The sequence below is a fragment of the Antennarius striatus genome, chromosome 23, assembly GCF_040054535.1.
Source record: "Antennarius striatus isolate MH-2024 chromosome 23, ASM4005453v1, whole genome shotgun sequence".
Lineage (NCBI taxonomy): Eukaryota > Metazoa > Chordata > Actinopteri > Lophiiformes > Antennariidae > Antennarius > Antennarius striatus.
In genome coordinates this window covers 5,059,657-5,200,397 of record NC_090798.1, presented here as the reverse complement: position 1 = coordinate 5,200,397, position 140,741 = coordinate 5,059,657, and the positions used below count along the sequence as shown (strand labels likewise).

Below are 140,741 nucleotides of genomic sequence, written 5' to 3'. Positions count from 1 at the left end.
GAACAGGCTGGTTAAAAGAGAAAGACTCACCAGCTCTGACTCCCCGGGTATTGACAGTTTGATTTCCAGTCTGACTCCCAAGTGTCCAGACTTACCAGTTCTTTACTCTCCTAGTGTTTAGTGTTACCAGTCTGATTCTCCTTAAGTTACCGGTCTCAGACTCTCCTGTTGTTACCACACTGACTCTCCTGATTTCACCAGTCTGGGAGTCTCCTGGAGTTACTACTGCTGTCTGACTCTCCCAATGATACCAGTCTCTGACTCTCCTGAAGTTACCAATCTCTGACTCTCCTGATGACACCAGTCTATGACGTCTGGTGCCGCCTCCCATTCCCTCAGTCTCCATTAACATCTGCTGTTGAGTCACAGATCTATTTTAGGCCTGTCTCCCGCCTCCTCTTCATCTCACTGTTCACATCTCGCCACAGAGCGAGACGTTGCCTCTTCAGATAAAACATGTGATTCCTTTTTTTTAAAATTTGCCCTCTTTTGCTCTTGTTAAACACATAATCTACTCATTAAAGTCCAGGAAGTTGACTTGCCTGTTAAGGTCCACACCTCTCCACAACAAAGGGTCACCAACAAAAAAACCCAGGATGAACACCGAATCAATTAGTTCTTTAAAACACTTTTATTGCATCGATAGGAAATTCTTTCTTTCCATTTGACCCATACAGGAGTATCAGTCAGTCCCAGGAGCAAATTGAGTTTCAGTATCTTGCTCAAGGATACTTCAACATTTGACTGGATGGGGATCAAACCACTGACCTAGCAAATTGCCTCTGCTGAAGTTAGCCTAGTTGATTTTTTGTCAACTGGAGATCTGGCAGACAAGTTAAGACCTGTGCTGCAATAGAATATTCAAACCCCTACAGTCTAAAATGAAGAATGTTGCGTTTGTGTCACTCACCAGCGCCGAATGTTTACTTCTGTTCACTTAGTTTTCAATTGTTTTATGAATGACACCAATATGGCTTGTGAAGCTGTGACTCTGGTGAGTCAAAGTGAAAGAGTGTGTATTAAAAGATGCAGACACTATCTGTATGTCAGAACCATCGGGACATTTTCAGTCTCTGCCGCTGCTGAATATTTCATTTTTATGTCCTGCTCTGCTGCAGTGACCCAGATTGCCCCTCAGGGATCAATCGGTAACATCTGGCATTGTTATTGGTGGACAAATGTGCAGGCATTTATTCTGTTGACAGAAGTAAAGGAGCTGGATTCTTCTGGTTCTGTTGTTTCCAGTTTATGATTTGACACAGACTCTGAGGCTCACGTTACTGTAACGGAGAGTAAAATAAATAACACTGACATTGATTCAAACAGAGAGGAAGGACAAAAAACAATCACATATGCCATAGCAGCCCTATCCCATCTGATATGTTTAGCTACTGTCACAATGATCGAATACAGTGATAGTTAATGAAAATAGTACAAAAATCATGTACTACCAGTCTCATCCTCAGGTTTCAGAAATACTAAAACTCTTATAAACTATTTTAGTGACTAACTGGCATGTTTCTATGAAATTTAGGAGTGACTGTATTGAAAGAAAAAAAAATGCTAACACAAACTGCCCAACTATCTTTTTAAGTTGATGATGTTGTGAGTTTAAAGATTTCTAAATCAAGTGCACGCTGCAGAAATGTTAGTGGTACCTGTAATGTACATACTAATGCTAGCTGGAGCTAGAACATCAATCAGACAACATCCACGTTTCATCCTATTTACATATTTAGTCTTTGACCAAGTATTTCCTCAGGTGAGACGTCAGACATTTCATCCTGGACAGATTTGACTTTAGCGCAAATATTAAAGCCAGTGTCATTGAGGCTAACAGACTTCCTTTGAGATTTTTCTTTACAATCAATGCGATGTGAGTTTATTTAAAGCAGCCAGCATAAAAATGCCAATCAACTAATTATCATAAAGATAAAAGATCAGAATCAAGAAAAAAGTGGATGGAAAGCAGCAGTCAACTTGAAACAGAACAGTCAGAAATAGGAGGCTTCATGCTGGATGATACATGATGGGAAGATTGGAGGAGGAGTGGAGGAGTGATGAAGAGATGGAACGGAGTTTAACATAGTAACAAAAGGAAATAGATGCTTAAAGATAGGATGTGAAAACTTGCAAAGACGTTAAATGGAAGAAATGGGGCATAGATGAGGCGGACAGATGAAAGGTAAGGAAAGATAAAATAAAAGGACAAGAGATTATAAATCTGAAATACAGGAAAAATTAAAGATGGGTTGATGGAGAAATAATAGAGATGATGAGATTATCATAGAGAATGAGGATGATGGATGGATGAGGCTTTGAGAGACAGAATGACTACAAAAAAAAAAGAAATATAGTAAAAAGATGGACAGGTTTTTCCTCCGTTTAGACCAATATAGAATTAGAGAAAGGGACAGATAATGGAAGGATGACTACAGGTGGAAAAGAAGAAGATGAACTGGCTATAGGTGTAATTGATATATGAATAAAAAAAAGGTGGGTTACTGACACCAGAAGGGATGAGGGAGGAATGTAAGTTTCAGAGACGACAAAGGAAAAGGATGGCAGGAGTGGAGAAAGGGCGAGGGCCAGATCGGAGTTCACATTTGGTCGGAGATGAAGATGGACATATATCAGGCAGGATGGAGGGAATTCCCTGTCGCGTGCAGCAGCAGCCTCACTTTCAATTCATATTCTCTTACGTAATAGCCCCCACGCGCGTGCGTGAGAGGGGTATACCCACATAAAATAAATAAATAAATAAATAAATAAATAAATAAACAGCGCGAGGAAACGGCCTGTGCTGTCCATACATCACCTTTACATTAAAATCACATTTTCAAACATCTACGTGCCTTGAATAGTTTTAACGATTAGGGTTTTATTAAAGGATAAATGCTGCATTTAATGCATTTTGAATATATATATATATATATTACGAATTCAAATGACGCGTTTTCATCGTTAAAACATCGGAGATTTAACTGATTTTTAATGGTTTTAAATCGTGGGAAAGGAGGTGATGGAAACAGGCGGGAGGGCTCTGCTTACCTGCGTGGCTTTATGGAACTGCTTCTTCAACCCCGCGACGGACATCACTGCGGAGAAAAACACGAAATACGCAAAAGATGAATTTTAAAAAAAATTATGTGTATTGAAATAAAGACGCGGCTGGAAAAAAAGATGGTAAATCCTCTGGTTTATGTGGTTAATGTGCGTTTATTGGTACCGATGATTATTAGGAGCAAACCCAGCTGGAGAGAGAGAGAGAGGACGGAGAGGGGGAGAAAAACCAACGGGAGAGATCGTCTAATGATAAGATGGCTCACCCACGTGGTAAACAAATGCACTGTCCAGAATTCACGATGCCTTTAAGTGGCAACGGAATGATGGAGAAAACTATTTCCCGATTTAGGAGAATATATTTCAACGCCGCCTCAAATCAGATCTCCAACTTCGTTTTTTAATGAGTTGTGCGTTCCTTTCTATAATCCGTTTTACTTTTTAATGGGCCTCTTAATGTGAAAACACCATGATAAGAACATATCTATATTTTATTACATATTACACATGTTAAAGCAGTTTTACATCTGAAGCCCTGAATGACAGTAATTTTGTGCAAGATTCGTATTCGCACCCGTACGTTCCTGATAACCACCGCGAAACTAGGTTCACCCGACTGGATATTGCTTATAGATTTAAGTGTTCCTTCACTTCTTAAAACAATCCTGCTCTATCAACATGTTTATGTAGAAAACTATCATTCAATAATGATGTACTACCTATATTCTCGTAATATGTAAATCAGAGTTGGCAACATACTAAAACAATAATTTAAGTGTTCGTATTGCTCCTACGTTTGGTAATATCAAGATATAAATGCCAACATAGACCAAAATAATGTTGACCTAGCATTTATTTTTTCCTTCAGGATCAGTACGAAAAAAACCCCACACAAAATGTTTTTTTAAATCAGATTTACATATATAATGGTAATCTTAGGTTTAGTCCAATGTTGCAAAGTTTTAGGTGTTTGTAGTACCAAGAAATTTCAGAGTGGTACCTCACTTTTCTGCTCCTCGTTGGACGTCGACTTTAATTGGTTAGAAATAGGTGATATATTTAAGTGTTTCATATGTTTACGTTATCTAGAAAAGGTTGTTTTAAAGTTAATCGATAATTACATACATCTGCCCTCTTCTGGTTCAGATGTGTTCCGGTGATCAAGCCGCCTCCTATAGTAGAGAATGGAAATGCAATGGCGACTCAGCTTGTGTGCTAAAACGATCTTTGGCTGGGAGGGAGTCACGTTCTATGACGCTCGGCGTCAACTTCATGAACTATGGACCTGTGCGCGTTCATTGGAGGTCTCCACCCGCGTCTAGAGAATAAGTAAAACCACATCGACGGGGTCAAGGTAATAAACGTGCCGAAAGACCTCAACACGCAATAGCGGAGTAGATGGAAAGCCTCTGGTCAGGAGTTTTCAGCACCACGGACAGCAAAGAGGGGAGAATGGTGTCATCATACATGCTGGGAAATCAATTTAACACACCAACAATACTGGATAAAATTAGTTTTATTCATTTAAAATCAATATTATTTGTGGAAAAAAAGTCCCACAATACAACTTGAAGCAGAAAGTGTTGGACAGTGACGTCTTGTTACCTTGTTGCCCTTTCTTAATTTAACTTGATGCATGCTAATCAAGCATCACAGTTATTTTGACGTAAAAGTATTTCTTAAATAGAACCATAAATATAAATAATGAGGGCTAGCTGTCCTGCTATGGTAGTGGAAAATGAAGAATAAATTCAGGTCTTATGCCCTCATTGTGGGCTCAAACCTCAGCCAACCACATAACTTCTTAGACCTGTGGCTAAAACACATTTTGTCATATAAACAATATGGTTTGATACCAGATATATACTCATACCAGATATATACTCATATCTATAGGTGTTGGTAGTTTATGCTGAGCTTTTATTTTGGTAAAATCAGCTCCTTTTTGTCGGGTTAGTATTACAAAAACTCAGTTGGTTTATCCGCATAAGTTGTCACAGTAACAGAGTTTAAACTATATGGTATACATCTATGTAGTCTACCAGAAAACAGTCCAATATATGAAAATGAGCCAAAAAAAGTCTGTTTTAGTTCAGATAAATTAAGTCCTCCTGTGGGGAGAGGAGCGTAAACAAATTTTGTGTCCATGAAGCATCATGTTGACGTCCAGATTGTACCCCTGTCTGCCATCAAGTTCAGCAATATCTTAGCAGAGAATAGAAATGTGTCCTGCAGATGCTTCTGATGGTCTCCTTGATGACCCGGTTTTTCTGCAGAAGCCTAAATCCACCTGTTTAAGTCACTGGTTCTGAAAATATTCCGATTCCTGCACACAGAGATCACACTGGGATACTCTTCATCGGTTGCGTTTTTATATCGGTTCACTTTCTGTCGCATCCCGTAAAATATCTTCAGCTGGTGTGTCCGTGGCAGCTTGGGGTCAAAGTTCGATTCACATTTCATGATGATCTGGATCACCACGACAGTCTCAAGCCTATATCCTGTTGATACACTGGAGCGCTGGACGCGATGATGGTAAGCCTCGCCAAACTGATGAGATAGATCCAAGAGATGGAAGATGGAGCAATGCCCTCCATTAACATAAACAAGCTGTGTACCGTTGAGCAACGCTTGGAGCAGAGTGTTAGGCAGGACATTCTTATGAAGCTGAAGGGATGATCATCAAAGCTTCAATGGTCAATCTGACTCGCATTTCTTTTTTAATGGTTTTTGAAATAAAAATCCACCACAGAGGATTACAAAGATAAAGACTGGGAGCAGTAATACCAGATGGGACCGATAACCTGATGGAGTAAAATCAAACAAAAACTCCAGTCAGTGAAATACAATAATAGCTTGAGATATGAGTTTAATTGTATATAAATTATATATTTTTTTATTATTATTTCATCAGTGCTGTATGTCGTGCATATATGGTACACTTGACAATAAAGCTAACTTTGACTTTATTTTCGTGACTGAGTTTGTAAGTCAGACAAATTTTTCCCATTTAAAATAACTGAAATAATTCAAATCCATTCCAGCCTTGTAAAAAAGCCCCAAAGCTCCTAAATTATTCCTAATTTACAATAATGATTTACCTGTGCATAATTAATAAGATATAAGTTACATAAACAATGACAAAGTATGAAAAGAAATGCAAAAGTCATGAGAACACAAGAGCTCTGCGGACAACAAGTGGGAAAGAACGAGTTTCGGGCTCAGCTGATGTGTCCATCCGCCAACTAGCGGTGGTGTCCCGAAGCAAACTTGTAACTCCGATTTCCGCTCATATCTCAATCAAAAATATGGATCGAGCAACAGCTTGTGTCTCAAAAACTCATGTGTCAAGTCGTTCATATGTCAAGGTACTACCAAAATCTAAATCCTATATTATCTCCATGTTGAAACATTTTCTCACCTTTAATGGTCTGGTCATTGTTTGATTCTGGGGTTTGGAGTTTTGTAGGAAGTGGTGGAGTCTCTGTCATCGTAATGTTTGGTTCTTGAAAAAAAAAAAAAAAAGACTTTATAATTAAAGAAATAAGCAGGAGAATTAAAGCAACCTGGAACACAATTATACAAATACTCACCAACATCAAGCTGAACAATTGAAAACACTTTGTTCTTCAACTTTGGGATGAAACATTTATATCTGCCCGCATCAGACAACGTTACATTTATGATCTTGAGGGAAATGTTTCCGTGTTTTAGTTCGCTTGTGAACAGCTTTGTCCTGCTGAAATACGACTGGATCTTCATGTCTGTGACTTCGCGTCGGCCCCTGTACAGATGCACATACTCAACGCTGCTCAGCGGATCGAAGGGGTCGGGCTTCAGATCGGGCTTTGACCACTCTACTGTCATTGTTTCCACATTTATGGAAGGCTCCAAGTAGCAAGGGAGGATGACGTCGTCGCCAACGGCAGCAATGATTGGCAGAGATGGCCCAATCAAATGAACCTGCCCTAGAACATAAGGACATCAAGGAGAAATTATATCATACTGTCTTTTAAAGGTAAATTATTCTGAAAAAGCATTCAAATTCAAATTTTTAAAATGTTTTATTTGTCCCCAATAGGAATATCCATACTACATATGGAATTATGAACTAATCTTTGAACAAAGATGAACTTGTTCAGTTGATTGACAGACTGATCAGAACAAAGCACAAATGAACATTTTTGTGAAAAGCTGTATATATTCTATATTCATGTAACTAATATATATTCATTAAAGCATATATTAATAAAAAGCATTCTGAAAATGTACCTTTTAAAATCTTTTTAAATAAAATAAGGAATATTTATGTATGTTTATCAAATACGATTGGTATAATGATTTTGACTGTTCAGACATAAAGGTGTAAAAACTACACACGTCAATATTTATATTGTTTATCATAATAATGAAACCTAGAATTTATCTGCAAGAAATAATTCAGAAATAATTGGTCGTTCATTAATGCTTTAATTTTCATTGGACATCACTACAGCAGCCGAGTTATCACTTAAGAAGGTTATCGGCGTAAAGATTAAAATATTAAATCATTAAAAATAGAAAAACTCAAGATTATTCCAGTATGCCAGTAGGATCACTAGATGTCGCTCTAACCATTCCTTCAGTCGTCTGGTTTAACAGGATGACGAGATCAAATCCCACCCCCAGCTGCTTCTGATTGGTTTAATCATCAAGTTCAGCCGGAAATCAATCAGAACCAACGAAGCTGCACTAGCCAATCAGAGTGAGCAAAAGAATACAAACTTGGCGCTGAACTGCTACCACAGTGACAGCTGAATGCTGGTGGATACTTTCATTTACTTATTTTTATTTTGTATATATATATATACACACACACACACACACACACACACATTTGAATTTTAAATATCTTATCTTGCGTTTCACAAACCTGACCCTCATTTTTAAATGCTAGAAAATACAGCGAAGTGAACGTGAAGGATCTATATCAATTAAAACAAGTTTATCGATAAGTCCTGTCGGAGTTAGTTAACTCTGGTTAACATTTGAATTGTAGAAACTTACCTTGACCGGACACAGAGGCTTCTGCCCGGATACCAGGAGCCAGAATCCAAAGTGCGTAAAACGCTAACCCCCCACACGGACCAGTAATCATCACACGGTAACGCTAACGACGTCGTGACGCTACTGACCCACGTCGAGGACGTCTTTTAGGTGATTCGTCAAACCTGCTCCTCCCACTCATGAATATGCAACAGCTTTCGTATTTTCCATGACAGATGGAAAGTTTAGATGTTTTATGTTTTTGTTCAACAGAGTAATATTAATCAGTGTTTTTTTTCCTGTGACGAGACAAGTTCAGTTATAACAACAAGCCCTGTTTAGGTAAATTGTCAATTTTAGGTGAGAGACTTAAAACAATTACCCTATATATAAAATTTAAGATATAAAATCGAAATGTACTTAAAGACAAACTTCAAAAGCATCAGGTGATCACAAAATCTTTTAAATCTTCTAAGTCAATCAAGCTTCTAAAATCAAAGCCCTGGTCTTCCAACCATTCAGGTTAGTAACTTTATATTATATAATTACAGTATATTATTTTATTATATTATATTACTCAGCAGTTTCATTTGGAAGGATCTGGATTGCTAAGATTTCTTTTGGCCTGAGAGCCATCATGCTAAATTTAACTGACATGTTAAGTAATGCATAATAAGAATAACAAATACAATGCTGAAAATCACAGAACACCAAATATAATACACTGTAGTTAATATTAATGACAAATGATAAAATGTGAAAAAGTGTTTCCTTTCATCAGTGTGTCTGCCCAAGATTCAGGTTTGAAATATTTCAAACTCAACATATAAAGGTGCCAAACTTACAATTTAAACAGGAAGGTGTGGCCTCCACAAAAACACAGAAAGAAAGTCCTTCAACTAGTCAATCCTTCAGCTGAGCAGCATGGAGATAACAACACTCTGCACAGTGCTTGGTGAGTCAGCTATGAAAATGTTCACTTATACTTTGACCTTCATAAATTAGTGATATGATGTATTTCCATGCATTTCACACAATGAAAGAGGAAATGTTCTATTTATGTGGTAAGTTTAAAACCAGTTGCTAATTATCATTGACCAACATGTTTAATACCGTCTGAAATTCACATTTTTAACCCAATATCCAAGTGATACATATCAGGATCTACAAAAAATCTTAGCTTTTTGAAGATGTCACTTTAAGATGTAGGATAAATAAAGAGGTAATAAAGAGACATCATTTTCACTTTTGGAAATTCTTTAAATCTCTTGCAAAGACACACTTTTATCCACATGGGTTTAAGTCTTAGCTTGATATGTGTAGTGGAATATTTTAATAAAACAAAAGTAAAAATGTTAAAAATTACATTTTATAATGTTGATTTTGAAGCAGTGCATCCCTAAACATGATATTAAGCGTATGAATCTACATGGGATGATTGCAAATGACTTTTGTTTTACAAAAAATCCACCAGTCCACACCTGAAGTGAAAAATGACAAGTATGTAAAACTGTGTTCTTTAAATTAAACCCAAGCTGCTGTGTGTCCACAGATCTCAGCAACGATTTGACCACATTTCTGCAGCAACTTTCAGATATGTGAACAGAAAAATTACAAGAAACTGCTGTGCATTTTCAAAGGCTTACAGCACTGCATTGTGGATAAATCATCTTGACATTAAAGACATTTCTTGCAGTTTAATAGTTCAGAATGATATCATCTGTAAGAGAATAAAGCACTAAAATAAGAGGATGAAGATGTTTCAGACAAAAGATTTTCAAGCAGGATTGCACCACAAAGATCTCTCCATGATGTTTGGTGGAAAGATGCAGCATGAACTGACAAATAAATACATTCAGATCTGGATAGAGACGGGGGTTGTGAATCCTTCTTTAACCTTGTGTTTTTGGGGGGTGTTTTTGTAATATTGTTTGACCTCAAAGGTAAAGCTTGTACTGATTCTAATCTAGTCATTCTTTTTCATTTCTGCAAAGTGTTCAGGTTTCGCCAACATCTGTCCGTTTCTTGCAGGGCTTCTCAGAGTCCTCCCTGACAGCTCCCAGTTCTTCCGGCATGACTCTGCTAGTCTGAGCTGTCGGCAGGAGGGAAACGTGTCTGAATGGAGCATCAAGAGGAACACATCCATCCACAAAAACCAAAAGAATTTCTGTGTGGATCCAATGGCCACATCTCACTGCTACATCGATGCCCTTTACCCATCAGACAGCGGAGTGTACTGGTGCGAGTCTGCAGCAGGGGAGTGTTGCGACGCCGTCAGGATCACAGTGACTGGTGAGTTGAAAACTTCTCCACATCCATACTTCTCTATGGTTTTAAATTATGATGACCTGTCTTTCAGATCACTCTGTCATCCTGGAGGGTCCTTACCATCCGGTAACGGAGGGGGACAATGTGACACTGACCTGCAGAATGAAAGAGCCCTCGTCCAATCGCACAGATTTCTATAAAGATGGATTACTAATCAGAAGCAGCTCTACAGGAGTCATGACCATCCTCAGTGTTTCTAAATCTGACGAAGGCCTCTATATATGTAACATCTCTGGAAGTGGTAAATCTTCACCCAGGTACCTGGCCGTCACAGGTAAGAGCAGCCTTAAAGAAGAAACTTATATAAGCAATCTTATGAATTATGAGTTTCTCTCAAACTTTCTGGTCAAAGTTCAGACAGTTTTGATTTTTTCATTAAAGAGATTTTAGTGACAAGACTAGTGCAGTTTAGTGCAGTTTATTCAATCAATTCACTTCTCATGTTTTTGATAACTAATCTGTTGATAAGGTGTTCGTGTTTGCAAAAACTGAAACGCATCTGCTGATGTGTGAGTTTCCCATCCTGAGTGTCTACTTGAATGCTTTAGGGTGAAAAAGTAAATTGGGATTCAGAGCAGATTAACAAGGTCCAATGACATAAGAGAAATTTGATGTAAATATTGATATAAATTGAATAGTTGTTTTGAGATTTGTATGAGAACAAATAGCCATGAGTTCACTATTGTTGCATTGAGGTTAGAATGTGCTATTTCTGTATGTAAGCAGGACTTCTTGCACCGCCAAACTCTCGCCTCGCACATGTTCCCCTTCCTGTGGTGGCCGTGTGCCTCCTGCTGATCTTGCTTTTCTTGCTAGCCACCGTGATGTTACTCTGCCTCCGAAGACGCCTCAAAGGTCAGTCTGTTTTCATATCAACAACATGACATCGAACAAACTGTTGGCTCAGCACTACCCTCCCAAATGAGTTACCTGCTTAACACAGTCACTTCACAAGTTCTAGAAAAACATCCACAGGTAAGGACTAGAAGGGTTATTGTTCAGACTTTCAGAGGAACCTGGGGGCGTTTGTCTCAAGTATCAATACTATACATTTTAAAAACATCCACAATATTCATATTTTATAGTTATAAAATATGAATACAGAATACTAATCCTATAAAATCAGATTCTCCACTCAGGGCTGATAATATTTCACAGATCCACTTATCTGCATATTTTTTTAGGATATGTACTATAGAAATGTAACATATATGGAAAAGCATACATTTTCAAATTACCATGAATTTTTTTAAATTAAAAGTTTAGTGAAGCTATATTGAAGAATTTGTGAAATATGCTCTGCACAAAAATATTTTTGCTGTATTCGAAAGACAAGCAATGTGAAACATTTAAGTAGCATGTTTCATTTCTCATCCCAAAGACAAACAGATCTGACACAAAAAGGAATTTTATTAGAATTGGCATCAAATCTGGATTTTGTCAAATGTGTTGCAGGTAAAGGAGACCCTGTTGTTCTGTACACTGATGTCACCACCATTCAGGAAGTGCCTTCAAAAAGAGTGGCAGGTAAACACTAAAATGATTGGTGCATAACAGATACAGGTGTACAGGTGTACTACCATAGGACTTTCGATTGTGAAACAATGAAAACTGTGTCATTCTTTATCAGCTTTCTGTGACTCACACTTCTGCTTTGTGATTGGTCCAGCTACATCACCATGGTTGCGATAAACAAAGCAGGCAGAACTAGTTAACATGCTTGATACTTGATACTTGAATCTCCAGCACTGATTCATTGTAATGATTTAGTTACTGTGAGACTCAGTACACATATACTGTAAATACACACAAACACAGGAAAGTAAAAGCAAATGACACATTCATGTATTTTTGTAATAAAAGAAACTAAGAAGACGTACAAAAGCAACCAATCATTACTCTTACTCCTACTCTTCATACATTATATAATAATAAAGGTAAATATCAAACTGTAAAAAAGTACATGACTGGTCAGGAATGGTCTGGAGTATGATTTGTGACCTAGTTTTTGTCTGAATTAACACAAAACAAACAAACAAAAAAAGTTAAGTTAATGTTAGCAAAGCTCAAAGCCGGCCTTTTTTGGGGGGTGGAGGGGGTGATTTCATAAAGCCTTAATAAAGAAAACATGATTACACTTTTAAGATGGTGTGTAGGCTCAATCCAGATTGTGAAGACCTTCAAAAGATACCTGATCAGAAAAGACCAAAGCCACCAGGGCACAACTGATAAAACTGAGTTTCTGGAAGGGCCTAGAATATTCACAGTTTGTGTCCTTCCTCCACAGATATGGAAGCTGTACAGACCACCTACTCCACAGTGAAACCTGGAAACGTCTAATAACAAACAGTTCACCAGTGTGGAAATGTATATCTTGTAATGTGAAATTTAACTGAAATGTTCCGTGAACCTTTTTAATGACAACAAATAAAGTTACCCAAACTCATTTTTCCTTTTTAAATAAAAAGTCACTCATCGGTAGCATCTGAATGACATGCTAGTGTTGGTGTTAGAATGAGGTCAGCAGCAGTGTGGGGGAGCTGGTATCCTAAAGCAGCAGAAAGTGACTAAATCAGGGGTGTACAAACATTTTGACTGGTGGGCCACACAGAGTGCATCAGTTATGATGTAGCCCAGTGTTTCTGTTGGATGTATGTCCACCAAAACTGAACAATCTCACATGTCTCCTTGGGCTAATCCTGTTAACAAACCATCAAAACAAATAAAAGAAGATCAGTGATGTCATAACTCACCAGAAACCAGCCCAAACGGACTACAGTCAGAGATTCCATGATGCTGACTTGACATAATGGAAATCAGGACAGTTTCCACATGTAGTGTATTCTATTTATAGCTGAAGGAACAAGTATATCCTCATTCCACTTCTATTCTGAGCCATAGTACATTTCCACTCTACCAATAGACAGATAATCATGAATGTGAGTACTCAGTAATTAGTTGCCATAGCTGAAGCGGGAGGTCAGATTGTTTGGTCGTTCGTAAGAAAAGTACAACTTATTGCCTGATTGTTACTGCTTTTATTGTGAAAGTATAAAGTAGTAATTGAGGTATCATTTTCATTTTAGCATCAGTTCTTTTTAGTTTGTACACACACACACACACACACACACACATGCACACACCATTGTTCTATCTGCCTGCCAACACTGATGTAATTTGATACAACAGAAACGTGGCAAACGCTCTTTTTCACGGTAACATTCTGATGTATCAAGAGTGTAATGATTGTGGAAATGTGCCTCATGCCAACTTCCTTGCTGGCATACATACACATGTTTCTACAGCAGATGATCCTTTGGCGACACTTAGAGGTGATAGTGGTATAATGGTATAATTAATAAACATGAATGTCCTCCATTCCTGTATTTGGTCAGTCATTGTTCTGCCGAGGAGATGGTGGTGTGGTGTGGCTTGGACGGGACTGGGTGTATCTTGCCATACAGTCCAGAGAAGGTGTTCCACAGTGTGATGACGTGTGTGTAGTGTCCTGCATAATGTGGCTTACCTACACACCACCGACACCGACACACACCCAAAATTTCCCAGTTTGGGATATATAAAGTATATCTATCTATCTATCTATCTATCTATCTAGAGCAGAATATCCCACCCCACCAGACGAACCAGATACTGGACCCATAAATGTATATCCCACCAACCCCCCCAAAAATGGAGGAGGACATTCGGGCTGAGCAACATGACCTGATTTCAACCACATAAAAGAGGTAAGGATGCAAAATTCACTTATTCACCAATGCAGTTATTGATTCACTGAGGGGACGGGCAGTTCTCACAGGTAGTCCTCAACTTACAAACAGTTGACTTACGAATGGCCAGCGATACAAATTGAAGAAATTAAACTACTTTTTGAGTGTATGGTTTCTTATCTTGATCCAGCAGCTGGTCACAATGCAGTCACGTTCCATTTGCACTTCAGTGAATTCCAGCTCTCGTGCTTTAGCCGCAGCTTGACAACGGAGAGCAGCTTCACCTAACCACAACAGTTTCCACTCACACAAAATATAGGACAGCTAGTACAACATCTTCATTTTAAATTAACATGTTTACTGTATTGTGGGTTTTGAAGTAGCACAATGTCTTGCCCTGTTTCATTTCTAAGAGTTTCACCACTGATAACCTCAATATTTCCAACCAAAACTGGAACAGCTGCTCTATTACAAGATTTGAGCTTTTTCTGCTTCTGTCTGATGAGTACATCATATAGCTTACCGATTCCTCTATACACGTGATAATGTGTTACTATTTTGCCAACACATATAGTTGCATATATAAATTTACAGCTATCACAGAAAATGTTGATTTACAGATTTACAGATATTACAGAAAAATTTCTTCGAATGCTAACCATGAACTGGTTTTAACAATGTCACCTAGAATTTTTGAATCAAACTCTTTTGTGTCAGTGGTGGCTTAGGGGATTTATCCCTGTCTAAGTCAATGAATCGGCCTTTTAGGCCCCTTTGAGTTACACACATTGTAATATGATTTCCTGTGGGCTTGGCTAAACTGTACCCCCAATCATCTCACTCCTCTGTTCTAACAGGGTCATTTGCGTTATCTATTTTTGTCAGATGAAACCTGTTGTAATAGCATTCTTAACGTGCTACATGGTTTAAAACATTTTCATTAAGAAAGGAAATTTCCTGTAAATGGTGTCATGTTTGTGTTTAGAATCAAAAAGGTACACAAAAGCAGGAGCTCAAAGACTGAGTTTAGGTGAATTTTTAATTCTGAACATAACAGAATAGAATGTGATTTATATTTAACCAAGATCAGCAGAAAATATATAAAACTATGGCTACATAGTCATGCAGGTTTGAAAACAGCACTGAGGATCATACCACTGGAATATCTCCAGGACTTCTAGTGATACATAGTATTTTGTCCCCTCGCAGCAGTTAGCTTGACTATATGACTTTTTCCATGACAACGCCATTGATGTGTCTCCTGTCCACCGCATTCTGAGCTGCTGTGAGCACAAAGAGATCAGAGGCTCAGTATTTAGGGCATATAGACCATCGGATTTGCAAACGTTCACTCGTAGAAGCAGTTGCCTTTACCCACCGCGCTTCCTGTCTCTGTAAATGAGTCCAAGCAAGATGGTGGACAGCAGGTAAGGAGCTCCAACAACCAAGTGATAGAGCAGTCTGGGGAAAGAACACCATCTGGAAACTGTAGGTGAAGCTGTGGAGACAGATAAACTCCAGTGTTAAAAAACATCATGAACCAAAGACAGGAAGTCTTCTTGACACTTTTAATTCTAAATTACTTCAATATTATCTTGACCCTAATCCATTTTTGATATTTTTAAATTCAAACTACTCATTTGAAGACCAGAACAACAGTTCATAACTACATTTCTTAGTTTGAATTATCACCTTAAATAATAACTGACAGACACATTCACCATGAAATGGTTCAATTTATTCTATTAATACACAAATATTTTCCCTCTAAATGCCTATTATTGTTATTACAATGATTACTGGAGATATTGTGTTAAAGACCACACCATGTACAACTTATGATGACTATTATTATAATTATTATAATTTTCTTCCTCATCACTCAGAGCAATACTCTGACGATGATGCTGATGATGATTTTAATTCTTCTTATTTATGTAATTTCTTTATTATTGGCTCCTTTTTCTGAACTTTTGCAGTTTTTTGTTGCAACAAACTTGGCAGACAAATACTGCAGGAGTTATGAACATAACACACCTTTATCAGGGGCAGTGACAAATAAAATTAATCAAACGTAAACACAATCTCCGCAGACATTCTGGCTTACCTTCAACAAACAGCCAGCTGCTGGCTGATTGTCCTCCTCCAGAGATGCTACACATGTAGAGCCCTTCATCAGACTTGGAAACACTGTGAATGGTCATCTTTCCTGTGGAGCTGCTGCTGATGGAACGACCATCTTTATAGAAATTAAACTTCTGGTCGGAGGACTGGGTTTCATTTTTGCAGCGTAGAACTACAGCAGAGCCTGTCGGTACGGGGAGAACAGGACTCTGCAGGATCACATCCCCATCTTCAAAAGAGAAACAGACTCACATGGCACATTTTTTGCCAACTAATCAATTAACTTACAATCTTAGGAGAACAATGAGATTTAAGTTAAGTGTAAGTGTGCCAAAGATATTGTTTGTTCACCTTCTTTTTTGTCAAATTAAAAAGACCACAATCAGAGCAAGATGTTAAAATAAATAAAGATGAAAAACAGGTCGTACCCAGTCTCCTAATAATATGGATTCAACCAATCAGAGCTCATCTCCCTTAAAAAGCCAAATCTGTCTACACACACACACACACACACACACACACACACACACACACACACACACACACACACACACACACACACACACACACACACACACACACACACACACACACACACACACACACACACACACACACACAGTCCAGGTTCATACAGTGAAACAGTTTGGAGTAAATCACCCCTCCTCTCAATTACTCTGAGAGTGGAATCTCTAAATCAGACAGTCATTGGGTCAACTGTGTAGACGCAGGACACTGAGGGTCGTAAACTGTTCTATGTTGGCACTGACAACCTGCTGGTCACCATTTAAACCAGTTCTCCTATGGATGCATTTCAAGTAAACTTTCAACTTTAGCAATGTTAGCACTGAGCATAAAAACGACCACATCAACAGTTGGATACTAGAGGACTTATGTGCTGCACAGAGGGAAGAGCCACAAACATCTGTACTCGTACCAGTGATGGTGATGTTGACGACGTTGCTGGTCTTCCCATCTCCAGATTGACACCAGTACATTCCAGTGTCAGTTGGGTAGGTTTTTCCAATTTGGCAGGTAGAATCGGAGGCAAAACCCCAGCCAAAAGAGCAGGATCGGACTCCACCCTCCGTGGTGTTCCTCTTAATCTTCCAATGAGTGGTGTTCAGTTCACTGTCACAGCGAAGAGAGATGGAGTCATACCTGAAGAACTGAGACTGGTCAGGAGTGACCCGAAGACAGGCTGCGCCATGGGAGGAGAGTAACACAGAACAGACAGAAGTGGGAATCAGAAGGGAGGCACAGATTCAAGACAGAGCAGTCAACCATAAGAGGAAAGTGAAACAAACACAAAAATGATTGAAATTAAGAGGTAAAAGGATATTAACGAAAACAGTGGAATTGAAAAGATTAAAAAATTATAAAAGGGATGAAAAAAGATGACATGTTTATTAGAAGGAAGTATAAATATATAAATAAAATACACAAGAAAGAAAATGTTGGCAGATATGAAAAAAGAATGAAAATGAGTGGGAGGGCAGGAAAAAGATAAATAAAATAAAAACCAAATTTTAAAGTGACAGTAAAAAGAAAATAGAATAAAAATTAAGGTATTAAGCAATGATTTGAATACATTAACAAAGACAGGAATAAAGCATTGAAGACGTGTAACAAACAAAAGACAAAATAGACATTCGAAAATGAAATATTATTCAGCAGCTACACTTTGAGACAATTTTCTTATAAGCAGTCATATACAAATGTGTGTGTATATATATATATATATACACACACACACACACACACACACATATATACATATATTTACATATATATATATTTACATTTATTACTATATAGTACTCACGCAGCATCAGGCAAAAAGGTGTAAACTGCATCCTACCCAACCAACAACCGACAGACTGATTTGTAACTTCCTACATTACAAAACTCAGCAGCCTCTGTTCGGTGTTGGGGGAGCTACCTCAGCACATCATTTTTCTGGACTTTTTCTTGATTTCAAAGAAGTTGATGAGAGCCTGAAACAAAAGAGTGATAAAATATCACTCTTTGAATTGGTAGTGACATTGGTTAATAACAGCCTCCAGGGTTTTGAGCAGACATGTGTTCTACAGATTTAAAACCAGTTGTTTTAATAACAAACAGTGCATAAAGTCTTTGTATCTTCAGAAACAGCCTTACAAAAAAATTGTGATATTGTAGTTGTTGAGGTAACGTGTATTTGTGAATTAAGTGATTACACTGAGTGCAGGAAGTACTTTATTCCACAGTGTTGTATAAAAAGCTGTTGACATTATTTACACAAGAAAGAGGAATTACAAGTACTTCAAGTCAGTTCAGGGAACAGACCCTTTATTTACAACCCAAACATCATTTACCTTGCATGTGGCCTACAGTACATAAATACTGATGTGTTACACATACATTATACATAATATATATAAACACATATGATTTATGTGTAAAATGACATATATACAAAATACGTATAAAATCATATGAACAGTGCAAATAAATAATACCTTCACTTAATACCTTCATTTAAGTCTTTTATATCAAACATTGCAATACTTTTTTGTCAATAGTGTCACGTCAGAGTCATTTGCCTCAACTATACATATGCATTCTCTTAATGGGCTTGGAGTTCTACACAAACACATTTTAGCAAGTGTGTGTGTGTGTGTGTGTGGGGAGTTAGGAACGTATGTAGCAGGTATGTATGTTGCAGCACCATTCAAGACATAAAAGGTAGGGTTGAAAATACTTATCTTCAATCTTGCAACAAGAATTTCTATGCTATTAAATCTATTTTTTCTTATTGGAGTTTTAAAACTTAATTGCATTGGTCACATTACCATGTCGCGTTTCCAGTATTTCCTTAGATGAATCTGCATTTATCTGTTTGTTGTTCAAACCTATCCATCTGAAGATAGGACAAGGCCCAGATGAACAAATTGTAAGGGGACGGTGTCTTGCTCAAGGGCACCTCAGCAGCACTCAGGAAGTGAACTGGGACCTCTCCACTGCCAGTTCACATTCAGATTTTTGTGGGGCGCACAGGTCTTGGATCGGCCACCGTCCAGGCCCCAGCCCAAGACCTAGTGGACTGAGCTACTGCTGCCATTTTAATCTGCTAAATTATTTCTGATATTATTTTGCACTTTCTGCTTATTTTTCCACTATCTGTCTGACTTCTGACAAAATTGATCACTGATAAAATGATGGATGAGATTGGAGTTTGAACGGCTGGACTGTGTTTGGAGACAAGGATTTTAAACTCTCAGATATGTTGTCGGGTTGTTGGAGGACTGGTCCAGTCAAGACTTGTTGAGAACGGTTGGCTGATCATCCTGTCATACCACAGTCTGTAGCAGAACCTTAGTCTGGAGTTATTAGATGGTCTTCATTATCTCACGGCGCTCTGAATTGAGGTCAGCAACCTCTATTGTCACCCTCTCAATGTTGTTTTCCAAGCTGTCAGGCATATTAGTCATAAGTCTTAGGGATGAACCACTTTCACACATACTGCCAGCTCTATAGCTGAGTGGGTTTGTCTCCCCTACGTGAGAAAACAAACAAAGCACTATTAGTTTAACATCAATCATTTTTTTATTGAAGGACAATTCATTGTGGTGGATAATATACATTAATATAAATGGAAATGAAGCAGATAATGATGAATGACCTGGATGACCTTAAAAACAACACAGAAATCAACAGATTTCTTTCATTTTGGTTTGATTCTTCGATTACTTTGTAGACTGGTAAATTACTAGGACTAGTGTACTTTTTCTGCACTGCTTAAATGGTTTACTGAACAAAGTAGATTTCACTTTGCACTAGTATATACCCCCTCAATGCACCCAAAAAGTGGGTATGCACTTTGACCTAGATCAGGCATGGCAAAACTACGGCCTGCAGGCCACGTGTGGCACGTTTGACTTAGTAATCTGGCCCACCAAACATCTTTCACCCATATCATGATTTTATGACATACAGGTAGTCCCTAAGATACGGACCTAAGACTTATGAACATTCGTAGATACAAAAAAATGTACACCGCCATATTTGACCACTGTTACCCTTTCTGCCATAGCCCCCACCAAGCAGCATCAGCGGCACATTTAATGTCCTGAAACTGCTTCTGGTAAGTCTTAGGGAATAGTACTTTCACATTTAGAGTATTAATGGGATTCAGTTCAGCTTAAGAACAACTTCTATGAACCAATTGTGTTCGTTGATTGTAACTGTAGTTGTAAACAAATTTTTACAATAAGCCTTGCATATGTTTGCTTTGCTGTTGAAGATCAAAACCTTCTATTTAATGGTTTTTACATGTCAAGAATTAGGGCCTGACCCTGTCATCAAAACATAATTCTGAAGACACAAAATAAAGATAACCAGTGCAGATTTGAGGGCTGTATCTGCAATAATTCACCAGCTACAGCAGTAGTCCCCAATCCCCGGGCCGCGGACCACTACCGGTCCAATGGGTCATTTAGTATCGGGCCGCCCAGAATTAAAAAATGATTTACATTACTTCCGTTTTATTTATTTCGGAGTCGGAAAAGTGACGTCTGTCACGCTTGACCGGCCTCAGTCACGTGACAGGTTACCCCTAAATTAAGCGCCCACCACCGGTCCAGTGTACTGGATTAAATTCTAGGCAGATTATCTGGAGATCACCCAAAAAGTATCGCAAACCCTGTTTCCATTTCCAAACTCCTGTCCTTGCAAAGCGGCATTTGTTTCTTTGTTTATTGTCTGTTGATGTCTGCATTTCACATAAAACCACTGCGGATGATTTATTATTAGACTACAGCTGTCCTGGCGTCATTAACGATTATAGAGCAAATGAAGGCCGGTCAGTGAAATATTGTCTTAGATTAAACCGGTCGGTGGCGCAAAAAAGGTTGGGGACCACTGAGCTACAGTACCAAAAAATGATGGAGGACAGACAGAAATGTAGGTGTCTTTAGCTTATATTAAAATCTCATGCTTTATGCTTTATCTGCTAAATTGAGTTTCTCTGCCAGATAGTGCCCAGCTCAGTGTTGATGGCTTACCTGGTTTATTACATCTCTTCCATAACAGGATAATGAATGTACAGGCCAATACCAGTAAAGTGAGCCCCTCTGTGATGGCAAAGATCAGACTTTGGGACCTCATGGAACTGACTGAAACAACAAGTATATTATGGGATATATCACAAATAATCAATAATCAGACATCTACTGAATTTAATGTGACTACATCAGCTAAATGAAATGTCGTTGTGCCTATGTCTAAAATGTTTCAGCATTCAAATATGAAAACTTTATTTACACATCTTGAACGTTGCATACTACCTTAATACTGTGATAAGGTCTTCAGTGCATGCACTCTTAGATGTAGGAGGATGTTAAATGATTCAGAAATGAACGTTTCTAAATCTTTTGGGGTGGTTGGGTGGGGTCGGGTTACTGGAATGAAGTGATCAATGCCCAACATACAAAATAAAAAAAACACCCTTCCACAGTGACAGGTAGAAATTAGTTCATTTTAGAAATGTGAAGGAAAATTTCAGCCACTTCCTGTATTCAGATTTGCACCAAAGTTGAGTAACAGCCAGTCCCGCAAATACCAAACACATGAGGGAAAACAAAGCCTTTAAAGTGGAGTAGGTTCTGTGGGTTCACCATGAAGGTGTGTCAGTGCTTACAGGGATTACAAAGGACAATATACTGAACAGGCAATCTCTCCCAATACTGGACCAAATCTAAAAATAAATTCTTGTCGCTAGTACTAATTTTGACACAAAAACATGAAAATTAGGCTAAAACTTAAAAAAAAAATTTGACGGAAATATGAAAAAATATGGTAATCAAGATGTCTCTGTAAGGAATTTCATGTGTGACTGAAGGTTTAGGTAAATCTGCTAATGCAGGCGAGTACCTTGCAATAAAATATGTGCCAATCTGGTCTGGTTTGTCTTTCGCTGGTGAATGCTGCAGGTCACCCTGTAGTAAGAAGCCAATAAGGCAAAATGTGAAGTTTTAAACTTAAACATCTAATATAAAACTAAAATGAATCAGATTGGATTCGCATAATCTTAATTTCAAATAGCAGGCCTCATTTAAGGTCGACCAAATAACAAGTGAAACTTTTAACCTGCTGGAAGCATCCTGGAGAATTGCTGTTCGTGTCACGCTGTAACATCCACTGGCTTCTTGAAGTTTTTTTGGCTCATTTGCAGAAATTTGGTTTCCTTTCTCATCCAGAAATGTGATTTCAGGCTCCGGCAGCCAGCAAACAGCCTCACACACTATAATCAGGCCTTCACTCTCTTTTGAAACCACTGTTAGCTTTGGTTCCGTCACTGCAATGACAAAAACTTCATTCACTGACACTAGAGAGGAACATAAATGTTGTTCTATAAACTCAGCTAGAGCTGTTCTTTAATTTTGGAAAAGGAAAACATCCTTAAAACATGACTCGGCACATACTACAGTATAATGTAATGAAATGACTGTTTTCAATGTGTTTTTAGGTGATTGTGCTGCACCACCTCCCCTATGAGGAAATAAAATATTACCAACCCACAATAAGCTCCACAATCGAGATGCTCCGGGGGGCGTTGGGTGGGAGCTTCAGGCACTGGTATATTCCAGCGTCAGACACCTGCACATTGCTGATCCTCAATGAGATGTTTCCGTTTTTCAGTTGGTTGTGGATGAAACTTGTCCTATACTGGTATGATGGATGCTTCATCTCATGTGTCTCACAACCATCACGGTACAAAAAGACAACATTTGGTTGCAGCCCTTCTTTGGACCACTCTACTGTAGGAACGTCTTCATCAGCATTGATGTTGAAGCTACATGGAAGAACGACATTCTCGCCAGCAAAGGCTATTACTGTCTGAGATGAATCGTGCTTTGAGGATTCCCCTACAATGAAACATATATATGTATTTGATATGTATTATAATATGTATAATAATAATAAACAGTTATTGGGATCAGACAGAGTGTAAGTCTCCAAGCAATTGTTTAGAAATGCCATACCTGAAAAAATGTAAATATCCATAACAAAAAGCTAAAGCTTCATAATTATAAATGCATGGAGATAAATGGAGATGTGTACATAGTTTTTGGTGAAAAATATTGATCAGATTTTTGAGTTAGGGCCAAGGAACCCTCATCTGAGAGAAATCCCATTTAGAGAATGAATCAACTAGTAACCATGGTAACAGAAAAAATGAAACCATATGGCAAAAGGCAACACTTCAGTAGCTGATAGTTGTTTATTGAAAGCTGTGCAAAAAAATGCTAACTAGCATTTGAGCTCTGCATTTCATGAGAAACGTGTCTGCCTGTAATGAAATCATTTTAACATCAGCCTCTGAGATACACTCCAATCTGAATTTCTGAGCAGCATTTTCATGTTTACTAATTATAACTAAATCTCTGACTTGTCAGGAATCATTAGGCCAAATGTTTTTCGTTATATTAATTAATTTTTACACACATCCCATTTAATCAAAAATAATGAACAAAATTGATTATACAGCTAAATAAATGTAAAATCACACTGAGTTTCACTCGTCTGTTGTGATTTGGATGTTTATTTCCTTGTGCCTCTTAGCCTTCATACACATAGAGGAGGCAGATTCAAAGGCAGGAAAATTACAACTTCTTGCCTGACAAACAGTTCCTTGTACTTTACATGTAGGTAAAATTTTCCACTGTTTACATTCTTACTATCTCACTTTTCCGCAAATCCTGTGATCAACGAAAGATGCATCAAGATTGTCAACTGTAAGTCTATCCTCCGAGGGATTTTGTTGATAGGGGAAGAATTTAAGTATCTGATCCCTTTGATACTAATCGTGAAGTGCTAAAATATGATTTCTTCCTTTTAACAAATGCCTTCTCTGTTCTTGATGGTTGATCCTGAAAAGCCATCTTCAATTTAAAGATGCATTTTTTTCAATTAAAAGAGGCGACCCATCACCATTAAACCAAAAACCTTTGTGCTATAAGACGACAGCCCTACCCACTGTGTCACCATGCTGCCAGTAAGCTGTCTGATTTATTATTATTTTTAGTTTCTTTTCTGATGTTAGAAACAAACTTCGCAAAAAAGTATTTTATATCTAACAATTCCCTTTTTTTAAAAAAAAAAAAAAAAAAAAAGGATTTAACAGATGTAATCTCTGTTTACATGAGAATCTCTCATGTTGTGAGTTGGAAATGTACTTCCTTTTGCCTCCGCCTTTAGACACCCAGAGGTGGCGGCTTCACAGACTGGCTGGAAAAGTACAAGCTATTGTATGACAAACATTTCCTTGTACTTGCAGAAAAAAAAATTCCACTCTTGCCTTACTAGTCCTGCGTAGAAACAAACATAAAACTCAAAGCTTGAAACATAACCTGTTTAATTGATGTAAAAATGGCTGTCAACTGCAAGTACCACTTACATTTTTGTAAACAAAGAATGTGGAACTTAATTTATCCCTGATTTTGATAAGAATCACAACAGAGAACTGACTTTTAATAGCTGTAAAACGAGCTGTACTTTGGGAAACACTGATTCATTTGAAAGTTTATGGTCTTGAGCGACAATATTGTGCTCAAATAGTCCCCTGCTGACTGTCAGTCATCTCACAAAAATACATTGAAGAACAGGAGCAGTCACGTTATATTAACGCCACAGTATATTTTACGTAATGCGTTTAAAATCTTTCACATACCTGTATATGTAGAAGGAAGCGACAGACATGCTGAGACCAGAAAGAAGCGATAATTCATGGCCAAATAAATGTTTCCTCTCGTAAAGCAAATTTTTGGTCAAACTGACCCGCTGGCCAACATCTGACAGCCAAACTCTTCTGATCAAATGAATGACCTGCTGAGACGTTCACGGGCCCCTGGGAAATTTTAATAATCCGATTTCGTGGGCGGTGATATACAGTATGCAGGGCGCTTCAGCGCCACCAGCTGGGACTCGTTGGTATCGAAGTTATGTTGGGTACATGAGGCTTCATGAAGCGCTTCAACACCTTGCCAAACCGTATTGAGGCTGTGACTGCATACGGACATCTGCAGGACCCTAAAATCCCCACAGGCAACCTAGTTGACGGACTGAACTGACACTGATTTGATGACCTACTCAAGACTATAATTTAAGTCACCGTATAATAAAATCGCACAATATTTATTTTCAGTTTTTGGAACTTAGTGCACACAGGGTTAAAATGCACACTGTCGATTTTTTTATTTTTTATTTTTTTAGCAAAATTAAAGGCTTTTATGTGCGCCTTACAGTACGGAAAATAAAAGTAATACTAATAAACAGTGATTTCAAAAACTTGGATGGGAGCGCTGTTGAACATGAAGGATGGGTGGAGGTCAATGCTGAAAATATGAATCATTTCTGACAGATATGTTTTAGTTTTACAATTTTTATATATTTATAATCTCATTGCGCATACCTGTTTACATTGTACATTTCTGTTTATTGTGTATTTTACTGCATTCAACTGGCCCTTGGGGACAAATAAAGTTTTTTACATCAGGCGAAGTAAAAAACTAGTTTTTGTGTGTTCGTCCGTCCGTCCACCAAATATCTTCACAACCGTTGCAGATAGAAAGATGAAAAAAAAGCACATTACTCAGTCGACAAAGGGCATGAAAATGAGATGATGACCTTGACCAGGAGAAAACTGAATTTAATTTGTATGACGTTGCGTAGCTGGGAGGCGGCAGATCAGATGATGTTACTGATGTGAGATGGGAAGGACTGAGTGTGTTCAAGGACAACAACAAGAACCAATGAGAAGAACATCAGTTTTATCACTATTAAGAGAGATAGGAAATATACAATGAACAGGAGGGGCCTGAGGACGGCGCCCTGGGGAACCCTGGAGGAGAGGGGAGTCTGATATGTTTTTAATACAATTTGCCGCCAAATAATTTTAGCCTACCTCACAGTCAAGGCAACAACAAACATTTTGAACACACAAAAGTGTGTGTGTGTATCCCCGTCTGACTCAAGAATTGCTACACACAGGCCTTTCACTTGCTTTAAAAATGACATGTTTACTAAATACGATGACAACACATGACTGATATGACATTTGCTTTATTGGCAAATTGCAGTTGAAGCAGTTTTACTTTGATTTGATGTCACACATATGAGGACATTGCAGGCATATGTTAACATCATATGTTAGCTCTTGAAGAGACTAATGCACACAGAATTTATTACCGTCACCATGTTTTGAATCAGTTGTTCTTCCAAAACCATATTTGATAATTTGGTATAGCAGTAAATTAAGAAGCGTTTCATTAAAGCAGTTTTAATGAGGAACAGCGATACTTCAGCTGATGATGATCACGCCTTCTTTGTGCACAGAGCAAAATTCTTCTTTGAGCAGTCCACGACACTCCATGATGCCAAGTCTGAAAAAAATGAAAACATGATAATCAGTAACATCACAAGCCGCAGTGGAAGCAGCCCACCAGTGGTTTATCAAAGACGATGTCCTTTCCTCTCTAATATGACTGCTTAGTCTATGTGTGTAAAAACGGCCAGTCAGCCAGACACTTGACTCAAGTGGCAGTTAGCTCAAGGTTATCTATTGCTAGCATTTCTCAGACTCAGACATTTCCCCACGTTTTGCAGTCTGTTTTTGGTAAATCAAGTAATACTTGCTGACGTGTCAGAAATGTATCTGACTCTTTAACACCAATCATAGCGACAGGACAAAAGTCCTCCACCCATTTTCACATTTTTGTACTTTTACGTTAACTTACGATAAAAGTTTATTTCAGCGCAGCCTGTGCCTTTTGGTTCACCCTTATACCAGTATGTATAGCTAAATGGAGTTCCATCAGTCCACTTGAACTCTCCCTGAAAAACAGAAAGGTGATGATCATTGATGAAGTGACTTGCATTCCTCCTTGCAGCATGCTTCTACTGTGGGCAATGTGTGCATTCATGAGGAAAGTGTTTTATTGTGTCCACATTAGTGAAGTAAAAGTCAGCCCTGGCATCATTCAAATCCACTGCTGTAATTGTTTCTAACTATAGTACTTCGAATTGAAATAACACACACATGGACATTTCAATAAACCTCTACAGGCTCCTGTTTGCTACATCAGTAGGTTTCCAGGGTCAAGTAATCAGGTCGATTGTTATAAGCTCTCTATTCATTCATTTGAGTAAATGTTTTGACTGGTTAAGATGTTTCAGTTGCATTCAGTCAAAACCAACTTTACAACCACAAGGAGAAACTGCTCCGCCAGTAAGTATACGATCCCAACCCTCCGCCTGTTCCCTTTCAAGACATTCACAGCTTACCTCTGAATTTTCGGCTCCAATCCAAATTTGATGTGAAATATCAAAAACATCAAATGACAGACAAGAAGCTTCAAAATCCTCCTTCTCACTGCTTATTGACAACAATTCACCACCTTGTTCCTTGCAGTATTTCTGAACATCAAGAGAAAGACCAACGGTTTGTTGTCAGTAACACGTGACACAGCTGTGTGATCACAATTCGTATCAATGATTTTTTTCCTGGTGTCTGTTTGCCTCACCTCTGCTTCACTGAAGGTTAGTGGATTCATGACGTATAGACCACAGCGTTCCTTACCATCAAAGTAGTACCAGTCGTCTCCACATGACTCTTTTGGATCACATAAACCAGTTTCAAGATCAGCTGTGAAAACAAAAAATGAGCTCTTGACCAGTTCTTTTTAAGGTTTTCTTTCTGTAATTTTTTGATAATTTTTCATGTCTGCATCAAGGTCTACCTCTCACAGTGTCCAGACAGCACACCAAAAGCAGCACAGCAACTCCCACAGCAGGATACATGACTCAGGGATCAAGAGGTCTGACGGCACCAGACAAGGAAAATGACCTGGAAAATTAACATGTAAAAGAGGGAAAAGCTGTTTTAGGACAGTCCATAGTCAGGCCTCGTATTGTCAAAATAATATTTCTGCAGTGAAAAGTTTTTCTGAATTTGTAGAGAATTAATGATCAAATGCTGCATCTTAATTTACCAACGTAAAAATGTATTATCATGGATATCATATAAAAGACAGAGAGGAAAAAAAAACTTACTGCTGATAAGTTCTGTTTTCTGAATGCTCCTCTGACTGACGGGGTGATGGCTTTTTATCTCATATTAACACCTAACAGTCATGCCCTGAAGACGTCCCAATATACTGTCAATATCATGAGATGACTTCTACCGGTGACAAAGACAAACAACTAGTATTACGTATTTTATGTGATCGTGTGTGAGAAGAATTTCTCTTTCTTCCTGTTGTTCTGTCTCTCATTCACTTAATTCATTTTTTCTTGTTTTCTTTTATTATTAATCTTTTTCATCATCTTAAGTAACTTGTCTATTTTTATAGTTGTTTTTCTAGTGTCTAAATGTTTTCTAAGAAGTTTAAAAAATCCTTTCCAAATCCATTCCATTTACAACCTGGTTCACTGTACTGAAGTCTCAAATTGTTAGTTTTTGCAACTATATCTGGCCAGAAACAACAAAAGAAACAACAAAAGTCTTCAAACCTTCTTTCACTTTTTTTAAAACACAGTGAGAAAGTCAGGAACTTTGGAAATATTTTTGATATCAACCACACATTTTAAAACAAAGATAGCATTTTATCCAAAACTTTAAATACTGATTTCTTAACTTGATGCTGTGAAACGTGGTTCATGCATTATTCTCTATTAGACTACTATTTCATTTGCAGGATTACACAAACAATCAGTGGAATGGCTCCAGTTTATCCAAAATGTTTTACACAAACATGAAAATGTGAGCACATTAGTTTAGTGATGAAAGCACTTCACTAGCTCAAACAGAATCACCTTAAAAACACAGTTGATGGTTCATAAAGCACATGGAAATGTGTTTGTGTCACTTGTAGTTAAATTTAAGGCAGAGAGGCTGCCTTTTGTGACTCTAATCCTTCTGACAGGGACAGATTGCTCTCAGATCTGAGGTCAAGTGCCACTCTTTCCACCTTCAAGAGCAGAAATCTTGTTGCTATCTCAACTTTTTAAATAATTTCATAATTATTTTATTATTATTATTATTATTATTATTATTAATTATTATTAATTATTATTATTATTATTATTATTATTGTTATTATTATTATTATTATTATTATTATTATTATTATTATTATTATTATTATTATTATTATTATTATTATTATTATTATTATTATTATTATTATTATTATTATTATTATTATCACTACTACTACTACTATCTGCCTTCACCGGCTCATTTAAGGTGAGCAAAGGTGAAGCGAGCAACTGTTTCATTGTCTGATGAGTAGAAATTTAAATTTTTTTTTTTCTTTTGGAATACACGATGGCACATTCTCTGTCCATATTCTGTCTCACTTTCCCATCGTTGATTAACATGGATAATAGATATAAAAACACCCCTGCGCTTGAGGCAACACCTCAGTCCCAATATTTATGAGTAGTTACATAATTTCACAGCATAGCAAACATTTAAAAGAGGGAAGACAAACAGAGGGAAGACAAACAGCAGAAAGCAAATGTTTAATCTTTTGCTGTGAGAAAAAAAATACAGTTAGAACTCACTTCTGTATGCTTGAAACTGCTCTTTAGTTGGAGATATGAATGTTCCAAGTTTTGATATACTTCAAAGACATAGAACATGTTATGGGAATTGTGATGTACACAGGGTGCGTTTTATCAAATAACACGGTGGGGGGTGTCTTTTTAATAATGAAAAAATCATTTAATGATCAACAATCAACAGGTGTAATTCTTTGTTAGGTTAACGGTAGGCCATTTGAGCCTAAATTCTGAAAATTTGAACAATCGTATTTAACATAATCTTAAAAAAGACATGTGAAGACATGTTTGTAAAACGTAACATTATCACCCCATTGAATAAGATTTTGCGTCATGTCAAAATAATTCATAAAATATCAGACTAAGACTGAACAGTTTGTTCTGATGTCAGACTTCATGCATCCTTTTCCTCTTTCCTGCTGGTGCCTCATCTGCAGCGTTTCGTTGTTTTATTCTCATCTTTGTGAACTACTGCGCAGGAAACAAACACACAATGTCTTTATGAGCATGGGGACGTTCACAAACGTCGAGCATGCAGATAATGGGGGTCAGGCTGAAAGCTAGTGCCAGTATTGTACACTATTTGCTACCTGTAAGAAAACTGTCACACCTGTGTGTTATTTCATACTTTTAAAAAAAATTATTGGCGAGGTTGTTGGAGCCAAATGATGTATTGGGTGCCATGGGGATAAGTAGGAACTAATGTTGGTTGAGGTAAGTTTCATTGACATTTTTTTGACCGATTAATGTTGAACTATGTGTGTTTTTTCTATTTGATGTTAACTATTGGTTGAGTCAAATGAGAATGGAACTAAAACAGAGTGAACAAACATGAAGTGGTGAGTCAAAATTTTGAATACTGGAAAGTGCATCAGCACGTCATTCACATAAGTGTGGTGGGATACGTCAGTGGCTTAAAGCTTGCCTTAGTCTCTTCCCTCTATTCTAAAATCCATCCAGCCTTCCATCTTCAACTACTTATCCAGGGCCGGGTCTCAGGAGGTTTAGCCCGGCCGGACCTCGTGGGCAGAAGCCTGGCCACCAGGCGTTCGCATACAAACCTCAACCCCAGGCCTTGCCATAGGGGTTTTGTTCCTGCTCTTGGTCTGTTTGCCAAGGGAGACCCTAGCAGGAGCGTACTGTAGAGCCCCTGACAACATAGCTCCTGGGATCATTTTGGCACTCAAACTCCCCCACCACGATAAGGTGGCAGCTTTCGGGGGAGTACTCTAAAATCATAAAATTCTATTTAAATAAGTTAGAATAAGTTCAATTCAGGAATTGTACCCATGAATGATCAGTTGGAACCAGGGTGAGGAACAGACTGATTAGATCAAAACATTTGCTCTGCAGATGTTTTGATCTAGAATAAAGAAAGAGAAGTATTTGGTTCTGTCCAAAAACAGTCAGTTCCATTTCTCCTAATATTACTGTCTATGCAGCTGTTATTTTTATGTTTACTTTAGAATAAATTGTTTCTTGCTGTTAAATGTTCTTTCTCTGAGCCTTCTTTTTCCATCAACTCTGTCTCAATCGGTCTGTTTCACGAAGTCTGTGACTGGGGACCAGAAGTTACCAGTTCAAGGCCCAGCATAGACCAAAAACATTCAGAGTGTGAGCTGGCAAGTGGAGGTGTCAGTTCACTTCCCGAGCACTGACGAGGTTACCAAATATGAGGCAAGGCACTGCCCCTCCTACAAGCTACTCATATTTGGGGGCGCACTCTGCTTCCCACTGTATATATAAAAAATTACATGCCTTCAGGCCCCATAATCTGGTGTGTTGTTCATAATTTATTATTGATTCCTTTTAATTATTGATCATTATTTCTTTATTATGAGCAAAATAATTTATTGACATTGTGAATTCATGATGTGATGAAATATTTATTTGACTTGAACATTGTTAGTCATCTCAGTGAAGATGAGACTCTTATAATTATTAATTGTGATGATCACATCTTCTTTGCACACACAAAATAATTGTTCTTTGAGCATTTTGTGTCGTTCCATTTTCCCCATCCTGGAAAATTGTAAAAAATAGTTTTATTAGTATCACAAGTAGTATTAGAGATTACTGGTAGTTTAGAAATTTGTTTGTAGTTTATGAAATATAATGTGTGCATTCAAACACTTTATCGTAGTTTGTGGATTGTCCTCCTTGAATTGTTTTCAACTTGACACAGGAGGGATTACATGACAAACAACTATTTTTTGTTGTCAGCCATTCTTAAAAAAATCACTTCTTTCAGGTTTTCCTTCTGACTTACTTCCAAAGTTCATTTCGATGCATTCTTCCATTCCATTAACGTTGTTTGGTTCACCTTCATGCCAGAAGGTATAAGAAAATTCAGAGCCATCAATCCACGTGAATAAACCCTGAAAAACACAAGGGTGATGATGACATTTGACATACACACTCCTCCATCTAACCTGCTTTAGGCCTTTTTAGTATTTGCTACAGAAAAATGCCTGCAGTCATGAATGAAGAGACCCCACTCTACGTTAGTGAGTGGGGTCTCGCATCAACCAAATCTGCTTCTCTCCAGCTACTAGACAACAGACATGGACAATTCATAAAACTATCTTCCTTTCAATCAAACGGGTTTTAATAACAAATACTCTTACAGAAGCGTATTGTCCCATTATGTTCTCTAGTTCTGTTTGAAGTGGCCAAAATGTGTACTACGCATGAAGTCCGAAGTCAAAACTTTACCTACCTGCTTTCTTGAGAATTTGGCACCAATCCAAATAGTATCAGGTGGAGTAAATGGAATAAAGGTCAAACAAAGCACGTTAAACATCTCCTTTGCTGTGTGTATTGACACCAGTTCACTTCCTAAGGAGTGACAGTGGTCCTGAAATTAAATTGTGAAAGCCAGAATTAGTCTTCATCAACTAATTTTATATAATTTTTTTGGCTGACATCCATTAGTGTTTGTCTCACCTCTGCGCCACTGAAGGTTTGCAGATCTTTGATATATTTAGCACAGCGATCCGTATCAATGCGACTCCATCCATTTTCACATGGCTGAGGTCGGTCACATATTCCACTTTCGTACCCAGCTGTCAAAACAACAATCTCATGAATATCTATTTTCTATAATTTGTTGATGATTTCTCACGTCTGCGTCCAGGCCTACCTCTCACGGTGTCCAGACAGCACACCAAAAGCAACACAGCAACTCCCACAGCAGGATGCATGGCTCAGGGATCAAGCGCTCTGACGGCACCACACAAGGAAAATGATCTGGAAAACTAACATTTAAAAGAGGGAATGGCAAAAAAATTTGTACTGTTTTGAAAAAACATAACATGATCAATTCAAGCTTTTATAAATGACCTTAATATATAGTTTGACCTTTACATAAAAGCAATCTGCACAAGAAGTAGTTTTTTATGTTTAGAACTGAAACAAGATGTTTAGGTGACAAATTACTTCATAACAACTAAAGAAAGAAAATTTTTACATTTCAACAGTTTTGGATATTCTTTTTCTTCGGCAAATGTCAAAAGAGATTTGGGATCCATTGCTGGGAACAATGCCCAGATGCAGCATCTTAATATATTATTATGTACAATGTATTATATAAAAGACACAGAAAGAAAAATAAACTTACTGCTGGTATGTTGTCTGAACACTCCTCTGGCTGATGGGGTGAAAGCTCTTTATCTCACATGAACACCAAACATTCATACCGTGAAGAAATACCAAGGTAGTGCCAATATCATCAGGTGACTCATACTGGTGACAAAGACAAACAATTAGTATTACGTATTTTTTTTCAGTTTATTTTCTTCTTTCCAGACATGTTAGTACAACAGATTTCACTTTCATCAGTGTTGGACCATCAGCACCAACATCTGAAAAGAAAAAAAAGGGTTGACGGGTAGAAGCCATTGGATTGTAAGGTTCCCGTCCCCTAAATCAGGGATTCCGTAAGTGTGGTGCGCGAGCTGCCGCTAGGGGGTGCGCGATTGTAATGGCAGCTGAGCACCTTGAAATACATAAATAATTAAATAAATAATTTAAACACTTTTTAATGGAGGATTAACAGTTTAAATATTTAAATTCATTCACGCAAATCATTGGTAATTTTCAATAAAAAAACGTTTTGGGAAAATTTTAAATAAAAAAAAAAATACCCAAAATGCACTTGGCTTTCTCCTAGGTACGTGCTAGCTTGTTGCGATAGCAACAACAATAATATCCCGAAATGCATAACTGGTTAAAAACGGGCGGTCTGTCCGGTATTAAATCTGGGAGAAATGAAAGAGGACAGGATACTTTGGCCACAACTGAGAGCTGTGCAGTCTACCAGGCTGAAGAAATCCAGCAGGAAAAAGAGAGTGACGATGACGAGACAGGGGAAACTGAAAATGAGGTGCACAGAACACAGAGAACTCACCCGGACACTTCATCGGGACAAGGGGGTAAAGAACACAATGAGACTCGTACTCGAAAGAGAAAACATGATGTTGAACTTGTTATTTTGATTCTTTGTGGCGGAGTAGCATGTTTGTTACCATTTAATAACTAATAAATGGGCTCGAAATTGCCTTGCTTTTGGGCAGGTGCTCCTGAAGTCTTTGCTGGTGCTACTAACTTCTACATTTGGGAGCACCGGTGCTACCAAGAAAAAAAAGTTACTTTCGAGCCCTGCATAGTAATAACTGCTGTTCATCACTCATCTGTAGTCAGCTCGGCCACCATTTTGACTTAAAATATTATTATTGTCATTTTTATATTGTTACTATTATTCTCCCCACCGTTTCTAAAGTGAGAGATCATTAGGCCCATTATTGCACAATCTATTCTGTGTTAACAGGAGCCTATATTATTAAACTTGATACCTATATGGCTATAAAGTTTGGGAACCGCTGCCCTAAATCATCAACATCTCTCTCATTACAGCACATTGTCAACCAATTCATACATTGCATGTCACAAATCAACTTCAGTTATTTCATTCTGGTACATTGTTGTTTTAATCCGTCTTTTTAGTCCAATAGGCATGCATCTTTGCACACCTCTTTATCAATTCTTGAGAAGAGTCCAAATTTTGTTCATTTTGTAATTCCTTTCAAGGGTTGTTTCTGGTCAGTAGTGTCCTTGTTTATTCAGCATTCCTTTCCTTTCCACTTTTGTAGCAGTCATAACATCTTGCATGTACTCAGGTACTGCACAAAGGTTACAGTGACATTTGTTTCACAGGATTGACAACATAAAGTTTAATTCGTCATAACAGTGCAGTCCATTAACCATCATTCACGTCAGAATTATAACCTTGCAAAATCATGTTTTTAAATGCTTTTTTAAAGGCAGTTAGAGTTCCCATACTCCTAATTTCATTATCCAGTTTATTCCAGTGTTTGACACCAGTGAACGATAATGAAAATGTTTTTAATGTTGTTCTTGCTTTTTCTGTACAAATGCTGTGTTTTCTCTTAGTTGGTAACTGGATTCATTAATCTGTATTTGTGATTGTATGTTTTGAGGTAAATTGTTATTATTTTATTAACTAAATCAAACAACAAGAATTATATATTTTATTTAATTTTGTATGGCAAGCAGTTCATATTCTTGTTCTTGTTCTGTCTCTCTTTTTCTTAATTTATTTTTGCTTGTTGGCTTTGATTGTTTCTCTTTTCTATTACCTTAGCTACCTCATCTATTTTTATTGTTGTTATTCTCGTGTCTAATGTCTTTTTTAGTAATGTAGCAAATTCTTTTCTAATCCATGATGTACTAAGTCTCATCATGGATCTCAGATGGATAAGTTCAATTCAGGAACTGTTCCCATGAATGATGAGTTGGAACTAGAGTGAGGAATTGACTAATCAGACAAAAACATTTGTTCTGCAGAAGATGCAGAAATCAGAATGATGAAAAATAAGTATTTAGTTTTGTCTGAAACAACAAATGTCATGTGTCCTAATATTATTTTTGTCCTTGCAGCTGTGATTTTGATGTTTACATTTGTATAAAGTGTTTCAACTTTTATATATTTTTTTCCCTGTATCTCATCTATTCACAGTTTATTATTGATTCTTTTTAATTATCGATCAAATGTCTGCAGAGCAAAATCATTGAAGTTATGAATTCATGAGTTAATTAAATATTTATTGAACTGTTTTGTGAATACTACCCTACTGATGGGGTGATGGCTCTTTATCTCACATTAACATCTAATGGTCATACCCTGAAGGCGTATTAATGTACTGCCAATGTCATCAGATGAGTTTTAACTATTGACTAAGACAAAAAACTGGAATTAGATGTTTTATTTGATCTAATGTGGGAAGAAGTTTGCTTTTTTGCTCTTGTTCTGTCTCTTTTTCTTGCGTGTTTTCTTTTATTATTACTATTTTCCATGACTTCATCTTTTTTTTTACATTTTTGTTGTTTTTATCTCTAGTTGTTGCGAAAATCATTTTCATATCCATGATGATTTAAGTCCAACTTACAGAGTAGTAAACTGTATTGAAGACATAATAACTACAGAAAAGATAAAATGTATCAATGGGTAGATAAGATGAATGGACGGACAGACAGACAGACAGACATATACTGTAGCTAGATAGATAGACCAAAGTGCTGATCAGGAGCCTGAAGATCAGATCAGCTGCTGAGGTGGCAGACACCCTGAATGTATCTAAAACATTAAGTGGAGAGGATAAGAAAAAGATTTGAAGTTATTGGTGAAGATCCAGACAAGTCAAGGTCAGGCAGAGCCCGAAAGTCAGCTGTTCAATACAAAGGTTTTTTGAGTCAATAGGCCATCCCTTTTTCAACTACAGAAACCCCTCTATGTACAAGAATAGTTTGTTGAATTCTCTCACACACCAAAAATCAAGTTGTATTTTTCAAGCCCACAGCTTGAAGATAGGATGGACGGTGAAAAAGTGGCAAATATTGATATTTCCGATAAATCATTCATTGAACTGCTCGTGGGAGTCTTAAACAGTATTAATTACTTTGTCCAAGACACCATGACTCTATGTTCTGATATTATTGTAACATGTTTGTGTACTTAAAATAAAGTATAACCTACCTTACATTATTTTTGTAAGACTTTAAGACTTTCCCTTGCCAAGCAAAATCTGATTTTTTTGTCCTGAGTAATTAATAAAGTCAATGAACGATACAAAAGACTTTTGTTATAAAAGAGTGTTTATATATATATATATATATATATATATATATATATATATATATATATATATATGTATATGTATATGTAATTTACATAATCAAGAGGCCTTTGCACTTCATATAAGCCATTTCCAATCCCAGTCGATAAACTACAAGTCAAATTATTTGTTGTTCCAACATCTTGGATGTGGTGTCAGGAAAATTCTTGCTGGTACTGTGAGAATTAAAAATAATCTGAAGAATTATGGACGGTGTAATGATCACATGTCTTTACTACATACCGGCATGGAGACACAGCGCTTTGAAAGTGTGACTGACAACAGTAAGGTGACTACAGCTTTTATAGCTTAAGCCCATCCCAAAAACATATTTATCATTTACAATACTTACATGTTCCACCACCTGGCTTCCTGGAGGGGAAGTCAGGCGGTGGAACATATAAAATCCGCACACAGTCCCACTCTGTGTGGAGTTTGCATCCCCTCTCCCCTCATGTTTGCGTGGGTTCTCTCTGGGTTCTCCAGCTTCCTCCCACCTCCAAAAATATGCGCTTCAGGTGGATTGAGCTTTCCAAATTGTCAGTAGGTGTGAGGTTGTGTGTGTGTGTTTGTCTGTGTGTATACATGTGGCTCTGCAGTGCACTGGTGTCGGGCCTGGAGTGTACCCTGCCTCACGCCCCAGTTAGCTAGGATAGTCTCCAGTACCCTGCGACCCACGAGGGCGAAGCTGAATGAATGAATGACATTCCTATAGATAATAAAATTCTAGTACAAAAACTTTTATCAGAGCAACAGCACTTTTGTGTAGCAGTTGAAATGCTACCATACATGCAATTCCATGGAGAGGAATATGTGTAGAGCAATGATTTTCAACCCTTTTTAAGCCACGGCACTTTTTTCATTGAAAGAAAATCAAGAGATACACCTCCAAACAGTAATCTTACAAAATGACACTTTATAGCCAAATAAAAATGATATGAAATGACAGTATAGTCTCTTAATGAATTTATACTCACTTAATATGAAAATTGGGCCTGTTTGGAAGCTATAATATAGCAATCAGACCGAACAAGGCTGTGGCTATATCAGCAGAGACACTCGTGCAGTTTTTCCCATGTAAGTCAAAAGTCAAGTCAAAGTCAAAGTCAGCTTTATTGTCAAGTGTACCATATATGCACGACATACAGCACAGATGAAATTGGGGTCCTCTCTGACCCACGGTAAACAGTACAACAGGCAGGACAACACAGACAGTACAACACAGGCAGTACAACACAGGTAGAGAGTACAGTACAACACAGGCAGGACAACACAGGCAGGACAACACAGACATTACATCAAACAGTACAGCACGAAGTATAAGACGAAACACAAGGGATGGTTAACATCTCTATACACTCTAATCTCATAGGGGAAGTGACGTGTGTGCAGTCCCTGAGTTGACGGGGGGAGGGAGAGATAGGTAGTCAGGTGCTGGGAAGGGGGAAGAGCAGGGAGGGAGTTGAGCCTCCTGATCACCTAGTGAAAGTAAGTCTTCTCAGTTCAAGATCTTCCAATGTCACCTGAGAAACCTTCTCTCTTTTTCTTTTCTTTTTTTTTTTCTTTTGACAATGCCTTGCAAAATTGGAAGTTTTCTCTGAAGGTGTCTCAATCCACAAAATGCACATTGGCCAAGAGTTGAGCAGGTCCACTAATATCTGTGAAATTATATGAAGTTGTAATGCAAATTTCTTACTTGTCCAAACCAACACTTTCAACGTCTGCATGCATGTCATCAATACAACTGGCAGTTGTGTTATTTCAGAGTGAGACTTTGCTATTTCCTTGACCGCTTCTGGGCCAGATGTTCATATTATCTTTGAATGTGTGCTGAGGAGAAATTCACTCGGAATGTTCATGCATCCATCCATTCATCTACTTCCATGTACAGTACTGTTTCACAAAAAAGCAGAAACACCTCAGTCTCGGCCATTTATTAAAACAACAACAACAACAACAACAACAACAACAACAACAAAGAATTTTTAAAATAGAAACCAATGAAAAATATTGAAGTTGAATTCTTCTTGTTTAATTACAAGTAACAAAAGTTGCTATCCCTAATACAGTTTCTGTGCTACTACTGTATCACTTGTTTTGTAAGTGAAAAGTGGATTGCAGCACTGCATCTTATTGACCTAAAGGTGGCGCCATAAAGCAAATGATTCTTAATGAGGCGTCAGTACATGTGCCGGCAGAAAGTATCTGTGGTTCAACTTGTCATGCATTCTTGGATGCTTTGCAGCACAGACATCTAAAATGTTTTGCAATTCATATTCTTCTATGATCATTTGTTGCAGTATATTTCGTGAAATAAATGTAGCGTTGATGGATTTGTACCACAGGGAGGGCAGAACACAGGTCAGCAGCACCATAGTTTGAATATCAAGTCAATTTACTTTGCATCCATTTGTCATTTGTGTACATCACCTGAACAGTGGTTCCACAAAAAATTCAAAAGCACACAAAGAAAAAAAAATTGAGATATGTTCCTTCATTTAAAGTTTTATGTTGTTGTTTTTTCAAAAATAAAATCAGTGCGGTATACAGTACTACATTACATTAGAAGACTGAAAATAAACTGCAAATGTACAGATCATTGATCACAGAATTGTTAAATAAAAGTTACAGAAGATGGTCAAGTTTAACAATGTAACCATGTAGGGAAGTGACTATTTTTGGTAATTTGATTTTCTATGTGATGTTGCTTTTTTAAAAGTATCATAACAGAAATAAAGCATCGTTATATTCTCCAACAAGACGTTATTTTTAATATCAAAGCATTTCAACGTGAAGCCCATTCAGGGTTAATATCTGTTAATATGTGCTTATGGGGATTCTACATCCTGACTTATGACTGATTGCAGACAGCATTCAAAATCAGATCCTAATGATTCATAATTTCTAAGTCACTCTATTTTATTAGTTTATATTTGAGAGTTTACCAAATAAATCTCTCTCATGCAGTATAACCTAATCCTCACCATGATTCAGGGTTTCGTTTACAGCATTTTAATTTTCCTTCTCGGTGTAAAAAAAGCAGAGGCAGCACTAAGTTACTGGGCAGAACAAACCACATTGTGGACAAAGTCACAGCACAGATGTCACTAAGTACATACAAAATTCCAAGTATTGTGTAAACCATATTTCCGATTATCCTAAAAACTAGTATTACCGTTATAGCAATGATGGTCTGAAATGCCCTTTCTTTTGATTGGTCCACACGCTCCCTATTCCCTCCCACCTCTCCTGGCCCTGGACGCTTAAGAGCACAAAGAACTGAAATGCTGAAAAATGACGTGACAGCTATAAAACAAGTCATGAAGGAGAAATAAAAAATTAAATTGACCAGTGGACTGCATATGAAATATACAACCAGCCATCCAAAGCTCAAGACCCAAACACATCCAATGCTGATGTTTCTAAGCATAAGCCCTCGAGTCTGTCTGAGGCTCAGGTAGGTGACGGGGTGAACAACAGCCATGTAGCGCTCCATGCAGGTCATGAGGTGAAACAGACTCAGTCCTAATGAGGTGACGGTCCAGATGCAGAGGCCCACAATTAACATCGCTGAAAGATTCATATAGCTACCGCCAAAAAACAGGATGAACCCCAAGATTTCAGTCATATGCATGATGATGGAGTGATGGATGAAGAGCTCAGAGTGCCTTGTTGTCGATGTGGATGTGGAACGCTGTTTCCTCCACTTTTGGAAACCCAGGTAGAGGACAAGGATGGGAATAGGTAGGAGGAGGATGTAAGTGATGAAAATAGTTGAGAAGACAGAGATGCCAATTTTAGATGTGTAACATGAGTTCAGAAGAAGCTGGAAGGAGGAATTAAAGGAGAAGGTGGTCGCAGGAACATTGAAAATATCAGAGAATGAGTAGTTAACTGACATGTTTATAATATATACATGTAGAGGGCTGAAGAGGAGAAGAGTCAGAGAGGGAGAATGACAAAAATCAAAAGGAAGATTGGAGGGAAAAAAAGTTAAGAAATCATTCAGTGCAGATTCATTTTGAGTCAAAATTACCCAACATTTCCATAAAATGTCAAGCAAAATTCTAACCCTAACCCTAACCCATTTCAGGCAGAAGAAGAAATGATGAATTAGTCATGGTGGATGTTGTTCTACATGACTCAAGTTTAAAATCACAGTGGAACAAAATAAATAATGCAGGAGAAAAAAAAAAAAGCAACTGACTATTCAAAAATGTCTCATTCCATTTCAAACTAGCGGGTTTAACAACACTAACCTCAGTGTTTATTTCTCTTCATCCTCCTCCAGTATCTCAAACCCACCTGCTGCTCACTGGTGTCTGATACAATTATATCCTCATATGAAACTGTAGATTGAGTGTCTGTGCGAAGGCCGGGTTTTGCTCAGGCTGTGGCAGGAACCGTTTTGCAATTCAGATTTCTATGAAATGTTTTTGCAGTAAATTACAGCATTGACACTATGGTGTGACAAGAGAGGGCAGCACTCTTTGAATATCATTTTTGGATCAATTGTTCACCTGTGCTGATGATTTTACCAGAGATTGTACAAACAAATCACGAATACCAGTAAACGGTCCATTTAATGTATTCGTCAGGCTTAGTCAACACAAGCAGACGTAGTGAGGGAGAATGTTTGCATGCAGATTGACATAATTGCACTCAATGAACGTACATCGGTCAGTGCTCAATAGATCTTTTTCATTAGAGTATTCTTTATAGGAAGTTGTCTGATATCTAACATCTAATAAATACATTTAACATCTAATTAAGACTTGTAACCGTTTCTGGATCCTCTTCAAGGTTTGTCCATTCATATGTATGCAAAGAGAGCCAGTTTTGGACTCAGTCAAACTGGAAATAGAAAAGTAAATCTGTACTTGGTCATTGCGCCTGTCCATGTCAGAGTTAGGGAACATAATATAATGTAATTACAATGAAAAATACAGTATGTGAAGAATATGCTAATGAAAAGGTTCTATTGAGTACGTTCACTCTTTACGGTATGTCAGTCTACATGCAGACATTCCTTCCTCACTACGTCTGCTTGTGTCGGCTAAGCCTGACGAATACATTAAATGGACCGTTTACTGGCATTCATTATTTGTTTGTACAATCTCTGGTAAAATCATCAGCACAGGTGAACAATAGATGCAAAGACGATATTCAAAGCACTGCTGTTGACCTACCATTTGATCTCCCTTGTCACACCATAGTGTCAATGATACAGCACCTGCTGTAATTTACTGCAAAAACATTTAATAGAAATCTGAATTGCAAAAAGCAGCCTGCCACAGCCTGGTTTGCTCAGGCTGTGGCAGGCTGCTTTTTGCATCCAGACACTTAATCCACAATTTTATATGAGGATATAACTGGATCAGACACCAGTGAGAAGCAGATAGGTTTGAGATACTGGAGGAAGATGAAGAGAACTAAACTCTGAGGTTAGTGTTGTTTAAACCCGTTATTTTAAAATGGAATTAGACACTGTTGAATAGTCAGTTCCTTATTTGTTTAACTTTGTTTTGGTTTTTTAATTTTTTTTTCTCTTGCGTTATTTTGTCCCACTGATTTTAAACTTGAGTCATTAAGAACAACGTCCACCATGAATTATTCATCTTTTTTTTTGTGACTGAAATTAATACAATTTTGCTTTACCTTTTTTTTTAAATGTTGGGTAATTTTTTACTCGAAATTAATCTGCACTGAATGATTTCTTAACTTATTGTTTTATTTTCTCCAATCTTTCTTTTGCTTTTTGTCATTCTACCACTTCTGTTCTCTCTGACTATTCTCCTCTTCAGACCTCTACATGTATATATTATAAACATGTCAGTTAACTACTCATTCCCTATTATTTTCAATGTTCCTGTGACCACCTTCTCCTTTAATTCCTCCTTCCAGCTTCTTCTAAACTCATGTTACACATCTGAAATTGGCATCTCTGCCTTCTCGACTATTTTCATCACTTACATCCTCCTCCTACCTATTCCCATCCTTGTCCTCTACCTGGGTTTCCAAAAGTGGAGGAAACAGCGTTCCACATCCACATCGACAACAAGGCGCTCTGAGTTCTTCATCCATCACTCCATCATCATGCATATGATCGAAATCTTGGGGTTCACCCTATATTTTTCTGGCGGCTACAACAGTCTTACAGTAACTTGGTTTTTGGGCCTCTGCATCTGGACCGTCACCTCATTAGGACTCAGTCTGTTTCACCTCATGACCTGCATGGAGCGCTACATGGCTGTTGTTCACCCCGTCACCTACCTGAGCCTCAGACAGACTCGAGGGCCTATGCTTAGAAACATCAGCATTGGATGTGTTTGGGTCTTGAGCGTTGGATGGCTGGTTGTATATTTCATGTGCAGTGAACTGGTGAATTTAATTCTATATTTATTCATCGTGGCTTGTTTTATAGCTGTCACGTCATTTTTCAGCATTTCAGTTCTTTGTGCTCTTAAGCGTCCAGGGCCAGGAGAGGTGGGAGGGAATAGGGAGCGTGTGGACCAATCAAAAGAAAGGGCTTTTCAGACCATCATTGCTATAATGGTAATACTAATGTTTAGGATAATGGGAAATCTGCTTTACACAATACTTGAATTTTTCCATGTACTTCGGGACATCTGTGCTGTGACTTTGGCCACAATGTGGTTTGTTCTGCCCAGTAACTTAGTGCTGCCTCTGCTTTTTTTACACCGAGAAGGAAAATTAAAATGCTGTAAATGAAACCCTGAATCATGGTGAGGATTAGATTATAACACATGTGACAGATTTATTTGGTAAACTCTCAAATATAAACTAGTAAATTAGAGTGACTTAGAAATTCTAAATTATTGGGATCGGATTTTGAATGCTGTCTGCAATCAGTCATGAGTCAGGATGTAGGATCCTCATAAGCATGTTTTAACACAGATAATGACATTGACTCAGAAGTAATAACAACTAAAAGACGCAGAGGGGATGAGGGAGATGATCAACAAAGTAGGTTATCATTGGGCGGCAGTGGCTCAGTGGTCGAGTGAGCGGTAGAGCAGGTCGTCCGATGTTCCAAGCTCGGCGGTTAATTTCCCACTCCTGCCCAAAAACACCCGGAGTGTGAGCTGACAGTGGAATGCGTCAGCTCACCTCCAGAGCACTGCCGCGGTGCCCTTGAGCAGAGCTCCGTCCCCCTCACAAGCTGCTCATTTGGGTGCTCCACAAAGGGGCTGCATTTCTTATCAGGCTGAATCCATTCATCATTGTGTGATGGATGCTTGGAGTCTTGTTTCTTGGGAGGATCACTGATGTCAAAGGATGCAAAACTGAACATCACATGTTTAACAGTGGTTTGTATATATATTTATTGATTCATAATTTGTATATCCATTCATGTATGGATGGATATTTTGTTATGTGTATCATTCTTTCACAAATAATAAAAGAGGGTCAGTATGGAAACAGATATTAACACTTCCCACTAAAACACTTTGATCTTAAAAATGGCATCTTGTCGGAGTATATAACTATTTCAATTGTGACATTTTTTAAAAACTTACATCACATAGAAAATCGAATTACCAAAAATGGTCACTTCTATAATATATGGTTCCTGGACTTTTTTAATATTTTAATACTTTTTTTTAATATTTGTGAAAAATCTGTGAGCACTGATCTGTACATTTGCAGTATATTTTCATATTTCTAAAGTAGTATACTGCACTGATTTTTTTTTTTTTAAATTATACTTACAGTATAACTACATGTCTAAATGAAGGAAAAATGCTCAATTATTTTTCTGTGTGTGCTTTTGAATTGTTTGTGAAACCACTGTTCAGGTGATGTATACAAATGACAAATGGATGCAAAGTAAATTGACTTGATATTCAAACTGTGGTGCTGCTGATCTGTGTTTTGCCCTCCCTGTGGCACAATCCTATGAATGCTACATTTGCCTCATGAAATGACCATAAAAGAATATGAATTGCAAAATATTTTGGATCTCTGTGCTGCGAAGCCTCCAGGAAGGCACGACAAGTTGAACCACACGCATATTTTATTATTCATCTTTGAGAAAACCCTGACAGCCTACTGCCACAACCACCTAATGTGTGATAAGTGGATGGATAGATGGATGGATGCATGGATGGATGGAGAAGAATAGACCTTATAGACTAATACACATCATTTAGAAACTGAAAAACAAAAAAAGTAGAAAAGATAACCAGAATAATACAAACATTAAAAGTACAAGAAATGCGAGAACCCACGCAAGCTCCACATGGAGCGGGACACGTACCGGCAACCACCTTTCTGTTCGGTGACAGCGTTACCCACTGCACCACCGTGCTGCACAGCTGATAAGGGATGAAATCTGAAGGATGCTTGTTGCGTTGCAGTGATTTCTGCTACTGTTGCATTGTGGGTAATGTAGTTTTAGTGCGTACGAAACACCAGCAGGCCGATGTAGCCTGCAGGCCGGTTCTAATAGTAATTAAAAATTTTCCAGAAGGCCATAAATAATACGCAACGGGCCACATCGGGCGAGCTTTGATTTTGACAACTGTGATGTATAGTGTCAGGGTGCTGGAATGTAGGTGATACCCTCCGTGCATGGTGAGGAGCTTTCTTGCCTTGATATTTGTGGCTTCTAAGCACTTTGTTGGAAACCCGCTGGGGCCACCTGATGTTTTCGATGGTTCTGAGAGCCCTGCTATCAAAACCATCTATACTGGCAGCCAGGGTGTTATTTAAGGGCCAAGTTTCATTGTTCGTCACTGTGCACCCCAAGTTAGGCCAAAGAAAGTTTCACCACAGCTGCAGTTAAAAAAACGGGTGGCCATTAACTGTCGACGCAACAGTCTTGAACATTTTGGGGTTTGCCCGACCTGGACTTGTCTGGATCTTCACCAATTTCTTCAAATCTTTTTCTTATCCTCTCCACTTGATGTTTTAGATACAATGAGGATCTATTGATCTATCTGTCTCTGTCTGTGTGTCTATCTATCTATTTATCATCCATCCATCCATCCATCCATCCATCTACGTGTATGTCTGTCTATCTGTCTGTCTCTGTCCATCCATCTATCTTATCTACCTATTGAAAGCTGCATCCATCCACCGATAGATTTACTTATCTTTTCTGTAGTTATTATGTCTTCAATACAGTTTACTAGGCTGTAAATTGGACTTAAATCATCATGGATATGAAAATTATTTTCTCAAAAACCAGATACAAAAACAACAAAAATTCAAAATTGACAAAGTAGTTAAGATCATGAAATACAGTAATAATAAAACAAAACACACAAAAATGGATTAGGAAAAAGAGAGACAGAAAAAGAGCAAGAATTGAACTTTCTCACACTAGATCAAATAAAACATGTAATTCCAGTTGTCTGTCTTGGTAAAAAAATTAAAAGTCATCTGATATTATTGGCAGTCAATTAGTATGTCTTAGTTGTTGATATGAGAACCATCCCCCCATCAGTCAGAGGAGCGTTCAGAAAACAGTTTAATAAATATTTCAAAAGATTAAATATTTGCTTCTTGCTGTTTGTTTTACTGTGTAATTATGCACCTATTCGTAAATATTGGGAATGATGTGTTGCTTCAAGCACAGGAGTGTTATTATATCTATTATCCACATTTATTTATGATGGGAAAGTGAGACAGAAAATGAACAGAGAAGGTGCCCTCTGTGGTTACCAAAAAAAAAAAAAGTAATTAAATTTAGACTCATCAAACAATGAGGCAGCTGCTTGCTTCACCTCAGTTCATCTTAAATGAGCCGGTGAAGGCAGATGACCACATAGTACATGTTTAATTGTTTCAGGATTGCTGTCCTGAAATCTTCATTCTTTTATTCATTTTCCCACCCCCTTCATCCGCTTGCGCGGGTCATGGGAAGCTGGCATAGGGCGTGAGGAGGGGCAAACTCCGGGTGCGACGCCAGTGCGCCGCGGAGCTACACAGAGACACAGACAACCACACACGCACCCACTCATACCTCCAGTCAATTTGGGGCCGGCCAATAAAACTGAGTGTTATTATAATTATTATTATTAGTAGTAGTAGTAGAAGTAGTAGTAGTATATTAGTATTAGTATTAGTATTAGTATTAGTATTAGTATTAGTATTAGTATTAGTATTAGTATTAGTATTAGTATTAGTATTAGTATCTCCCCACCAATGTATTTGAATAAGCGCACTTGAAAGTCTCAAGCTGTCACACTCTCACCAACTTCACCCACCACCTGTCAATCAAGTGCCCAGCCAATCATGGTGCCCAACCAATCACAGAGCATCTACCAGAAGGAATCACTTGAAAAAGATGGTGTAAGGCATCGGCTTTTTTAGGAGAAGAAATAACTATACATGGACTTCCCAGTTAACATAATTTTAGAGTGTCATAACTGGTCCAACAATTTTTGTGTTTTTGAGCAGAGTCCAAACAGAAAGAACGACACAAAAAACCTCAACGAATTCTGAGTGAAACTCCTACTGAAAGGGAGGCGAGGATTGCATCACAAAAAGAGAAGCACTGCTTAGCCAGAGCCAATGAATGTGGGGTATACAAAAAGTATGTCCGTTTACACAATGACTGCTTCGGCTAAAAAGGAAACTCTTAAATTTAGGATGTTTGTCCGTTTGCGAACCACAAGGGGTGAAAACTTTTCTAAATACTGTCGTACTGTCGTCAAAAAAATGGGCAAAACTCAACTGAAAAGAATAAAATCAAAGCTTCACTTTGCACGTTTATTAAGTTTCTTTCCGGCCTCGCTCATGTACACAATCAACAACCAATATATGGCCAAAACAATAAGGAAATATCATCAGACCGTCCAGTTGCGTTTCTGCTGCAGACTCTGTTGAGTTTATTAATGCTCCTCCGATGAAGACGAGCTGAATCCCTACTGTGATCTCATTCTATACGGATAATTTTTGGAAAGTCTCTCCACGAGATTACAGACTCAACAGAGGTCAGGATGGCATCGGCAATGTAATGGACGTCCTGCTAGTTTTGTATCCTGGTGTCCAACGCTTGCAACAGGATGTTTGCAACTCTGGAAAGTTACATCATCAAAAACTTTTATCGTTGTAATAAAATGTAGAAATCACTGTTCAGGTAGTAAAGTAATCTACCTGAATGCCAAATACATAGTAGAAACAACCAGAAAGAAAACATGAAAATTAAAAGACGAATACTTTACAACATAAAAAAGATACTTAGGAGAACAGGAAGGTTTCAGCACTTGAAGGTGGAAGGAGTGGCGCTGGACCTCAGATCCGAGAGCAGTCTGTCCCAGTCAGAAGGTTTACAGTAAAGGCACCCTCTCCTGGCTTAGATTTAACTCTTGGTGAAACAAACACATTTTTATGTACTTTATGAACCATTAACTGTGTTTTTAAGGTGATTCTGTATTTTACCAGGAGCTAGTGAAGTGCTTTCATCACTAGACTGATGTGCTCAAATTTTCATGGTTGTGTAATAGGGGCCTAGCGCTGCATTTTGGATGAACTGGAGCCATTCCACTGATTGATTGTATAATCCTACAAAAAGGAAAAATGAAATAGTAGTTTAATAGAGATGAATGCATGAACCACTTTCACAGAGTCAAGACATTAGTACCTAAAGTTTATAATAAAAAACTGTCCTTGTGATAAAATGTGTGATTGATATAAAAAATATTTCCAAAGTTTCTTGACTTGCTCACTGTGTTTCAGAAAAAGTGACAGAAGGTTTGAAGACTTTTGTTGTTTCTGACCAGATATAGTTGCAAAAACTTCTAATAATTTAAGACTTCAGTACAGTGTACCAGGTTGTAAGTGAGACTTAGTTCATCATGGATTTGGAAAGGATTTTCTAAACTTTTTAAAATACATTCAGACACGATTTAGTTAATATGATGTAAAAAGGTAACAATGAAAGAAAAAAAAAGCATAAATAAATTGAGTAAATGAGAGACAGAACAAGAGGAAGAAAGTGAAATTTTTCTCATGCACGGTCAAATAAAATATATAATCCTGTTTGTTTGTCTTTGTCACCGGTGGAAGTCATCTGATGATATTGGCAGTACCTTAGTACTTCTTCAGGGCATGACTGTTATGAGATAAAGAGTCATCACCCCATCAGTCAGAGGAGCATTCAGAAAACAGAACTTATCAGCAGTAAGTTTATTTTCCTCTCTGTCTTTTATATGATATACATAATAATATATTATTGCATTGTTAAATCAAGAGGCTGCATCTGATCTGATTGTTGATTTTGTTACCCATGACAAAGCTGAAGTAAAACTGTTTGTGTGTTGAACATGTATGCTGACTCTTTAGACATGCCTTTATTTTGTTTTTACCTTTAAATAAAGGTAAGTGAATGTCACGTCACACATATCAGATAATTTTACAATATCAAACTGGTCTTTTAATTAAGAAATGTTGTCAACAACAACGGACCTCAATAAACTGTTTTAGCTTTTGTTTTAGAAATACAATTACCGAAATCTCAAATAATTCAAAATATGAGTTTATTTTCTCAAGTATTTTATTTATTTATATATTTTTCATTTAAATTTTACAAAGTAAGTCTTCAATTGAACATAAGATTTGGAATCAAGAACACTACATGTTGTCCAGCTTGTATTTATGTAAAAGTCAAATTATATATTAAGGTCCTTTATAAATGGGATGCATTGATCACGTTATTTTGACCACATTAGGCCAGACTATGGAATGTCCTCAAAACAGCCTTTCCCTTTTGTAAATGTTAGTTTTCCAGGTCATTTTCCTTGTGTGGTGCCGTCAGACCTCTTGATCCCTGAGCCATGCATCCCGCTGTGGGAGTTGCTGTGCTGCTGTTGGTGTGCTGTCTGGATACTGTGAGAGGTAGACCTGGGTGCAGACGCAATAAATTTTCAAAGAATAACAGAAAGGAAATGTTAATAAGAACTGGTCGTGAGCTCATTTTTTTGTTTTCACAGCTGATCTTGAGCATAGTGAGTGTGATCCAAAAAAGTCATGTGGAGGTGACTGGTACTATATCGATGACGATCGCTGTGGTCTACACGTCGAGGATCTGCAAACCTTCAGTGAAGCAGAGGTGAGGCAGACACCAGGAAAAGATCACCAATATGAATTTTATTCATACTGGTGTCGAGTGTTCCTGACAAAAAAACCTTTGGTTTCTCTCTTCACGTTCAGGACTACTGCAAGGAACAAGGTGGAGAACTGCTGTCAGTACACGATAACGAAGAGCTGTTTGGTGCTAATTGTTTGGCATTTGATAATACTAATACTGAAACTGGGGTTTGGATTGGAGGCGAAAATTCAGAGGTAAGCTGTGAATGTCTTGGAAAGGAACAGGCGGAGGGTTGGGATTGTATACTTACTGGTGGAGAAGTTTCTCCTTGTGGTCATAAATGCTGGTTTGGACTGAATGCAACTTAGACATCTTAAAGGACCCATATCATGCATTTTTTAATTCTTGTCATTCAGCTGCCAGATGTCCAACTACACTGTATTTGAAATGTCTTGCCCCAAAGTGATCCGTGGTCCTCAATATCTTTAATTGAATATTGATAAATCCTCTTCTGCTCTCAAAAGGTCTGTTTTAATGGGGCGTAGCTCTCTGCTCCCTAATTCCACCCCTCTCTATCTCTATCTCCCTCCCCCCTCTGACCTGCCCAATCAACACTGCAATCCCCCGCGCGTTCACGTGCGTCCGTTTACTTGTGCCACTCGAACGCTCCTGCATTACATTGCGATTGGCATAGTCCGGAACTTTTTGAAACTTTCAATAACTTCGCTGGTACATAGTACTTTAATTCTGGTTCTTTAATCCTTTTTGTGTTTTGCACTCTTGTTTTTCATCAAATAACGGTTGATTTTTCGGCGCTAAGCGTGGACCTGCTTCCTCATGTTGCCCAGTCTTTGCTGAACAAAGACTCATGGCTCATTGTGTAAACATGATGAGACTGGCCGCTGAGATACTTACATTCCGCTTCAAAGCGGTGATGTATTGTGATTGTTAAAGCTGTGCTTTCCAAAAATCGTCATGGACAATGACAGATCACGGATAACACGGGAGCTGAGGTAACGCAAACTAATGAAACATGGGATTTAACCAGTGAGACCAAGTTTATCTCTTGTATTCTCGTGTGTCTGTGTGTGTGTGACGTCACAAATACCACTCTAGCAAAATCCGATCATTTGGATTCGGTCAGGGCCATGAATCCCCAAAACACTAAATATCTATTGATGCAGGAAGCGTTTGTTTCTCAGATTCTAGAGTTGATCGGGTTAGGGAGGACCACTATGTATATGTAGAGACCTGAAAAAGTGTGATTTTCATAATAGGACCCCTTCAACCAGTCAAAACAGTTACTCCAATGTATGAATAGAAAGCATATAACAAATGACCTGATTTCTTGACCCTGGAAACTTATTGCTAGAATTTGCATTCATGTTTTGTTTGTGTCTTTGTGGCTCAGGACCATCTGTTTCACAACAACAATGTTCATCAAGCAACACATAATGAAGGAATCAAGCAGAAACCTGAGTTGTTTCACATCGTTTAAAAGCTGTTGTAGCAAACAGGAGCCTGTAGAGGTTTAGTGAAATGTCCATGTGGGTGTTATCTTCATTTCGGAGTAGTTAGAAACGATTACACCAGCAGCTTTGAATGATGCCAGGGCTGACTTTTACTTCACTAATGTGGATACAATAAAAAACATTTTCATCATGAATGCAGGCATTGCCCACAGTAGACAAAGTATGGTGCAAGGAGGAATGAAAGACACATCATCACTGATCATCACCTTCCTGTTTTTCAGGGAGAGTTCAAGTGGACTGATGGAACTCTATTCGACTATTCATTCTGGGATGACAATCAACCATCTGGCACAGGTTGCATTGAAGTAAACTTTGAAGGTAAGTTGTTGGAAAAGCAGAAAAATGCGAATATGGGAGGACAAACATGTATTTATTAAACTTGTTTAATATACAAAACATCTCTGCAATAGGTCGTTTCAGTCTGTGCCTAATCACAGGCACTAGGATTGGCATTAGAGACAGAGAGAGAAATTTGTTACATGAAAGTATTAGATGATATACCAAAGAAAGACTGCAAAATGGAAAAAACATGCAGCTGAAAAATGCTAGAAATAGATAATCTATAGCTAGATTTTTGCAAATTCTGTCTGAGCTATAACACCTGGAAAAGATCAAAGCAAGAAATGTATTATCCTTAGTGAAACAACCCCATCCCATTTGAACACTAACATCATCTTTGAATGAATGAAAGCATTTTTTTTTTGGTTATTCATATTTTTCACATTTAAATCAATACATATTTCATTTGTATTGATAGTAACCAAAAAAGGACTGGGCCGAAGCAAACCAATCATGGCCCACTGGTGGGCTGTTTCAACTGCAGCTTGTGATGCTACTGATTATCATGTTTTCATTTTTTTCAGACATAGGACAATGGAGTGTCGAAGACTGCTCAGAGAAGAATTTTTTTATGTGCGCAAAGAAGCCGTGATCATCATCAGCTGAAGTATCGCTTTTCCTCATTAAAACTGCTTTAATGAAATGCTTCTTAATTTACCGCAATACCAAATTCTCAAGTTGTGGGAGAACATCTGATTCGGAACATGGTGACTGTATTCTGTGTGCATTAGTCTCTTCAAAAAACTAACTCTAATGATGCTAACATATGCTTGCAATATCTTAATAAGTGTGACATCAAATCAAAATAAAACTGCTTCAACTGCAATTTGCCAATAAAGCAAATGTCATATCAGTCATGTGTTGTCATTGTATTTAGCAAACATTTCATTTTTAAAGGGAAGGGTCTGTATCCACATTTGTGTGTGCAAAATGTTTGAGCTGTTGCCCTGACTATGAGGTAGACTAAAAACACATATACCCCCAAATTGTGTTAAAAACAGATCAGACTCCCCTCTCCTTGGTCAAGATTGGTCAAGATTTTTTTCTTGTGTTTTTACTCTTCTTAGGACATGAAAAACAATGTTCAACTTTTTTTTTCAAGAATATGATTTTTTTTCTTAAAGTTACAAACATGTCCATTCCAGTGGACTACAGTCGACTGAGCACTCAACGTAAAGCAGTATGAACTTAAAAATTAAGTAACTTATGTTCTATTACAAATTTACCAACCCTTGTTTCGATTTTTAAAAACATTTGAAGAATTTGTGGAAAATGTCAACTCTGATATTTTGATGTTTTCCTCTCCGTAAACTCTTTATGTTCATCACATCTAGGTTGTATGAAAGTTTGCACAGTGTCCAGTGCACAGAGTGGTACACAGAATTGGATGCAAATGAATTTGGTCTTCCGTGTGAATGCACCATCATGACATCCTTTGGCATTTTTCACCTGTTGAGCCAACATGTGACAGTGATGTTTGCATTATTGGTGACAACACAGGAAGCTCTGCCCATTTCTTTCACTTGTTGCTAACTTTTGAGTTTCTGATTTGCTCCCCTTCAGCCTGTTTGCACTACCTGTACCTGTGCCATATATGCTTTGGTCTTTCAAGGCCTCTACGAGTGGAATACTGCAGAAGTTATCAAAAAACACTTTGTGACTTGGCTGTATCTCCATCATCCTCAATTCCTATGCTTCTGTTCTCTGTTAGCTACTCATCATCACTGTTATCACTACACTGTTATCACTGGAGCTGGACAGAATTTCCTCGATTATTTTGTAGGCTGCCTAATTTTTTGCAGCATTTTAAGTATAAATAAAATAATTATTATACTAACTCACACTACAGCTAATCTCTACAAAAATGTACTGTATATTTTAAATGAATAGCTTATAAATATCAAGTTTACACACTGACTTACAACCAAACAGTCACGAGAGACAGTGATCCAATTATATGACTTGTTAAAAAATATACTGGGTGCTTTATGATGTCCACTTCCATTGACACACGGTTCATCATGATTTTCTGCATATTTGACATAAAAATTTCATATTTCAAACATAATATCCTTCCCCAGATGTTACTGTATATCTTTTTTTTTTTTTACTACCTGGGCTCTTTTAGCATAGGATTGACAGGATATGCTAGCAGTGGTCAGTAGGTGAAGTTGATTAACAACCGTCTTGGATTCAGAGATAATTTACTCTCAGTTACACCGACTCACCACCGAATTGACCTCAATGGACTATGGCAGCAGAGAGCACTCTAGAGGCTGATATGCATTAAAGACAAAGTTACGTTTTAGTAGCTGTCCACTGTAGTAACCGCGATGCAGCAGAGGGTTAAGAGATGGAATATGTTCATTTATATTTAAAAACCAAACAATGCTTGCTCATGAAATATAAAATCAATCCACAAATATATCCATTGGTCCAGTGCCCTCTCTCCACAAGCTGATTGGTAATCTCCTGTTTTTGGTTAAAAGACCACAAAAAAATCTTTCGACTTCGACAATACAGAGATATTTTAAGAAAATGGTAAGAATTCTTGTTTCATTTAAAGTCTCAGAACATGCAATAAATTACACAATAAATTCCTGTTGTGCAAATGAGCAAACATTAGAATTCTGACATGCTAATGCAAGAGGAGTGAACAATATCAAAATTATATTTATATATTTATTCAGTTTATTTTCTCCTTCCGGACGTTATTACAGCAGATTTCACGTGAACTTCATCACTTTTGCAACATCAACAACATCAGAAAAAGAAAAAAAAAAGGGTTGACGGGTAGAAACCATTTGGCTTGTAAAATTCCTGTCCCCAGAATCAACATCTCATTACAACACGTTAGGGATTATAAAAATGTACCATAACTTTACAAACGTCTATTGTTAGGATGGTGAAATTTATTTCAAAGCATTGCCATGGATCCCCACCCACATATTTGAATGAGCTCACTTGAAAGGAAAGTGGCCAAAAAAAAGAAAGGTGGAGAATACAAAACGTATGCTATATATTCAGTGGGTTAAAGCCTATCAACCAATAAGCATTTGACCATTTTTATTTACTATCCTACTTGCTCCAAAGAACAAGGTAGCTATTTATTCTTTTCAATTGTTTGGTATGAAGTCTGATACTATTGTTTTATCATGGAATTTCCACAGGTTACCACTAGTTATTATATATTTAAGAACTGTTTTTAATCCAACATTGAACAGAATCAAAGTTTAAATTGTTCCATTTTTACAAAGATTGTTCTGAAAGGTTTTATTGGAGCCATCTTGAGCACTATAACATGCAATTAATTTACACATTTATTGACATTACACTTTTAGTGGACTTGGAATAACTTGAAGAAAAATGATTAGAAAACTAGACGGCAGCTTCCGTCGCCAGGTGGGTCCTCATGTGTGTTTTCAGACAGTGGCTCTGAGTAAAGGCTTTGTCACACAGGATACACTTGTATGGTCTCTCCCCATTGTGGGTCCTCATGTGGACTGTCAGGTATGTTTTACGAGCACAAGCTTTCCCACAAATCCCACAAACAAACGGTTTACTGCCTGAGTGGACTCTCATGTGATTATCCAAATTCGCCTTGCGCTTGAAGGACCAGCCGCAGTCTGGGCAGTGGTATGGCGTCTCCCCGGTGTGGACTCGCATGTGAATGGTCAAAGGTCCTTTGGTGATAAAGCCCTTTCCACATTCGCCGCAGCGATACGGCTTGTCATTAGTGTGCGTTCTCATGTGGATCTGCAGCTGCTTGCTGGTGAGGTACATTTTGCAGCAAACGTCACATAGGTACGATCTCTCCCTTGTCGTGTGAATCTTCTCGTGTTGCCTCAGGGTCCCGGGGAGTTTGAAACGCCTGCCACAAACCTGACAGCTATGAGGTCTTTCCCCAGAATGGGTCATCTTGTGGCGCGTTAGAGATCTGTAGTTGCTGAGGGATTTACCGCACACGCCACAGAGCAATCTCTTGATTTTGCTCCGTGTCTTGCAGCGAGATTGCTCTCCTGAGTGGGCGGCCACATGCTCGTTCAAGCTGAGGATGCTGAGGAAAGTCTCCCCACAAATGTGGCAGTCATTAGATCTGTGATGACTCTCGAGATGATCCTTCAACGAATCCACAAAACTTTCTCCACACAGCCCACAAATACTTCCTGGATCATCCATGTGACTCCAGGCATGTTTAGCAAACTCCAGTTCTGATTGGTGCTGTGCTCTGCAGACTTTGCAGGATAGAACAGCGTTGGTCTGAACCTTTGTCTCAGGGGCCTTTGACTCAGGGGTCTTTGACTCAGGGGTCTTTGACTGAAGTTCAGGTTCACTTCCTTTCAGTTCCTTGCTCTCATTTGGTCTCCACTTGTCATCACTGATTTTCTCCACTTCTTCCTCCCTGTCGATGTCAATGTTACCCTCAGCCACAGATTTTGACATCCCATGATCTTCATCATCATCATCATCCATCATTTCCATCGCTTTTTGGACTGTTGATTTACGAGATATAAAATTATCTCTGCTGCCTTCCACTTGCTGAGCTGTGCTGTGGAAATCAAACACATATATTCAATAATTTTCTCCTGAGTATTTTCAAAAATATAAAGTTAAAACCTAAATTAATGTCTTAGAATATTATCTATTTTCAATGTACCAATCTGGAATTCATTTGGATCAAAACAGCCCCGTACAATGGTCAGGCTATATTGTTCACCGAAGTTTTTTATTTATTTTTTACTGTAGGTGGACAAAATTCATCATCTATCTCCAACTTATAAAGCTGATGGAAACAACCAGGAATATCACTTTGATGAATCCAAATAAAGGTGCAGCTTCATTTTATATTGTGAAATATTCAAAAATAAATAAAAAGGATAATGTGAAATATGATGACGATAACAATTTTCCCTAATTCTATAAAAACTACAGAATAAACAGCTCCACTCACCTTCTTTCATAACAGTGCACCATGGTAGAGTCTTCATTGTGTTTTGACTCATCAATATTTTCCTGACATTCTTTTGGTGTCTGCAAAAATAAGGAAAAAGAAGTGATTTGATCAGCAATATATACGTGATACAAACTGTCAAACAGCACAAATTGATTCTTTATTTTTAAAGGCAAGACCCCCAAAAATAAAACACATTACCCTCACTCTGATGTAGAGTGTAGACTTGCTCCTTGTCGTGGAGCTAATGTTCCTGTGAATTTCATCTGGGGTCACTGTCTTTATGTTCAGCAGTCGTAAACGCCGACCCCGGTCAGCAATCAACATGTCAAAATGGCTGTTGTCTCCAGACAGTTGTGGGAAGGTGGATTTTAGTAAGTTTAGAAACTCTGTTTCCTTCAAGCCTCGAGCAAACTTCAGCCTCAGCGTTGGCCCTTTATTGAGAACTCACAGCCAAACGAGAGACAGAATGTTATGAAAGCAAAATGAACATATGTCAGCAAATACAAGATTTGTGAAAATACTGGAACATAGAGTGACTGGTACACCATTCCGATACATACCAGGACACTGGTTTTATTGAGCAGCCTAAATTCATAATAGTGTACTATGTGAGTGGACCCTTTAAACCAGATCACAACTTGACACAATCATAAACCTTTTCTAATAATTAATTTACACTTACTACATTTTGAGAGTATGTCACCCTGAGAGTCCTGCAGGATCTGGATCTTGAGATCAACATGAGTTTGGGTTTCAGTAATTTGAGGTCTGAAATTTCTCATCTTCCTATGCTGAACAGACCTGAAAGAGGAAGATCAACTCCAGCTTAATTATAGGAGTCTGTTACCAACAGTAAGATAATTCTTCTTTTCTTTTCAGCTTTTCGATTCAGGGGTCGCCACAGCGAATTAGTTGCCTCCATCTAATCCTGTCTTCTGCATCCTCTTCTCTCACACCAACTACCTTCATGTCCGCTTTCACTACATCCATAAACCTCCTCTTTGGTCTTCCTCTACGCCTCCTGCCTGGCAGTTCAAAACTCAGCATCCTTCTACCAATATATTCACTATTTCTCCTCTGGACATGTCCAAACCATCTTAGTCTGGCCTCTCTGACTTTATCTCCAAACCTCTAACATGTGCTGTCCCTCTGATGTACTCATTCCTGATCCTATCCTTCCTGGTCACTCCCAGAGAGAACCTCAGCATCTTCATCTCTGCTACCTCCAGCTCTGTCTCCTGTCTTTTCCTCAGTGACACTGTCTCTAGACCAAACAACATTGCTGGTCTCACCACAGTTTTGTACACCTTTCCTTTCATTTTAGCTGAAACTCTTCTATCACACATCACACCTGACACTTTCCTCCACCCATTCCATCCTGGACATGCTTCTTCACCTCTTTTCCTCACTCTCCATTGCTCTGGACTGTTGACCCTAAGTACTTAAAATCCTCCACCTTCTTGATCTCTTCTCCCTGTAACCTCACTCTTCCACTTGGGTCCCTCTCATTCACACACATGTACTCTGTCTTACTGCGTCTAACCTTCATTCCTCTCCTTTCCAGGACAAACCTCCACCTCTCTAGATTCTCTCTCTCTAGCTTTCTTAACAGTAAGATAAGTGAATCACATTAAAATGTGGAGGGTGTTTAAATCCTGGTGTACATGCTTACAGTTTTATGTAATTATATATAATTACATTTGAATTCTTTCCACAAGGGAAATACAGTTAAGCAGGCAGCATGGCATCCTTCACAGGTTATACGTAAAATGACAACAACAAAAAAAGATAACAATGGAAGAGATTGATAAAGCTATCTTGGTCATTTCTCTAAAGATTAAACTTCTCTAGTAAACCAGTTCAAAAATAGAGAATATGCAGTATTTCACAAAACGATTTGAAAATGACTTTTTTTCCCCCGATTCCTTGCGTGTACGTAAGCACAAATGACAACAAATGACAATTAAAGAGAACCTTGACTGAGCTTGATCAGTCGGGTTTTCCTCATTCTGGGCAGACCCCTCCTCATCTTCACCTTCCTCTTCCTTCTCAGGCCCGAGGCTCGTGCTACACTTCACACCTGGAAATGAAAAAGATTTAATAAAGCTTCATTATTACAATTTATTGGACACACATAGATATAACTTACTAGCAATTTATCAGCAATAATCAAATCAGTAGAAAAACATACAATACATTAAACAGTTTTTCAAAAACATTGAAAAAATGTTTGTATAATTAATACTAAAGTCTCTAAACAGAAGTCATCGGATTAGGATTAGAGTTTGCAAATACAAGAGAGCTGAAATACTGTATTAGAAGATTCCTAGCGATCTTTATGTAAAGTAAGAATATAACTTAATTGGAAGAAAGCTAAATGAAAGAGGAAATTGTAATTTGGTGTAAGAAATGTCCGTATTAAAAGTAAATATTACATTTGATAGAAATTTAAACCGACCAGGTTCATTCAGAGGCTGGAGGAGAGCCTCCAACTGCCTCCTCTGCCGCTCGATCTCCTGCCTGAATCCCGAAGCCTCCTCCTCGTACCCCGCTACGATTCTCTCCACGGCCCCCAAGATGTCCTGCGTGGCGGCAGCGAGTCTCTCGGTGACAAATCCTCTCAGGATATCACCTTTAGACATTTTATCCTTAAATTCTACGGCGCTTCGCTTGTAGCTATCGCGGTAGTTCAAGCGGAAGATGTTATCGTTTTATTTACGAGATGCACAAGCGTCCGTACGCGCATTATGTCATCCGACTAGAAACGTAGAACCAAGATAAATGTTCCACCTCCGTCTGCAGGAGACATACTGTATAATGATTCTAGCCAGTTGTACATGTTCAACACATGAAAAAATATGAAGTAAAATATGTGACATCGTGGAAACATACATTTACAAGTAAAACTTAAAATCCCGCCAAACTAAATGACACACAAGGTACTCTCAGTTTCACATCCGTGGCTTTTTCTTTCATTACAGACATTATTTCGCAAGTATACAAGAAACATGGGGGGTTAGAATTAATAAACACACATTTATTAATTCAGAAAATAAGTGATGATTGGTTGGAAGAGATTGTAAATATATGATTAACAATTACTGGCCTAAAAGACACAATATTAAAGAAAAACAGGAAACACCAGTCACTTAAATTAAACAGAACATCTCTTTGTGGAGATCATTACCATTGTTATGTAGTTTACACAGAGCTGTGGACTGCTGGTAATAAGATTTAATATCACTACTTATTTAATGAGGGTCTTTTTGAACATGCAGAGTTTCAAGCAAAACTTCAGAACAAAAATGCCACAATGTCATAATTTCTCTTTAATCATACTTTTTAAAAAAACTTCTGATCATCATTACTCATCATCTTCCTTGTTTCCTTCCTCTATCACCTTCTCTCTTTCAATTTTCACAGGCATACTTGACTTTCTGGACTTCTTCTTTGGAATAGGCTCATAGAACTCCCACTGCCATTGGTGAGTAGTTGGTGGACTTGTGCAAGCCTTCCCGTTCTTTACATCAGTGATAGCATAGTCACAGGACACCGGCTGACTGTTGGAGCTTGAAACTGGGATGTTGGCACAATGGAGGGAATCACATTCAGCTTGTTTAGTGTGGAGACAGAGCAAACTTTGACAGTGTTTGGTTTTCTCATTTGCAGGAACCACCATAGGAATGAGGGAGGGAAGCGACCCCAGTGATGAAGCATGAACTGGGATGAGTGAAGAAGGAGTCAAGGCTTGTTTGTGCAAACCAGATCTGGAGTCACTCCAGGCGAAGCTCTGCTTGGGGCTTTGACTTGAAGTCGAGGGTTGACATTGTGGAGAAGGAGGAGGGGAATAAGTTTGAGGGAGCACAGACTTCTGGTCGTCATAATGGGAGGTTTCGTCATCATTAAAACCATTTGTCAAAGTGTGTACATGCACTAGTGTCTGTTTATCATCATTTTGTTTCCAAAGTTTGTTGCTGATGTCTTTCTCCCTGCACACCTGTGTGTGAGTGTTGTGAATATTTTTGCGAGCACATTTCTCCTTGTGTGTTTGTGTATCAGAGTGTAAACCTGTGTGTGGATCACTATGGGCATGCACATCTCTGCTGGTGAGCGTGTGTAGCCTTGGGTTTGGGTTAGCGCTGTGTCGATTTCGGCTGCGCAGTGAGCTGAAGACCATGGTGCATCCTGCCACCGTGCAGCGATGTTTGATTTTCAGATGAACAGCATTGTAGTGGATCTTAAGTGTTCCTGCAGGAAGCAAAGCATGCTCTCGTTAGCCACTACTGGAGACAGTAATAATGTCCAATCAATATCTGTATAAAAGAAGCTAGAAGGACAGGATATTTGAGTCGTGGCCTTTGGAAATGAAACAAGTTACACAGATTGAATCAAGCTTGTATTTCAAGTTGTTGCAGACGAGTAAATCAGTTGTAGACAGCCTCAAACTAACCTGGAGTCACAAGAAAAGGATCAGTCCATGCTTAGCCCTAAATGAAAGGTCAACCACAGAACTCAGATGGAACCCTTGAATCAACCGTTGTGAAAATTCAAATGAAAAATTTCAACAGGGCTTAAAGTTGTATCTTATGGATCAAGATGAGTGGATGACCTGGAATCAGTCAAAACCTGTGTGAACCTGAACAAGACATTTACTCAATGAACCTGATGCGTAGACAATATTCATACCTTTGTCATAAAAGCTTTTCCCACAGACGCCACAACTGACCCTCCCCTTCCGACCTCCTGCAGGTGAACGAGATGGGAGAGAGCAGAGGGAAGATGGCAGAGGATGGAGGGAGGATGAAGAGGATGGAAGCACGTGGAGAGAGGAGGAAAACTGGGGTGATGGGAGAGGACAGATGAAAGAAGAAGAGAAAGATGGAAGAGGATCGAGAGAGAAGGGAGAGGTTTTTTGGAACTTCTGGGAAGTCATGGGAGAGGAGACAGGGGAGGAAATCAAAGGATGAACAGAGGAGGCAGTGATAAGTGTGGAGTTTAGGAAAGAAGAGAGGGAAAAAATGTTGTCCTGGGAGGCCAGTTCCATATGAAAGCCAACCTTCTTGTCATCGTTGAACAGGGGGTCCTGACGCCATATTGATGGAGCTGGGTTTGGCTTATCAGGGTCTCCTTTTATTTCTAAATACAGATTGGACTGCTCCAAACTTGGATCATTCTCTTGCTCTGTTCTTCCTCCTTCCTGCCTGTGTCTCTCAGCCACTTTGGGTTTCTGTTGACACTGTGTTAGCATTCTAGAATGAACCACCTCCTAACGAAAAAGAAAACAACGGGAGCAATTGTCAAACTGAAAGTGCTTTCTGTATAGTTCCTTGTTGGGTTCTAGAAGTAAACTTTCATTTACCCTTTTCGGAGGAACCAAAGAGTTGAAGTCAGAGCTGGGAAATTGAAAAGGTAAAAGCAAAGACCGTCCATCAGAAAAGTTCTCCACCGGGTGGATAGAGTCGTCTTGGTCTACAGTCTTATATTCTTTAAAACAGCAGACTCTAGCCACTAAATGTGAACCTCCTTGACTCCCCCCGTTCTGGTCTGTGAATGTGCCAATGTTTGACTGAAAGCTCTCAGGATAAGGGCCTCGGTCTGTGTGGGAAAGGTGATGGACAGCTTTCAGAGCCTGGACTGTCATCAACTCGACTATGGGACGTGTCTCACCAAAGCGAAGGAACTGTTTGAGGATGAGTAGCTCTTCTTCGGGAGTCACCATCACCCAGCAGTCTAAAACCTGCCCACGAGGAAACTGGAGAGAAATTAGCTTCAATGTGAAATGATGCCAATGTGAACTTAAGTTTATTTTAAACATCGGGTGAAATAAACCAGGAAAAGGGAACATAAATTGTCAATGGTAGTTAAATTGTATGTACAATTGGGAAACTTCTTGGAGGAATTCAGCATGATCCAGACAAAGTAAGCAGATGATAAGAAGAAATGCAAAATATATCATGCGGCATCTCCATAGCGACATGACTATGTGTAAAAAATAACATCCCAGGACAGAACAAGGAAAATTAACTGAAGCACATTCAGCTTTTTCTTCTTTTTTATGTGTGTAACTTTTTTTTATATATCATCCGCTGAAAATATTCTGCAGACATATAACAGGAACAACTGGATTATATCCAAAGAAGTAGTCAATAGGGGGGAAGAAAACATATATTTTTAAATGACAAGCAAGCATTATGGTGTACCAATATTTGAAGATATGTATATGAAACTTGGAGTATATTTTCCATATAAATTTAAACCTAATATAATACAGTTCTAATCTGTAGTATCATTCGGCCTTGGCATTAGCATGTGGTTTACTACGGGTTATTCTAGGTTTTATTACCAGACAGCAAATTTAAATGTAATGTTATATACTGGACTGTATAAGATTTACCTGTAGCATGTACCCTCTAACATAATCCCCCAAACTCCAGCCCAATGTGTTCAGTATGTGGCTGACCTAAAAATAATAAAAGAGCAATGTCAGACATCATGTGATTTATTGAGAAATTATACAGACAGGTAGTCAATTTAAAGACTTATTAAGGCTAATTGGGTATATTATATCAATTTCATTTCGTGAAACCTTCAAAAAGTTACACATACCTGCTCTGAGGTGAGGATGCTGTAGAGACGGTCTAACAGAATCTTTAGCTGAACAGGAATGGCCTGAGTTCCGTATAAGACCAGGGAGCTCAGATCAAATACCAGCCCAGGAAGGGCCACCTCCACCAGCCCGCAGCTGGAGGGTTGCTGGGCCTGAAAATGGAGCTTTTCCATGGCTGGGGAAGGAATGGATGAAATTAATACTTGATAAATAAATTGGATAATAATTCTTTTTTTAAAAAGTAAGTTATTGAACAATATCTGTGATGATTTTCAGTCATCCAGGTTATGGTAGATCTCCATATTGAATAAAATGAACTGAACTTCCAAGAAAAGCTAGAGGACATTTAGCCTCTTGTCCAAGAGGCTTCTTCATTTGGGACCAGCTGGTGGGGAGCTCCAGATGTTACAGGATGATTGTTGAATCATTTGCTCCCCACAGTCATGCAAATGAGGTTTGAGCTTCCCATGGAAGGGACCCAAAACTGCTTTGTGGAAGACAGCCGATGGCGGAGCCTTCCTCCTCTTTTAAGGGATGGTCAATGAAGTTCGATGTAGAGGGATTCTTTACCTCCTCTGTCAAACCTGTCTTCAATGGTCAAAATGTGAATCTTTTTATCTGAAAACTAATAGCTGTTGTCCTTCAGGTGCTGATGAACTGCCCTGAAGAGTTTTATCTTTTGTTTTGTTGCCATCCGGTTGTGGTAGTTATTTTGTCTTCCCAGTGCAGTTGTCTGCACTGAACTGCCTCCACTATAGAGTAATATAATTAAATATATTTCTCAGCGCAACAGTTGAGCAGCTGTGTTAAAAACACAAAGAGAGGACGACAGGTGTGTGAATGTGTGTGCATATATTCTCTCCAGATGCTTTCGTTGATGCGATGACAACGACACCTGTCTTCATGTCACAGGAGCACCTGAACACATCTGCAGTCTTTATGGATGAAGTCCAATATTGTGTCATTGTCAGACTGCATAGTTTCTTTAAGGCATCAGACCTCAGAGTAACAACAAGAATTTGAACATTTTCTCCTTCACTGTTTTGTTAAGCTGTATGAAGCTTTATGTTGTATATCCTAAGATAACCTAAGAGTCAAAAAGTGCAATTACCGGTACTGTGTGTACAGATGACTTTGTGAGATTACATTATAATACTTTTATAGAAAATAAAAAATGTATAGAAAATAAAAAATCTTTACTAATATATCAAATACATTGTGATGACAGTAGAATCTTTCATCTATGAATGCCTACACATCTGTATATAACCACACAAGCATCTCACATTGGTTCTGATACACTAATCACAGTTAACTGACTTTTTAAATTCCCAAATATTTTGAGCTAATATCAGCTAAACTGTTCACATGAGACGGATTTATCACCAGGTACATTGAGCATTCAGTACTTACTTTCATGCTCATTGCATTTCAAATGCTTCTAACAAAATGTGACATTAATTATTATAATTATTTTTATTAAATGTATTTACCAGAGGTATAGTGAGTTAATTCATTGTTCTTTGATTTATATATATATATATGTATATATATATATATATATACTGTATATATATACTGTATATATATATATATATATATATATATATATATATATACTGTATATATATACTGTATATATATATATATAAATCTTTACATGTTGCCTTTCAAGAACAAAAACCAGCTATGACTTAGAAGTCATGTGGATGTGCTTGCCTTACCATGTGCCACCCAACCATGCTGACAGAGATCACATGATCTGATTTGGACACTTCCTGGTTTGAAACACAAACAGCTGCAGCCAGATGCTGTACACTTGATCGACTGGTAATCAAGACAACATAAATATTATTTTCTGTGTTAGACAAATTGTGTTATACACAGAGAGATGCTATTATTTTTGTATTAGGTACCTCCACAGGGCCTGGAGTCATCTTCATGTCTTTATCCTGCAGGGAGGACAACATAATCATCTCAATGTTCCGATTGGTCAAAAAAAAACCAACAACTAAATTTTCTACTGACTGGACATTTGAACAAATTATTTGTGCAATAACATGGTGATCACTTGACCCCAGCAAAACAAAGATAGTAATCTGCAGCAAGTGTTGCATGAAACCTTTGCAGGTCCACAGATGTTCGAATAGTATATTTTAACCTTTAAGACATGATTGTATTTGGTAAAAAACATCTAGTCATCAGTTTTCCATTAGATTTCCCCTGACAGCTCTGAGATGTTAACACCTCTGGACTAGACATTCTTTTCCTCATTGGGTCTTATGCGATGCATAAAATCTGTGTTAATTCTAATTCTATCTGTGTTAATTCTATGTGTAGTAAATACCAACTCTGCTCTACTCTACCTCATTGATTAAAAGATTTGTTTGACTGACTGTTGTACTCACCTTTCATTTTGCCCACATCCATGATACAATATTATGTCAAACATTTTATGGATGACAGATTATTTATTTTATGATTTCTGCAACAGCAATTTTAGACATTTATGTCCTTTCAAAATCTAATATTCTGCCACTACGTCCATTGTTTAAACCCACTTATAGTACCAAAACCAATTTATAGATATGAACAAGTGTAGAAAAAATTCAATTTGGATCACATTTCTCTTTGCACATTGCTCTGGGGCAGATGTTCAGATTGCTGTGATTTTGCAGTGACACTTCAGGATCAGGTCCTATATTGGTCTATGTACTTATTAGCATCATTTAGTTTTTATATTGGTTATTGCAGATGAAATATTAATTACTATTACTGACGGGTCAAATAAAAATGTTTAGAACAACACAATGTTAACATGATGAAAATCTGATCTTAGAACTGTTCACAACATTATGTCTATAAAAATATTATTAAAATAAAATGTCACTGACCTGCGGGGTTGGTTGTTAAATTCAGACGATTCAGCACAGATGGAAGAAAAACTTAATTCTTCACTTCTTCTATGGCTTTCCTTTTTTCTAGATTTCTTCTACTTTTGCCTTGGTTCATCATCCTCTATCTTCTCGCTCTCTTTTTAATTTTTCCATGTTTTTTTCTTTTCTCAAAAAAATCATTTAATTTTCTTGTTTCTTGTCCATCCCTCGTCTCTCTCCTTTATATAAGTTTATGCACATACATTCGTGCAATGTTTTTTTTCTTCAGGAATCCATCCTTTGACTCCTCCCTCTAATACAGATGCATAAATGTGATTGGATGAGGATTAATGTATGCATGACAGTCGATATTCAGTATCTTCTCTTCTTTTTCTTCTTTATGTAATATGTCCAAGATTCACTTGTTCTTTGTGTCCCTCATTCAGCCACTAGAAACACTGAACGTGATAGGTCAAGTTTGAAGGAGGAACAACAAGAAAATATTAGAGGGAAGCCCATGTTTGCTTTGCTAAAAGAGCACCTGTTTTGTTTCTCAAAGTTTTAAAAAATAAAAAAAAATTTGGATACATTGGCTCAGCCGTCTTGGCTCCTATATATTTACAATCCTGCAAAAGCTGAATTCAAACTAAGATTAAATATTAGTTATATTATTCACATTTTACATCTTGCTTGCTTTAGTTTCTTCATTTCATTTTTCAAAAAAAGGATTAGAAAGTGTTTTTTTCCAGCATTTTCACAAGATTTAAATAAATGTTGGATGAAATCGGTTTGGATAAGACTGTTAGTCTGTGTGCAGTGAATGTTTATATGATTGTTGGGTGTAAATACTTAAAAACCTTATGTGAATATGACAAAATGATCACATCACTCCTCAAAATCAATCCCCCCTATGAGAATAATGGCAGCCAATGGATCACAAACCTCCATCGTAGCCAAACATGTGTTTAACCTGCCTAAAACATTCACTACTCCTCCACTCAGTTTTGTGGGAATGCGTTATGCATTTAGCAGCCATGAAGCTTCACTGCCCCACAGTCGTCCATCAGCGTCTCTGTCCCCTAGGAATCTGCTCCCCTCTGTGAGGAAGGTTCCCCCTCTGAGGGCAATATCAAATCAGGTTGTCAGTGGGGCACCTTGCCTGCTGCCACAAACACACAAACACTAGAGAAACACAAGGTTACATGAATGATACTATCCATCAAGTTTTCCATTGTATAGAGGATTAAGAAAACTTTTTCTGTACGTACGTGTCATTTACACACCATGTGATGTCATTTGGCATTTCTGTGACATTTCTATAGATTCTTTGTTGATAAAAATTTTAGAAATGTATTTTTTCTTTTGTTATAAAACACTTTTTTTAATGTTGTATGCAAGTACCTTATAAAATGTGAATTCAATAGGGTGACAGCAGGAGTAGCTGACAGTCAGCGGTAAGGATGCTGAATTAAAAGCTTCATAAATGACTTGAAAGATGAATACAGCCTGAGTGTTTTTGCTGCCTGCTGTGGTTTCTGTCACAGGTTTGATTCCCAAACATCACTGTCAAAATGTCTCGGAGCAATGAGCACTGAAAAGAAAAGTGCCGTTAGAAAAACTTCAGTTTTCCCCCTGAAGCAGAAATGTGTGGAGTGTAGGTAGGGCGGTTGGACAGGCTTTGTGTCTGCAGGGAGCTGCTGGTCCTCTTTCCCGTTTTGATGTTGTACTAATTAGAATATCAGACGATAACGTTCTGTTCGTGTGTGAGATCCTTGTTCGTTGACACACTTCTCAATCGGATCCTCTGAGAGGGGTTGTGTTTGAAACATGGCAGCATTACCACCTACTTGTTTTTTTTTTCAACAACCACACTTAACATTTCTGTCCTCCCCGCAACCACTAGAGATGGGTTTTCAGTTCCCCTTCGAGGTAGATGCCAAAAACCCCCAGGACAGTTCCAAAGTTTGAACTTTTGCTCCATAATTCTGACCATCCTGCCCCTCTAGGGCAGAAAATGAAACCAAACCAAATCAGTTTGTTTGCTCCCTTTGCTTCTGATCATTATCCCTTAGAGCACATGTGTCAAACTCAAGGTCTGAGGACCAAATTTGGTCTGCCACATCGTTTTATGTGGCCCGCAAGAGCATAAAAGGTTTGGATGTAAAAATAAATGGGTGAAAAAGTGTTTTTTTGACCAAAAACTACATTTCCCACAATGTAGTAACCAAGCCTATTTTAGCATTGACTAAAGTGTTTTAAACAGAATGTCCTAACTTGTATTTGATGTTATTTTTCTTTATTCACTTGGATTGTTTGATCCTTGATTGATGGAGTTCTGTGGGTTTCATAACCTGACAAATTAAAAGGATTTGTTATAAAAGAGCAAAAAGCTAACATTTTTTTCTGTGCAACTGTAACTTGAATGAGTAATAAAGTCAGTGTTTTTTAACAGTAAGGAGTAGTTACATTTATTTTACATTACAGTGAGTTACATTTCATTTATAAGTTACAACTGGCCCTTTGAGAACAACTATGCTGATGATGTGGCCCTCGGTGAAAATGAGTTTGACACCCTTGCTTTAGAATGACATCATTCTGATCTTCTCACAGACATAGCAGCTGTAGTTTATTTACAGAGGAACTCTCCCAGTTGACCCACAGTTTTGCAATTCTGTTTTATAATGATATAAAAGCAGCAGAATGGGAATCCTTTGCACACAGACCACCAGTAACATTCACCCCCACCGCCTCAATTTTCTGTCATTTGTCACGACAAACTTTGAGGCTCCAGAGGTGAATTTTACATGACACTAAAGTCTCTGTGTGAGCTAAATATTATGTATTTAACAGGACATTTGGGGCTCTTAAATGCGTGTCCCCTCACATATGGTTTGACTGAATATGCGTATTCTCTTCCTACCCACCCCCCTTCTCATCCTTCATTTCAGTCGCATATCCCACCCTTCTGAGCGTGTGTGTGTTCCCGCCCTGCTTTAAATCTGTGTCGTTCCCCCATTTCTCTTTGTAGGGAGTCCAACTTGGCATTGATGCAGTCGCTGTTGGAGAAGCGTGTGTTTAAGTGTGTGTGTGTTGTCACAGGTACAACTAGGACACCAGGCAGGGAGGAACAAGGACTGAGATGAAACATGAAATTTCTGACTTACCATCAGCAGTGAATATTCATAAGGGAGAACAAAAACAGGACACTGACATTTTTAAATTTATTCTTTTTGTACTCTTTCTTTTTCATTTCCAAATGATGTCAGACAAGTTTTCCCAGAATCAACACAGGGACCGTAATAGAAAACCACAACTTTCAAACCCTGTCCACTGCTCTGCATAGATCTGACTTTCAATGGAGTTTTTTAATCCTGTTATAATTTTAAGAGGCAGCAGAAGATTAAAGTTGCTCTAACAGTGACAGTATTTGAATGCAATGATGGAATTCTCTTTGTTGTTTAAATTTATCACGTCAAAATAAGTTTTTGCTGTTTTTTAAATGCTGTCGTGTCAAAATCCAGTCCACACAGAGACAATATACAACAGTCCACTTTACGTCTGCAGCAAACCCAAGGTTGTAACAGTTCATGAAGATAATTGTGATTTCATCACAGTATAAATTAATGTAGTCTTTTACAAGTGTCTCCGATATTCGGACCCCTCCCCAACACTGTTGTCAGGTTCACATTCAACGGTTATTGTGATTATTGATCTGAGTCCCAAGTTGTTGTATCACTATCAAAAAACCTAATTGCATTCTCACCTGAGACGAGCTGAAAAATCCTTAAAAGCTGAAAGAAAATTGAATTAAATTCTAAAAGATAGAAACAAATGTAGTTTAAAAGAACAAACACACAGCTGTGAAAACTGAAATATCAGATCATATCCTAAATATGCAGAGTGTGACAATGATTGCATGAATACAAAGTTAACTGGAAAGTTTTACACCACCCTTAGTATCAGATACCAGAACATGGTTCTCTGCACCCATAAAACCAAGGTTTACGTCAGGCAACCTAATTCTGGAAGTGAACTTGACGGGGCATTTTGAAAAGCAGAGGCCACAGGCAGTAATCTTGTTGTGGCACTGGGTGCTGAAGCTGCTTTTTGTTTTGGGATTATGATTTATCCCCATCACTTCCCAGCCTGTTTCAAATTTGTCACAGCAGGATGGACAATCTGAGAAGCTGCTGATTCAACAGGAATTAAACTTAATCTCTCATTTGAGAGAGCGACAAACTCCAAACATCGGATGGATCCTATGGACGGAGCCTGTCATTCCTCTCTGTGAGAAGAAATAGAAATGCTAGAGTCTTCTGTCTTGTCTGCCACGACGGCTGCCAAACTGAAAATGACTAAACTTAAATGAAGTAAGTTGTGACTTTAAGGGCTCAGAGTATGAAAGGGAAGGAATCCAAGATGAATTACAGCCAATGCAGTCACAGACTGCAGAATAAAGCGACACCCCTGAATTCAAAATTTTACCCTGACCTACTTGCATAGGTCAAAGATCAAAGATAGGACTCTGACCTACTGTTGTTAATCAAAACAATAGCTTTGATCTATGGTTTTACACTGGCCTTCTCCCTCATCTTTCTATTGTATTCGGTGACTGAGTGTCCAAAAGTTGAAATTTGACCTTGACATAGTTTTTTCAAGGTCAAGGTCATCTCATTTTCATCCTCTTTGCCGCCTGAGTAATCTGCTTTTTGTTTTATCTTTCCATCTGCAACGGTTGAAAAGATATTTGGTGGGCATACCAACGGACGAACAGACGAACACAATACATCACCGCTTTGAAGCGGGATGTAATAAAATGCAACCCTTCATCAACCACCGCCTACGACGCATCCTAAGGATCTTCTGGCCAAACTGCATTAACAAAATCATCCCGTGGAAATGCACCAAACAAGAACCAATAGACGTACAGTTGATAAGGAGGAAGAGGAGCTGGATTGGCCACTCACTAAGGAGAAACAACACAGCAATAACCAAACAGGCATTAACATGGAACCCACAAGGAAAATGGAGCAGAGGGAGACCCAAAAACACCTGGAGAAAGAGCAGAGAACAAGATGTCATAAAGTGATTGATGTGGAAGCAGCTTGAGAGGATGGCCCAAGACAGACGAGGGTGGAAACGATTCATCAACGGCCTGTGTTCCAAAGGAAATATAAAGGCATAAGTCAAGTAGGAAAACTCTCTTCCCTTACTTAGGAGGAAATAGAGTAACTTTTTTCCCCATAATTCGTCAGAAAGTTATATTATGATGAACATTTAACTGACTTTTTGGAGATGTTTTCCTCCGTAAATTTCTAGTTTTCAACAGACTTCTTCAAACAGACTGCAAGTAAAAGCTTACTCCTGTTTTGTACTTAACTCAGAAAATAAAGACAATATGACAGAAATGAAGTGTTGGTGGCGCAGTGTAACAGAACAAAAAAGAAAAGCAACTTGAAACTGAAATCTAGGGGAAAAAAAGGAGAAAAACATCTCAGGAGGGAAAAGGAGGATCAGGTCTGCTGAATCAGCAAAAAACTCATGTTAGTTAAGATGTCTTTTATAAAGTGACTTATCTGCTGTCACACACACACCTACACACACACAAACATACACAACACACACACACACACACAGAGCCCGAGGGTGTGTGAATGCAAGGACGGCTTTCAGATAGAGGAAAAGAAAACACACCAGAAGTGCTGATGCAGCAGTTTAGAAAATGTTTGTCGTGTTTTTTTCTTTTGGTTGAAAACTTTTCTCACTATGGGTTTCAAATTAATCCACAGATCACACACACACACACACACACACACACACACACACACACACACACACACACACACACGCATGCACGCACACACGCACGCTGCCAACCTGTCAAACACAAATAACACACCACCATATGGCCTTAAGGGAACAGCTGAAAGTGTGTGACTGTTAGCAATGGAAACACAAAGTAGAATGCTAAAAATCTCACAAAATCTCATTATACTATGAATAGTGACAATAAAGGCTTTCTATTCTATTCAATTCAAGGGTGTTGAGAGATGGCATCTTATTTTCAGTTTCCAACTGAACTGTGCCAGTCCTAGTAACGCTCTCGCCACAGGACCAGGAAATAGGTGAGATTTTGTCAAGTCTCTGCTGTCCATCTTCTATCTTTTTTCACCTCTTTTCTTTCTTGCGGTTTTCTTCTCTTTTTTCTTCGCCTGAGAGGATTTGGTGAGGGGCGATTGAGTAGGGTCAGGGCTTATACTGAGTGGGGGCTCTTGGAACAAATCAGGAAGGGTATCAGCTTTAAGGGTTTCCAGGGATAGAAAGGTCTCAGGATGTTCAGCCACCTGAAGCACAAACAATATTTTTTTTCAAATTTATTATGTACATTACCTGACTAATCAATTCTTTCAACATTTTTACTTCTATTATATTTTTTAATCGTATCAATGGCTTTCTGCTAATTATTTAATAGACAAATAATAATTCAATATTTATCAGAAAACTGATGGCATTTAATATTAAAGCATCTCACAGGTACATTGATCAAGTTGTCACGGAGACAGACATCCTGCAACTCCTTTCGCAGTGTGGTCACATGACAACGGAGAGCAGAGACTTCCTGTTCAAGCCAGTCAAACCTGGAGCAGCAGGTCTGATAGAGCTGCGAGAAGGTGAAGAGAAGACTCTGCAAAGATGAAGAAAGAGTTGTTGATACGGGAGGCCGACATCATACTGCCGTTCCTGACCTCCTCTCCCACCACTAAACTACACTCCTTCCCTGAGCAGCTGAAAGTTGGTGCCAGCTTGATGGCATGACGGCTAGTCAGCCGTTCAAAACCGGTGCTGAAGGACATGTTGCTCCTTTGGATGGTTAAATCGTTCCCTGTTCTCTAAAAAAACCTCAACAGACACTACCAAATGCGACTTAGATTACAGTCTTTCTCGATTCCTTACACACATTTTCTGGTACTTGAGACACAATGACCACAACATGTAACTCATGCACCAGCCCCCTGAACCATTTCTGCTAAAATACAAACACAATTTCTGCTTTACAGTCAAATTTCAATTGTAAAACACACTTTTTTCAAAACATTAGACACAATTTTCATGAAGAAAATCTCTTGTTTTCACAAGGAACACACTGTAATTCAAAATTCTAAACTTAATTGCCCTACTATGTGGACTGACTCACCACATCAGAAAACACTTGCCACACAGTTTTATAATTAGCAATCCCAGTTTTGGAAGATGAATCCAAGCTATGGAAGATGCATGTGGAGATGTAACAGTCGATTCTTTTCATGGATGGGCTCGCCATGCCAGGTGATATTTCCCCCGCTGCTTGGCCAGGGAAAACATTGCCTGTGACATGGATGAGGTGTTGTGGCCAAATCCACACAGAAGACAGGATGCAGCATAGTTTCTTTTTCTTCTTACTGTAACTGCATTTTTCTGTTTTTGTTTTGCAACTGTACATTGTTTTTGTTGGGAAAAATAAAATATATTTGTTACAGTATTTGTCTGTTCTGAGTATAAAAACAATATTCTAAAATATTTTACAACACTTTTTTCTGTACTGTCTGTACTAAGTGTAACACTGAACAAAAAAGACCCAAGTCCTTGTGATGAAAGAAGGGTTTTCCATTCATCACAGTGTTTTACATTGAGCACATCAGTGTTCAAATGGTTCTTATAAATATCTACTCATTTGATGGCTTGTGTCTGTCATTTGACAACAAAACAACATTTTGAGAGGAAATAAGAAGCTTTACTTGTTTTGAAAGTAAAGCTTCATTTTGCAGGAGAAGTTTTGACCATTGTGTGTGTGTGTTTTTGGATTTGTGTGTAGAGTTCTGAGAGTATGAAGCATGCTTTCAGAAAATGTGTGTAAGCAATCAAGAAAGACTGTAAACTGCATTAACCTGAAACGTGAATCAACTTGCAAAAAAAAGGAAAAACCTGAATGGATAAAGGGCAAGGATGCAACACTCTCACCCAGCATGCACTATGAAAACAGAAAGAACTAAGAAAGAAAGAGTCTTGTTGTGTTACCTGGCAGGCTGCCATCTCAGGAGCTCCCATGATGCTCTCTGCTCCAATCAACTTTAGATGTTCCTTGGGTAATGGCAGGGGGCGGGGCAGTGCTGATATGGTGCAGTGTGATTGGATGAGAGTTTCTCTGACCTACAGACAGCACACACAGCTTGTTGTGAGTGTGAGTGTGTGCGTGTGTGTGTGTGTGTGTGTGTGTGTGCATGTGTGGGTCTCGACCTGCTTATAGCTCATCTCTGCAGCCCTCATGTTGCTGATCAGAAAATCTTTACAGCTGGGAAGAATAAAATGGACATGTCAGAGCTAAAAAACTGTTTTGTGGTTTGAGTATGATTAAATTAATCTCTGCTCATAGTGAGTACAAAAAAAACATTACCTACATGCATACAAAGCACCATTTTTAGATGCATTTAATTCTTATCTGAATGCCACATAAATCCATTTCAAGCCCTTAAGACAGAACAGGTGTGTATTACCTGGTGGCATCCCTCAGCTCAACCTGGAGCTGCTCTGATCTCTCCTCCAGCTGCTTCCTCTCCTTCTGAACACCTGACAGGTGCTTACCCAGAATCCTCAGCGAACGCTCTTTACGACTCACTTCCTGCCGAGCCTCTGTCAGAGACTACAAAGAGACAATGTGCAAAAGTAGCCCCTCAAAAGAGTTATTCCCTTACTGAACTCTTTAACTATTTCAAAAGTACCTTTCTAATCTGGATCAGTGTGTGTTGTGTGTCCATCTGTTCCGTGGTGTGTGTGTTCACTCGAAGCTGCAGTGTGTGAAGCTCTTTACTTTGTTCTTGGATCAGAATCTGAGCTTCCTGTTCCCGGCTCAGTGCCTGATGGAGCTCCTCACACACACTGTGGAACCGCTCTGATGGAACCTGCAAGCGCGCACACACACACACACACGCACAGTCAGGTGTGTGTTCATCAGAGGGACAGGACTGATGTGTGTTTTGAGCCTCACCGTCCTACAGGTCTCCTCTCTTGTCTGCTGCAGTTCTCTCTTTAGATTGGCCACCTCCAGCCTCAGGCTCCGCCTCTCCACCTCAGCTGAGTGCAGCCGCTGGCTGAAGAGCAGGAAGTGCTGCTGGAGGGTGGACACTACAGCCTAATAGGAGGGCAAATGTTTAAATGGTCAGTCTCTGAAGGCAAACACGCATGGTGGTGTGGGATTCTTGATATTTACAATATAAACCAGAGTTTTGGGTTTTACTTTTATTTATGATGTCATCTGATGACTGGAAGTGCACAAGTCAAAAAACCCTCCGTCTTACATAATTAAGTTGGTGCTGACATGCACTATGTTGAGCTCCACCCATTTGTGCTTCACCTCGCATACTATGTAGCTCACCTCATCAAAGGATAAATGGTTATAATGAAAAAATGAATGATTATTTTCCTCAGCCACATTTTTCTTGTATTAATCAACGACTGAAAATTAAATGTACTGAAAGTCATTTCTGCTGTAGTTCAGCTGGAGTACCCAGAAGTTCTCATTGTGTCTATTGTTCCTGTTTCCTACTGTTCTTACCTTTGTGCTGGCCTGTGGAGGCATCAGTCTGTTCAGGCCCCGTCTTAGCCGGCTAGCCAGCGTGTCTTCATCCAAACCGCTGTGAGACAGACTAGAAGTAACTTCTGAGTGGTCAAGAAGGTGATCCAGAAGGCGAGACAAAGCATGAGAAGCTGACATCATGTCTGAAGGGGAGGATCCTGGAGAGTGTCAGAGCAGCTGTCATGATGGCAGAACTGAACACGTGTTTAATGTGGTTCCTTCTCTGGGTGTTAAAACCCAATTAGTCTCTCTTGAAGGATTATCAAAGTTGGATTCAACCTCTAAACCTACTGCATGCCTCTTAAACCCTTTCCCAGCTAAATTTGTTAAAGAATTATGGCCATTGCTGGTCCCTACTATGTTAAATGTAGTTAATCTTTCTCTTACGATTGGTGCTGTTCCTATTAGCTTTAAGTCAGCCGTAGTTAAACCTCAGAGGGATATTGTCCATGTGCAGATTGTACAGCCCTTTGAGACATTTCTGTGAATCTGGGCTATACAAGAATAAACAAACTTGAAACTTGTGTGTGTTAGTGCATTAATGTGTGTGTGCGCTTGTGGGGTGTGTGTGTTCTCTTGCTTACCAGTTTGTGTTAGTGTCCCCTGAAGCTCAGTCATGGAGGAGAGGATAATGGAGGAAAGACACTTGGAATGCAGCCAGTGAGCGCACACATCATGACAACCTTTCCCATCACTCTTGTCGTCTAAAGAAACCAAAAAAACCAATCAAAATTCATATCACACACACACACACACACACACACACAGACACACACACAGACACACACACACAGACACACACACACACACACACAAAGAAAAATACCCAGAAAAAGATTTTAGAAATCTGTCCCTGATGCATATCCCATTAATTAAACTGGTATTGTTAATAGCATATTGTTGCGGTGGAGGAAGTACTAGCAGTAATATAATAGTAGCAGTGGTGATGCAAAGATGAAGTACTAGAATCAATGGAGGGTGATGTGTTGGTAAAAAAAAAGACAGCCAGCTTTAGACTGAAACTAGTAATACTAGTAGTAAAACCTGTAGTTTAAGTACTAGTTGTAGTGTTAAGAGTAGCTAGAATAGCTGAATATGAGTGAACCAATTAGATCAGAGTATGCACAGCCAATCAGCATCAGCGGTGTGTGACTATCTGAGGACTGAAAATGCTGATTGATTGAGGTGGACAGAGAAACTGACTGAAGAACCAAAAACTGTATGTAACATTATTAAAACAAGTTGGCGAACATGTAGATTCATAATTTGTATTGGAACACATGAAGCTAACAGCCAGAGAGAGAAAACCACTACTGTCTCGAATGGGTTCAAATGGGAAATTCAAAGGCAGTTAGATGGAGTTCCTGTAGCTCTGGACCTTCCTGAACCATAAGTGTAGCAGCCCACAGTCTAATTTTATTTAACTCATATTGTACCTGTGCACAGTTTGTCTTGACCCTTCTGTGTTGCCGTATATAACCCTCCACAGACACGCACAGCTGGCCTGTCATCTTTCATCTCCAGCCGAAACAGCACCGTTGTCTCTCTGGCGAGTTCACGTAGCCTCCTCACTGCCAACACCACACACACGCTCCTCCTCCATCGCCTCACTGCTCTTCCTTTTCCCCCCTTCTCCTCCTCTTCTCCTTTCTCTCCTCCCAGAGCTCCGGCCAGTCTCCGTACCTCCTCCTCCAGCACCTCCTTCTCTGCTAGTTGTCTGGACAGCAGTGCTTTCTGTTTACAGAGCGTCAGTCGATGGCGGTGAGAGTGTTTCAGCGCCCCAGACAAGAGGGAACATGCTGACAGGAAGGAGGCTGACTCCCTGCGGGCTTTAGAGAGGAGATCCTGAAGGTGGGAGAGGTCGGAGGTCAGGGACGAACTGTGGAGCTTCATAGAAGAGACTTCATCATGGAGGGAGTCGCACTGAGAACGATAGACCTGAAATAGAGAGCAGTAGTAATATCAAGTTTCCTATCAGTCTGAAGTTTTCAGGCATCAGCTGCTAAGGGACCTCCAACTGACAACATCTTGACAAGCATCGGAGCCTCTTAGAATCACTCTGGTGATTCAGCTCTGAGAAACAAAAGCACACGCTAAGCATTTGTATGTGCACGTTACCTGCAGCTCCTTCTGTAGCTGTGTGACAGTATGTGTGTGTTGGCGGGTCCAAGCCTCTTCCCTTCTCCTAGCGCTCTCCTCCAGACGAGACAACACACGCTCCTGACTGCGCTGCAGCTTATGGAGACACACATTTTTCTTCTCACACACACTTGTCAGGTGGGTGATCTAAACCAGAACACACATGTGACTGTGATCACACACTGCCATTCTAATTACATCACAGACTTAATGGCCATAATTTTTGCAGAGCGTTAAATTCCATTTTGATCCACATTGGAGTTGTGATGTTTTATTTTTTTTATTTTTAAAAAAAAATTCCAATTCTAATGACTTTGTTGTTCAATGAAAGGTTGTAGGATAAAGGACCACAAATATCATGGAATAAAACATTGTGATATATTACTAAATATATATTGAAAAATACGTTTAAAATATATTTTACCTCAAAAACATGCAATTGAGGTGAACTGAAGCGTAAAATAATTTTCTGTGGGTGTGAGTGTGACGATGCATGGTTCTGTGACGAGCTGGCATCTCATCCAGGGTGTACCCCACCTCTCGCCCGTAATCAGCTGGGATTACACAACACAAACAGCAGTTACCCTGTCATTGGCTTTCTGGTGGTCAGAGATCATGTGGTCCACATGTTCGTTGATGACATCACACAGTTCCGACCAGGTGAAGTTTCCCACAATGCTTTGAGACTGGTCGAGGGGAACACAGCCGGTCAGCAGGCGCTGGTAGATAGAGTAGAGGAAGGACAGGCGAACCTAAAGCACACAAACACAGGCTCAGTGTGATGCAGCATTTTATAGGATTTACTCAGCATCATTTCAAGTGTCTAATTTAATGATTCCAACGTAATGACATCACACTGTACTGCAGTACAACAACACACAGAGAACACATGTGGGAGGGAGAGAGCAAGAGAGACAGAAAGAAAAAGAGAAAGAAAAAGAAAACAGTGAAGCCTATACTACATCCTGCAAATGACATTGGAGTTCTGTGATTTTTAAACTCAATTTGACAAAGCAAAACAAAAATTCTGAGTGCAGTGTGATATATAATGTAAATTACAATAGTACTAGAAAATACAACTGTATACCCCTGTTGCCTTGTTCCGTGTAAACAGATAAAAATGGTGCAGAGGAGACTCTTTGGTGTCAGTATGTGTAAATAGACCCTGAAACTGTAGCAGAAATAAAGGAATTGACCTAATGACCTTTGACTCCTCCTGGTAGTCCTCAGTTATCTTCTGAACTTCAGCCATCCTCTCCTTTCTCTCTGCCTCCATCTCGGCCTGCAGACCTCTGCTCCGTGTCGACCAGTCAGAGCTTTCCTGTCGAAGGAGAGTCCCTTCTTCCTCCAGTTTGATCAATTCTTGCTGCAACTCCTTGACACAATGGATCAATCACATCGTTACTATTGAAAACGTCCTTTCTCCCACTGAGATCTGGTCATCAGTCAGCTGGTTTACCTCCATCTGTCTGCTCTGATCCGAGGTCAGCTGTTCAAGAGTCTGGTTATCCTTATGGAGCCTCTCTGCTGCAAGCAGGAGATCCTGGACCTGATGGCAGGAATATAAGAACATAGTAAAAGAAAGAGAGCAGAGTGTGTGTGGTTGTTTGTGTCTGTGTATACCTGTTTGTTGGTTGTTTCAAGTCTTTGCTGGAATGTGCTGAGCGTCGCCTTCAGTAGCTGTAGGACTTTAGTGGGACTTCCATCATCCTCTGCTTGAGAAGTCACACCTGTACACACACAAGGAGCTGCAGATTCACCTAATAAAGCTGTGACAGTTAATGACAGCATGTATGTGTAGTATTCGCACCTGCAGTGTTGTGTTGATGGAGGGTTTCTCTGAAGCCTTTCACACAGCTCACAAAGGCCTCCTCTGCATCACGCTGTCTGCCGACTGCCTACACAGAGAAAAGGACGAAAAATTCAAGGATCAGTTCCATTGCAACAAACATTCTCATCGACCTTGTGATGGATTCACCTGTTCTAGCAGCATCTGCAAGTCGGCGTGCCGTCTATTCTCCTCTTCCAGCCTCTCTGTGAGATCAAAGTTCACCTTTCGCTCTGTTTCCAAGGCAATGCTCAATTCAGACTTGTGCTGCTCAAACCCATTCTGTAAGCTATGCACAAACATGCGTTTTTTTATCAGAATACATCTGGCTATAAGGTTGTCTGAAGTTAGAAATTGTGACAAATATCTGGTCCCAGCTTGATTGGATGTAGCAACTGATACAGTATAAGACCACTATAATTCACAGACTGACTGAACACCTGCTGGTTTTAAATCACCAAACCTGCCGCAAATCTCTCATTTACCCTTAGGCAACTACAGGTATGGCAGCTAAGAAAACAAAAACAAAAACACCATAACCTCCCAATAAAAAAACATTAAATATTATATCAAAAAATACATCTATACTGGAAGTGGAAGTGTTACTGTAAACATAGCATACCGTTATGGCCATAAAAATGTACATTAATACATTAATAACACTTCATACCATCAATTCAACTTAAATGCTCTTCTTTAAATTGACTTTTCACCATAGAAACACAAGTGACTTCTATGCTGCATACAGTGTGAATACTAGAACCACAGAACGACAGAGGGATTATTAGACCCCTGATGTTTTCGTGTACATGTAATTCAGTAAATATAGAAAAACAAAAATCTTCAACAATTCTCAAAAGGGTTCCTTCTCCCCCCACACTTACATTCCTGTTTACAACACAGGTAGTGTGTGATCTTGAAACTAAAACTTTGGAGGTTGTTAAGCTGTTCCAGAAAAGTCATCATTTCCTGTTTGTCTGGGTACCTGTTTCCATCCTCAATGACTATCTCTGATAAAAAAAACCTTGGCCTACAAAACCCAGGAGTTCCTTCTTTAAGACTCTGCCACCAGGTTTCATGGGGATTCATCAAAGACTTTAAGTAATGCTGATAAAAAAAATACACAAAAAACAATTTTCATTCTAACCTAATCTGAACATTTCAATATGAAGCACAAAAAGTAAACCCTGCTGAGATGAAAAAAACAGACTGTCACTGATTAAATGACATCAGCTCACAGCTCCAGAGTGCGCTCAGTGCTGCAGCTCCTCTCTCTTTCCAGGATGTATGCTCGCTCTACTTCTCTGAATTGAGCTCTCAGCAGCTCCAGGCTGGACTGCGCCTCCTGCTGGTTGGACCGCTCCGCTGCCAGCGCCGCCTCCAGGTCTTTGACTTGCAGCTGCAGAAGGATAATAGAGACGCACTTCATTTGTCAAGTGTGTTCACATATTCTCTACAATCTTTTCTTGGACTATTTTCAGTGGCAGGTTAATTCACATTGGTTTTGAGTTTGGTGAAAAACTGTTTACATTGTGAACTCTGATGAATTCTTCATTATTAGGCTGTTTTACTAAATTCATCTAACGTGTTACCTGGATGACCTCAGAGTTGAACTTGGACTCCAGGTGAGCTGCTCGCGTCGCCTCAACGCTCGCCTCCAGAGACTTCACCCTCTGATCTGATACCTACAGAGACAGTGAGTCACACGTCTGCTGTCTCCTCATCTCCATCCTCTCCTCCCACTCCTCCTCACCTCCTTCTCTCTCAAGTTCTTCTCCTCTTTCTCCATCAGGGATTTCAGCTTGCATCCTTGCTCCCTGGTTGCCTCCGCCTCCTTCTCTCTCTCCTTCTGCACCTCTAGAATCCTTCTCTCTGACTCCTTCAGAGATGCTTCCTTACTCTGAAGGACAAAAAAAGAACTTCCAACAATCTGCTGGTGACACTTCCTCCCCTGTATGCTCATTTGTGCTTGTCTCTGACCTGCAGAAGTCGATGAAGTCGTTGGGTTTCTGAGCTGAAGTTCTGAATTTGCCTATCACGCTCCTCTAGCTCCTGCTGCAAAGCATGCTGGTCCTCCTCTCTGGCTCGTTGGATGATGACCAGAGCTTTCTGCAGCTTCTGAACTGAGGTCTGGAGCTCTGCAGTTTGCTCTGAAAAAAACAAAACAGAAAACAAAACTTCAAAAAAACAATACTTTTCTTGTTAAAAGCTCCACAACACATTAGAATGCAATTTCAATAAATTAAAGAAATAGCTGCTGATTCTACTTTCACTCAATATGTCTTTATGACCCTTGAAAATTTTACTTGATCAAAGCTATTTTGTCTACAATAAATCAAGATATTAAGAACTGGTTACTTGCATTCATGCTTCCTGGGCCTGACTGGTTCATGGAATGACAAGAATTTTACATCTACTTGATCACCTTGAATAAAAGCTACTTTACCAAAATAAGAATTCTTTTTTTAAGCAATTTCATTTCTCCTCACACACTAAAAAAAGGCCTGTATCATTTGTTCCATAAGCTGATGTGATCATGTTTAATCAATAGGTAGCTGTTCATTATAAGGCCTTGTGGAAGCTTCATTTTTCATCCGTATTATATTTTCATTGTAGTCTGAGATCATTACTTAATTAAAAGGAAAAATAGGTAATTTGTAAGAATAGCACAAGTACAGTATCTTAGCTGGGGTGTGTATCAGAAATTTATTTTCTGTACAGATTCAGATAGGTTTGTAGAACCAGCAATCATTCTATAACTTTATTTTATCAAGACACCATTTATAAATCATGTCGTCAAAAAAAATTCTCATATTCATGGTGTCCATATGTCTGCTTGGAGAATGTTTGGTGATGATCCGGATAAATATTTATATACATAAATATATAAATATATTATAAATAAATCAGGTTAGGGTTAATTACATTCTAGGCTGTTTTTTCACAAATCAAGTTATTTTTTGTGTGGATATGGAGGGACCGTTTAATGTGTGCACCTGTGAGTACTTGTTTGTCCCTGCAAAGCTCTGAAGCTTGGTCGGCATCTCTCCTGCTCACAGTCAGTTCGTACGCCAGTTCCTCCCGCTGAGCTTCTCCTCGCTCTACTAAGGACCTCAGTCGAGTCAGCTCCACCTGTAGCCTGCACAGCTGAGAGGAGAATTGCATGAAAAGTTCAATAAACCATGAAACTAGTCACACATCATCGAACCTGCAGACTCTAACTGGACAGATCAGCGCCGAAACATTATATAGAGCTGAAGCTGGTTGATCAGTTCTTCGTTTCTCACCTCCTGGTTGTAGTTAGACATCAGCTCCAGTTTTTCTTTCTCAAGTTTTTGAACTCTCCACCTCAGTCTCTCCGACGTCTCACTGCCCTCAGATGCCACCCTCCTGCTTCTCCCCTCCCTCTCCTTCCACTTCTTTTCATCTCCTTGGTTTGTCTTCCTATCTCGCTCCTCTTTCCCCCTATCTTCCCTCTCCACTCTTCTTCCTCGCTCTCCCGCCATCTTCTCTTGTTCCTGCACAGAGGCAAAGTGAGGGTTACAGTTTAAAACACAAATGGTAAACCTGGATGAACCTTTCTTATTTTAAAGATGGATATACAGTATCAGCTGTTTCATTTATCAGTAATGTCAAAAATTGAAAGTCTGTGCACCGTGATATTTCCTCCTTGGAGCTCTTTCTGGCTTCAGGTTCGGACCCCCACAGCTCTGGTAGCTGGCTAGAGGAGGCATACGCTCACACCTGCACAGCATTTAATGACCCTGGGGATGTATTTCCAATGTATATTAAAAAAATACACACACACACACACACACACACACACACACATTATATATATATATATATATATATATATATATAATGTGTGTGTGTATATATATATATATATATATATATATATATATAATTATTATTATAATTTTTTCCCACAATTACACTGAGCTTGGATCCTTTTCAGATGAGGACCATCAGATTGTTGTTTGTCCGCCGGGTGAGAGCTGGTTGCTGGGCTGCGGCTGTTGCCTTGTAGGCAAACACACTCAAACCCACACCAGGCAAACCTCCGTTTAAACACGATGCTGTGTTCTTAATGCTATATCACCGGAACAACACAATTTGCAACGCGCAAGAAAGTCAAATAAACCCTACACTTCGGCATGGGTTATAAACCAAAACACAGCATATTTCCATATATATACAGTATACATAAACACAAAGGGAGACGTGCAGCCCTATACATGAAATTGAGATTTCAGTCAGCTGTATGATGGATACGTGATTTATAAAATGTACTAACAAGTCGGGAATTTTTTTTATTTATTTCTATTCTCTGCTTTTATGAGTCTTTGTCAAAACAGAAACATAAATTCTCTACATTTTGTACACGGAACTACTTTCCTGTACGACGCACGCCGAAAGATGACCTGTTTATACTGAACAAAGAAGTCTCTGTGTTCTCCAAACTGATGACAACGTGTCTGAGAGAGTTTAATCAAACTTTCTAGTGAAGAATATTTAAGATAAATATTAGTAATATCGTCTAACAAACACTTACCGCTACTCTTAGCAATAAGCTGTTTAAATCTGACGCCATCTTGAGCGTTCTGACGTCATTTCCGCTAGTTCACAATATTCAAGTGTCGTTCTTTTTCTTCGCACACATATAACAATTTTTCAACAATTATTTTACACTTGACCACCCAGTTTGATTAAGATAATATAAGTTCCTAGCCATATAATTATCCATTGATTTTTTTTTTAGAGGACGTATGTAAATATTAACATCACAATTCATGGTTCAGTTCAGATGGTGGCGGTAATGCGCAATGTTGTTATTTATTAACCGCGAGAAATCAGGAGAAGAAGAATAATCAGCGTAGAAGAAGAAAGAACGAAAACAATATGGCGACCGCCACAGAACACGCAGAAACTGTATCCAAAGGAACAGAAATGGATCAAATAATAGCTTCTAAGACAATTGGAGACCCGCACATCTTAGACTCAGAACAGAACGGTAAGGACTCAGACCCGGATCTGGATGACGATGAAGACGAACCGCCAGGGCCGAAGATCCGAGACACTCCGGAGGACATAAAACTGGAGGCGATTGCCAACACGGTTGCACTTCATCCGAGCCGGGACATCCTGGTGTGCGGGGACGTGGATGGGGACGTGTACGCTTACTCGTACTCTTGTACGCTTGGAGAAAACCGGGAGGTGTGGTCGTCCGGACACCACCTGAAGTCCTGTCGCCAGGTACGCTTCTCCGCTGACGGACTGAAGCTCTACAGCGTCTCCCGGGATAAGGCCATTCACCTGCTGGACGCTGAGCGGGGACAACTGGTCACCAGGATCCGCGGAGCGCACGGGGCTCCCATTTACAGCCTCCTGCTGGTGGACGAGAACATCCTGGCGACCGGAGACGACCGCGGCACTCTCAAGGTCCGGACCAGTTAAATCTGTCATCAAATCCAGCTGAATGTCGTCTGAGGGTCTTGTCTGAAATTGTAGCAGGGTGTTTTTGATGGCTTTAAGACGTCTAAGCATATCTCTTACAGACTGAGCTAATCGACAAATTCTATTTTGGTAGTATAGTTACAAAGATAAATGTCAGTGATCTAATATTATCCTCATTTGCATTAATGTTATTCAGGCTTAAATCCGTTGATGGAATTCTATGTGGTCACAGTGATGATTGTTCTCATTTATTGGAGGCAAATAAACGTTCATCCCCTCCTTCATTTATATTTGAAGGTGTGGGATATGAGGAAGGGGATGGCCATCATGGATCTGACACATCATGAGGATTACATCAGTGACATCGCAGTGGACCAGGCCAAGAGGATCCTACTCACTGCCAGGTAATAATAATGATTAAAAGGAGAGTACTGTAAACTGTGATTATCTGGCTAACCAGTAACGATGTTTTATTTAAGCCCACAAATTATGCCTACTGGTACTTTAAGACTGCTATGACATAATCACTCATTATTTTATTAGATGCGTTCTCTGCAGTTACTTAAAATGAGATGGATGGATGGATGCTTCATTAACCCTGCCTGTCCAATAAGTTATGTGATCACCGATAATTTTTTTTCTGCTTTATTTTCTATTCTACACCTTCAGTAATCCTTCCAAATTTGAGCATTTTAGAATCATCCTAGAAGTACAGTTTGTTTTAATCAAAGGCCTGTTTTAATCTAATTTCATTTGCTATGCTACAGCGGTGATGGTACGATGGGCGTTTTTAACATCAAGCGGCGACGCTTTGAACTGCTATCAGAGTATCAGAGTGGCGATCTGACATCAGTGGCTCTGATGAAGCGGGGAAAGAAGGTGGTCTGTGGTTCCAGTGATGGGACCATCTATCTGTTCAACTGGAATGGCTTTGGAGCAACCAGTGATCGCTTTGCAATCAAGGCCGAGTCAGTAGAATGCATAATCCCCATCACTGACAACATCATGTGCACTGCCTCCATGGATGGATACATAAGGTGAGTTGGTTGCTCGTTGTGAGGCTATCTTTGGAAAGGTCAATACTTGTCTTTTGATTTTCCATTTTAATGTTTTGATATTCCAAGCTGCCTGTTACTTTATGGTTGACATTAATCCATAGGTGACTAACTCAGTGTTTCAGTAAAAGATATTTTTTATAACTCGAAAATGGTGTGAGATAGTTTAAGCATAATAAATACATTAAAATGGTGTGCAAAACATCTAATCTGTTATTCAACTTGACAAGCTGAATAAGGTTCGAACTGATTTTTTGATGGTTTGTAATTGTTTTGAAATTGTCCATGATAGTTTTAATGGTTCACTAGATTTAAATTATCTAATATTTTAATCTCTGAAATTGACATTTAGTCTTAAAATGAACAAAGGTTGATATTTTGAAAAGTTACCCTGGTTCTAATGGGTCTTGCTGATGTGTACATAATAAGCTGTAAAAGGATAAAAGACAGTATGAGCACATCACAAAGAACTAAAATAGTACTTTTACTGTTTGTGCATCAGAGCCATTAACCTGCTACCCAACCGGGTCATCGGCTGCATTGGGCAGCATGTTGGTGAACCCATCGAAGAGCTTGCCAAGTCCTGGGACTCCCGATTCCTGGCGAGCAGTGCCCATGACCAGCTCATTAAGTTTTGGGATATTTCCAGTTTACCCAGCACAACTGTCAAAGAGTACCGCAAGAGGAAGAAGAAGGATGCTCGAATGAAGTCTCTCACAAAGAAAGCCCATGGCGACAATGACTTCTTTTCAGGACTTGTAGAGGAACCAGAAAAGAAAGATGAAGAGGAGGATGAGGATGACGATGAGGATGACAGTGACAGCGGTAGTGATTAAAGCAAAACAGGACTTTGTCTGAAATGTTTATACTGTGCCTTTTAATATTGTAACCATAAATAAGTGACTGGGCTCTTTCATAGATATCAAATACAACATGGATTTTCAGCTTCTCTCAAGATTCATTGAGACGGAAGCAACATAAATATACAAACACATTTCAGCTTGTGGTCTTCATCAGGGTCGTCAAAAATCAAACTGATCATTTTTTTCAGAATACTGCAAATGTTAGCCAACCATAGCAGGCAGGTACTATTCCCCTCACTGTGTTGTTGCCAAAGATTAAATGTACTATTGTTGACACCGTGCAAATGAGAAGGCTAGGATGTGGTTTCTTTTTTCACTGACTCAATTATGTTGTGTGATTGACATTGAATGGTAATCAGAATTCCTATTCTTTTGTCCAGACATATTCCTTCATTCTGACTTTTTGATTGACCAAATTAAAAAAGTTCTGAGACCCTAAAACAGTTATGACTATGTAATAGTTGGCCTGGGGACCTAAGCTCAATTGTCCATACAAAGAAAATCAGTTTGAGAATACAGCATGGTTTTGTATCCCTGCCTGCAGTTGCAAAAGACCTTTTGGTTTAACATTGTGCAATTTGTTTATTCAAATTTAAAAGAAGTGTTTTGGTGTATGAAAAAAAAAAAACAGGCAAAAAATTTTTTTGCTTGTGTTTTTAGCTGTGTTCTTTTAAAAAAACAAAATGTATCTTTAATTTTACTGATATGGAAACCGTTGGCTCAAATATGAAAAGATCTTTTGGACACTCTTAAATGAACATTTGAACTATTTTACCAATTTAAAAAAATTGTCTCTTTGCATTATTTGATAACCTGCACTCATCACACACATTTGCAAATTAGCATCACAATCAGAAATGGTTCATTGATTTATGAAGGGAAATTCTAATATCAACATTGCTCACATTATGAGAAAAAAAGAAAATTCTAAAAATGGTAAATATCAAGGAGGTAAAAAAGTCCCAGAAATTCACTATACTGTAGTCACAAGGCAACTGATTCGCTGTGGCGACCCCTAAAGGGAAAAGCCGAAAGGAAAAGAAGACATCCGATGCTAGGCCAAAGGATAATAGAAGCAATATAGATTGAACACATAATCTACAAAATCACTTATGTACTATATATACTATTACATTATTTTGAAATCACCAATTTGATAGAGGATATTAATTACAACACAGAATTTGCTTCAAAATTTAGGGCTGGCTTGATATATTAATTGGAGTTCCTCTCCTGTCCAGTAGGTGGCAGTGCTGTACCCTGTGGTTGAATCCAACCGACAATTAAACACGAAGAAGAACAACACTCGTTCGACGCGACTCCGCGCTTCAAAGAATAAACTGCTGCTCTGTCAAGGAAGTAGCTCCGTGTCCGACGTAAACAGGTTATACTATACTTCCATTTTCGGTAAGTCTTACTACCCCGTAGGAGCGCAGCTGATGAAACCTCGACGGAAACCTCGGGTCTGAATTTGCACACTTCTCTGAGGCGCTAACTGAGATTAGCCGCAGTGGAGGCATTCACTTACTGTAAACAAAGGAAGATGCTGCGCAGCAACGAAACAACAAATTAAACAGAATCACATCAAGTCACCGACGACACACCGCTTGTTGAGGAGTGTGAGTGAGAGACCTGCTAGGTTTTTGTGTGTGTGTGTTAAACTCGTCCAGCGATTTAACGTTTGTCACTTAAGCCGGACCAGCTAACGCCAGTACTGTAGCTGTTTTTATCTTCCTCTTGTTTGTATGCAAGACCCAGAAATCAGTGTTTACAAACCGGACTCAGTGTGTTTTAATCAGATCGGGTGAGCAGATGTGGTTTTTGTACATTTCAGAGATAAACGATTTGTCACGACACGGATCCCTGGCTTGTTGTCAAACCATTACTGTGTGTTTGAAGCTGGGCCCCTGATTAGTGTAGCATCACTGTCTGTAGTTTATCAGTTCTGATGAAATCTGTGACAGAGCAATGGGTGTTCAATGAAGCTAGAGTTTAAAAAAAAAAACAACAACCAAAAAACAAACAAAAATTACAAGCAGAAAATTAAACTGATCCACGGGGGGAGTTTTGGGTTTTGGTACAGGTGCAGAAACCAATTATAGAATGAATGGTCATCATGATGTGGGACATCAAACCCATTGACCTGTAGCCTGGGAGCCGCTGGGACCAGAATAACACAGAACGTCTTCCATAGAGCAGGAACCCTCTGTATTAGATATTAGAAGTCTGTGTGCCAACTGCTTGATTGATTGCCTCTTCTTTATGGCTTTTGTTGTGTTCTTTTTCCCTTTTCTTTGTCTGATAGAATTAAATAATTTTTTTTTTTGTATTAGGTCCCTCTGTGATCGAGCTCTGACACAGCAGGATGCCAAGAAAAAGCGACCCCTTCAAACCAGGAGATCTGGTGTTCGCCAAGATGAAGGGCTACCCTCACTGGCCTGCCAGGGTGTGCACACAAAAATACATATGCATACGTACAAGCAAATTACTGTGTCCTGTGCTGTATTAGCTAATCATACATTCTTGTTTTTCCACATCTTCAGGTCTGTAAGTCAGAGAATGGTTACAAGAAGCGGGTACCAGTGTATTTTTTTGGCACACATCAGATGTATGTACACTCACACTGGGAAAATGGTGACATCACTGATTTATAATAAATTACCTTTAGCGTGGCTATACCATGATTTCTGTTCTCTCCACAGTGGTCACCTCCCTCCAAAGAACATCGTTCCTTATGCTGGAAACAAGATGAAATATGGCAGCGGTGTTCGTATCAAAGGATTCTCAGAGGGCATGTGGGAGATCCAGAACACACCAGGGATTGGAAGTAAACTCAAAGTCAGTATCAGTAGGTATATAAGAAACAATATTGAAAGAGACTCTTTAATTGAACTTTAAAAAAATTTAATCATTCGAATCTTAAATGACACCGACAAAGTATAATGAGAATAAATATTTCCAAGTTTATATTAGAAAACATTTTCTTGAATTTTCCTGACTTCCTTAATTTAAGGGATCAGTTTTAAAAGACTTTCTCTGTCTTTAGGTACTTCCCCCACCTCCTAGAGTGAAGTCTGCCTTTAAAGCCACACTTGCTAAAGTGACACCTGTCTCTAAAGCTACATCTGATAAACAGGTGACAAATGACAAACCTAAAACTGTCGTGACTGCAGCTCAATCTACTCCTCCAAAGTCCGACAGTAAACTAGCTGCCAGCAGAACTGCTTCAGATGAAAAGGAAACTGAAACTGTGGTCAAAACTCAGAGAAGAGCTGCAAGGCCTGCTCCAGAGAAAACGACACGCTCAAGAAAAACTCGTAAACAAATCACTGCGACAGATGCTGCAGAGCCTGCTGTTGGTACGAGAAGCAGGACAACAGCTGCGAGTAGCGGTCCGCCTACCACAAATACCACTGCACTGGATAGTAAAGAGGAGGTGAGAGGTGGTTGTATTTATTTCTGCAAAGGACCCTTTCTGCAAAAAACACCAAAGACCATTCCCTTGTTTCATTCACTTCTGACGTATACAATATTATATTTGCACAAACTTGTCTAAGGGAACAGTGCCACTCAAAAATTTGGACACACCTTCTTAAATGGTTGTCTTTATTTTCATGACTATTTGCAGATATCTCACTAAATGCTTCAAAACTATGAATGAACACATAGAAGTATATAACTCCAAATATGTTTCATGTTTTCACTCTTTGCTTTGATTACTGCTTTGCACACTCTTGGCATTCTCTTGATGAGCTTCATGAGGTCGTCACCTGAAATGGTTTCCAAAAGTCTTGTAGGAGTTCCCAGAGGTGTTTAGCACTTGTTGGCCCTCTTGCCATCACTCTGCTGTCCATCTCATCCTAAACCATCTCCATTAGATTTCGTTTAGGTAGCTTTTGGGGACAGATCACGTCACGCTGCACTTCATCACTCTCAATGTTGGTCAAATAGCCCTCACACAGCCAGTTAGAGTTCTTGTTTAGTAGTAAAAAATTTTTTGCTCACTACTAGTTTCAGTAATCAGCGGTTTTGATGTCTTCAGTATATATCAACAATGTTGATGTATAATGAAAATTTTACTCCCAAAAGTAAAAAAAAAAAAAGCAACCACACATTAATTCTCTCCTTCTTCTTCCTCCTTCTCCTGTTCCTCTTCTGCTTTTTTCTCCTCATTCTGCTTCAATAATGAAATTATGAAAAATTAGTTACAGAGCCGTTCATGGAAATAATCTCATTGAGTCCAGTCCTGCAGACAGCATGAATGTTGTTTTTTATCATCTGATGAGTTTAGGGCTGTTCTTCTTCTAGCCTTCCTCCTCTTTTTTCCCTCTTTTCTGTCAATTTTCTGGAATTGATTAATCGTCAAGCAGAAGTACCTGAAGAAAAAGATGCAACCAGTCCAGTCCTGTAGACAGCAGTGGCGATATGTTTTTGATTTATTTTTTTTTTCCTGTTGGCTGTAGGTTCCGGATTTTATTCTGTTCCTTTTCCTTTCTCCTCCCCATTCTCTTCCCACTTCTGTTCTCTTATGATTTCTTCATCTTCTTAGACTGCCCTCCCCCCACGTAATACTGTACCAATACCAGCAGTGGGCCAAACGGCATTAATGATATGTTAAAGCATATTGCTGCTTTATTGGGATTTATCCTCCTACCTATTTACTTCTCAGTCATTTTCTGCTCTTTCTACCTTTTGTGGTAGCAAATTTCACCTAAATTACTCTCTGCTGAGTACAAATATTCAAACAATTTGAGCAGGCATGAGAAAAATTCAAGGACCTTTTTTTCTCTTCAGATTTTTTAATAAACGTATCCAGTTAAAGACCAGTGTTTGTTATCCTCCAGGTAACATCGGTTAACAGAGGCATTTGTGTTGTCTTACAGGTTGGTGTTAAACAGCGCAGAAAGAGACAAGCAGCTAGTCCTGCTGTGACCACTCCAGGTAACAAACACATGCTGCCTGTCATCGATTATCTTTATAATTAGAGCTGTAAAAATGCACCAATTAAGCTTTGAAGTGTTTTTTACCCAACAGTCAGCAAGAAATTGAAGCCCATGGAATCAAATTCACTGAAACAGAAGCCCGAGAACAAACAAGAGAAAGACCAGGAGGAAGAAAAAAAGTCATTGGAGAGTCAAGGAGTGAAAAGTAATGGAGAAGAGAGGGATGATAAGACTGTGCAGGAAAAACCTAATCAAGATTGCAGTGAAGGGGAAAAAGAAGTAGTGGAGAAGGACAAGATGGAATCAAAGAGCAAAGGAAGGAAAAGAAAGCAAGGGAAAGATTTGAATTCAGAGGAGGAGAAACAAAGGAAATCAAACCATGTTGAAGTTGTAGAAAAAGCAAAAGAAGTGACGACAAAAGAAAAAGTGGAAGAAAAGAAGCCAGCAGAGATCTCTGGGATGGTAGAGAAAGAGAACCAAAAAGAGAAGACTGAAATAAAACAAGATTTCAGCAAAAGAGGGACCAGGAGACAGAAGAGATTGCTCGGCAAAGGAAGAAAGCGTCTGATGAGAAAGGGAGCAGATCTGAAAACCACGGACATTAATGAAGAAAATAAAGAAGTAACACCAAAGACAAAGGTGCAGAAAGAAGGGATGCTGGATAAAAAAACAGGAGAAAAAGCTGTGGATGAAGGAATGAATCTGAGGAAAGATGGGAAAGAGAAGAAACAAACAAAAGATACCGGTGACAATCCAGAACCAGAGATGATGGCAAGAGAAAATGACCAAGGAATAAAGAAGAGGAGGAAAAAGAATAAATTGCAGCAAGAGGAGATAGAGGGGGAAACAGAAGAGTCAGAGGAAAAAACTACAAACATGAGGAAAAATGACAAAGGGGAAGACAAAATGAAGAAGAGAGGGGATAATGAGGGCAATAAGAAAGAGGAGCGAGTAAAGAAGATGGAAAGGAAAGAAGAGAAGGAAAGCTGTTCTGTTAATGAAGAGGTAAGGAAATTAATACTTTCATCCATTACACACAAAAAATTCACTGAACGAATTTCGTCAATGAAAATGTTGCTATAGCAAAACACACACAAAAAAAAAACAGTTTCGAAGGACAGTACATGGACCATGAAACAACCCATTTAACTTAAGTTTGACTGAATTAAGGAAGAAATCAACAATTTCCACAGTCTCTGCAAATAGAGTTTTACATTGAAGATTGCAAACAATTTTTTTATGTGCAGCGACAACGACGTCTGGCAGCCAACAGGGAGAGTTTGCTGAAATCTCTCAGAGGCCTGCTAAAAGCTGGCCGAGGAAGAAATAGGAGGGAAGCAGTCAAAAGCACCCAGTAAGAAACACACATACACACACTCTCACACATTTAAATCAGTGTTGAAAGTTGAATATTAATTTCCCACATTCACCAGGAAAACTGGGGATGGACGAAGGAAGAAGACTGAGTTTAAAAAGATGAGGAGTCAGAAAACCGCTGACAAAAATACCGTCAATGAATCGGCCATCGTTAAGAGATCGAGCATTAACATGAAGAAAGAAGACAAAAAAGAGTCCAGAATGGTCAGAAGTATGACGGATACATCACAGATAGAAATCACAAGAAAAGGAAAAGATGAGAAGGAAAAGGGGGTGAAGGGGAATGAACAGAAGACTGATAAAACCACTGCAGTTGAATTGAGAAATGAAGAAAAGGAGAGCAGGTTGAAAAAAAAGGAGACAAATGCTGAGAGAAAGAAAGATGAAGACGGGAATGAGAAGAGAGTAGTGGAGATGCAGAATGAGGAAACAAATCAGAAAGATGAAAAGAAAAATGACAGTAAGATTATTGGGAAGATTGTAAAAGCAACAGCTGGAACAGGGGCAAAGGTTCAACTAAAGGCAATCATGGCAAGAATACCAGCAGCAGTGGAGGATGAGAAGAGAGAGAAGAATGTGGAAGAGAAGTTAGACAGCAACAAAATGGAAGCCAACAAAAAGACTTCTGAAAAAATAAATGAGAAAAACAAAAGAGGGAGCAATGAAGAGAAGAAATCTGAAGATAAAAAGTTGGATACAAATGTGGGGAAGTCTGAAAGAAAAGCAGCTTTGACAGAAGACACAAAAGACAAAAATCTGACAGATATAAAAAAACCCAGAAAGAATGTGGTGGGAGAGGAGAATCAAAATGTGGGTGGCAAAGGTAAAAAGACACTGGAAAAGAACAAAGTGGAACAGAAAGCAACAATAAATGAGCAGGAGAAGAGGAAAGAAGCAGAGGTGGAAAAAATTATGACCAGAGAACAGAAGAAAAGAGAGGGGAAGAGTGATAGAAGATCACAAAAAGTCGACAAAGTGGCTGCGGAACCATCCAAGAAGGTGAGTACACAGTTGGAGAAGGAGAGCGCCGTTGAGACAAAACCACTGACGAGCTCCGTAGAAGAACAGAGAACAACGACAGAGGGCGCAGAGGCAGAACAAGCCTCCAAGACAAAAGGAAAAGAAAAAGTGGGCAAGAATACCACAAAGGAAGACAGTAAAACCAAGAGCGATTCTTCAGATGAAGGGAATGTGAAACAGGCCCAGGACAAGAATTTGACGATGACTGACTCAACTCTGCATCGAATCCATGGAGACATCAGGATATCTCTGAAGAACGACAACCCTGTAAGACACCTTTGCAGATTGCTTTATTACATCTTTTTTCATAGTACTTTCCTTCTCTTGCTGCCTTTCTCTGTATCATGAGGACAAGGGTTGAGATGGTGGGAGATTGTCTATTGAAGCTGATTACCATTTTACAAAACTGGAACTTCAAGCATATTGGTTGAAGTTGACGCTAAATGTAAAATATGCTTACCGTTCGACAAAGATTATTTTAAGTCATTAAAAAAAACCCCAGCCGTGTATAATTTCAAATTTGCACATGTAGGTGTAGTGACAGTTAGTTATCACTTTAATCAGTAACTCAAACATTGTCTTCAATGGCCATTAATATACTTCAGTAGATAGCTTTTAAAATGAGGTTTTTCACCAGTTTAAAGAGTGCAGTATTTTCCGCACTATGAGGTGCACTGTAGTATAAGGTGCACCTTCAATAAATGGCCTATTTCTAGAAGGTTTTTCATATATAAGGTGCACTGGATTATAAGGTGCGCTGTTGGTTTTTGAAAAAAATAAAGGCTTTTAGGTGCGCCTTATTAGTGCGGAAAATACTGTAGATGTTTTATACTGGTACAGTATAAAAAAGTATCCTTCAGCTAGTTGGCAGAAGGATACATCAGATAACTGCATCTCTCTCCCACCTGTTGTCTTCAGAATAAGACAACTTGCTTGTGCTTTTGATTTTTGCATTTATTTTCATGCTTTATCATTCTTTGTATAACTTATATATAATTATACACAGGTAAAATGTCCATTGGTTGATTAAAAAAAAGTTATTTTCTCATAATTTAGAGGGGTTTGGGACTTTTTTTTTGCAAGGCTGGAACAGAGATTACCAGTCAAATGTGGATAAAAAGTCCAACCATAGTAATGTCTAAATGTGCTTGTGTGTTTCAGGACATCGGTAAGTGTGTGGCGGCACTGGATCAGCTCAGTATGGTTTATGTCACTTCTAAACTAATTCAAAGGCACAGCGAGCTAGTGGTCACCCTGAGAAAGGTACAAACGGTAGAAATGAAAACATGACTGATGTCCTGTGAGGTAGACAGTAACAGAATCTTCAGCCTGACTTTAAGCCGTGGGCTCATGTGTGTTTGTGTGCAGCTGCGCTACTACAGAGCAAGCCAAGACGTCATGGACAAAGCCTCCATGTTGTACAACCGCTTCAAAAACACGTTCCTGGTGGGGGAGGGGGAGGAAATGGTGAGCGCCACCTTCTTGCGCTCTCTGCTGGAGGAGAAGGAGAGGGAGGAAGCTCAGAGGGTGGAGCATTGCAAGGAGAGGCTGGTGAGGGAGGAGCTGCTGCAGGAGGTGAAGAGACGCATGGGCCAAGTGAAGGAGAGGAGAGCGAACGGAGGAGGAGACGAAGAGGCGGACAGAGCCAAGAGAAAGGAGAAGACGACATGAGCGGGAATGGAAGCGAGAAACAAAACAGAGCTGAGAGCAGAAGGTAAGGAAATGATAAAATGTGTGTAAGATTTATCAACCTTGAATGAATATACGAAAAATCATTAATGGAGCACAAATCAAAGACTGATAACATCCAAGAACTGAAATGTCTTTAGCTTGTTGATATTTTGTCATTCTGTGGGTGAATCTCAGACAAATTAAACACATACGATTAAATACTTTTTGTGAAATAAAATTTCAAGTATCATTAAAGTTCAGGGAATACTGAATTTTTTTAGTTATTTTAAACTGGGCTGCATTAAGATTTCACCTATCAGGGTCAAAGATACCCTACAGCTTTAACCCTGAAAATGTACCTTATGTTGTGTTTATTCTCTTTCTTGGTTCTCCAAAGCTCCAGTGGACTCTTCCTGATGTCTCAGTGTTCCTGAAGCAGCTTGTCTGATTTCGTTGACCTCAAACGACGTGATGACAGGTGGATTGTTACACCTGGTCAGGTGCTATCAACAGTCACAGTGGAACATTTATACAGTTAAAGCTGCCTTCATTAGAACAAAGTTGATGTCTCTCACTTAGCCTTTTAACTTGAGCATTATGTGTAAGCCCAACACTACTGGTTTGACATTAACACTCACTTTGTGCATGTTTTTAAGCTAACGTAACAATAGTTTTCTTTAGGTTTAGCCCTGTCAACCCATTATGGATCCAGAAAACAAATTATTTCACCTCATTGCATTCGTCTATTTGACATGAGGCTTAGTTCATTTGGAACTTTAACAGTGGCATAACCTTAACCTACCTCTCCTAAATTACTTCCAGCGTTTTTTTGTTTTTTTTTCTATTTCAGTGACATTTCTCCTTTAATCAGTAACGGATTTTGGGACAGGGTTGTTGGAAAATATCATTCTTTGTATTTGTTTTTGCTGTCAGATTGATTTTAAACCACAGTTGAATTTTTTAAGCATTTCATGACATCAGCATAAATTACTTCAGCCCTGACGCAGGATGCCTTGTTCAAGGGTTTGTGTACATGGAACTGTTTTCTATTAATTGTACAGAAAAATATTTGTATTTTATTGTGAATTAATGTTTTTATGATTATAATTGTTCATTACAGTTGTCATTTGTTTTCTTGTCTAATGTTAGATTTGTTTTGAAATTTTCAAACAATTTTGCAAACTCTTCATGGTGTAAAGTTGAATTATTTCATTTAAGAGCATGAAGAAGCATAAAAAGACTTCACAATGAGACTGTGAATACAGTTGTTTTTTAATTTTATTTTTAATTTTGGTGGTATAGTATCTGAGTTGAACTGAAAATAGACATAATGTAAACAGAACAATCAATTTTACAGAAAGTTTGCAAAGGATTTTTTTTTTAAAAAAGCATTAAAAAGGAAAACTCCCCCGTCCTGGACAGTTTTTGAATTCAATCAGTTTGATTCTCTAAATTACATTTTCCTAAATAAAATATTGAACTATTTTATTGCAAGCCTTGAAACACTGAACTGTTCTAGAAGAATTTGAAGTTGATTTCGATCTGTGTCAAGAACAAACTATCAAAATTTTAAAAAAAAAGTTGCAAAACACTAACCTTTAATTTATGACTTATTTCTTAACAATTTCAACTTTTTCAGAAGGCTGGTGCTCCCCATTGGCAGGAGCGCTGCAGCTGTAGCTTTACTTCTGTCACCTTGGTAACGAACACTTTGAGCAGATACTGATTATGGGCCTAAAATGATCCAGAACACAGCCAAAGCAAACTTTTGTGTAACAGGGGTCAAATCCTATTTCTTGAAAGAATTTGGGTAATCCTTTTACAAAAGGAATCGACACTGGTGAAATCATGACCTCCTCGGCAGCAGTTACACAAGTGTAAATGTTACCCTACATATTTTCAATGATCCCAATGTTTCAATGTAGCAATGATCCCAAGCAGAATTCAAAGCCCTTCACCACTTGGTAACAGAATAAGTCCTGGATGAGAACATCTTTGGCGAGAGTTGACATAGCTAGTTAACAGGAATATTCCAGAATTGGAGGCTTGTGTCCCTACGGGATAGGATGGGATTCCCTGGAATGCTGTCACAAGCTGGTTTGTGGATGTTCATTATGTTTGCAGCAGATTACAGAGGCTGAAGGGTCCCTGAAAACAACAAGACCCCTGTCATCAAGGTTTGAGTCATCTGGACACAACCGTGGAAATAATAAAATTTAAGTATTCTTGCTTAATGTGGTTATTGATAGCTGATCAATAATACATTTTATCAATGAGCCTGATAAAGGACGGAGCCAGAAATTGTATCTGTCAAATTCTATCTCTTGCTCTGTCTCCTCTTTGCCTCCCCCTTTCCCCTCCACCTCTGTCTCCTCTCCCTGGATAGCCTCAGCTTTTATATTAAAAGTTTTTTTTACAGATAAAAAGAGTTTTACAGATTGAAAAAATTAAAGAAAAAAGTAAAAGACGTGATAGAAGATATGATTGTTTTCTTAATGTGCTTTTTTTTTTTAAAAACCTTTTTATTTTAGTTTGATAAATGTTAGAAGGTTAGATGTGTTTCTTTGTTCAGGAAACGCATAGAACTATTGCAAATCCTCTTCACGTGAATATCTTTTGGATTTTGTGACAACGTGATTATTTTATAATCTGACTTTTATGAATAAACGCGATACTCAAAATCAAAATGAAAAAGCATCTCTCTCTCTCTCCCTCCTTCCCTGTCTCTCTCCACCCCACCCCGCTGTGGGTGGAGAACAGGAAGCTCAGGAGGTGTGTTTTCGGTGCGTGTGTGTGTATTTGTGATTTGTGTCAGTGTTTTGTGTCTTCAGGAAGAGATCGGAGGTGTCCGGGATCCCCGACTGAACCGGACTCTCTCAGTCAGACAGCAAACAGCTGGAGCTTCGGGACGGAACCATGACCCACGGCCGTCGAGTCTGATCCGGAATGGGTCTGACGCTCTGCTGATCGGGAGAGAACAGCAGCGGAACGAGCGACGGACGCACCGGGGACCGACATGGCCCACGTAGGCAACGGAGCACCGGCTGAGGAGGAGGAGGTGGGGTCACACCTACACCAACAGCATGACCGCCCGCCACGGTATCACTGACGGATTCCTCCCGTGTCATCTGCTGCGTGGAATTGGAGGGACTCCTGTAGAGCGTCAGTGTGTGGAGGTCTAGTTACTGCATGTGTTCCAGTCAAGGAAGGATGGATGGAGGGATAGATACATTGACGTCATAATTAAAAAGAGACACCTGAAAGAGTAAAAAAAATTCAATCAGAATAGGTCAAATTAATTTCATTCATTCAATCATTCATTCATCCGTCCATCTATCCGTCCATTCATCCATCCATTCATTCATTAATTCTCGCTGTGGAAGGTCCTGAGGGGTTCACACTGGACATATCAGTTCTCACTCACATTTGGTTTAGAGGAACCAGATCTGGAACCAGAACGTGTTTCTGGTAGTGAGAAGAAGCTGAAGAACCAAGAGGGAATCACAGCAGAGACAGGGAGAACATGCAGCCCACACACTAAAGTCTGTAGGTCTCACTGTGTTCCATCACTGTGACATCAAGACGAAGTAAGAGCCTGAATGAAATTAAGTTTTAATAGAAAAATAGAATATTAGATTAAATTATGTAACTGAATAAACTAATATCGATACCAGTGCGATTCACATGCTAGAGATTTTCTTTAGATCTACAGCACAGTTACACTTTCACGCTTGAGGGCTGTGCTGTCATGAGACTGGTAGTTTTATGATGACAGGATGTAATGGGGGAAGTGAGCAGTATTGGTGAAGGTTTAAATGAAGCCATAATTCAAACTATCTGCACCCATCAGCCGGCAGCTGAAGTATGAGCCCAACAACACAATGAACAGATGTGGAAGAAAACACTTTAATCATGATGAATAAATCAAGGATATTAGCAATTATTATACATAACATAAAAAACATCTTATATATTTCTTACCACACTACCTATATTTACAGCGTACTATATATATATATATATAATGTGTGTGTGTGTGCGTGTGTATATGTGTTTTGAAAGTTTAGCCTCACACTGTATATACCCTCTACAACTACTAAATGTAAAGTACAGCACTTACATGGTAGTGCTTTTCTCTCTGGAACATGTTTATAGTGTATATGTGAAGAACTAATGACCTGTAGATCTAGGTTCAATCTAGGTGAGCTGGTATTTATCTACTTGGCTATAAGTGAGTTGATACTATCTGTGTGTGTGTGTGTGTGCGCGCGCGCACGTGCAGCTCACACACATGTGAGGTTATGTAAACGATACGTGCATATCAGGTTATGTAAATGACAGATTTGATTTTAGATGCAGGCTTCACAACAAACACTTGGCAGTTAAAGGAAGATGTGACAATTGCGGTTTACATAAGTTAGCTTCATTTCTTTCACCCATTTAAAATCCAACAAATTGTTTTAAAGTAAGACCTTTTCCAAACTGACAAAACAATAACATGCCATACTGAGCAATCATGTGACATGTAAGGCTTGGCTTCTGGTTGCCATAGTACTGGAAGGTGAGGTACCAGGGTTATTGTAATTAACCTTTGTATTTCCAGTAAAGCCTGATGTTCCACCTTGCGTGGTTTGTTCGCCTCGAATGGGAGTGTTCACTCAAACAATTCTGTGTCACTCTTAAGCTCCAATGATTAACAGATTCAAAATGTGTTATCCTTCTGAGTGGTTTTTGGGGTGCTTTTGAAAGTTTACTTGCTACCTAGTCTACAAGTCAAAGTTTGAAGATTTTTGAGGTGCATTTGCATGTTAAAAAAGTCATTGATCTGTTTGTGTCTGCTTTATTTTAGCATCTTCTGTAGAATCTGATTTTTTTGCATTTTGGTGGCGGTCTAAGGATCCTTCCAGGTCATGATTGTGGGTTACAATAGATTCCAATCTCCAAGAAGATGTCCAAGAGATTTTTAAGGGGCATTAGGAGATACCCAGTGAGCTTTTTACATTTATGAAAGTCTTCAGGGAAAATTAATTCAGCTTATTTGTCATGCTTGTTGACACTTCCCCTCAAAGGACTCAGTCCAAAATAAATTATTTAGGTGTTGCACGTTGAGACTATCCTGTGTCACACCTCACCAGTTCATCTCCTTATTGGAGCTCACAAAGTATTCTTTATCAGCGACCAGTCTATGGCATCACATTACAGAGGAATTCAGCTGACTTTAGTTGAGCTATGAGGAGTGTAAGTAGAGCCTTGTTTCGAAACGAAACAAAACAGAGAACGGTTATCGTCCAACTGCATTGCTCAGCAACTCAACAATAAATAACAGACAGAACACAATTAACTTAGTGCTGACGTCCAGTAAGGCAGTCAAGTGGAGTTTGCATTTGAACTCTTTTCACATCAATATTGGATTTGATAACCATCCTAACGTTCAGTGACTAATTATCCATTTATTCTGTTGGGGTTCAGTCATTTCCAGGGTACATTAAAGGAGCCAGAATGTTTAGTTTATACATCATAGTGTCCATCAGGGTCTTTAACTTTTGTGTTCCTTCATTAGATAATGTTAAATTCCTTTAAACGTGAGGAATGCTGTATTTTATTTTGTGAGGTTAAAACATAGTTTGGTAATAATAATCTGATTATCTTACAGAATCTGTTTATACTGATTTTACTTAATTTTTTGTTTAGTTTTACATTCCAACTGGACCTATGTGGAGACACCGAGGTTGGAAGGGATTTAAAATAAGTTCACAGTGTTTTTTAAGGTTGTTGTAAATTAAACTCTAGTGGAAGACGTTTACTAGGTGAAAGGAAGCGTTGTTAGTCTTCATGGAATTACTGAGAATGTTCTTTTCTTCATGTAGTATTTGAAACTTCAATTCAACTTCAAACTTTACAGCAGAATCTTCTTCCAATTCGTTGCTTAGGTCTGACAGTTGTCTTCATCCAGGATTAAGCAAGTTTAAACTTTTTTATTAATATGATGCTTCTTTGCCTTCTGAATGTTTCGAATGTTTTGTGTTGTCAGGGTTTAACATTTGGAGAGGTACTGTGGATTATAAAGTCTCTTGGCATGACTGCATTAACTATGTAACTCTGACACAATGACCGCACTGAGGCCATCAGGGGATGAATGCACACTGTTATGTGACTGGCTTATTTTGGAGAATGTGATTCTCCAGAAAACATAGGGACAGCAGTTTACCGACAACATCACCCTTACCGTTTATACTGACATCAGTTAAACACTGTTTACGACCACACAGCACCCTCAAAAGCTTGACAGGCTGTGGCAGAATTAATTTGAGACTTTAAGAGGGTTCAGCTGATTATTTAAAGGGTTTTTTAGTAGCTACCAGGAAGTGTGGTGGGGCCTCAGGGGATTGGTTATCTTCTTAAATAACCGAAATTTTTGAAGTTTCAAATTTTTGTCTAACTATTTCTGTGGAAAATCCTTGGAGGTTTGAGGGGTTGAAGGATTGTGAGGTTTCCTGAATTTTCCCTAGATACTTCAGTGGGACCCATAAAGTATATCTAAATATTTCAGTATGCCAAATTCTTTGAGAAAATTCCAAAGGTCAACATTTGCAGTTGGTTATAGAATGGGTTCATACAGTCATTCCAAAAGAGAGAGAAACATACTATATTTGTAACATAGGAAACATTTAGCAGACATTGACGATGTTTTTAAGTTTATGTGACAATGATGTACTTCAGAACCCTTCTATTGGTTCTTTGAAAGAGTTTGAGTCACTTCAGGAAGTTTTGGTGTGTTTCAGTGAATCCAGACATTAATGTCTATGAGGAGGCTCCACAAGGACAGCAGGGGCATCCTGGGGGCTTTTTAAGTGTCCTTGAGAACTTCTTGGATTATTTCTTATTTGTGGTTGTGTGTTGTAACAGGATACAGCGTGTAGGTCTTAACTAATTAATTAGAAACTTTCTGTCACAAGAGAAGCTTGACATTGACCTGACCTTGTGTGTAATGTCATCTAGTGTCTCCTGTCTTCGCCTTATGCAATAAACCCGTGTGTGCTGATCGAAAGGTGTACCCGAATCAATGCTTCTACTAAAATATAACTTTAGAAATTTATCTTACCATTTATATTTAGACATATTCTGTATTTAATTTAAATATTCTGTCAAGCTAGAATTTAAAACACCAATACAGTTTAATTATTTAAGTAATGTGGCAAGTTTCGAAATTGATTTTAAAATTTTCAAGTCTTGTTAAAATGATCTCTTTAAACGATACTCTGGAACAAATGATTTGAATTGAGAAAATGTCTTTTAACTTCAGTTCCCAGTTGTTCTTGCTTTTGTTGATGATAAATGGTATTTACAAGACCTATCGGTGGTCTGTGTCCTTCTCTGTATTGTCCATGGAGAACATGGGGTTCAGTCAGTATGAAGCTTATCGGAGTGCTTATAAATAAACTTGAGTGGTGTTCTTTCTCCCTTTTCATGAACTAAATGCATAAAGTAACCAAACCCTTTATTATATGTCATATTTGACGAGTGAAGTGGAGCTCACGTTACCATGAAGATCTCCTTTTCTGATTTATTTGCTTGCTGTTGACTTTTAATTATGGTTAAAAACAAAGATTACATTCTTAAATGTTTTGTATGCAACCAATGCACATGATCGAAATACTTGAATACTTCTTATTCTCTAAATCATTTTATTTTGTAAAACTGAAAAATCCTTTATCTTTAGGGATATCTGTAGTGACAGCAAATTCTACAAGTCCATCAACGTAAACATTGTACGTTCATACTATATGCTTGGTAACATAGCGGCCGTTGAAATATGTGTGTGAAAGACTGAAAGTGACTGGATGTGAGCCAATGTCAGAGAGACCATCTGTTTGTATGGGAGAAAGTGAGAGGGAGCGATGAATGTGTGAAAAGAGAAGATGAACGTGTGAGCGACAAGCGTCTGTTTGCATTCACACACAGATTTGTTTGCCTGTGACTACAACCGTCCATCGAGTATCTTCTCCCACTCACTTCCTCTTCTTCCTTGTATTTTTTCTCTTGTTCCTTCTGTCTTTGTGGTTCTCTCCTTCTAATCCTCCCCACTTTCACAGTGTTATGCATAACCTGAGGCATGGTTAATCTTTGTGGGTTGCACCCTCCCAATTACTACTAATTCATTATAGTTAGAGAAATTATAAAATTTAAACGTTTCACACAAGGATCAGCAGCTGAGAGAAGACCGTTCTTCCTCATGACCTTTTGTTTATTTACTTATTCTACCTTTTCAACTTTTATATACAACATTGAGGTATAAAGTTGACCAAGTTGTGTAAAACAGGCTAATGCAGTTCCTTCTGAGCGAAGCCACACACAAGGAAAGAAGTGGTAACCTTTCAACGTCATACATCAACATAAAAAGACTGTATAGAAAGAGAAAGTCAGGATGTTCTCCTTTATTGTAAGAAAGGAGAAACTGCATTGTCAATCCTGGTTCCTGACAAATAATTTACTCTTGCTGATGTGAAGGACTTGTTGCTACGACTATTCAGACCCCTATGACCTGGTGGCAAATCTCACATGATTCAAAGATAAAAAACAAAATGAAACAAAACATTTTAAATGTTTTAGACGTGCTTGCACACTGTTGATTAGACAGTAAGCTGAAATGGGTCACATTGTGTATTTTCCTCTCAGTGGGTCAATAGCAGCAGACAGCAGGCAGAGAGTCTGTTTGTGGAGCTCTGGATGTGTGACTGCAGCTGAAAGATATTATGTAAGAAGCCGCAGGGACGCTATTATTAGCCTGCACACACACTGTGTGTGTGAGTGTGTGTGTGTGTGTGTGTCTGTATTGTGACCTCAGACAGAGTTGATGCCTTTGAAATTATATAGAAGCATGAGTGAACCAATCAGCAGTCTCTACTGCTGAGGGACATTGGACCATGTTTAAATGCCCTGGAGGCATTGGATTGTGTGTCCAAATGTCTTCTGCTTGTTGAATGGCTACAAAGTCTCAAGCAGAAACAGGGACTATTTAATCTTGTAGTGTTGTGTGTGTGTTTGAACATGATTTGGAGTTCATTTACCGTTCTATTTAAAAGCCAGGTGTGTCTTACCTGGAGCTGTTGTATTTAACCTGCATTACTGGTCTTCGCTACCTAACCCTCTGTACCTTTGTCATTTTCATTTGGTTGTATATGAGCTATATTTAACTGAGGAGGAGGAGGACTGCTCCGCATGACTGTGATAGGTCTAGTGATGCATGATGTTCACAGTCTGCTGATTCATCAGAAAAATTAGCATTCTGACTAATAGCTGATGGGATACAAAAATTATTTAACCACAATCTGTACTTTGCTCAGAAATGTATGGAGCTGCTTTTACCTCCACAATCATCAGTTTGATGGTATAACCAGACTGTCTCTGTGGTTTTCAGGACTGTTTTGAAGATGCCTTTGACAGAATACCTGCGTGAGTATACATACACACACACACACACATACACACACACACACACACACACACACACACACACACACACACACACGCACGCACACATATGCACATGGTCAGTGTGTCTGGATGTTGTAAGAACTGATTATATGTGTCTGCTTCTGTGCAGGACGTGTCAGATGGACCTGCACACGGCCATCCAGGAGACTCAGTGCGCTCTCAGTCTTGTTCTCAACAACAAGTTCTCCGATGCCCTGGACCTTCTCAAACCCTGGTAACCTTAGTAATAAGTGTGTGTGTGTGTGTGTGTGTGTGTGTGTGTGTATTAAGCAGTACTGTAAAGTTAGTAGTTTTCATTAATTTATTTGTTCATGAATACATTTTTGGTCCCTTGGGTGCTAACTTTTCTCTGCATTTGACCCATCCTTGAGGGATCAGTGAATTTACTTATAGCAGCCAGGGAGCATGCTGGCTCATCTTTCTTAAATATACTTTGGCAGGTAGTCTAGGGAAACTGTCATTCGAACCACAAGCTTCCAATAAGTGGACAACACTTTTGTCACCACCATCTCTACTACTAGTAGTGTTGTGATTAGTATTTCTATGGGTAGTAATATATGTGTGTGTATTTATGTGTGTGTGTGTGTGTAGTTGGAAGGACAGTATGTACCATGCGCTGGGTTACAGCAGCATCCTGGTGATGCAAGCTGCAATGACCTTCGAACACAGAGACATCCAGACTGCCATGGCAACCATCAAGCAGGCGTTACAAACCTGTCAGAGGTGAGAAGACAGTATTTTATCACAGCTATCTCAGGAAATTGGAGCAATGTCCTTAACTAAACCATGAATATCTCATATATATTGTAGAGTATGCATATAGTATGTATAGTATGCATAATAATGCTGATAAAAACTACACGTTACCAATATATTTATATTCATATGTTTAATTTATTTTTCCATTTATAATAATTAAAGAGGGTTTTATCTGATGTTTCACTCAGTGAGCATAGAATAAGAGTAGATGTCCTCAAACTTTCTGCAGGTTCAGGAGGAGGAACTCTGTGGTCGGATCTCTGTCCAGTCTGATCAGCAAGCAGTCAAACCTACAGGAGGGTACGTAAATACATGTCTGTCCTGACATTTTGAGCTCAGTCCACAAATGTCCATATAAGTAAAAGCAGTGATGTGTTATGATGTGACGTGTCCATTTGTTCACAGAGGAGATGCATGCAGAGATCTGCTATGCTGAATGTCTGCTACAGAAAGCCACACTTACATTTGTACAGGTCAGACCTGCTGCCTACCTTTGTGCCTGTCTCTTCATAATATTTAAATAATGGGACAACCTGCTCCCAGTAATTAATAATGCTCAAAATGATCCCCAAAATTATTCATATGAAAATTTCTATCAATGTCATGTGGTGTTTGTGGATTTTTTGATGAGATAGTCTTTTGCAATTGCATTTTTGCAATCACTGCCAGGGCGAAGGTTAGAGCTTAGGTCTACCAGTTGATCCAGAATTCATGACCAAAGGTGATGTCACTTTATATTCTAAGTAGAAACCTGAGACTCTGTAACTGGGATTGAGAGACAATGGATCTCGACATTGTCCAGTGAACCATAGGGATATACAGAATGGATAATTTGTTGACAAAAGGTCATCTTGGCTGCTTACTGGTTGAAAGGTGTAATTGAACATTTTCAATCGTCTCTTTCTCTTTCACTCTCTCACTCTCTGTCTCTCAGGATGAGAACATGATCAGTTTTATTAAAGGAGGCATCAAAATTAGAACAAGCTACCAAATATACAAGTGAGTGACTTATCTGTGTTCTTAACTGTTGGCTTAGGAATGAGGCTGCTTTGTTGACTAAATGTGAGGTAACATCCAGATATAGTTTGTCTGTCTGATTATAGTATATGTAGTAAATAAGATCACTCTTCTGGCATTTTGTGATTTTACTTCTTGATTTCCTGCAGAGACTGTCAGAATGTCCTCAACACCACTCAGGACATGAACAGCCAATTGGATTCATTCAAACAGTTTGAGAGCGGAGTCAAACTGGGCATTGGCTCTTTCAATCTGGTGGGTTTTATGAGAGGTTTTGATTTAAAAATCTGTGAGTTTAAAATTAACATGTGGATTATGAAACAATTTCGTTATAATTTCTATAAATTCTCTCTCTATGTCTTTCAGATGTTGTCTCTTCTTCCCCAGAGGATTTTGAGGTTGCTAGAGTTTATTGGATTCTCAGGAAACAGGGTAAGCACATCCCTTTAAACGCAAATCCTTGCAAAAAATTTGAATGTTGTCTGAATATCAGCAGCGATCCCATCTCTGTCTTTGTAGGAGTTTGGCTTGTCCCAGTTGAGAGAAGGAGCCTCCACTTGCAGTTTGCGCTCGATCCTTTCTGTGCTGACTCTGCTCTTCTACCACACATATGTGTCACTGATACTTGGTAGGGAAACACAAATACACCATTCTTATTTAATTCAAACTGGGACTGCTGTAAATGTTGTTGTTGTTGTTTTTTTTTAAGTAATACGTTATTCTATTTGTTATTCTGAAGATGGATTGAGTAATCCAATAAGAAATACTCAGCAACACCATCATACAAAAGAAAAAAAAAATCTGTGAAATGAACAATATGTTTGTGTCTTTTAAGTTTTAAGGGATGTGATTGAAAAGGAAAAAGGAAGCATATCAACAGACTCGAAACTGAGACTGGCTGTGCACTTTTATGCAATATTTACCACTGCAGAAAATAGATGTTAACTTAGCTAATGTACATGTCCCTTTCCAGTTATCCATTAGCCTGTCTGCATTTCTTAACCAGCCATTCAATATTGCCATAATTAACTTGCATACTTTTAAAGTCTTAATTTCAACCTAATTCATCACACTAATTAATGTTAAATCACATACAATTATACCAATACTAACATAGACTGACTTTGCCGCTAGTGCATCACATACACAACACATGGAAATTTGTCTTGGTGAATTTCAGTAATTTTGATCAAATAATTAAACTAGCCAGGGAACCATTTTAGCTCTTGTTATAATACACTTTATCAATTTCACAGTCGGTTATTGTTTCTACAATCATTCCCTGTCTTTCAGATTTATGAAGGATTAAATGTCAGACTTTGCTCCTCAGGTATCGTTTATTTATCTTGTGAATTATGACTGAAGCGTTTAATGCTGTGTTTGACTAGGAACTGGAGAGGGGAACCTGGTGGAGGCTGAAGCTCTGCTGGAGCCGTACCAGCACAAATACCCTAAAGTAAAACAAATTATTGGATTACTTTCAAATTTAAACTTCTTAACTAATATTTTACTTCATTTGTGTTGTATTTTTTTTTCTTCTTTCAGGGCTCCATCATTCTTTTTTACAGTGCTCGCATTGCCTCACTGCGAGGAAACTTTGAAAAGGTGTGTAGAGCACACACATCTTTCTATCTTTGATCATTCACATCATCATCATTCACATTACGCCTTCATTTAATGTTGAAAGCAAACCTGGACACTGAAATGAGCTTTTTGAAATATCAAAACTTTTTTCAGTCTGGAATGGTCAAGGCCACTTTTTTTTTTTTTAACTTTCTTTACCCTATGAAAATTGATCCAGGAGTTTTTGTGTCATGAGAGTAAATGCTGAAATCTGCTGTATTTAAATAAAATGGAGAAAGTTCCCATAAGCTCATTATTGACCCAGAAATCATTCATTCCCGATATCTAACAGTAAATTTAAAGGTAAAAGAGACTTTATTTGTATTTTTGAAATGTTACAAAATGACTAAAACTCCCATTGGTAATCACTAAGAGAGTGTTAAAAAAAAGAACGAATATGTCTGACGTGGATGAATGACACCTTTTTTCCCTGGATGTATACTGATATTCACAGCTGCTGTATCACAATGTCAAGGAGAGGACATTGAGATATATTTAAGTAACACACTGTGCATAACTACACACACACATCCTAAATAACTGTAACACACTCAGTTTGGAATTATGTCGTCTTTACAGGCTTTGTTTGCCTTCACAGTTGATGATGTATGTTTCAGGCTCGTGCGAGGTATGAGGAGTGTATCAGCAGCCAGCAGGAGTGGAAACAGGTCCACCACATGTGTTACTGGGAGCTCATGTGGACTCACTCGTACCAGCAGGAGTGGCAGCAGGCGTACCGCTACGCTGACCTGCTCTGCAAGGAGAGCCGCTGGTCCAAGGTAAACACCCACACCTGTTTGCTTCCTTGTTCAGAGTTCATGAAATAGCTGAATGGTTCAACATGACTTTCGCCTTTGTTGAAAAAGAGATTTTGTACAAGAGTGTGTTTCCTACTTTAAAATTGATGTACTGTACATAAATGTTGAGTTTCGAGCAAGTTTGACAAGGTTTGACTGTGGTTATAGATGTAATGTCTTCTTGCTTTTTTTATCCCTCCAGGCGATCTATGTGTACCAAAAAGCAGCCATCCTCAGTATGATGCCAGAGGAGGAGGTGAAGAAGACAGGGGAGGACATCACTGAGCTATTTAGGTGATCTTTGAGGCTATAGTGTGTAGCTCCACTGAGGCCAAACAGTCGTAACAATGTCTGACCCATGTACCAGACCGTAAGGCAGTTTAAAGTGGGTCCTTCACTGGCTCATATCGCATCCTTCTTCTAAGTTTCGTGAAAATCAATAGACTAATTTTGAGTAATCGTGGAAAAAGAAAAAGGCAACAAACACATACCTGGGTCAAGATGTATACTGGAGTATTAAAGTATGAAGAAAAGGCAACAGATTAAGGCAGATAGATTTCAAGCTGTAATTTATGGTTACACCTTAGTAGTATGAGCAAACGTCTTCAGGTCGCTGCTGAAGACAGTCTTCATAGTGAGGCAGAAGGTATTGATCCAAAGACATAAGCAATGTAGAGAGGAGAAGATATGATGTTACAGAGTGGAGTTCCATTGTTTTTTGTCGTACATAGTATAACAGAAAGATGTAGACGTAGCGGACGTGTTTTGTTTTTATAAGCAAGGACATTAGTTCTTAAAAAGTCATTTTGAGACTTATGATAATAGGGTTATGCTTAGTTCAAGGTCAGAAACGTGGAAATACACTTATTTAGGGTCCTTCTAAGTATAAAAGCATAAATGTGTGTTTATTTGTGCAGGCAGGTGGAGGGACTGAAACAACGTTTGGCAGGCAAGTCAATCCCGACTGAAAAATTTGCAGTGAGGAAGTCCAGACGCTACAAAGCTGCTAGCCCCATCCCCCTGGTCATCCCTGCACTGGTGCAGTCATATTTTTTTCTGTCATTTGCAAAAAAAATCTTAATTATTACAAGTCTTTTTTTAAATGATTAGCTAAGCTCCGCAGGAAATTCAGATGGAATGAGTGTTAACTTATCTAAAGAAGTGATGCTAATGTCTTTCTCTACAGGAGATGATGTATGTGTGGAACGGTTTCACCATCGTTGGGAAGAGAGCCGACTGCACTGAATCCCTGCTCGTCACCATAGAAACAGCTGAGAAGCAGCTCCGCAATGACCCCAGTAAGTTTGCAAACCCTATGACGGCCTGTAACAGACAAGACCGTAGCAGCTCACCATTTTGTGTAGATCAAACCATGTCATTTAAATATTGAGTTTCCAGCCAGCATTTTAGATAATAGCAATTCTAAGAAAAACTTTTAAAGATATTCTTGAAGATTTTGTCCAGCTTCCTCTCACCTCTAAAAAAATAGAGCTTAAGTGAACTGGTCACACAAAATTAACTGTAGATGTGAGTGTGCATGGTACCCCGCCTCTCGCCTGTTGTCAGCCAAAATAGGGTCCAGCAGACTAGTGATCCACAAGGAGAGTAAGCGGCTGAAGATGAGATAATTGTGATCGTGGAAAGTAAAGAAAATGATGGTCTGAACTGTGGGATCCAGCCTAGCCTTGCAATTTTTCATCCCTTTTTACATCCCGCTTCAATGCAGTGATGTATTGTAATCGTCAGTGTTCATGCGTTTGTTCGTCTGTTTGTTTGTTTGTTTGTTCGTTAGTCCACCAAATATCTTCGCAACCGTTGCAGATAGAAAGATGAAACTTATCCTGAAAGTAGGTCAGGGTAAGTCGCGGAATATTGCAGTCTCTTGTTATTTTTTTAATTAAAAAGCATTTAGAACTTGATTTGGAATTTATTTCATTGAGAAAGTATACAAGTAGTTGTAATCTTTTCAAAATAACGTTTTTCAGGTCAAAATTTTGCAGGTACTTCAATAAATGTTTCACCCACAACATAGTCTGTGTCTTTAATTCCGGCCCCTTGTGTGATTGAGTCAGCCTGGTTTATGTACAATTACAGTGTAGAATTTGTGGGATCGATACAAATATACAAATCAAACATGCCTTTAACTTTAACTAAAATTAGTTAAATTGTAATGGATGCAGTAATGGATGCTGCTATTCTAAGAAAGAGTGTAAGCTTATTGTCTGCCTAAGTAAAATTTGTCAGTTTTCTCTGTCCTAGCCAACAGTGTGAATTACTGAGCAATTACCAAAACTATATTAAACTTGAACATGAAAATGTTCAAATAACCTTAATTTGAAGAGTGTGTTTTATTTATAATGTGAGAAATACACAGTAGAAATAGAAATGAATAGATGGTTGGCTTTTATGGGTTTGCATTGACACTACAGGAATGTGTGAGAAGTTAACAAAATCAAGTTAGTCAACTTGTGATAAGCAGCTGATTCTGAATTAACTCGTCTTTGAGATGAACATGTTGGAGAAATTGCCTTTGATCTGGAGGATCAGTAGTCCAGTAGGAGTGTGTATTTCTAGTCAGAGCTTTATAATGGCAGTCTATTTTCTTTGAAATTCAAGTATTTCATGTCATTTGGTGAAAGTTCCTGAAGGGACGTGTCAGTTTAGTATCATGCAACTCTAATCTCTAGTTTGACATAATGAACGAGCCAAGTTGAATATATTGTGCTACCCACTTCATAACAATACCAAAGTTCTGTTATTGTCTGTTAGGAAGATGTATTTATCTCATAGTTCCCTATTTCTCTCATTTAGACCCATCAGAGTTTCATCCAGATGACAGCTGCCTGGTCCAGATGTTGAAGGGTCTTTGTTTGAAACACCTCGGCCGGTTGCTGCAGGCTGAGCTCTGCTTCACGCAGGTCCTGTCCAGGTAAAACAATCAGAGACAGACAACAGGTCGAGGCATTAACTAGGACTGCTTATCTTCTGACAGTGAGAAAGATTAGATCAGCTGTCCTATCTGTGTTTTGTGTACTTACAGTGAAAGTCGTATCAGATATGATCACTACCTGATTCCTTTCACTCTCTATGAGTTGGGCCTGCTATATAAACTACAGGGAGACTTCACCAAGGCCACCACATACATTGAAAATGCCAAGTAAGTCTACATAACTCTCTATTCATGCATTTATGTAAATCCCTTGAAGACCCACCTCAGACTTTTTGTGCTGAAATCTTCGTCTTCTTGGCACATTTCACTTTTTGTGATATGGCAGTTTCCTCATCCGTTCATTACATCCTGCTTCAAAGCGGTGATGAATTGTAATTGTCAGAGTTTGTTTGTTTGTCTGTTTGTTCATTCGTTAGTCCACCAAATAACTTCGTAACTGTTGCAGATAGAAAGATGAAACAAAAAAGCTCATTAATTGGGCGGCAAAGGGGATGAAAATGAGAGGATGGCCTTGACCTTTAGAAAACTAGGTCAAAGTCAAATTTCAACTTTTGTAAACTCGGGAACCTGATAAGATAGAAAGACGAGGGAGAAGGCCAGTGTGAGTAAGACCATAGATCAAAGCACGGGATTTGATTTATGGTCTGAGAAATTTTCTATCCTGAGATATTTTTGCACATATCTCAGGAACCGGATAAGATAGAAAGATGAAACAAAAGACGTTATATTCAGGGAGGCAATGGAATGAAAATTACTTTGCAACCTTGACCTTGAAATACTTGAAAAATATTTTCACTTTTATACCTTTTTAGGTACACACCCCTGAAACCTAATGATAATTAAAATGCACCAGTTACATGTTGGATCTTGTTTGTTTTTTTTGTTGTTTTTTTTATAAAATAACCCTCAGCTATGAAAATAGGTCAGGGTAAAAATTTGAATTTAGGGGTGTTGCGTGATGTTGCAGTCTCTTACTACCTAGTTTATGTGTTGTTTTTATGTCCTGTAATTGTTTCTGGTAAGCCTTAAGGAATAGTACTTTTCTATTTAGATTAGTGATTTCATTTAAATAACCTCAGGTGGTGATTACAGATTGAAATTTAATAAATTTTGATTCCTACAAACAATTCAGCTTACAAACAGCCACTTGGAACCAATAGTGTTGGCAGGTTGATGACTGCCTGTACTCAGTTGCAGACTGACCAGTGTAGCGTAAGAGTGCTCTCTACTGACGTTGCTGAGCATAGCAGGATTAAAATCACCCATTCAAGACATTCATTCAGGCTCACATTTTCTGAGAGAAATTCATTTGAAGAAAAGATAACATTGTAAACTATGTACTTTAACCAAACCTATATTATGCTATCATTATATCCGTGTATTAATTACAAAGGATCTGAACATTTGTGTGTACATCATTTATGGTTAATATACAGTGGAGCCAATAAGTATTGGGCAACCTAAAACATGTGTAAGTTCACCCATTTAAAAAGATAAAAAGATAAGAGAGGTTTGTAATTTCATCATAGGTGCACATCAAACGTGAGAGACAGAATGTAAAAAGAAAATCCAGGAAATCACATTGTATGATTTTTAAACAATTTATTTATGAAAATGGTTGGCCAATAAGTATTGGGTAGCCAGAAAACAAACAACTCATCTGTCCCTCACAGACCAGTCACTTGCTCTTTAAGAAGATATTCAGGCCCCCACTTGTTAACAGTATGAATGGCACCTATTTGAACTGATTAAATGTATAAGAGACACCTGTACACACATTCAAACTCTCAGACTTCAGTCGTCACCACGACCAAGACCAGAGAGCTTCCCAAAGACACCAGAGATAAAATTGTACAAATGCACCAAGCTGGGATGAGTCAAACTGCAATCGGTAAACAACTTTGTCAGAAAAGATCAACAGTTTGAAACATTATTAGAAAATGGAAGAAGTATAATATCATTAACTAGGAGTGGAACTCCATGCAAGATCTCACCTCATGGGGCTCGAATTGACCTCTATGTTCTGCACCTCCCCTTATTGCAGATCTCCTCTAGCATGTATCTGATACCAACCGTACTTGTTGGTGTTTCTTTTCATTTAAGATTCTCAAGGGTTTGTTTTTTTCTGCATCAGGTTGAACTACAAGGACTATTCCATGGAGTCTAGACTGCACTTCAGGATCCATGCAGCCCTCAACAGCCTCAGAGGTTCACCTGTCGGCACCCCATAAAATAACTAGAACTGCAGCAGGAAACAACTGCATGTGAAACATGTGAAGGCTTAGTTTAAGTGAATCATCCACTCCAAATGATGACACTGAAGTAAATGGGAGATTTCCCAGTTTCTTCATTGCTGAAACTTCAGAGCTTGTTTTTTATTTATTCTTGTAAGTATTGGATGAATGAAATTGTTGAAAGTTGCACCTCTTCTCAAACAGGACTGGGCTTCCTATCTGTGTCTGCCAGTGATAACCTTTTATTGGTGGATGGAGAAGCATGGTTCAAAGCTAAATATAGATCGAATCAACACATTGATCACTCCTTTACTGTTACTAAAGAAACACTCCAAGGGCTTTTTTATGCAGAAACACCATGCATTCTTAATAATAATCATGATGTTGGACTGAAAACATGTTGTAAAAAAGTGTGTACTCAGTGCTTAGACGTTGACAGCGAATAGAAGCCTGTGCTGAATCACACATATCTATATGCTTTTTTATTTTCTTTGCCTTTTTTGATTTCCTAATAATACATTATGTGCAGACAAATGCGTAACGTGTAATTACAGCCTTCTTACCGACCGTGACTTGTAAACACACACACATACACACAAACACACTCAAAATAATGGACTAATTTCAACTTTGCACATACTGAGCAATATGCATATTAAAATAATTTTGCAGCAATATAAGAGAATTTGCGCTCTTAACTCAGCCATTGTAGTGTCATTTTATTTTAGACAGAGTAGATTCTGAGGCAGTGCTTACCTCTCTAGGGCTGTCAATTTGAGATTTCAGAAGTCTCTTATTTAAACTAAATTAAAATAAAGATTCATTGAGCAGCATTTTTTATGCATAGCATCAATTTAGAAGACTTGGTCCCATTATCTCAAGTAATCTATGTTGCATATTTGTTGAGGGCATGTCCAACCCCTTTGTACTAATTAAATGGTGCATAGTCAAAGTGTGAAACACGACATTTGATGCAAATGATACGATTTAGGCCCTCCATTATTCATATCATTGGCCAAAAACCCAGTGTTATGTCTCTTTTTTCAACAAAATACAAACAGTTGAAACTCTTAATCTTCTCTTTCATGCTTTTCAGCAAATACACAATTTCCCACTAAGGATGAAGGGGATGGCTGCTGCACACTGTTACCTAAAATGGTCACTTGACAAAGACAGATCTGCAGATCAATCAACATGAGATCATTCTCGTTTATCGTGGGATGTTGCACGAAATTACACATTATAATGAGAAAAATGTGATTGATAATAGCTATAACAATAACAGTAGTTTTCTGTGTGAGGCAGCACAAATATATGATTTAAATCTTGAGCATTTAGATTTGATTTAATGTCAGTTAATGCTCTGTATTCTTCTACACATCCAAATGTTTCCACATAAAGTCCAGGTTCATACAGTGAAATAGCGTGTGTATAGCAGCCATTCTGATAAATCCCCAGGAACTACTAGCAGTGATCTCAAAAGTCTGAGTGTGGACCCCCTAAATCAGATAATATTTGCTACATACCTTATTTCATCTCTAGCAGATGGATGCCAGCACCTTTGCTCCTTAAACAGGTAGTAAGTGTTTTCGGGTGTTTGCTTGAAAATAAAACAAATTCTTTTGGTGTAGAATTATGAAGAAGACGTGAGCATGCCAGACGTCCATTGCTGCTTCTCATATCCTACACAACTTTCCATTTCCATTCAACTTCAAGTAGTTTGATGCTTTAGTAATTGCTGAAACTTATTCTCGGAGTAATGAGAGAGCTCACCCACCTTAAACTCCATCTATAAGATAAAAACAGTTTTAATTACGCCGTTCTGGTGTTTAGCCCTGAACAAGAAAAACAGTTGCAGGCAGTACTTTATTGATCCAAAACTGGGAAATTCACATTTGAAATGCTGTGATGAAGGATTGCCCTTTTAACAACTCAATTCCAGTAAACCTGGAGTTGTACTTGAAAACAAACATCTTCCTTAGTATGAATGTATCAACCTAAAGGCCAAATTATACTGTATGTAATTCTTGATGTCTTAATTTTCACGTGTGACTTGTGTCTGTTTTGAGTTTGTGCATTGTTCTGTTCTTTTGTTTTCGTGATCTAAAATTTCTGATGAATTAATTCTCCAAGTTGCAGTAAATATTTAGGAGCTTATCAGAAAATTGTTTGAAACAAAAAAGATAAAGAGAGTTGTTTATTCAGATGAAGCCTGACTATATTCAGTGCAGAGCAGTGATATAGAATGATAATACTAATGATGGAAGTTGCCAGAGGAATCTTTGGCCAGTGTTGCTAGTCTTTCATTTGTCAGTACAAAATATAACAGTAATACAGGAATTGTAAAAAAAAAAAAAAAAAAAAAAGAAGTCTGATAAATTAGTATAGTTTGGTTTTAGCATGACCACGTAGACAATGCTACGGTGGTAGCACGTTGCTCAATGTCACTTTTCCAAAAACCTTCTAATGTGCCTGAAATAAATATAGTCAAGCTGCTGCATGTTATTCAAGTATTCCGTGGAAAAAGGTGGCAGCTGAAAATCTTTGCTTATTTTATACATCACATACATGTATTTTACTACTTCTGCTATGGGGGTTATGTTTTCAGCTCTGTCCATTTGATGTTGTTGTTTTTATTTTTTGTTTTATTTAGTATAGAATCACTTTAACAGATAATCTACTTACCAGAAGGTTGGATCAACAATGAAGAAACAACTTCGGAAAAACTTTGGGGAAAAAAAGGAGGGTCCAGAAATTCATTTCACACTTAAATTACTATTACACAACTTAATATCTTTAGTTTTCCAGTATTTCATAAATACAGAAATGTTTAGTGAAAAACCTGGTGAAGTCAGGCACAAATCAGGAAAGCAATAAAATGAGTTGGTTAACCAGATCCAGAATTATTTTTTTATTTTGTTGGGTGAAGCTGAGTGATACAGACAAACCTTTGTGCATGGCAGAGCATAGGAGAAGCAAAATAAACAGTTATGTATGATTGTTTGCCTGTGGAGATATATGCTCCCTTTAGCAGTCTTCTATGTAAGGAATTAAATTTTCAATAAGATGGTTTCTTTTTGCATCATATGATTGAATTAAGTCAATCATACTGAATTTCTAGCAAACACCTCTGTTTTGATTAATAATAATAATAATAATAATAATCCACCTTTAATAGTCCACACAATGGGGAAATTATGTACACAATGGGGAAATTATGTTAGCAAGATAACAGTTCATTGTTTTGTTTTTGTCAATGTTCCTGAAAGAATAAAAATGGTTTTTGTTGTCAAGAGAAGTGGTCAAAATGCATATGTTGGTTTCAGTCTTTAAATTTGATTTGTATTTTTTTCCCATTGTTCATAGAACATTTGCACAGTGTACTAAATTATATTTCTAAAAATGTTTGGCATGGCATGCTTTTCTTCATTCAGTTTAATATTTTTCCTTCAAATATGACACATGAGTGTCTGTGCGTTACAATATTACAATCTGTGTGGTGTAATAAAAAATTACATATACTGTAGTTTTTGATCGAGATTTATTTCTTGTCATCATAACCATATTTGCATCTGAATTAATGGCCTGGTATTTGATGACCTATAGTTTTTTCACATAATGATGAAATAATTTAAAGTATAATTTTGTAGCTGGATACCTGCACAACAATACTTGAAAATAAAAGATTAATATACTTATTATGCATTATTTAACTCTTAAAGTCTGCATAAATATCAATGTCTGCAAAGACAAAATAAGGTGATGTAGTTATTAATCCCCGAGGGAAAATTATATTCACAAAGCCTACTGCTGAGGAGCACTGGGCCACTTTATCTATTTGGTATGGCCCCACTTTGGGGAGGGGGGGGTGGTAGAAAAGAGAGTGGAAGGGAGGGCTGAGCGCTGTGATCATTTCCCATACACACAGTCCTAGAACTCCAATACAAATATTTCACTCCCACTACAAACAAAAGTAGGTATGGTGAAACCAAACAAATTTCATAATCGGATGGGTTGGATGGATGGATGGATGGAGATAGATAGATAGGTAGGACCAAGCTAGTTTGTAGGTTTTGAATTTGGAGATAAAAGAATCATTTCCCTGAACAATAAACTCAAAGGTTTTTAACCACGACCTTCAAAACTGAGTTACTGTTCCACCTACATATTTGTTTTTGCGTAATTACTGTTTTTATAGGTTTTCCCCAAATCCCAGTCACTCTACACTTTTTTGGTTGTTGTGTGAAATGACAATTCAGCTGAATCACAGTGCAGACTGTACTGTTTGTGTCCATATTGACAAGTCAAGCTAATGATTGACTGGTGGCATCATCAGCTGAGAGACAAGATATCAGTCTGTCGTCCCCTTAAAAGCAAGAATATCTCTATCTACAACTGATTTGTCAGTGCAAAAGCTGTCTCATCGTCTCATTATTTTGTCCACATTTATGTATAAAAAAGAGAAAAGGTTTTGTTACGAAGTTGTGCTGTGGAGGAGGTTAGTCTGTTTATCAGAATGAGAACAGTTGGAGTTTCTCTTTTCTTGTTTCTTCTCTTCATTCAAGCTGAAACTGTAAGTTAACTCATGTTGTCTTTTTAATCAAAAATAATTATTGGACTTTATTATGCTGTTTCTGGGTGGTCTTACTTCATTAAATGTATTTTTTAACAATTTCTATTCAATCTTTACTAGTACTCAATAAAGGTAAGCATGATGTTGTTTTGGAGTTGAGAATCACATTGATAAAAGCTAATTTATACATTAGCTTTGCTTATTTTATACATCACATACATGTATTTTACTACTTCTATATACAGTATAATGTAACTATGTTGTTTTACAACAACATATAATACTTGAACAGTAGTACACTATACAACACTTGGCGATCACTAACAGTACAACATACTGCATTTTCTCAGCTCCAGGACTGGGAAAATTTACCATCATATCACATGAAACTTAATTCACTCGTGCACACACACCTAACTATCCATCTTTATTGAAAATTTACAAAATTTACAATTTTTTCACTGGGAGTTTAAAAGATCATACGATTTCCCAGGACACGTAAATACATTGAGTGGATCTGAAACTTCATTCCTTAAGTGACAGTATTGGTGGAACTGTTTGACTGAACTTGTGGAGATGCAAATTGTGTCGTCTGACATATTCAGTTCTCTTGATTTTTAAATGAACTGTCTTTCAATTCACCAGAACTCAGATTATGGGAGTCAATCATTTACAGAGCTGCAGGACCCAGGGTTAAAAACCCAACCCCCAACACACGCATCCATCCCTCTGGTAAATAGTGTGAACCCCACAACCCCTGATCTAATTGAGGAAGATGAGTTTTTGGGTTCAAAGGACTGTCTGAACAAGAAGTAAGTGTATTTTGTATTTGGCGTGCTTTTTTTAATGTCTATTTATAAATACATCTTTATAAATTTTATTATTTTGTGCTGTCATTTCTCAGCAGTAGGAATGTAGTCAGTGTTGCTCCACTCTAGCTTACACTGAAACTTACTAAAACACTGAATCTAAAAGCTGAATCGTGTCATAACTGAGTTGGTCTCTGTCCCCTACAATCTAACAACAAAGACTAAGATTACTCTACAGGTTTAGGTTTCTGTAGTGTTGTATATCTCATTCTCGAGGATTTCTTTTTATGTCACCTTTTGCAAATGTTGATAATGTTTGTACTTATACAGTCGACGTTTTCTTCACTTGATATTGTTTAATATGTGATGTGAAGAGATGTAAGGTCATGCCCAAGCATACAACATGAAGAAAGTTCCTCGTTTGACCCAAAGATTGTAGTCTAATGTTCACAGCCTCTAAAACTCATTGTAGTGTATTTTCTTTGCTTAATGTGATAATCAGTGAGATTGATTTATGTTGATAAAATCCAATCTATTTTCCATTTTTTCAGGTACACGCGAGCATCGTGCGACCTTGTATTTTGTCCACCATGGGAGCGTTGCATTGATAAACATTGTTCCTGTAAACCGCCCTATCAGTGTCCAACTAAGAACACAACAGCAGTGTGTGCAGTGAACAACAGACAGTACAACTCCTACTGCCAGGTAACTCATGTAAAATGATGGCTATCAACAGGTTGAACTATAACTAGTTATAGAAATCACAAACAATCACAAATCCTTTTTTTTGGCTCCATGTCTACCCCTCACACCTTGTTAAAGTATGGAGTCCATCTGTGTCACATGCTGACTCATAATTTAAGTAATACGTTAAGACCTCGCTACATTTTTGAAATTTTCATGCACAATGATTTGTATTCCAGGCAATGGCTATTTCATGCCGGACCAGGAATCCCTTCATGTCCCACTTTGGGAAAAATTGTGATGGTTTGTTTTCACAGATATATGCAATACCTTCCAATACTTTGAGTATAATAAACTACTTTGATAATTTTTGTATTTTTAAAGTTAATCCTACCTTAATCCATATCTTTCACTGCAGCAAGCCCTCAAAGGTTTGAAAGTGTAATTGACCCAGTCACAGGATTGGTGAGCGTCTTCCTTCCAGAAGAAAGAACTAATGGGACTACTGGTGGAGAGATGTTACTGGTGTGTTGGAGTACCTGGAACATGGCATCTGCTAATGTGGCTTGCAAGGAGCATAAGAAGCCACTGTGAGAAGAGATCTAGTTAACTATAATGCTTGAAATTTCTGTCTATGTCCTGTTTAGTTATTATTGAAATTATTAATTTTATGTAACTAATTATTTAACTCCTTTCATGAAGGGCTTGCTTTCTATAAATGATCAAGAGCCTATTATTACACTTTTTTATGATAACACAACAGTGTTGTGGAAATTAGATCAGAGGGTTGGGTTACCCAAAGGTCAGCCGATATGAGTTTTAATTATAGCATTTCAATATAAATAAAAGTTAAATATGAAATAATCCTTATGTGTGATTTTTCAGGAAATATTAATTAAAGAGGCAAAGAATTGAACCTTTTTCCACGGCATTCATACAAATTTATGAAAATATTTTCATAACAAGTGTAGTTGTCATTTTTGTGATTAATGTACAATGTGCTTTATATTTGTCCTTACAGAGGTGCAAAGACTACTGGCTTCATGAGTTACCAGTCCCGCAAGGCTGATAGTGACATGAGTCTCCCAAGCAATTGTGTTAGCATTCGCTGCCAAGGTTATGAAAATTCCCTTGCTGAATGTGTAATCCATGACAAGGTCAAAATCGGCAGAAGGAAGGTTGCCACAGTAAACTGCTATGAAGAATCGACAGCACCAAAAGGTTAGTGAGTACTGTACATGGTTTGTTGATTGTGGTCTTCTAATCTTTGAGCACCACTGAATTCTGCTCAACACAAAGGAAAATTTAGCAAACAAATCTGATGTGCGTCCAAATCTCGTCCATCAATATCTATGGACCAAAATCAAGAAACATCCTTATCAAAAAGTAAGTGTTGCCATTACCAACAATGAACCATTATGTAGACACAGACTGTGAAAAATTAAAAGGCATTTTATTACTAGTAAACTAATGGTGGCCAAACTTAGACTGAGGAGTCACAGGGAACAAATCTCAGGTGTTTCCAGTAGAAGCTGGAAAATACAATTCAGTGTTTTCAATAGAATCCAAAGCAATGGTGGGCGGGCATGAGATGGGGAAAGAGGGGACTGCTTTATACAACATCTATGGCAAGAGCTGTAATTTTTCCCTGAACTGATGATGGAGGGTTTCCTTGTCTTCTGCAAATGATAAAATCTGACTGATGGATCACTTACTGTTCTTAGCAGGTTATACAGTAAAGACAGGAATGTGATCTATTCTTTCTTGATATCCTCAACCTTTCCTCTAAAAGCGGGCAACAAGACACCTGAAGTTAATGACTCAACCTCTCTAAAGTAAAATAAAAATATTTTGAAAAATTAAAAGATAAAAAAAAAACTTTAATCCTTTATATAAAAAGTCAATTAAACATCATCAATGTTGGATAAACACTTCATGTTCTGAGCTTTGAAACTTAGTCACTTCCCTAACCAGTGTGTAGCATATAAAATTATAGAGGGTGAGGCTCAATCTTCATGTAACTTGGTTCACTTTAAAATGGTTAAAAGTACAATCCAACAGAAAGCTGTCTTTGTAGGTTCTTGAAGGTTGTATCCTAAACTGAAATCCAGTTGTTTAAGATTCCTTTGTCAAGGGTTACCATGAGTTGGATGAATGACAATCTCCTTTCACAATAATGCCTCTGGGCAATCATTATTCTCTCTGAAGGTGACTACCCATCGTAATTCTACAACAGATGACATAAACAGCTGTCGTACAATAGAAGCTTTCAAGTCAATTAAAAAAAAAGTTAAATAATCATCCACTTATCTAGCTGTTTACAGTCAAACTCTTTCATTGGTGTCATAAATGAACCCACGCAGTGCTAACTCGGCCAAAATAAATGTATGATATATATTTTGTATTCCATATTATATTTCATCATGCATCAATGAATTGCACAAAACCCTTCATAATGTACAGCGGACATTTTGTTATTTCCGCTATGGTGACATGATTTGTCTCTGTGTTTCAGAGTGTCACTTCCAATGCGCAAACAGCAAGTGTTTGTTTCTGAACCAGACTTGTGACGGAATTGACGACTGTGGAGATCGTAGTGATGAGATGTGCTGCAAAAGTAAACAAAACATACTTTAATTAATTTGATAATCTTGTATTTAGTATCTTAACAGTCTTTGTTAGATTGCAGAAACGGTGCCTTCCACTGCAAGACTGGTGTGTGTGTACCTCAAGAAGCACTTGGTGATCAACAGATCGACTGTCTGGATGGAGAGGATGAGTCATTGACATACATTAAGCACAACAGTGAGATACACATTTTAATATTAATAAACGTTATTCAGGACTTCTATTCTGTATATTGGAAAACACCAGTCCTTTGAACAGACCACCTTCAGGGCATCACACCCAGTGTAGGAATGATCTGATAGTTGTCAAATTTAAACAGTGATGCAGTGACATTTAATGATTGGGACATTGCTCCAGCATGATTTTGATTTTCTATGTCAATTTTCTAGCTGAAGAAATGGCGGTGCACCCTTTACTCAAAAACACAGGTATGTCTAGAAGTGAAGTGTATTGAAGTGGACTAAACCCTTCGTAGGAGACTTCCGTATGGAGGGGATGCTGCGTTATGACACTTGTGTCTTTGCTTTCTTTCAGAGTACATCTCTCCCAAACAAGGTAATTGGCTTAAACTGACACTTGCAGTATACAGTAGGAGTATCATAACTGGTAGTGCATCATTGTCTTCATATTGTGTTTCAGTAGTTCCAATGAGGAGGAATCATAATGCTTAATACTATCCTTTGGCCAGTTAGCCATTGTAAATTGGATTCTGTTCTGTTCTTGAAAAAATGTTCCAGTGGACTATTTATAATATAACAATAATCCTGTGACAATGTCTCATGCAAAGATAAATCGAGAAATGAAACAAGAAGGGCATTTGGCGTAAAAAACTTTGCCAAACAAATACGAGTGTTGATTTAAAAATGAACTCCGAGAGGAGGTTTTTAGTCAGCAGACCAGCAGTGATAAGACCAGACGAATGTGTGTGAAAGAGAAAACAGTTTCTATCTGAGTAATGACCGAAATCTTGTGGTAAATGACCTCCTGCTTCCTAGACAAATGATTCCATCCTGAACCCTTCATAACTGTTTTGAAGAATGCATCAAAAAGTGAGGGACGCTCAAAAACAAGGGTTACAAAGAAGAAGGGCACTGGATCCAAGTCATCAATCATGTCCGAATTCACATGACAGCTAGATTTTAAATTTAAAATAATCTAGAAACAAGTTTTACTTTTTGTTTTCTGTTTTCTTGTCTAGAAACAATTATCAGCAGGTTTCATTTGGAATCCAAATTGTTCTGTGGAATCCCCAATATGACCACAGTGGACAACGAAGAAATGGAGGAGCGAGGAATCGGTCACCGAGTCAAGAGAGTGGTGGGGGGAGCCACAGCAAAACCGGTCAGTAAAAAACATAACTGATTTTCTGCCTGTGCAGTATACCATTTAAAGTTGTCAATCCATCCATCCATAATCACAATGTCTTCAGTCGCTGTTCCACCTTGCGGGTCAAAGCCTATCCCAGCTGGCTACGGTTGAGAGGTGGGATACACCCCTAATCCACTGTCGGGCCAAGAAACTCAACTGTATTGAGCCATTCCATTTAGCACTTTCTTTGAGAATAAAATAACAATGCTTAGGGATAAGATCCATCACACACTGCCGTTTGTTAGCCCCATAGCAGAGTAATCAGTTAAAACTAACAGTTATCTGGAGTGTTTTCAGCAAAAGCAAATCTCCAATTTAAATTCCCTAGTCCCCACTGCTAAACCAACTACCAATCTCCTGGAAAAAAATTCTGACTACATTTCTGAAAGAGGTATAAAATCAGTAAATAATCCCATACTTACAATAATTAACAAGTCCTTACTAACAAATTGTTTACCACAATCTTTTAAAGTGGCTGTTAATAGATTAATAGATATTCATACATATATAAAAGACAGATACTAGCAGCTTTCATGGTTTCTGAAAAGTATTACTGTTCTGCAGACTCAGATCCAGTGGCAGGTTGCTTTGCAAGAAAACATGAGAATTGATTGTGGAGGAGCTTATATCGGAGGATGCTGGGTCATTACAGCTGCTCACTGTGTCAGGTTGGTTTAAGGGCAAGTAAATCTTAGTGTAGTACTCTGAGTGTGAAGCAGAATTATTCACTTGAATGTTTTTGTTATGATGATCTTTTTGACCTTAACATATTTCCTTTCAAAAAGCTGTTTAAAATAACAAGAATTTATCAGTGCTCTCATAATTGTTCCGTTTCCCAAAAATACATACCTGGTTTTGAAGTCAGTGATTTAAATTGACCTCTTTTAAGTCTTTGTAGTGTCTTGATATCTTGTTTTGCTGCGCAATCTGAAAAAAATTTCCGAAATCCACAATGTTATGATTTTCAATATAATGGCTGCAGACAGAATGCATGTCTTTCATCGTGTCCCTTTAACAGGCCCAATCCCTCTGCGTTCTTGGTGAAATTTTCACTCTGGAAAAGGAGAACAGCTCAGTCCACAACCGACATTGTTCCTGTTAAAGATATTTTCATTCACCCCAAGTATGTGTCCTTGTCTGTTTGTCTGACTGCATGAACATACATACATACATACATACATACATACATACATACATACATACATACATACATACATACATACATACATACATACATACATACATACATACATACATACATATACTATATACCGTATGTGTATTTACTACATATATATGTGTAAACAGAGAGACAAGTGTTGGAAATAAAGTTCTTGTACCTAGTTAATAACTATTTTATATTGCATAAAATTCACACGTTTCTCTTTTAAATCATGTATGTATGTATGTAAGTATGGCTGTGAAGTTGGCATTAAATTTCATTGTAAGTGACATTAACTGTAAGTGGTGTGTGTGTGTGTGTGTGTGTGTGTGTGTGTGTGTGTGTGTGTGTGTGTGTGTGTGTGTGTGTGTGTGTTTACAGATATTATACAGGTATTATGAAAATAATAATGATACCTGTAACTCTTTTACCAAAGTGAAATGTAATTTATTGTTGCATAGATATCTTAAATAAGGAGCTTGACATGTCAAAATGAGACTTTGACATGATGAAATTAAATTTAAATGTTAAAACCATAGTCTGTCTGCATGTGTCTGTGTTTGTATATATAAATGTGTATCTCTATTTATGGAAGCTAGTGTTGACTGACTGTTGATTAGTATTAGTATTAGAAATGTTTATGTGCATGTATGTTTTTGAATATACTTCAGTTACAACCCTGTCACCTATGAGAATGACATCGCTCTTGTACAGCTAGAGAATCTTCCATACACGGACAAATGTTTGCACGACAACCCAGCTGTAAGCGCCATCTGTGTTCCCTGGTCATCTCAAATTTTTCAACCTAATCATACCTGCACCATCTCTGGATGGGGACGAACCTTAGGTAAGTGCTTTGCATTCCTATTAATTTTGACTTTGTCCAATCTTCAAATAATTCATATTGCAAAATGATTCATTCATTTGTGACTTGAAATACTATAAATTGCACTATAGATATGACCTTTTTTTTCATGACATAGTTTTTTTAATTGAATTGAATTGAATGGAATTGAATTTTGTCACTCAAAATGGAGATTGTAATCTGACACCAGCACACAAAATATGCAATGGGTCAATAAACCTGAATAGAGAGAAATTAAATCAGTCACTTATCAGTGAAATGTGCATTATATCTCAATTTTGATGGCTCTTTGTAGAGGGAAAAGCAAGTAGGGTGCTGCGCTGGGCCAATGTTTCTCTCATTACTGACTGTGAGAGATTCTACAAAGACCGCTTCAAACCAGGCATGCTGTGTGCAGGTGAGTGTGAAATGAGAGTTCCATAATTTATTATTCAGACAAATATGCTACTTTGTAGACATTGTGCAGGGCTAATTTCTGTGCATGTGCAGGTGATCTTGATGGTAACGTTGACTCCTGTCAGGGGGACAGTGGAGGTCCTCTGGTTTGTAAAGATGAAGTTGGTGTTTCCTATCTGTGGGGCATTGTAAGCTGGGGAGAAAGGTGTGGCCATTCAGGCTTCCCTGGAGTTTACACAAAGGTGAGATTTTATTTAGATATTGCGCAATATAACCAACAAGAAAACAAACAAATGGCAATGAAAAGATAACCTCATCCTCAAGACGTAATTTTTTGCACAGTAAGATGACATACAATAAAGGTAGCCCTCAAAATCCGAAAATTTGATATTACTAACATTCATAGATACAAACAACCATGCACTGCTACCTGTATATCCGACCACTATAGTTCCTATTGTGCCACAAACAGCGTAACATTAACGCAGCTTGTCAACTGATTAACAAGCTCCCACAATCAGTTGAATAAGACTTACATGTGATGTCAAAATAACAATGTTGAAGACAGTACAGTAGTACCTAGAGATACAAGTTTAATTTGTTCCGTGACTGAGTCAAACAACTTGTAACTCAAACAAATTTTCCCCATTTAAATTTACAGGCTTGTAAAAAATTATGAACTAATAGAAAAAGATAGAAAAAGATAGAAAAAAAGTGTTATTTTTTATTTAACTCAGCAGACAATCCAGCAAAAACATTACATCCCTCAGCAAAGCTCATCGCAATGTTAAAAAAACAAAAACAAAACCTCAATCCCAGATGTGGCCCTTTCATGCAGATCTGAAAAAGCAAACTCCCACCAAAGTTCATGAGTACACAGTAGTTTTGTAAAATTTTACTAACATATGTTTAAAAATTTGTATCACAAATGATGTCAAAGAATTAATATTTTATTTTTATTCATCCTCTGTTTGACAGGTCGCTCATTACTTTGAATGGATCAGAATTCATACGGGGTGGACTGCCGTTACCAAGTTCAACACCTGATACTTCCAACACACGCAAATCCAACGATAACATATTATGAACAGCATATTTCTTGTTTTACCATTGCGTACTGTTAAAATATTTTCTTTTTTCAATAAAAGGTCATGAAAACATGGTTACCATTTTCCATGGCTGCAACAAGTAAATAAGGCCATTTAGGTCTGCGGAAGTGTCAATAAAATACAATTTAATATGCAATGCAGAATAAATATGTTGTTGTTTTTTCATTAAATATGTAACAGAAATGTTTTGAATTTTTTTAAATTCAAAAATACACATCAAAAATAAATAGCAAGATTGTTTTTGTTCTTTAAATAAGTTAGTTCTAGTGAAATTCAGTATTGAATAAGGCAATTACTGGTGAGTAAACTGGTACAACCTTCAGTCACTGACCATCATGATGCAGCTACATATAAAATAGGCCACATGAACTTTTTTTTTTGTGTGCTAAGGATGGCGGCGCATGCACATGCAGCGGCTCCTGTCTCTCCCGATAGTGCACTCAAGAGCACTCAATTAGGGTGCACCACAAAAGAGCTGCCCGTCACTGCCTCCCATTGCATATATTTTGCATGCCTATAGGCCGCTTGAGTGTATGTTTCAGGGGTCTGTACACTCACACATGCATGTTTCATGAGTGAAACAGTCACAAAGAAGATAAAGAGTACTTCTTTTTCACTCACACTTTCATTTTCTATCACCATCCTGTGCATCCTGTGCAGGATTTTGAAACCAATTTCAGCTTACTTTTGCCCATATCTGGGCTTCCCAGGACCAGACATAGAAAGACACTCAATATCTCTGATAACATTCTGGCCAATGATTATGTGGAGTAACCAGTTCAGGGTAGGGTGGTAGTAGGGGCTACTTTGTCTGGAAATTTACTCGAACATCAATGCCAGTCATTTTCTTCAGGCACCAGAACCAGTAGTGTGTCATTCTTCTTCAACCTTTCAAAAACTCCACATTTTTGATAAGTGTGTTGATAATCTGATAGCATCTTCTGTTCCGTAACTTCAACAAAATGCACCTTTTCAACAGTACGAAAATATTTTATGCTATTCCAGATCATTTCTGTTACCATTTATCATATAAAGTACAAGGATTACATATTAAATGTTTTGTACATGTTTGAGTGGGACCTGACAGCAGTGACACACAGCAACCACATGTTATATATTCATCATTATCTCAAAAACAGGCTACAGTGCTCACAATGATGTGATTAAGTGATGAAATATTAATTTGTGAGGTTGTGATAGAGCAGCTTAAATTTTCAAAAAAGAGAGAAAGTGAACCAAACTGAGATCTGATTTTCCCCATAATCATTTTATTTTATTTTTTTATTCTTTTTGTTATGAATTGATAGCGACAGTAACAATGAAATTAAAAATCATAGAAATCACATAGACAAGGTCTTATAAAGGCTTTTTTTTTTTTAGATCAACTTATATTTATATAAAAGAGTCTCCCTGTAAGCAGATCTGAATTACAAAAGCTGTCAGTCACTCCAAGGGAGACAGCAGGATCCAGTGTTTCAAAATTAGAAGTAGATAAATTAATTAAGCCGAGAGGATAATTTTCCATCATTAACTTCTTTACATTAATTACTGAGTAAGGCAAAGTTACAGATAAAAAATAATTCACAATTTTTGCTAAAGGTTGGTGTTCCTCATGTGGTGGGTTGGAATGGGTGACATCTGTTTGCTAATAGCTTTTCCCAGCTCCAGATTTTCCCTTTTGTGTTTGTCATTAGCTCCATGCAGACCTTTGGTTTACCTTACCAGTACAATGATTGCATACAGAGAGAGCACCCCAGAAGTCTGACTGAAACTGGAATCTGTGTCAGTCCAGTCAATATACAGTATTCTAAAGTTAAGTTATGGAGTACAGTTTAATGTCTCCTTAGAAAAAGAGGATTTCAATATAGACCTTGTTCCCCATAGAACAGCGAAGTCCTCCACACACAAGCCTGAATACCTCCAGTGTGCGCTCAGAATGAATGACTGATAATCATTAAATCCTGAATAAGAACTAAATGATTATTGTCATTAGAAAGAGACCACAGAATCACCAGCATGTTTAACTTAAGTTTTTCCAAACACTCTTGCATTCACTGTATATATTTCCATAATGTTTTTGTACCATTTCTTATGTAGACAAAAAGGTGGAATCACAAGTATAAATGTTAATTCCTGCTAATCTAATGGCTTGTCTGATTTTGGTCATGTGACTGTGTCTCGTGTTAAAGTTGCATCATTTAATGAAGTTTGACTATTTTTAGTGTTTATTTTAATTTAAACCTTTCTGTATGTGTGGTTTTCTGATGCTTTTTGGAGAACTGTTATGATTTTCAACTGCACACTTGTAGGGGAGCATCCAATTTGAGTGACATGCTTGGACACCACTACCGCCCAACGTTTTTGGGCGGCAGTAGCTCAGTGTTAGAGTGGGCGGTAGGGCGGGTTCCAAGATCGGCGTTTCGATTCCCGCTCCTGCCCAAAAACAGTGGGAGGTGTCAGCTTACCTCCGTAGCACTGCCGAAGCGTCCTTGAGCAAGGTGCTGTTAACCTCATAAGCTGCTCTTTTGGGTGCACCACAAAGGGGCTGCCTGCCACTCTACCTCCCACTGCATGCTTACAGGCCCCCTTTGAGTGGTTGTGTGTATTACAGAAGAAGAAGGTATACTTGGGGGAAATTACATTTGTCACTCAGGTGTACATTTTTTTGTGTTAGTTTTACACAGTCAGTATGTACAGGCCCCTGAAACAACCACAGCACACAAGGGGGCCTGTAAGCATGCAGTTAGTACATACACGACAGCACACAACATCAAGCTGTACATTGGGAGGCAGAGTGACGGGCAGCCCCAATAGAGCAGCTTGTAGGGGGGACGGCGCCTTGCTCAAGGGCGCCTCGGCAGTGGCTGGGAGGTGAGTTGACACCTCCCACTGTCAGCTCACACTTCGGAGATGTTCTGGCGGGAGCAGGAATTGATCCACCGATGGCTGGGCGATCTGTCTTCAAGACATCTGGTCTACCGCTGAGCCACTGCCGCCCCAGGGGGGCATGTACACTCTAATATGCATGTGTGTGATTGACTAACAAAAACTAGAGTGTGCATTCTTAATTTCCCTTCGGGAATTATAACAGTGTATTAAATTAAAAAATGTAATTAAATGTATACCTAAGATGTTTTCTAATTGCTCACAATGTACTGAACTTTTTCTTTGAGGTTGTTGTTCTCAAGGTGGAATTAACACAATCAAGTCTTGGAGTGGACAAATCTAAAGTCAGGAATCATTGCGCAGGAGGAAAGCCTTTCAATCAGTCCGAGCCAGCACGTTCACAACCTGACAAGACAACCAGAGCAAAGTGTTAATGATGTCTTTTCTCCATAGTTGAATCAAGACTGAATTCACCATGTTTGTGCCATTCTGATGAGTCTAAACCTTGAAGAAAAAAGACACTCTTGTCCTCATTGTCAAACTCTGATTTTCATTATAGAATTCCTTCCTTTAAACATTTTTAAAATCTTCCTAAACTGATTTGAAAGTATTTGAATGCATCGGAATAACTGAGGTCAGAAGGTGTTCCTACCTTCCTACTGCTGACCTACAACAGATGGAAGATAAAGAGCAAATTCTTCTTCTTCTGACTATTGGTTTGGAGGCTGTACATCTGCTTCTGTCTCTAGCTGAGTCCACAATGATGCTTTTGTTGCCCATCGTTGTTCTTTCATGCAGCGGTAATAATAACTAATGATGACATTGTTTTGTCTTTGTTTCAGAGGGCAACGAAACTACGGCAGCATTAAAACATGTGACCTTTAACCAACAAAAAGAGCAATGGTGTTTTTGCAGCTGGATTTTATCTCTTTTGCTTGACATCACCAGTCACCAGACTGACTCACCTATTTGTTCCAGACCATTGACATGATGGGTGGGTCTTCATTAAAAAATGTCATTCTGTTAGATCGACGTGTCCGAGTCTTACAATTCTGAAAGGCAAAGACAGAGATGACGTCAAGGCCCCGGGAGATCAAAACTGGTCCTGTGTCAGTGTCCTTCAATTTGAGTATCAACATGATTCATACTGGAACCCTGTTTAAGTCGGATCGTGACAGTGATAGTGATATTCTGATTGGCTGATGACTGCCGCCATTCTTTGAGATCATTAAACCTTTTTGCGATTCAGCAAAAATCAGAAAGTCATAACAGGAAAAGGTAGGAATTTGGCAGCAGGCATCTCTAAATTGATCTAACTGCATTCTAATGAAATCATGGGGGGTGTTTCATATTTTTTTAATGAACTGAATAAGATATAAGTGACAGGAAGGTGAAGAAATGAGTTGTAAATGAAGTGAAGGTGTGGTGTATTTCAGAAGTTTACCGGGGCACAATCTTTTTTACACAGTTTGATTTGGCAAAACACGTTAACTTTATCAGACGATCCAAAAAACTGGAACATTTTGAAGGAGAAATAGGTGCTTGTTCCCAGTCCATTTCCTACCACTTCCACCATAATATCACTGGGGACCGCACAGCTGCACAGAAAGAAGAAAACACATCATATTAAAACACAGACACAATTTGTACAAATTTACAAAAACATGCACTCACTGGATGATAGCACTTTACAGTTTTCAGGTACCCGTCTTTTTACGTGTTTATCGCTCTTTTATTTTTTCTTTCCTACATTTTAAAATTATGTGTCGTTTTTCCAAGATACATTTTCAAAAAGAAATCATTACTTTGTTAACTACTATGTGGCATTGTTTTCTTTTTCTTGGTTTCAAACTGGAAGGACCAAAACTCAAAGGAATTTACTTGATGTAGGACAAGCATAAGTTGTGTTAAACACAACAGAAATGTAAAAAAAATATCAACAAAAGGAAAGAATACAAGAAAGTAATCAATTGAAGATTTACACTGTGGAGACACTAGAATCTATCCTTCCTACCTGACTAACATGTTCATGTGTATTAATATCAATGATACAAGTTCCTAGTATGACATAAAGATCAGTTAGATTTGAGCAACTACAGGCAATGAAAATGTCCATTTAAAGGATAGAATTTCTTTTTATACTTTGAATACATTTAGGAATGGTTAACTTGTATTTGGATAAATACTTCTACTTTTGTCTCAGTCATTTTGTACACAAGTATGTATACTTCATCTTCAGTGTAGAATATGCAAACTTTTGATCTCTGACTTCTCTTGACACAGCCTGAGTTCTTCTCACCCGTCTTTGATTAGGTCAAGTCTTGAATCGTTATCGGTTGCGAAGCAAGAGTCAATAAACACAGCGACTAAATCTTTCAGTCCTGTAGTATTTATCAAGAGAAAGATCTTCTGGCCAAGACTGATTTTGGTATCTTCTGTCACAGGTTTTGTGAAGTCGTCATCAAGGAAGGCCTTCTTAATCAACTCGTATGAAAATTCTCCACCGTTAAGGTCCAGTATAAGAGAGCTGTAGACACACACACACACACATACACACACACACACACACACACACACACACACACACACACACACACACACACACACACACACACACACACACACACACACACACACACACACACACACACACACACACACACACACACACACACACATTACACATATGAACTCCCCAGTACCCAAACTTCCCATTAACAAGATTCACAGTGAGTTCAGATGAATATGAACAGCCAGCACTCACTTGTCAATGACTCTGAAGCCTGATACCTGCTTCTCTGGCTTAGCGAACTTGCAGGATATTTCAACGTAGACTTGATCTTTGAAACTGACCTTGTCAGACTTGTTTGTGTTCCTGATGGTATTTGCCACAACCAGGTTGTTGAATTTATCAGGCTGCCAGATCACAAGGATTCACAAGTTGTTCAGCTACATTTTTGTGTTGAGTTCTTTTCAAGTTTTAGAGTTCAGCTATACGATGTCAGGTTTGGTAGACACTAACTTAATAAGGTATCAGGCTGAAGACAGACACAAAGAAAGATCCAAAACTATAGAGGAGAAAGAGAACCTGGGAGAAAAAATTGGAAGATATATATCCTTTGACAGAAAAGATGTTTAAGAAAAACTTACAGCAATATCTGCTCCACAGGGCTTTGAGGCATTGAAATTGAATGTCAGCTTGTTGGTTTCTTTGTCCACCTTAGGAAGACAGGTGTCATCGTTGAGGTGTATTGTTTTGAGGTTAAAGCCCTTTTGAGTCAGGAGACAACCGACCACAGTGACCTCAACTGCGTGTGTTTTGTCATCACACGTTACATCATCACCTAGACATCCAGCAGCACAGACAAGTTAAAATAATGCATGTTACCAAGGAGACTCTACAGATATTTACACCACAGAGAAAGTCAAAGCAGTCAACTCTGCTGTCCTGACATTATGTTTGCTTTCACTAGAAGTTGCTCTGAAAGTAGAAACCAAATTACTTATTGTTATAGAGCAATAACATTACATTCAGGGAGATAATAGATGAAAGAAAACCTGATTTTAAAATCTAGAATGTACTCTGGTAAGGAGAATTCAACAGCTTTACTAAGAACTCCAGCCTCTGAGTATCAGAAGTCAGACTTGTTGTGTCGTAGGTGTCGTACCTAAAGGAATAATTTCTTTGCCTGTCTCCCGACATCTGCAACCTCTTTTACCAGTGTCTGTTTTCCCGCAGAATTCTTTACTAACACAGGCTTGATCTGGACAGAAGACATCTTGGGCATCTGACAGATAGACAGACACAAAAGACAAAATATTAGAGTATTTAGGTAAAACAATCCCAAAAATCACTCCGAAGAAAACTCTAAAGCAGGGGTGTCTAACTCATTTTCACCGAGGGCCAGCATAATGACTATCCTCAAATTGCCAGATGTTACTTATAAATATAACTAAATATAACTTGATTTAATGTAAAATAAATTTAACTACTCCTTCATGTCAAAAATATCACTGAATTTATTACTTATTCAAGTTACAAACATTACAGTTGCACAGAAAATATATATTTGTTTGTATCTCTGTTATGACATTAATCCTTCTAATTTCCAGGTTATCGAAAAAAACCTGCAGGACTCCATTGATCCACAATTAAACCATCCAAGTGCATAAAGAAAAATAACATCAAAAACAAGTCAAGACATTAACTTTGTTCAAAATGGTTTTGGCGACGTTAAAACAGGCCTAATTACTGCTTTGTGGGAAATGTAGTTTTGGTCACACTTTTGACCTATTTATTCTTAAACAGTCAGACCTTTTATGATCTGGTAGGCAACATAAAATGATGTGGCGGGCCACATTTGGCCCCTGGGCCTTGATTTGAACACATTATGTTCTGAAGAACCAGAAAGATTGCTGTTGAACTCCACTGTTCCCCTGTTAGGGGCGGCAATAACTCAGTCCACCAAGTCTTTGGGCCAAAGGATTTTCGGTTCAAGACTCGCGTCAGAACAAAAAAAGAATTTTGCAGTGTGAACTAGGTTCCAGCTCACCTCCCGAAGACTGTCAAGGCACCCTTGAGCAAGGAACAGTCCCCTTTATAAGCTGATCATTTGGGGAATGCCATGACGGAGCTGCCCACCGCCCTACCTCCCCATCACCCGCAGGCCCCTTGTGTGCCTGTTACAGACCTGTACCCACTGTATATATATGCATGTGACTAACCACCTGTGTGTGCTAGGGTGGACCAACAATTTCCTATGGGATTACACTTACCTTTATATTTATAAGTAGACATGAATGGTTTTTAATTGTGTTTCTGTCATGAACATACAAAGAATTCAAGTAAGTCAAGTGAAGTTCCCTCAACTGCTGATAAATCCAAAATATTAATTCCCAAAAAAAGAGATCTGCAGCTTACATTATTTGTGATTTAAATATTATTTCAAACATTATTAATTCACATTTCCGGTTGTGTTATTTCTGTCATTATATATGTTTTGACTCATCACTAAGATGAAGGGGAAAAGTCTTACCACATTTTACATCTGACCTCCAGTCTCCCAGTATTTCACTATTCATTATGCAGGCCCTGGCAAACGCCTCATGGAATGGACACTTGAAACCATCTAGTTGAGGATATTTGCATAATATGCTTTTGCACAGGTCAACATAAGGTGTTGGGTCCACCTTGGTGCAGTTGAAAATCATACTATTGTTTATAAAACCACACCTGTTCCACAGACGTAAGAGAGAAAGATAAATGAATTCAAGTCTGATTTTCTACAATAAACTCAATCAATGTTCACACAAAACCAGTTCCCAAATGAATATATTAAGTTCAGGAGTTACTCTCCCACCTGTTCTAACATCACATTAAACATGGAAATAAACACAGGTTTTTCATCTACTCACTTCTTTTCCTGAAGAGTGCAGTTGATCGTTTTATCAGGATCTTGTTTTGGCACCTTCTTACATCTAGGAACAGGACACAACACAAGCTCTCGATGACTAGTCTGTTCTGACTTGTTTTCCACAAACACAATGGCATCAATAAGAGTCAAAAAGGATGGGGAACTTTACAAAGCGTGAAAAAAATATTTGAACACGGAAATAGTGGACATTATGATTGTCGTGAAATGCCATTGCAGATGATACTAAGCCATTGGATTTTAGAAGAAGTAATGCACTTTATTAATCCCATAGGAAATAATTTTTTCACTTGTCTAAAAATTGCAATCAGCAGTATAAATGCTTTCAAAGATGAAGTCTTACCCTTCTGGAGAAGAATCAAGCCTCGACAGATCTAGAGAACCAGCATTATTACAGAGACCACTCTTCGCTACTCCAAAATTAAAAGCATCTGTAGAAGTTCACAAAAAAATGTGAGTGTGAGCAGTGTCAACATTCAAAGTGAACTCACATGCAAATTTTACTACAAGACAGTAGTTTACATTCTCAAAACCCCAGAATATCAAAGGCTTAGTTCATCCCAAATGATGAGTGATAGATTTTAGTATCTGTACCTGCGTAGGAGATCTGAGCAAATTGGCCATTCCAAAAAACACCCAGGGCGGATTCATCGACTGACATGTTTACATGGATACCAGTCTTATCCTTTGTGATTACCAAGCCACCCCCAAGGTCCTTAACTTTGGATGTCCCGAACTTCACCTCTGTGGTATTAACCTGTATTACAGAAGACAAAAAATGAAACATTTAAACATCAAAACCACATCTGTTGAAATATCTGCTTCTAAGTCACTGAGGAGACAGATGAGAACCGATATATTAGACGACCGGTCACATGATTGCGGTAGTAACTTACTATAACTCTCCCATCAAGTAAGAGCTCAATATTCTCCTCTTTCTTAGTGAAATTTATTTCCAAATGGTCCAAAAGTCCAATATCTTTACGTCGGCGTTGCTTGAATGCCCCATTTATTATTACACTATCTGTTTTCAACAGAGTGTATTTACAAAGGTCTTCAACAATATAATGAAAGTTGAAGAAGTCAATGATACCAGGTCCGGCCACAGTGCAAAAGGGATCAAAAAGACATCTGGTGAAAGGGACAGACACAGAAACATCATCATACACTGCAGGTCCATTTTCCATCCATTTTCTGCAGCTGTATCTGCCGCAGCGGGCCACAGGGAGCTGGAGCCTATCCCAGCTGGCTTAGGGCGTGAGGCGGGGGGACACTCCGATGCCAGTGCGACACGGAGCCACACGGGCAATTTGGGATCAGCCAGTCAACGTGAAGCGCATGCTTTTGGAGGTGGGAGGAAGCCGGAGAACCTGGAGAGAACCCAGGCAGACACGGGGAGAGCATGCAAACACCACACAGAGCGTGACTCGAACCCGGAACCGCCTTGTTGTGAGGCGACAGCGCTACCCACTGTGCCACCCCTCTCAAACAAACAAGAAGAGGGAATTCTTCTGGTCAGCCTGACATAACATGAGTCTTATTTGTTTTCATGATTTAGCTCAAATTGCTGTTACAATAGTAACTTGCAGCACTAAACATCCCACTTAATGCCAGTGAAGAGAGCTTTGTTTAAGGATTTACCATGAGTTACTGTCCTCAATATCACCTTGTTAAATCAAATCATGTTCTGAAGACTGTGCCTTCACTACTGCCTTACAGCAGAGGAGAATGTTGACCAACTTGTGACAAACTCCTTTCTCAAACCAAATCTTTTTCTGGCATTGAACTGATCTGTGGGTTTGTATGAGATCAGGGAGATGACAGTGATTTTTTTTATAGTTTGTCTTTGTACATCTGTGTGCAGGAGAATCTCTGGTTTGGGGTTAAATTTGAATTCTGACATTGTTCTCATTGTTTGCAAATCTCACAGTCCATAGTTCATAGTGAAACAATTTTTCCTACTGCTCTGGATCAACCTGGATATCATTGCTGATATCACTCCATGTCAATATGAAGGACACATATTTACCTGCCCTTATCACAGAACTGCTGTTTATTACATGTAGATGTTTCCACGAATCCAGCATCACTACAGGTTTTCTTTTCGCAAGTGAAAAAGTCTGGTTCGGTGATCAAACTACCAGGTGAAAAGGTGTCACCTTCAAATGTAGAGAAAATTGATACTGATTAAAATGCCATAATTCACTTTTTAATTAACATTGATGAAAGTACAACATGATCAAATGCAACAATTCAGATTGATGAGTATAAAGTGATCTGTGGAATGAATAAATGTACTTACCAAAATCAACACATCTGCTGATATTCGTAAATGCTCTCATTGTATCTGTTACAGATATTGCTCCGACGTTATCTCCACCAGATGTAAACGTTATTGACTAGATCACAAAAGTAACAAGTGTTATATTATAGAATTAATGAATATTAAAGAAAAATGGTGTTTTCCATCATTCAGTATTGATACTTCCCAGCAAAGAAATCTGAGTTGACTGGTATGATACATATTATTTGTCCCACAACAGGACAATGCTATTGTACACCTATGGTGTGTGTGTTGAAGTTGTCTCCCTGGAGTCAGAGTGACTGGGTCGGTTTGTGAGGGTGTTGTCGCCTCATTCTACATCATTATCTGCAAGCAGCTTCCTTGATAACACCATTAGCATTCACCAGTTCAATCATCCATTCATTCATCCATTTCTCAAAGTTTCTTTTTTGCTTTGTCGATCAAGGTGTTGCTAGTGAAGCCAATCACAGCTGACGTGTCGCCAGCACATGGCTTGAAATGTAATTCACGATATACAGTATATACAAACATGCATAAACACGCGCGCACACACACACACACACACACACACACACACACACACACACACACACACACACACACACACACACACACACACACACACACACACACACACGCACACAAACACATACACACACAGTAGATTACTCACACTGAAACCAGTGTTATCAACTTGCAATGACACAGCTGATAGTTTGCCAAAATGACCAAGAGTGACATCGGCCTGGAAAGACATAAAACATGCACAAATCATGAAGTGTCAAGCTGTGGTTTTGTTTTCTTCAGTATTTAAACTTATGTATCTTTTGAAGAGACTGAGTACTTACAATTTCAGAATTTACGGAGAAGCTTAATTTGTTTACACATTTAAGCTCACCATTTATGTTTGGTAATGCAGCTCTGTAGTCAAATATCATTTGAGAAGTAGGTGATAAATCTTGTTTGAAAGTAAAATTAGTGCCGCTGTCAAAAAAAGGCCCAGTCAAACACTCTTTACCAACGGTGACATTGGCATCAAAGCAGATGACTAGTTGGTTTGAGACAATGTCCGCCTGTAAAAAACCAAAAACCAAAAACAATCAAATCAATTTATAAACAAAGATTTTATATAAATGCTTCTGGTTATCAGCATTTTAACTCTCTGGGGTCTGAGTTCATGCTGGTATTAAATATTAACCAGCATATTTTTAGCTCCAATCAGTTGATATACTTTGGTAAATTAGAGAAA

General features: G+C 38.4%; 13 protein-coding genes across 23 annotated transcripts in view; 6 read left to right on the top strand and 7 right to left on the bottom strand.

The window, feature by feature from the left end:
* Positions 1-3,249, bottom strand: part of LOC137590427 (endophilin-A1-like) — an 18,380-nt gene extending 15,131 nt beyond the window's left edge. Inside the window, exon 1 of one of the 2 annotated variants that reach the window (XM_068308039.1) lies at positions 3,052-3,249. In XM_068308039.1, the coding sequence (XP_068164140.1) occupies positions 3,052-3,096 (45 nt within the window). In that variant the 5' untranslated portion in view covers positions 3,097-3,249. The remainder of the gene's footprint in view (positions 1-3,051) is intronic. The other variant, XM_068308040.1, reaches the window with a different exon arrangement.
* A 1,318-nt stretch (positions 3,250-4,567) lies between these two features.
* On the bottom strand, positions 4,568-8,226 carry LOC137590482 (myelin-oligodendrocyte glycoprotein-like). 2 transcript variants are annotated; one of them, XM_068308117.1, is made up of 4 exons: positions 8,110-8,226; positions 6,657-7,031; positions 6,485-6,568; positions 4,568-5,867 (listed from the first exon to the last, which is right to left on the bottom strand). In XM_068308117.1, exons 1-4 carry the CDS (start codon positions 8,198-8,200, stop codon positions 5,761-5,763), a joined length of 657 nt encoding a protein of 218 aa, XP_068164218.1. In that variant the 5' UTR covers positions 8,201-8,226; the 3' UTR covers positions 4,568-5,760. The 2 variants fall into 2 exon arrangements, with proteins under 2 accessions (XP_068164218.1, XP_068164219.1); XM_068308118.1 differs by having other exon boundaries at positions 4,568-5,613.
* Positions 8,227-8,483: 257 nt separating this feature from the next.
* Positions 8,484-13,338, top strand: LOC137590646 (low affinity immunoglobulin gamma Fc region receptor III-A-like). Of its 3 annotated transcripts, none has more exons than XM_068308350.1 (7): positions 8,484-8,610; positions 8,945-9,043; positions 10,120-10,380; positions 10,448-10,690; positions 11,233-11,271; positions 11,872-11,943; positions 12,704-13,338. In XM_068308350.1, the coding sequence occupies exons 2-7, from the start codon at positions 9,013-9,015 to the stop codon at positions 12,754-12,756; spliced, it is 699 nt and encodes a 232-aa protein (XP_068164451.1). In that variant the 5' UTR covers positions 8,484-8,610; positions 8,945-9,012; the 3' UTR covers positions 12,757-13,338. The 3 variants fall into 3 exon arrangements, with proteins under 3 accessions (XP_068164451.1, XP_068164450.1, XP_068164449.1); XM_068308349.1 differs by having other exon boundaries at positions 11,143-11,271; XM_068308348.1 differs by having other exon boundaries at positions 11,140-11,271; positions 12,704-13,337.
* Positions 13,339-15,179: 1,841 nt separating this feature from the next.
* LOC137590963 (erythroid membrane-associated protein-like) lies at positions 15,180-25,126 on the bottom strand. The gene is made up of 10 exons (XM_068308825.1): positions 24,982-25,126; positions 22,826-23,176; positions 22,398-22,605; positions 22,182-22,246; positions 21,314-21,424; positions 19,643-19,806; positions 17,206-17,530; positions 16,252-16,497; positions 15,523-15,642; positions 15,180-15,427 (listed from the first exon to the last, which is right to left on the bottom strand). The coding sequence occupies exons 1-10, from the start codon at positions 25,037-25,039 to the stop codon at positions 15,366-15,368; spliced, it is 1,710 nt and encodes a 569-aa protein (XP_068164926.1). The 5' UTR covers positions 25,040-25,126; the 3' UTR covers positions 15,180-15,365.
* A 1,242-nt stretch (positions 25,127-26,368) lies between these two features.
* Positions 26,369-28,466, bottom strand: LOC137590914 (C-type isolectin Sp-CL4-like). The gene is made up of 6 exons (XM_068308768.1): positions 28,362-28,466; positions 28,049-28,155; positions 27,833-27,954; positions 27,594-27,725; positions 27,047-27,143; positions 26,369-26,692 (listed from the first exon to the last, which is right to left on the bottom strand). The coding sequence occupies exons 2-6, from the start codon at positions 28,107-28,109 to the stop codon at positions 26,625-26,627; spliced, it is 480 nt and encodes a 159-aa protein (XP_068164869.1). The 5' UTR covers positions 28,110-28,155; positions 28,362-28,466; the 3' UTR covers positions 26,369-26,624.
* A 3,287-nt stretch (positions 28,467-31,753) lies between these two features.
* On the bottom strand, positions 31,754-33,543 carry LOC137590930 (C-type isolectin Sp-CL4-like). The gene is made up of 6 exons (XM_068308793.1): positions 33,493-33,543; positions 33,016-33,130; positions 32,820-32,938; positions 32,593-32,730; positions 32,143-32,251; positions 31,754-31,895 (listed from the first exon to the last, which is right to left on the bottom strand). Exons 2-6 carry the CDS (start codon positions 33,074-33,076, stop codon positions 31,828-31,830), a joined length of 495 nt encoding a protein of 164 aa, XP_068164894.1. The 5' UTR covers positions 33,077-33,130; positions 33,493-33,543; the 3' UTR covers positions 31,754-31,827.
* A 15,574-nt stretch (positions 33,544-49,117) lies between these two features.
* On the top strand, positions 49,118-52,842 carry LOC137590829 (C-type isolectin Sp-CL4-like). Its single transcript, XM_068308629.1, has 6 exons — positions 49,118-49,219; positions 49,819-49,933; positions 50,029-50,147; positions 50,249-50,380; positions 51,880-51,976; positions 52,522-52,842. Exons 2-6 carry the CDS (start codon positions 49,873-49,875, stop codon positions 52,587-52,589), a joined length of 477 nt encoding a protein of 158 aa, XP_068164730.1. The 5' UTR covers positions 49,118-49,219; positions 49,819-49,872; the 3' UTR covers positions 52,590-52,842.
* Positions 52,843-54,689: 1,847 nt separating this feature from the next.
* On the bottom strand, positions 54,690-59,672 carry LOC137590471 (zinc finger protein 37-like). Of its 2 annotated transcripts, none has more exons than XM_068308108.1 (6): positions 59,410-59,672; positions 58,926-59,031; positions 57,634-57,752; positions 57,150-57,394; positions 56,949-57,028; positions 54,690-56,546 (listed from the first exon to the last, which is right to left on the bottom strand). In XM_068308108.1, the coding sequence occupies exons 1-6, from the start codon at positions 59,591-59,593 to the stop codon at positions 55,376-55,378; spliced, it is 1,905 nt and encodes a 634-aa protein (XP_068164209.1). In that variant the 5' UTR covers positions 59,594-59,672; the 3' UTR covers positions 54,690-55,375. The 2 variants fall into 2 exon arrangements, with proteins under 2 accessions (XP_068164209.1, XP_068164210.1); XM_068308109.1 differs by having other exon boundaries at positions 57,156-57,394.
* A 9,789-nt stretch (positions 59,673-69,461) lies between these two features.
* On the bottom strand, positions 69,462-84,609 carry ccdc171 (coiled-coil domain containing 171). 4 transcript variants are annotated; one of them, XM_068308769.1, is made up of 25 exons: positions 84,570-84,609; positions 83,667-83,775; positions 83,299-83,529; positions 83,008-83,158; positions 81,992-82,161; positions 81,765-81,911; positions 81,604-81,696; positions 81,250-81,410; positions 80,162-80,300; positions 79,994-80,081; positions 79,807-79,913; positions 79,643-79,732; positions 79,388-79,558; positions 78,768-78,935; positions 78,163-78,330; positions 77,481-77,982; positions 76,629-76,748; positions 76,024-76,202; positions 75,457-75,600; positions 75,191-75,370; positions 74,966-75,111; positions 74,709-74,763; positions 74,490-74,621; positions 72,967-73,119; positions 69,462-72,778 (listed from the first exon to the last, which is right to left on the bottom strand). In XM_068308769.1, the coding sequence occupies exons 3-25, from the start codon at positions 83,515-83,517 to the stop codon at positions 72,593-72,595; spliced, it is 3,669 nt and encodes a 1,222-aa protein (XP_068164870.1). In that variant the 5' UTR covers positions 83,518-83,529; positions 83,667-83,775; positions 84,570-84,609; the 3' UTR covers positions 69,462-72,592. The 4 variants fall into 4 exon arrangements, 3 of the variants coding, with proteins under 3 accessions (XP_068164870.1, XP_068164871.1, XP_068164872.1); XM_068308770.1 differs by having other exon boundaries at positions 72,973-73,119; XM_068308771.1 differs by having other exon boundaries at positions 78,163-78,279.
* Positions 84,610-84,902: 293 nt separating this feature from the next.
* On the top strand, positions 84,903-88,142 carry wdr55 (WD repeat domain 55). The gene is made up of 4 exons (XM_068308198.1): positions 84,903-85,456; positions 85,769-85,875; positions 86,239-86,508; positions 87,029-88,142. Exons 1-4 carry the CDS (start codon positions 84,917-84,919, stop codon positions 87,360-87,362), a joined length of 1,251 nt encoding a protein of 416 aa, XP_068164299.1. The 5' UTR covers positions 84,903-84,916; the 3' UTR covers positions 87,363-88,142.
* A 529-nt stretch (positions 88,143-88,671) lies between these two features.
* LOC137590827 (hepatoma-derived growth factor-related protein 2-like) lies at positions 88,672-97,587 on the top strand. Of its 3 annotated transcripts, none has more exons than XM_068308625.1 (12): positions 88,672-88,796; positions 89,723-89,835; positions 89,933-89,997; positions 90,092-90,227; positions 90,436-90,825; positions 92,273-92,330; positions 92,424-93,337; positions 93,580-93,686; positions 93,766-94,996; positions 95,891-95,992; positions 96,098-96,443; positions 96,798-97,587. In XM_068308625.1, exons 2-11 carry the CDS (start codon positions 89,755-89,757, stop codon positions 96,398-96,400), a joined length of 3,387 nt encoding a protein of 1,128 aa, XP_068164726.1. In that variant the 5' UTR covers positions 88,672-88,796; positions 89,723-89,754; the 3' UTR covers positions 96,401-96,443; positions 96,798-97,587. The 3 variants fall into 3 exon arrangements, with proteins under 3 accessions (XP_068164726.1, XP_068164727.1, XP_068164728.1); XM_068308626.1 differs by lacking the exon at positions 88,672-88,796 and adding an exon at positions 88,803-89,008; XM_068308627.1 differs by lacking the exon at positions 88,672-88,796 and having other exon boundaries at positions 89,760-89,835; positions 90,092-90,237.
* Positions 97,588-99,191: 1,604 nt separating this feature from the next.
* LOC137590534 (tetratricopeptide repeat protein 39B) lies at positions 99,192-118,813 on the top strand. The gene is made up of 19 exons (XM_068308184.1): positions 99,192-99,458; positions 105,819-105,853; positions 106,005-106,109; positions 106,487-106,618; positions 106,884-106,954; positions 107,060-107,127; positions 107,589-107,653; positions 107,821-107,926; positions 108,038-108,103; positions 108,191-108,299; positions 109,060-109,127; positions 109,217-109,276; positions 109,912-110,073; positions 110,294-110,385; positions 111,009-111,129; positions 111,278-111,389; positions 112,903-113,020; positions 113,132-113,248; positions 115,176-118,813. The coding sequence occupies exons 1-19, from the start codon at positions 99,417-99,419 to the stop codon at positions 115,270-115,272; spliced, it is 1,746 nt and encodes a 581-aa protein (XP_068164285.1). The 5' UTR covers positions 99,192-99,416; the 3' UTR covers positions 115,273-118,813.
* Positions 118,814-119,640: 827 nt separating this feature from the next.
* cfi (complement factor I) lies at positions 119,641-129,052 on the top strand. The gene is made up of 17 exons (XM_068308876.1): positions 119,641-119,848; positions 120,494-120,660; positions 121,209-121,362; positions 121,581-121,644; positions 121,760-121,931; positions 122,363-122,562; positions 123,857-123,958; positions 124,024-124,146; positions 124,359-124,397; positions 124,504-124,524; positions 125,168-125,310; positions 125,902-126,005; positions 126,356-126,460; positions 127,171-127,346; positions 127,660-127,761; positions 127,854-128,002; positions 128,739-129,052. The coding sequence occupies exons 1-17, from the start codon at positions 119,792-119,794 to the stop codon at positions 128,805-128,807; spliced, it is 1,947 nt and encodes a 648-aa protein (XP_068164977.1). The 5' UTR covers positions 119,641-119,791; the 3' UTR covers positions 128,808-129,052.
* Positions 129,053-140,741: the final 11,689 nt, after the last annotated feature.

What these genes read in the sequence shown, in the direction of transcription:
- LOC137590829 (XM_068308629.1), top strand. Translation starts at nt 49,873, where the DNA reads ATGCATCCCGCTGTGGGAGTTGCTGTGCTGCTGTTGGTGTGCTGTCTG. An exon ending in CTGTCTGGATACTGTGAGAG is followed by an intron (nt 49,934 to 50,028) that starts GTAGACCTGGGT and finishes TTGTTTTCACAG; the next exon opens with CTGATCTTGAGCATAGTGAG. An exon ending in CATTGAAGTAAACTTTGAAG is followed by an intron (nt 51,977 to 52,521) that starts GTAAGTTGTTGG and finishes CATTTTTTTCAG; the next exon opens with ACATAGGACAATGGAGTGTC.
- LOC137590471 (XM_068308108.1), bottom strand. Translation starts at nt 59,593, where the DNA reads ATGTCTAAAGGTGATATCCTGAGAGGATTTGTCACCGAGAGACTCGCT. An exon ending in CCAGCCTCTGAATGAACCTG is followed by an intron (nt 59,032 to 59,409) that starts GTCGGTTTAAAT and finishes TTTCATTTCCAG; the next exon opens with GTGTGAAGTGTAGCACGAGC. An exon ending in ACTGATCAAGCTCAGTCAAG is followed by an intron (nt 57,753 to 58,925) that starts GTTCTCTTTAAT and finishes TTCCTCTTTCAG; the next exon opens with GTCTGTTCAGCATAGGAAGA.
- LOC137590930 (XM_068308793.1), bottom strand. Translation starts at nt 33,076, where the DNA reads ATGCATCCTGCTGTGGGAGTTGCTGTGTTGCTTTTGGTGTGCTGTCTG. An exon ending in CTGTCTGGACACCGTGAGAG is followed by an intron (nt 32,939 to 33,015) that starts GTAGGCCTGGAC and finishes TTGTTTTGACAG; the next exon opens with CTGGGTACGAAAGTGGAATA. An exon ending in CATCGAAATGAACTTTGGAA is followed by an intron (nt 31,896 to 32,142) that starts GTAAGTCAGAAG and finishes ACAATTTTCCAG; the next exon opens with GATGGGGAAAATGGAACGAC.
- LOC137590534 (XM_068308184.1), top strand. Translation starts at nt 99,417, where the DNA reads ATGGCCCACGTAGGCAACGGAGCACCGGCTGAGGAGGAGGAG. An exon ending in GCAGTCAAACCTACAGGAGG is followed by an intron (nt 106,955 to 107,059) that starts GTACGTAAATAC and finishes ATTTGTTCACAG; the next exon opens with AGGAGATGCATGCAGAGATC. An exon ending in CCACACTTACATTTGTACAG is followed by an intron (nt 107,128 to 107,588) that starts GTCAGACCTGCT and finishes TCTGTCTCTCAG; the next exon opens with GATGAGAACATGATCAGTTT.
- ccdc171 (XM_068308769.1), bottom strand. Translation starts at nt 83,517, where the DNA reads ATGGCGGGAGAGCGAGGAAGAAGAGTGGAGAGGGAAGATAGGGGGAAA. An exon ending in ACTGAGCGCACTCTGGAGCT is followed by an intron (nt 80,301 to 81,249) that starts GTGAGCTGATGT and finishes GTTTGTGCATAG; the next exon opens with CTTACAGAATGGGTTTGAGC. An exon ending in TGCAGATGCTGCTAGAACAG is followed by an intron (nt 80,082 to 80,161) that starts GTGAATCCATCA and finishes TTCTCTGTGTAG; the next exon opens with GCAGTCGGCAGACAGCGTGA.
- LOC137590646 (XM_068308348.1), top strand. Translation starts at nt 9,013, where the DNA reads ATGGAGATAACAACACTCTGCACAGTGCTTG. An exon ending in AACACTCTGCACAGTGCTTG is followed by an intron (nt 9,044 to 10,119) that starts GTGAGTCAGCTA and finishes CGTTTCTTGCAG; the next exon opens with GGCTTCTCAGAGTCCTCCCT. An exon ending in GCCTTCAAAAAGAGTGGCAG is followed by an intron (nt 11,944 to 12,703) that starts GTAAACACTAAA and finishes CTTCCTCCACAG; the next exon opens with ATATGGAAGCTGTACAGACC.
- LOC137590914 (XM_068308768.1), bottom strand. Translation starts at nt 28,109, where the DNA reads ATGTATCCTGCTGTGGGAGTTGCTGTGCTGCTTTTGGTGTGCTGTCTG. An exon ending in TTGGAGCCGAAAATTCAGAG is followed by an intron (nt 27,144 to 27,593) that starts GTAAGCTGTGAA and finishes TCTGTTTTTCAG; the next exon opens with GGAGAGTTCAAGTGGACTGA. An exon ending in CGCTGAAATAAACTTTTATC is followed by an intron (nt 26,693 to 27,046) that starts GTAAGTTAACGT and finishes CATTTTTTTCAG; the next exon opens with ACTTGGCATCATGGAGTGTC.
- LOC137590482 (XM_068308117.1), bottom strand. Translation starts at nt 8,200, where the DNA reads ATGATTACTGGTCCGTGTGGGGGGTTAGCGTTTTACGCACTTTGGATT. An exon ending in AGCCTCTGTGTCCGGTCAAG is followed by an intron (nt 7,032 to 8,109) that starts GTAAGTTTCTAC and finishes CTTATGTTCTAG; the next exon opens with GGCAGGTTCATTTGATTGGG. An exon ending in AATTGTTCAGCTTGATGTTG is followed by an intron (nt 6,569 to 6,656) that starts GTGAGTATTTGT and finishes TTTTTTTTCAAG; the next exon opens with AACCAAACATTACGATGACA.
- LOC137590827 (XM_068308625.1), top strand. Translation starts at nt 89,755, where the DNA reads ATGCCAAGAAAAAGCGACCCCTTCAAACCAGGAGATCTGGTGTTCGCC. An exon ending in ACCCTCACTGGCCTGCCAGG is followed by an intron (nt 89,836 to 89,932) that starts GTGTGCACACAA and finishes CCACATCTTCAG; the next exon opens with GTCTGTAAGTCAGAGAATGG. An exon ending in GCTGTTCTGTTAATGAAGAG is followed by an intron (nt 93,338 to 93,579) that starts GTAAGGAAATTA and finishes TTTTATGTGCAG; the next exon opens with CGACAACGACGTCTGGCAGC.
- cfi (XM_068308876.1), top strand. Translation starts at nt 119,792, where the DNA reads ATGAGAACAGTTGGAGTTTCTCTTTTCTTGTTTCTTCTCTTCATTCAA. An exon ending in AAGGACTGTCTGAACAAGAA is followed by an intron (nt 120,661 to 121,208) that starts GTAAGTGTATTT and finishes CCATTTTTTCAG; the next exon opens with GTACACGCGAGCATCGTGCG. An exon ending in GGGGAGCCACAGCAAAACCG is followed by an intron (nt 125,311 to 125,901) that starts GTCAGTAAAAAA and finishes ACTGTTCTGCAG; the next exon opens with ACTCAGATCCAGTGGCAGGT.
- LOC137590963 (XM_068308825.1), bottom strand. Translation starts at nt 25,039, where the DNA reads ATGAATTATCGCTTCTTTCTGGTCTCAGCATGTCTGTCGCTTCCTTCT. An exon ending in CAGCTGGCTGTTTGTTGAAG is followed by an intron (nt 15,643 to 16,251) that starts GTAAGCCAGAAT and finishes CTGTCTCCACAG; the next exon opens with CTTCACCTACAGTTTCCAGA. An exon ending in TTACAGAGACAGGAAGCGCG is followed by an intron (nt 15,428 to 15,522) that starts GTGGGTAAAGGC and finishes TTGTGCTCACAG; the next exon opens with CAGCTCAGAATGCGGTGGAC.
- wdr55 (XM_068308198.1), top strand. Translation starts at nt 84,917, where the DNA reads ATGGCGACCGCCACAGAACACGCAGAAACTGTATCCAAAGGAACAGAA. An exon ending in AGGATCCTACTCACTGCCAG is followed by an intron (nt 85,876 to 86,238) that starts GTAATAATAATG and finishes GCTATGCTACAG; the next exon opens with CGGTGATGGTACGATGGGCG. An exon ending in TCCATGGATGGATACATAAG is followed by an intron (nt 86,509 to 87,028) that starts GTGAGTTGGTTG and finishes TTTGTGCATCAG; the next exon opens with AGCCATTAACCTGCTACCCA.